At 38.9% G+C, this 109,594-nt stretch overlaps 4 protein-coding genes across 10 annotated transcripts; 1 reads left to right on the top strand and 3 right to left on the bottom strand.

Moving 5' to 3' along the window:
* Nucleotides 1–14,248: 14,248 nt before the first annotated feature.
* On the top strand, nt 14,249–47,357 carry LOC127648420 (lysophosphatidic acid receptor 1-A-like). Of its 2 annotated transcripts, XM_052133095.1 has the most exons (4): nt 14,249–14,384; nt 16,055–16,963; nt 39,269–39,329; nt 47,299–47,357. In XM_052133095.1, the coding sequence occupies exons 2-3, from the start codon at nt 16,225–16,227 to the stop codon at nt 39,307–39,309; spliced, it is 780 nt and encodes a 259-aa protein (XP_051989055.1). In that variant the 5' UTR covers nt 14,249–14,384; nt 16,055–16,224; the 3' UTR covers nt 39,310–39,329; nt 47,299–47,357. The 2 variants fall into 2 exon arrangements, with proteins under 2 accessions (XP_051989055.1, XP_051989054.1); XM_052133094.1 differs by lacking the exons at nt 39,269–39,329; nt 47,299–47,357 and adding an exon at nt 20,637–21,361.
* LOC127648418 (pre-B-cell leukemia transcription factor 1-like) lies at nt 22,403–64,257 on the bottom strand. Of its 4 annotated transcripts, none has more exons than XM_052133090.1 (9): nt 63,038–64,257; nt 55,286–55,387; nt 52,259–52,332; nt 34,656–34,900; nt 34,323–34,513; nt 34,074–34,209; nt 32,537–32,585; nt 25,629–25,715; nt 22,403–25,384 (listed from the first exon to the last, which is right to left on the bottom strand). In XM_052133090.1, the coding sequence occupies exons 1-8, from the start codon at nt 63,298–63,300 to the stop codon at nt 25,672–25,674; spliced, it is 1,104 nt and encodes a 367-aa protein (XP_051989050.1). In that variant the 5' UTR covers nt 63,301–64,257; the 3' UTR covers nt 22,403–25,384; nt 25,629–25,671. The 4 variants fall into 4 exon arrangements, with proteins under 4 accessions (XP_051989050.1, XP_051989046.1, XP_051989047.1 ...); XM_052133086.1 differs by having other exon boundaries at nt 32,429–32,585; nt 63,038–64,256; XM_052133087.1 differs by lacking the exon at nt 25,629–25,715 and having other exon boundaries at nt 32,429–32,585.
* Nucleotides 64,258–72,962: 8,705 nt separating this feature from the next.
* Nucleotides 72,963–88,646, bottom strand: LOC127648419 (kinetochore-associated protein DSN1 homolog). 3 transcript variants are annotated; one of them, XM_052133092.1, is made up of 13 exons: nt 88,307–88,646; nt 78,984–79,120; nt 78,624–78,780; nt 78,333–78,360; nt 77,760–78,045; nt 77,595–77,668; nt 77,416–77,488; nt 76,278–76,359; nt 76,135–76,185; nt 75,943–76,014; nt 75,039–75,186; nt 73,690–73,777; nt 72,963–73,457 (listed from the first exon to the last, which is right to left on the bottom strand). In XM_052133092.1, the coding sequence occupies exons 3-13, from the start codon at nt 78,653–78,655 to the stop codon at nt 73,375–73,377; spliced, it is 1,017 nt and encodes a 338-aa protein (XP_051989052.1). In that variant the 5' UTR covers nt 78,656–78,780; nt 78,984–79,120; nt 88,307–88,646; the 3' UTR covers nt 72,963–73,374. The 3 variants fall into 3 exon arrangements, with proteins under 3 accessions (XP_051989052.1, XP_051989053.1, XP_051989051.1); XM_052133093.1 differs by having other exon boundaries at nt 79,040–79,120; XM_052133091.1 differs by having other exon boundaries at nt 78,624–79,120.
* Nucleotides 88,647–90,780: 2,134 nt separating this feature from the next.
* On the bottom strand, nt 90,781–109,383 carry LOC127648413 (endoplasmic reticulum transmembrane helix translocase-like). Its single transcript, XM_052133082.1, has 25 exons — nt 108,944–109,383; nt 108,685–108,774; nt 105,966–106,229; nt 105,651–105,806; nt 105,327–105,396; nt 105,124–105,230; nt 104,920–105,049; nt 103,703–103,758; nt 103,489–103,615; nt 103,086–103,223; nt 102,871–102,991; nt 102,261–102,418; nt 100,352–100,527; nt 100,089–100,199; nt 99,882–100,007; nt 97,783–97,891; nt 97,497–97,690; nt 97,316–97,412; nt 97,011–97,198; nt 94,867–94,981; nt 94,586–94,782; nt 94,353–94,495; nt 92,688–92,799; nt 91,738–91,881; nt 90,781–91,309 (listed from the first exon to the last, which is right to left on the bottom strand). The coding sequence occupies exons 1-25, from the start codon at nt 109,250–109,252 to the stop codon at nt 91,199–91,201; spliced, it is 3,549 nt and encodes a 1,182-aa protein (XP_051989042.1). The 5' UTR covers nt 109,253–109,383; the 3' UTR covers nt 90,781–91,198.
* Between the last annotated feature and the right edge of the window lie 211 nt (nt 109,384–109,594).

Below are 109,594 nucleotides of genomic sequence, written 5' to 3'. Positions count from 1 at the left end.
GAGTGAGTGAGTGAGCGAGCGAGTAGTGTCTGAAAGAGATAGTGAGTGAGTGAGTGAAAGAGATAGTGAGATAGTAAGTGAGTGAGTGAGTGAGTGAGCGAGTAGTGACTGAAAGAGATAGTGAGTGAGTGAGTGAAAGAGATAGTGAGATAGTAAGTGAGTGAGTGAGTGAGTGAGTGAGCGAGCGAGCAGTGACTGAAAGAGATAGTAAGTGAATGAGTGAAAGAGATAGTGAGATAGTGAGATAGTGAATGAGTGAGTGAAAGAGATAGTGAGATAGTGAGATAGTGAATGAGTGAGTGAAAGAGATAGTGAGTGAGTGACTGAAAGAGATAGTAAGTGAATGAGTGAAAGAGATAGTGAGATAGTGAGATAGTGAATGAGTGAGTGAAAGAGATAGTGAGTGAGTGAGTGAGCGAGCAAGTAGTGACTGAAAGAGATAGTAAGTGAATGAGTGAAAGAGATAGTGAGATAGTGAATGAGTGAGTGAAAGAGATAGTGAGTGAGTGAGTGAGCGAGCGAGTAGTGACTGAAAGAGATAGTAAGTGAATGAGTGAAAGAGATAGTGAGATAGTGAATGAGTGAGTGAAAGAGATAGTGAGTGAGTGAGTGAGCGAGTAGTGACTGAAAGAGATAGTAAGTGAATGAGTGAAAGAGATAGTGAGATAGTGAGATAGTGAATGAGTGAGTGAAAGAGATAGTGAGTGAGTGAGCGAGCGAGTAGTGACTGAAAGAGATAGTAAGTGAATGAGTGAAAGAGATAGTGAGATAGTGAGATAGTGAATGAGTGAGTGAAAGAGATAGTGAGATAGTGAGATAGTGAATGAGTGAGTGAAAGAGATAGTGAGTGAGTGACTGAAAGAGATAGTAAGTGAATGAGTGAAAGAGATAGTGAGATAGTGAGATAGTGAATGAGTGAGTGAAAGAGATAGTGAGATAGTGAGTGAGTGAAAGAGATAGTGAGATAGTAAGTGAGTGAGTGAGTGAAAGAGATAGTGAGATAGTGAGTGAGTGAGCGAGCGAGCGAGTTGTGACTGAAAGAGATAGTGAGATAGTAAGTGAGTGAGTGAGTGAAAGAGATAGTGAGTGAGTGAGTGAGTGAGTGAAAGAGATAGTGAGATAGTAAGTGAGTGAGTGAGTGAAAGAGATAGTGAGATAGTGATTGAGTGAGTGAGTGAGTGAGTGAGTGAAAGAGATAGTGAGATAGTGATTGAGTGAGTGAGTGAGTGAGTGAGTGAAAGAGATAGTGAGATAGTGAGTGAGTGAGTGAGTGAAAGAGATAGTGAGATAGTAAGTGAGTTAGTGAGTGAGTGAGCGAGCGAGCGAGCAGTGACTCAAAGAGATAGTGAGTGAGTGAGTGAGTGATATAGTGAGTGTATGAGTAAATGAAAGAGATAGTGAGATAGTGAGCGAGTAAAAGAGATAGTGAGAGAGTGAGTGAGTGAGTGAGTGAGTGAGTGAAAGAGATAGTGAGATAATAAGTGAGTGAGTGAGCGAGCGAGTAGTGACTGAAAGAGATAGTGAGTGAGTGATATAGTGAGTGCATGAGTGAGTAAGTGAAAGAGATAGTGAGTGAGTGAGTGAGTGATGAGTGAGTGCATGAGTGAGTGAGTGAAAGAGATAGTGAGATAGTGAGTGAGTGAGTGAAAGAGAGAGTGAGTGAGTGAGTGAGTGAGTGAAAGAGATAGTGAGATAGTAAGTGAGTGAGTGAGTGAGCGAGCGAGCGAGTAGTGACTGAAAGAGATAGTGAGTGAGTGAGTGAGTGAAAGATATAGTGAGTGAGTGAGTGAGTGATATAGTGAGTGCATGAGTGAGTAAGTGAAAGAGATAGTGAGTGAGTGAGTGAGTGAGTGAGTGAATGATATAGTGAGTGCATGAGTGAGTAAGTGAAAGAGATAGTGAGTGAGTGAGTGAGTGAGTGATGAGTGAGTGCATTACTCAAGATGGGACAAACACCCCATAGAATCCCTGCATGCAGAATTCTGTAGAAACATTCTAAGAGTTCAGAGAAGAACACCTACTAATGCATGCCGGGCCGAACTAGGCAGATACCCCCTTATAATACATATTGAAAAATGATCCCTTAAATTTTGGACACACCTAAATTCAAGTTCCCCTAACACACTGCAACATGAAGCCCTTAAATCCCAAGAGCTGAAGCCTAAAACCAGTCCCCTTTGTCAGCTGGCTCTGAAACTCACAAACCCACTAACAACTAACAAACACCAGTTTCAGACCAGCACTGCTGAACAAAACCAAATCAGAATAAACCAAATCATAAAAGAAAGCAAAAATGCATATTTGGACCACTGGGAAAATGAAAGTAAAAACCAAAGCAAAATGGAATGTTATCGGGCCCTAAACAGAACATATCATCTCACAGGATATCTGCACACTGTAAGAGATCCAAAACAGAGACGGATCCTCACCAAATACAGATTCAGTGATCAGTCTGGCCATAGAAAAAGGCTGACACAGACAAACATGGCTTCCAATGGAAGAACGAGTCTGTGCTCACTGTGACACGGGTGAGGTCGAGACAGAGACACACTTTCTCCTTCACTGTGAGAAATTTACAGAGTTGAGAGAGAGATACTTCCACAAACTCTCAAACCTCATGCCACAGTTTTCCAGTTTGGCAGAAACCGATCAGATGCTGGTGTTACTGGGGGAGGACCATCATGCATCAGTTGCAGCTAAATTCATTTTTTAGCTGCACACCCTCAGAAACCAATCACTGCCTTAATGTACTTCATTCACAGTACTTTCATTTTCTTATGTTCATAATGTCATGTTAAATGCATATTTTATTTTACATTGTATAGTGTATATTGTTATTATAGTTTTTATTTTATTTCATTACCTGGCACCTATTTTAATTATATCTTATCATTATTATTTGTCTTGTCATTATCTGTTTTGCGTATTAATGCTTTGGCAAAATTGTATGTAAACACAATCATGCCAATAAAGTACTTTTAAATTGAAAAATTGATAGAGAGTGAGTGAGTGAGTGATATAGTGAGTGAGTGAGTGAAAGATATAGTGAGTGTGTGAAAGAGATAGTGAGTGAGTGAGTGAGCGAGCGAGCGAGTGACTGAAAGAGATAGTGAGTGAGTGAGTGAAAGATATAGTGAATGATGAGTGAGTGAGTGAGTGAGTGAAAGATATAGTGAGTGTGTGAAAGAGACAGTGAGAGAGTGAATGAGTGAGTGACAGACTGAAAGAGATAGTGAGTGAGTGAGTGAGCGAGCGACTGAAAGAGATAGTGAGTGAGTGAGTGAGTGAGTGAGTGAGTGAGTGAAAGATATAGAGAGTGTGTGAAAGAGATAGTGAGTGAGTGAGTGTGTGAAAGATATAGTGAGTGTGTGAAAGAGATAGTGAGTGAGTGAGTGAGTGAGTGAAAGATATAGAGAGTGTGTGAAAGAGATAGTGAGTGAGTGAGTGTGTGAAAGATATAGTGAGTGTGTGAAAGAGATAGTGAGTGTGTGAAAGAGATAGTGAGTGAGTGAGTGAGTGAAAGATATAGAGAGTGTGTGAAAGAGATAGTGAGTGAGTGAGTGTGTGAAAGAGATAGTGAGTGAGTGAGTGTGTGAAAGAGATAGTGAGTGAGTGAGTGTGTGAAAGAGATAGTGAGTGAGTGAGTGTGTGAAAGAGATAGTGAGTGTGTGAAAGAGATAGTGAGTGAGTTAGTGAGTGAGTGAGTGAGCAAGTGAATGAAAGAGATAGTGAGTGAGTGAGTGAGTGAGTGAGTGAGTGAGTGAAAGATATAGTGAGTGTGTGAAAGATATAGTGAGTGATGAGTGAGTGAAAGATATATTGAGTGTGTGAAAGAGATAGTGAGTGAGTGAGTGAGTGAGTGTGTGAAAGAGTGAGTGAGTGAGTGAGTGTGTGAAAGAGATAGTGAGTGAGTGAGTGAAAGATATAGTGAGTGTGTGAAAGATATAGTGAGTGATGAGTGAGTGAAAGATATATTGAGTGTGTGAAAGAGATAGTGAGTGAGTGAGTGTGTGAAAGAGTGAGTGAGTGAGTGAGTGTGTGAAAGAGTGAGTGAGTGAGTGAGTGAAAGAGATAGTGAGTGAGTGAGTGAGTGAAAGATATAGTGAGTGTGTGAAAGATATAGTGAGTGATGAGTGAGTGAAAGATATATTGAGTGGGTGAAAGAGATAGTGAGTGAGTGAGTGAGCGAGTGACTGAAAGATATAATCAGTGACTGAAAGAGATAGTGAGTGAGTGAAAGATATAGTGAGTGAGTGAGTGAAAGATATAGTGAGTGTGTGAAAGAGATAGTGAGAGAGTGAATGAGTGAGTGACTGACTGAAAGAGATAGTGAGTGAGTGAGTGAGTGAAAGATATAGTGAGTGAGTGAGTGAAAGATATAGTGAGTGTGTGAAAGAGATAGTGAGTTAGTGAGTGAGCGAGTGAATGAAAGAGATAGTGAGTGAGTGAGTGAGAGAGTGAAATATATAGTGAGTGAGTGAAAGATATAGTGAGTGTGTGAAAGAGATAGTGAGAGAGTGAGTGAGAGAGTGAAATATATAGTGAGTGAGCGAAAGATATAGTGAGTGATGAGTGAGTGAAAGAGATAGTGAGTGAGTGAGTGAGTGAATGAGTGAGTGAGTGAAATATATAGTGAGTGAGTGAAAGAGATAGTGAGAGAGTGAGTGAAATATATAGTGAGTGAGTGAGTGAAAGAGATAGTGAGTGAGTGAGTGTGTGTGTGAAAGAGTGAGTGAGTGAGTGAGTGAATGAGTGTGTGAAAGAGATAGTGAGTGAGTGAGTGTGTGAAAGAGATAGTGAGTGAGTGAGTGTGTGTGTGAAAGAGTGAGTGAGTGAGTGAGTGTGTGAAAGAGATAGTGAGTGAGTGAGTGAGTGAGTGTGTGAAAGAGTGAGTGAGTGAGTGAGTGTGTGAAAGAGATACTTTACTTTTACTTTTACTTTATTCTTTATTGTGATTGTAAACAAGATACAACGAAACTGCGGAGCTTCTGCATAAGGTGCATGGTACATAAAAAGATAAATAAATAATACATAGTACAAAGTGATGTATTAAAATGTTTAGCTAGGACAAAGAATAAGGAAAAAGAACATAAAAAGAGTTGCCACAGTTTGTCAAAATTATATTTTGACAAATACAAGACTATACTAAACTAAAGGTATAAAGAGATGGAGATTGCACAGAAATATAATACATAAATACACATATTGTGCTGGGTAAGATGTCAATACATCCAAGGTGTTCAGTGCATATGTGCATTCAGTGTAATTATAGCTCTGGGAAAAAAGCTGTCCTTGAGTCTATTTGTCCTTGACTTAAAGCATCTGTAGCGCCTACCAGAGGGCAGCAGTTTAAACAGGTGAGAACCAGGGTGAGAGTGGTCTTTTTCAATGTTCTTGGCTCTGCTGATGCAGCGGGAGTTGTAAAGGTCCTTCAGGGAGGGAAGAGGGCAACCAATGATCCTCTGCGCGATGTTAATAATCCACTGTATTCTCTTTCTCTCTGCCTCAGTACAGCTACAGTACCATACTGAAATACAGTATGTCAGCAGGCTCTCCACTGCAGAGCGATAGAAGGTCTCCAGCAGCTTCTCCTTTAAGTTGTTCCTCTTTAACACTCTCAAGAAGTGAAGGCGCTGCTGTGCCTTCTTGATGATTGCTGTTTTGTTGGCTGACCATTTGAGGTCTGCTGAGATGGTTGTGCCAAGGAATTTGAATGTTTGAACCCTCTCTACGCGGTCTGCATTGATGTAGAGGGGAGCGGGGTCTGCCCTGTGCCTTCTAAAGTCGAGGATGATTTCCTTTGTTTTGGTGGTATTTAGTGTCAGGTTATTGGCTAAACACCACTCTGACAATCTCAGGATCTCATTTCTGTAGGCAGCCTCATCCCCCTTTGAAATTAGTCCCACCACTGTAGTATCATCTGCAAATTTGATGATGTTGTTCTGGTGGTGGACTGGGCGGCAGTCATGCATATACAGAGAGTACAGAATTGGGCTCAGCACGCACCCTTGAGGGGAGCCAGTGCTGAGCATGCGGGTGGAAGAGAAATGAGGACCGATTTTAACAGTCTGAGGGCGGTCCGTCAGGAAATTCCTGATCCAATTGCAGGTGAGTAAAGGGAAGCCCAGATCTGTGAGTTTGCAGAAGAAGATGTCCGGTATGATAGTATTAAATGCTGAGCTATAATCAATGGAAAGCATCCTCACATAGCTCTCCTGATGTTCCAAATGGCACAGCGCATTATGGAGAGCTATGGCTATTGCATCCTCAGTTGATCTGTTAGCTCTATAAGCAAACTGATGTTCATCAAAAGTGAAGGGGAGGCAGGTTTTCAGATGTTGCAACACCAGCCTCTCAACGCACTTTGTGATGATCGGTGTAAGGGCAATGGGGCGATAGTCATTGAGGTTATCTGTGGCTGATTTCTTTGGTATGGGGATAATTATGGAGGATTTCAAGCAGGATGGAATTAAAGCTTGTGTCAGAGAGAGGTTGAAAAGGTTTGTGAAGACTCCTGAGAGCTGGTTTGCACATCCCTTGAGCACCTTCCCTGGGATGCCATCAGGGCCAGAGGCTTTCAGTGTGTTCACTGTTCTAAGCACCCGCCTCACTTCATGCTCCTGGACAGTGAGTGAGGGGGTACCAGAGTCTGTTGTAGACTGAAGTGGTGTGATATTTTGCAGCTGTGGTTTATCAAAACGAGCAAAGAAGCAGTTCAGTTCCTCTGCTAGTGGAGCCGAGCTGTTTCCAGCTACACAGCTGCTGCCTCTGAAGTTTGTTAGGTGCTGGAATCCCAGCAGTGAAAGATATAGTGAGTGTGTGAAAGAGATAGTGAGAGAGTGAGTGAGTGACTGAAAGAGATAGTGAGTGAGTGAGTGAGTGAGTCAGTGAGTGAGTGAGTGAGTGAGTGAAAGAGATAGTGAGTGAAAGATATAGTGAGTGACTGAAAGAGATAGTGAGTGAGTGAGTGAGTGAGTGAGAGATATAGTGAGTGTGTGAAAGAGATAGTGAGAGAGTGAGTGAGTGACTGAAAGAGATAGTGAGTGAGTCAGTGAGTGAGTGAGTGAGTGAGTGAAAGAGATAGTGAGTGTGTGAAAGAGATAGTGAGTGAGTGAAAGAGATAGTGAGTGACTGAAAGAGATAGTGAGTGAGTGAGTGAGTGAGTGAGTGAGTGAAAGATATAGTGAGTGTGTGAAAGAGATAGTGAGAGAGTGAGTGAGTGACTGACAGAGATAGTGAGTGAGTGAGTGAGTGAGTCAGTGAGTGAGTGAGTGAGTGAGTGAGTGAAAAAGATAGTGAGTGTGTGAAAGAGATAGTGAGTGAGTGAAAGAGATAGTGAGTGAAAGATATAGTGAGTGACTGAAAGAGATAGTGAGTGAGTGAGTGAGTGAGTGAGTGAGTGAAAGATATAGTGAGTGACTGAAAGAGATAGTGAGTGAGTGAGTGAGTGAGTGAAAGATATAATGAGTGTGTGAAAGAGATAGTGAGAGAGTGAGTGAGTGACTGAAAGAGATAGTGAGTGAGTGAGTGAGTGAGTGAAAGATATAGTGAGTGTGTGAAAGAGATAGTGAGAGAGTGAGTGAGTGACTGAAAGAGATAGTGAGTGAGTCAGTGAGTGAGTGAGTGAGTGAGTGAAAGAGATAGTGAGTGTGTGAAAGAGATAGTGAGTGAGTGAGTGAGTGAGTGAAAGATATAGTGAGTGTGTGAAAGAGATAGTGAGAGAGTGAGTGAGTGACTGAAAGAGATAGTGAGTGAGTGAGTGAGTGAGTGAGTCAGTGAGTGAAAGAGATAGTGAGTGTGTGAAAGAGATAGTGAGTGAGTGAAAGAGATAGTGAGTGAGTGAAAGAGATAGTGAGTGAGTGAGTGAGTGAAAGATATAGTGAGTGACTGAAAGAGATAGTGAGTGAGTGAGTGAGTGAGTGAAAGATATAGTGAGTGACTGAAAGAGATAGTGAGTGAGTGAGTGAGTGAGTGAGTGAAAGATATAGTGAGTGACTGAAAGAGATAGTGAGTGTGTGAAAGAGATAGTGAGTGAGTGAAAGAGATAGTGAGTGAGTGAAAGAGATAGTGAGTGAGTGAGTGAGTGAAAGATATAGTGAGTGACTGAAAGAGATAGTGAGTGAGTGAGTGAGTGAGTGAGTGAAAGATATAGTGAGTGACTGAAAGAGATAGTGAGTGAGTGAGTGAGTGAGTGAGTGAAAGATATAGTGAGTGACTGAAAGAGATAGTGAGTGAGTGAGTGAGTGAGTGAGTGAGTGAGTGAGTGAAAGATATAGTGAGTGACTGAAAGAGATAGTGAGTGAGTGAGTGAGTGAGTGAAATATATAGTGAGTGACTGAAAGAGATAGTGAGTGAATGAGTGAGTGAGTGAGTGAGTGAGTGAGTGAAAGATATAGTGAGTGACTGAAAGAGATAGTGAGTGAGTGAGTGAGTGAGTGAGTGAGTGAGTGAGTGAAAGATATAGTGAGTGACTGAAAGAGATAGTGAGTGAGTGAGTGAGTGAGTGAAAGATATAGTGAGTGACTGAAAGAGATAGTGAGTGAGTGAAAGAGATAGTGAGTGAGTGAGTGAGTGAGTGAGTGAGTGAAAGATATAGTGAGTGACTGAAAGAGATAGTGAGTGAGTGAGTGAGTGAGTGAGTGAGTGAGTGAGTGAGTGAGTGAGTGAAAGATATAGTGAGTGACTGAAAGAGATAGTGAGTGAGTGAGTGAGTGAAATATATAGTGAGTGACTGAAAGAGATAGTGAGTGAGTGAGTGAGTGAGTGAGTGAGTGAGTGAGTGAGTGAAAGATATAGTGAGTGACTGAAAGAGATAGTGAGTGAGTGAGTGAGTGAGTGAAAGATATAGTGAGTGTGTGAAAGAGATAGTGAGAGAGAGAGAGTGAGTGACTGAAAGAGATAGTGAGTGAGTGAGTCAGTGAGTGAGTGAGTGAAAGATATAGTGAGTGACTGAAAGAGATAGTGAGTGAGTGAGTGAGTGAGTGAGTGAGTGAGTGAAAGATATAGTGAGTGTGTGAAAGAGATAGTGAGAGAGTGAGTGAGTGAGTGAGTGAAAGAGATAGTGAGTGAGTGAGTGTCGTAGTGATGTCATTTAAAGCAACAGTACATTATATATAGATAAACCAAGTTAGTGTGATGGGGTGGTAGGTCAAAAAAATAAGGTTTATTTTGAATAAATATGTCTTATATATACAGGGACACACATAAAATTCTGACAATAATAAATGTTTGAAAAAAATATATAACTTATTTGGTGATATTTTAGATGCAAATGTCATGTTGGTCAACACGGACATGTGAAATTGGCTATGTACTAATGAAAAATGATTAAAAATAGTATGTTACTCTTTAAGAATAGTATGTTTTATCATATATCATGTTAACAAGAACACTTCATTGAATAACTTTAAGCTTTGGAAACACACTTTCGGACATTTTTTGTTCCTTGTGCATCTCATCAAACGTTGCGGACCCAAATGGCACCCGTTTCATAGAATGACTCGATTAATAAAATAAAATGTTGTTGTACTCGCTGTAACAAAATACATTAAAAGTCTATTTGGAAACTCATAGTTTATTCATTTTTACTATTTATTTTTTTTCAGAACTGTATAAGTTTAATATTTTAAATAATAATTTAATATTGATAGAACCTATGTTTTTATAACATGTAACTTAATGCATATACAATTAAACTATTATTATTATGCTTATTATGATTGTGATTATGATTATTAGTCAGTACATCATAATAAACCTCCAATGGGTTCCTTTTATGTTGTTACTGATATTCTCTTTTCCCTTTAGAGCTCAGGCTTGACATTCCATAAAATCAGATAATAGAATAAAAGGAGACCACAAAAAGCCCATAATGATGTTCCCTAATGGATTCCCAGAGAACTGGTGACATCCTCCTTCATCCTCCTTTTTCCATATTGATATGTTATTGATAATTTGCAAGTGTTTCTCAATATTAGAGAAACGACATTTTAGTTTTGCAGATCATTTTTGCAAATGACTTTTAGCCTCCATTTGTATAAATCTCGAACGTTTTATGAAGCGCATCAGAATGAGTGAATATTTTCTGTGGACCTCCTCTACAGGAATTCAGCAGTCTTATGGTGCTGCTAGATCTACTGGCTGTGGCGATTCAGACGCTCAGCTCCAGCGGGTACTTGCCAGAATATACCGAAACTCAATCTCATATATTGGCAGATATGTCCTCCTGGGATAATTTTACCTGTATTTCCTTTAATGCAGTGCTTGCTTTTATTTATTTATGCAATAAAAACTCAATTGGTGCTAGTAGTCACAATTTATATGTTTCTCACTGTAGGTTTTTTGAAAGACAATTTCTCCCTAGGCACATATTTTGGCTCAATAAAAATTAGCCAACTTGCCCTATGCTGCATTTGTTTACAAAAATAATTTGTCCTGAGAACACAGTTCAACCTTATGATTGAATCTAACATTGATTGTTTCCTGACTGTACTGTATGCATAAATGGCTTTAGCAAACAATATGATGATATTGAGATTTTAATTTGGAAGCTAGAGTTAATTGTATTAGGTGTTTGATACTAACATACAAAACACACATTTGTGACGTTTGACTCAAAACCTTTTATAGTTAATGAGTGACAACTAGCCCAGTCTCCCCTAATTTTATCCCCTACTTTTATACCACTGTGTGTTCCATTTGGCATTAGACGCTCTGAAATGAGATGCGTTTCATTATAGGTCACTCTAATTGTATATCGGTGGGTCACGATGACTGGGGTGGTATGCTGGCATGGCATTTCACGTTGGAGCAGCTAGACATGGTGCAACTTGTCATAAATGCCCCTCACCCGGCCTCACGTTTGGGTAAGAATGTGTTACTCTATTAAAATGTAATGGTTACAATTTTGTTTTAGCTTAAAGGGATTTTGTGCCAAAATGTATTCAAATTCTATCATTTACAAAAATGTACTATCATTCATCTACATTTACTCATGCTCATGTTGTTCCAAACTGATGCCATCATTCTGCTTACAATCTCCTTTGTGTTCCACAGAAGAAAGAAAGTCATTTGGGTTTGGAACAACGTGAGGATTGTTCCAAAGTAAATAAGTAAATGAGGACAGAACTTTCATTTTTAGCAGAACCTCTCAGCTCTTACAAGTTGAAATTAATTTCTGTAGTATAATCAACATTATGTCACAAATGCTGTCTATAGAGCATAAACTTGTGTTAACCCAACATTCCTTGAATAATTTTTGGGTCACTGATTGTTCGGTATTGCTGTAAGTGGTTACTATGCACTTTTCGTCTACAGTAACACTTTGTACAAGCATCAGGGATGTCAATGTGCCCTGCATGTTAATTTGGGGTGAGGCACACTATTATAGTATATTTACTTGCAGTCACAGGGCATGTCTTGGTCAACATGGCCTAATGTGAGGGGTCCAGTCGTCACTATTCCAGAGTGGAGCCACTGAGTTCAGCAGGATCAACCTCTGGACAAATATATTATACCAAACATTCATACAAAGCTTCATGTACAACTGGGACAATGAAGCCTCAATGAATGGAGGCATAAATCATTTCAGTCAGCACCCCCTGCAAGGTCGATTTTTCTTGTATTTCTTACATTGTTATGAATGTTAGAAGATATATGCAAGGTCCAGTTCCAAAAGCTTCATTGTAAGTGCACCTTTTACAAATGTGTGCCTTGCAGAAATGAATACCTTCAATGAGATTATCTGTCAAAACAAGATATTTTGACATTTAAATAATATATCTTGCAGTGTTGTTTAACTGCAACTTAGTCAAAGTAGGTTGTTACACTTCTAACAATCTGTTTCTGTTTTTAGTGTGTTTAAATGCTCTATACATCCAAATATGTTCAACTATTATGGTGTTTGTTTTTTCTATTTTTGGCATAGAATTCCTGTGAATCATCATAACATTAGTTACCACAATGTGCAGATTCTCAGTGGGAAAATCCCAGATTCTTAAGGATGATGCACGATGAACATATGATTATAATCAGCGCCTGTCATAAATAGTAACTTTAGATGTTACACACTTAAATGAACATTCTCAAGACCTTTTTTTCAGTCAGTGCCAAAATGTATTTATAATAATGGCTCTGAATACTGGTTATGAGAAGAATATAGCCAATAGTCTCTATATGGTTTTGTGGACATTCTTCTGAATTTCTCCTTTTGTGAGGAAATAACAAATCATACAGGTTTAATATGATTTATCATTTTAGGGCGACCAATTCTTTATTACAACGGCGCTAAAGTCCTCCTGGGGTAAAAGGCACTTTTGATTTTATTATTCTACCCCCTAAAAATAAAAAACAATTCTGATTCGTGAGATCATTGCATGTAATGTATAAATATTTGGTTTTGAGGTCATTTGATCTCATATTTAATATTTTATTTTAAATCTTATGTATATTGCAAATGAGAATCCCTGAAATTATCACATTTATTTTGAGACAAAATACTTATTTGTCATTTTTTATTTGTCAGAGATTGGTTTGTTTATAGAATACATGACATGTAATAAAATGTCAAATGTGTTTGAATTTAACAGGAAATATTTTTTCTGAAGTGGTTATTTTGAGTAAGCATCATCTTCATTTGTTACTCAAAAAAACATCTTGCTGTCTCAAATGTATTTGCAAAAGGTCCCCTCGCCTCTATGCCACATTTAAAAAAATAAAAAAATAAATGAAATAACACATTTTGTTATCAAAACAACCTTCCGTTACTATTTATTTTCACAATGTTATGTTGCTCCATGATCAATATATAGAACAAAAAGTAAAGTTCTTTTCTTGGTAGACGTTAAAAACACATTTTCCTTTAGATGTAACTAACTCCTTTGGATCCCCCTTCCACGTTTGTGGGGGGAAACACACCCTGTGTCTCAATCAGCTCCCTATGTGGTGAATCTGTATATTGCTGTATAAATGATACTATACAACAGTTAGTTCCAGTCCACAAATCTGATTGGACGAGAAATGTTCCATCAGCACTCGGATGCTTCACTGTGTGTGTGTCACTCCGCTTGTGTTTGTGTCACTCTAAACTAAAGTGTAAGAGCAGTGCAGATCTGTTAAGAGCTATGGTTTGTCTTTTTTTTCCCCCATTTACATATGTTAGCCAGCAGGTGGTGGCAAAAGATCATTTTGTGTGTAATATGAGCCAGTTAGGTGATGTGAAGTGAATCCACATCAGCCGTTTACATAAAACAGCTCTTTGTGATCACTTGTATAACTACTAAAGCTAGGAAACAGCTTTAAATGAACAACTTCAGCATTATGGCTCATCACAGCTGAGAGACACATTAATCAGACTGATTAATTACAGAACTCAAGGCGCTTACCTCTTACCGGACTTTAAATATTGGTGAAGAACTACTGTTTAAAATGGCGTTGAAGATTGTGGTTACTATAGGGAATAAATGACTCTTAACAGGCTATCGTGAAATAGGGAGAAATACCCCCGCATGGATAGCTGTTTTCCACTGAGAAAGCTGATCTTCAGAAAGCTGACAGCATCTCTGCTTGGGTGTGGCACCAGGTGATCACACACGCTCCGTCTCTCTCTCTCTCTTTCTCTCTCTCACACACACACACACACGCACGCACGCACACACACATCCATCCTTGTTTATCCAATAACTTGTTCGAAAAGCCGTGATACTATTTCTGAAGTGACATTTTTGAATTACTACTAATTACAACGTTTGGATGCATCATTGTTTTGAACCAGCAATGGCAGATTCTGATCCGTTGCTTAAGAATGTAGTTACATGCACAAATGTTTTTTATTACCATAATCAGTTTTTCCTCATTTGTTTTTATGTACTTGTTCATTGAACTGTTGTATATAAGCAATATCATGCAATCCTGCCATGTGGCCCTAAATCAGCACTGCTGTGATTATCTCTGGCACACGGCCTGTGCTGATGTAGGGAAGTGTGATATTGCTTAACTATCCTTCATTTTTTCTTGAAGATATTCAAACGAAGTGTTATTACAACAGATAAATGACGTTAAAGAAATACAAATATAAAGGAGTGTATTTTAAACCTTCTTTTAACAACTCAAGTATTTAAAAGATTGTTTCCCTTTCATTGTGGATGACAGACAAACAACATCTCTTTTAAACAATGGACATTGCGCTCATTGGACACGCGGTCGACTGTTTGAACCAATCAGATTCGAGGGAGGCGGGTTCGGCGAAACTCAGATCTCTTGTTCTTCAAGCGAAGATATATCCGAAAATCTTCTCCAGATGAGCGTTACTGGCAGACGCCCGAGTGCCAAAAACAACTCCTAGCTGTTGTTATGAAGGTTTTCTTGCTCCGAAGAGACTGACAACGGTAAGTGTTCTTTACCCTGTTAAGCTTGACATTTTAGAAGAACGTAGTAGTTGCTGTTCTTCTTCTCTTGTGTTGAGAACAACCGACCTCTGATGTGTCTGCAGTGTTGAGTAGTGATTCAGATTCTGTAGTTGATTCGCTGCTGACTTCAGTATGTGCAACTGAGTCATTCCAGCAATTCGGTGTCTTTTACGTCCACAGTACAAGTTATGATGTTACTGTTTAATTTCAACAGAATACCATTTTAATAGGCTTGGTAAAAATATTATTTATAGTGTTGCACACTTCTGTGGGCCTAAAAATTATATTTTAAATAATTGAAATAATTTTAATTTATTGTATCAGTGTTATTCCCCAGAGATACACGTCAAACACCACAACTTGTGCTAAAAAAACCTTCTTAATAAATTCCCACACAATAGTGTTGAGTATTACATTATTTGACTAATGCATTCATTTGTGGTAAATGTGACATTTTAACGCTAATAGTGGCTTGACTCATTGTTTACCCTGATATATCATGATACTGTAACCTTTAATTGAATTATGTTATGAAATTATATCACACACTGGAGGTGACATCAGCCATTCAGCAATATAATGCTCGAGTTATTGGAATTGTGTAAATCTGTTTTATGTATGCATGTTTGTTTTTGTGTGTGATGTTAGTCAAATGTGGAAAAGCATAACATGTCCACTCTGTTATGAGAAGAGGGAAAATGAATGTTGCTAATTTTAAAATGCCAATATATTTATCCTAACAGAAATAAAATCTTCAGTATACATTTACAAATATATAAGCTATCAGTCACAGACTATATGGTTGTGGCTAATTATATCTATTTAATGTCCAGCATGACTCATTTTAAACGATAGTTCACCCAAAATGAAAATTCTCTCATAATTTACTCCCCCCTCATGCCATCCCAGATGTGTATGACTTTCTTTCTTCAGCAGAACACAAATTAAGGTTTTTAGAAGAATATTTCAGCTCCGTAGGACCATATAATATAAGTGAATGGTATCAAAACTTTGAAACTCCAAATCCTCATAAAGGCAGAATAAGAGTAATTCATAAAACTCCAGTAGTTAAATCCATATATTCTGAAGCACAAACAGACCAAATACAACTTTTTAGTTATTTTACTGTAAATCTTGACATCAGCTGTCTCCTTGAAGTCATGGATTTACCCACTGGAGTCTTATGGATTGCTTTTATATGCTTTTATAAGCTTTTTTAAGCTTCAAAGTTCAGGTCACCACTTGCATTGTATAGACCTACAGAGCTGAAATATTCTTCTAAAAATCTTTATTTGTGTTCTGCAGAAGAAAGTAAGTCAAACACATCTGGAATGTCATGAGGAAAATAATGACAGATTTTTAACTTCTGGGTGAACTTTTCCTTTAACATGACACCTGAATTTTATTTCAAGTCATTTAGCTTGACCTGTATGACTTATAACGTCTTAAACATTTCACTTTAATCATAAAACAGATACTTTAAAAAGAAATAATCAAGCCATTACTTGGATATAAAACTTAAAGATTTATGACCAGTGAGAACATGGTAGTCAACCGTCTTTGTCTCCATGTTAAATATAAACCTTTTCTCTTGTCATGGACTTATATGTGTTGATTTCTTTGTATCTTCTTTCCTCCTGTGGTTTTAGAATTGTAAAACAGCAAGGGACATGCCTTGTAAGCAGTAACATTTTCACTGTTGGATTTGTGAAAAGCATGATTTCAAATGGAGGCTGATCACATCATCAGGATTACAACATCAGGAACAACTGGCGACAACTAAACAGCTCATCTGATTTTAATTTAAACTACTCCAATAATGTTATCTCAGACTTGCGAGGCTTATGACCAATCAGTTTTCTACTTCTACAACAAAACTGGGAAGCCCATTACACCAGACTGGCGCACACATGACTTTGTGGTGGTCGGACTTGGGATCCCGATATGCCTCTTTATTATTCTTGCAAACATGCTGGTAATAGCTGCCATCATCATCAACCGGCACTTCCACTTTCCAATTTATTACCTTCTTGGGAACATGGCAGCTGCGGACCTTTTTGCCGGAATCTCCTATCTATACCTTGTGTTCCATACCGGGCCATGGACTATCAGTTTGACAGTGAAAGAGTGGTTTTTCCGTGGAGCTTTGATTAATATGAGTCTCACTGCCTCTGTGGTCAACCTATTGGCTGTGGCTGTGGAGCGTCATCAGACCATCTTTACCATGCAGCTCCACAGCACCATGACAAAGCGCCGTGTGTTGATGCTGATAGTTACCATATGGTTGGTGGCAATCGTTATGGGCCTGGTGCCCACCATGGGCTGGAACTGTGTTTGTGACCTGTCCACCTGCTGCACTGTAGCTCCACTTTACTCACGCAGCTTCCTAATATTCTGGGCTCTTCTCAATCTCCTGGCCTTCTTCATTATGGTGGCTGTGTACATCCACATCTTCATATATGTCCGCCGTAGGAGCCAACAAATGTCCCCTCATATCGATCAGCCCTCACATAATCAGACTGTGATCAGCCTTATGAAGACCATGTCCATAATTTTGGGTAAGATCTTGATGTGTTCTGTAAATGTTTAAGATGTTTCTGATTTTAATGAGTGTATGATATATCGGCAACCGATATATTCTTTTTAGAAGCTCAAGTGCAAGTGTGCATGTGACCAGTTTAAAGAGTTCAAATGCAATAAGTAAAAATTTTGGTTTTCTGGGGGGGCCTACTTGGTAGCTCAGCAAGTATTGATGCTGACTACCACCCCTGGAGTCACGAGTTCGAATCCAGGGTGTACTGAGTGACTCCAGCCTGGTTTCCTAAGCAACCAAATTGGCCCAGTTGCTAGGGAGAGTAGAGTCAAATGGGGTAACCTCCTTGTGGTCACTATAATGTGTGGTTCTCGCTCTCGGTGGGGCGTGTGGTAAGTTGTTTGTGGATGCCGCAGATAATAGCGTGAAGCCTCCACATGCGATATGTCTTTGCGGTAACACGCTCAATAAGCCACGTGATAAGATGCGCAGATTGACGGTCTCAGACACTTGAGACTGAGGCAACTGAGAATCCTCCTCCGCCACCTGGATTGAGGCGAGTCACTATGCCACCACAAGGACTTATTGTGGAGTGGTGGTGGCGGCGTAGTGGGCTAAAGCACATAACTAGTAATCAGAAGGTTGCTGGTTTGATCCCCACAGCCACTACCATTGTGTCATTGAGCAAGGCACTTAACTCCAGGTTGCTCCAGGGGATTGTCCCTGTAATTGGATAAAAGCATCTGCCAAATGCATAAATGTTAATGTAAATATTGGTTATCTGTATTGGCCAAAATGAGCTGTGAATTGCCTGGTATCTGCCCAAAAATTACATAACGTTGAACCATTAATTTATCGGTTATCTGTAACGTCCCAGATATTCCATATCTGTGAATCACTAGATTCACAGATAGACTGCATGTAACTACATTCTTAAGCAACGGATCAGAATCTGCCATTGCTGGTTCAAAACAATGATGCATCTAAACGTTGTAATCAGGGGCGTGTCTAGGGGGGAGGCTGAGGGAGGCAGTGCCTCCCCTAGGATAAGCTCTGCCTCCCCTGAGAATTTGAGAAATAATCTGTCTATCTGATCAGAGGCGGCGGCAGCCGATTTTGCCGGGGCTTCAACCCCGAATGTTTTGAGTGTAGCCCCGAATGTATTTTGAATAGTTGACTGACAAATATGAAACCGGACAAAAGCCTATGTAAACCCCCGAAATCATAAGTTGCCTTATTTCATTGTGCTTTGGCTTTGCACATACTGCATACAGCCTGTAGAAATAGACATAGGCATAATCTAGCCTATAGAATAAGTTCCTTTGCTGTCGGTAGCCTATGGGCGACTCCATTTCTTCCTATCTGTTGAATATGCAGCAGGTAGAGGAGGAGCTTGCACAGTCGTTGACATCAACTAACGTTACTTAGTGGCGAGTTAACGGCAATTAGCAGGAAAGACAGCAAAAATTAAGCAAGTGAGGCTTTGGGGATTTTTCCGAAAGAAGTCAGTGGGTAAGAGTTCACATTTGTTTTTGTCCTTAAAGTCTGAAGATCATCATCTAGCTGGCTTTCACCCACAGTAGGCTGAACCTCAAGAGTTGTAGGCTCTAACCTCCTTGTTCAAATTGACGCAGCTTGGTAGCTCCGAGTTAACGCAATCGCTTCTCACGCCGGAGACCGCGGTTCGATTACAGTTCGGAGTGTACATTTCTTGTTTATCAGGTGTTGTTTTCGCTAAGAATAACCAATAAGCATTAACATAAAATGTATGTGTGACTTGTTTTGTGATATTAGTTTGTAGTAAATATACACTTTGATTTGATTAAATGGTTTTGTAGAGGGTAGCAAAGATGAGCAACAGACTGAGGAGCAGCAGCAGCAGCTGTGCCAGAATCAGGCATGGAAACTGGTAACAATTAATCAGTCACTTTACTTTACAGAAAGTTAAAAGTGAAACATTGTTTATCTCAACGATCATAATGAAAGGATTTTGACAGATGAATTATTCTCATAGAGATGATGAGAATTATATACAGTTCAATGCCATAGTGTGTCAATGAACTAAAGTCATTCATGTATTGCTTTAACTTAGGATCTTATACATCATTTTGACTATTTATGTCAAAAAATATAAATGATTTATATTCAATATTTTTTTACTTCACTTTACTCACTATAATATAACTCTTTTGTGATGACTTTATGTTAATGTACATGAAAATTCAAGAATCATGATAGATCTTAGGGCAATCCCACTGATCTGCTCTTCCCAATACATTTTCTTCAATGGTATTGGTCCACAATTTGACATATGTAGCACTTGATGAATTAGTTGTTTGAAGCTGATTTGCAATAAGTTATGTGCTGTATCTGTTCTTTTGCATCACAGATGATTCAGGGAGGAGAGAGGATGTTGAGGATAGTACTAGAGTGGAAGATTTAGGAACTGTAGAAACAGGCCCAGCCAGAGCAAAACTCAAAGAATACCCTCTCACCAGCTTTGGACTACAGAGAAGTGGTTGCTAGTGTGAAAATAAAATTGTCTGGGCGAAGCCCCGGATGTCCTTCAATTCTGGAAACACCTCTGCATCTGATGATAAATTACAATTTAAAAGTGGATTGTTTTGTGCATATTTTTCCATCACTAGCAGATGAGTGAGGTCTGACACAACAAAAATCCAGTTTAAGCCCTATAGTCTAATAGGGGCCTTGTGCCTATCTCTGGGTTCCTGGCTTAGAAAAAGATATGCACTAAAACAGATTGTGTGTAGTATAGCTTAATTTTGCGCCGATTTTTTCAATTGTTTATGTTGCCCCCCCAAACAAGCCAAATGCCCCACCAAACATGATATCCTGGTAACCCCTCTGGCTGTGCCTGATGCTGTCTAAAACTTGCTCCTTCACATCCTGTGCCATATCAGAGGCAATACACAGCTCCACGTGATATGAAGCTTCAGTGGCCTTTACATTTAATTTGATAAACTTTTTTCTGACCTTGAAAGTCTTGGAAGTTTTCTTTGGAATAACTTAGGAGGTTTGCCCACTACCTCAGAATGCTTGGTGTCAAAGTGTCTGCAGAGTTTAGCAGGTTACATGCTGTCATTAGCTAAAATCTCCTGACAAACGACACAAAGGCCGTGGTGCATCAACTAATCCTGTCAATATAAATCCAAAACTTTAATACTGCTCATCATATCGTCATCTTTTGGGTTTGACCCCTGAAACTCAAGGATTCGAATTTGGTGGTCTCAGAAACCGCTCCATTTTAATCACAGACTAATACGTCATGTCTGCTTTATTGAAGGCTTGACAAATATCAGAGAATCTTCTCAAAGATTCTTGATAAATATATATATATATTTTGGCCTATTATTTTCAGAACTGTTTAAATAATGTTTGAAATATATTCTAATAGTTAAACTCATATATATATATATATATATATATATATATATATATATATATATATATATATATATATATATATATATATATATATATATATATATATATACATATACACACACACACACACGTTATTTAATAAAATGCACCACTCACTGCGCCTTACTTGTGCGTCCTTGATGTTCTTGCTTCCCGCTGGGGAGGCGCGCCCCACACTTTGAAAACCCCTGCTCCAGACAACACAATGTTGTAACAGGCACAAGTTATATTTTTGTGACTTCATTTCTCTGCAGGTGCATTTGTGATCTGTTGGACGCCAGGTCTGGTCATTCTATTACTGGACGGTCTTAGTTGTACGGGCTGTGAGGTTCTTAAATATGAGAAGTACTGCCTGGTCCTGGCCGAGTGTAACTCTTTAGTGAACCCCATCATCTACTCTTTTCGGGACAAGGACATGCGGGCCACCTACAAACACATTTTCTGCTTCCCTTGGAGAAGAATGCATCAGCATGAGGGGCCTTCTGGCATCCGCTTCGAGCCTGTGAATATGGGCTGAATCTGAGAAAAACAGCAATAACTCCATGTGCATTGTCTTTATAGAAAAGTATTTCTTTGTGTAAATAAATGACTTTACATCTGCTTAGTTAAATGATCACTGTGTACAGAGTAAATAATACTTACATTTTTGATAGTTTGTTTGGTGCATGTTTTGTCTGTGTGACAGTCGATTTATTGAGGGGTAGGGTCTTTTTTTGTCCATTAGTTATGAGGAATGGGCTGTTTGGTGCATATACAGGAAGCAGTTCTTTCCCCAAGCTCATGCATTAGCCTAAAAATCATCAAATGGCTTTTTGGACCAATTTATTTAGCTGGAAAATTTTAAAACATCAGCTAGAAAAGAAAAACCGTTGAAAGAAAAATTGTCAAAATTGACAATTTATCTTTTGTTCATTTTGCTGTATTATGGCCAAAAACAATTAGAGGTGCTTATTTTTAACAAACCCCTTACCCGTTCTTATTTTTCAGGTTCAATACAAGTTAAGCTAAATTAACAGCATTTGTAGCATAATGACGATTAACACCAAAAATAATTGTTCAAAAAACAAAACAAATCCTGGTTATATTAAGGCTCTTACAATGTTAGTGAACAGGGGCAGTCCATTAATTTTAAATACACACCATTTCAAAAGTATAGCCACAATAAGTAAACGTAACACGTTAAAACATGAAATCGCTTACTAACCTTAACCATATAAAATTATACAAGTTGTACAATTAAACCAGAACACTTTTAAGGTTTTTTTTTTAAGCCCTTAACAATAATAAACTTCTGCACAAAATTTGTCCTGAGCAGTTGGTGCAACAAACAAATAATTTCACAAATCATGTGACTTATTGAGGAAAAGTGTGCTAGTCTAAGTGATGGTTTTAGCCTGGAGGACAATAAATGGGTTACAAAAATACAATCAAGGGACCAGAATATCAAAGACTTGGAATGGTGGGCCCTTTTGAATTGGCCCAGTAAGCAGAATACCCAAGCAACTTCATAGCAATGGCCTGACAACCATTCACAACACACTAGCATTGTAGAGGTATCTTCCGCACGAGCAAGAACAACTTCTCTAGAAAATGTTAAAATCTAGTTGCGATTTCAACGGTTCTAATGCTTTGTGAATTTCTATTCCCAGAAAACACTTTCAGGTCATTTGTTTAATATAGAAAAGCACACCTCAAACAAAGCCCCTGGCTTCTGATCTTTTGATAGTTTTTGTGGTTTGTAATTTTGCCTTCCGCAGACCGTGGTATTTTCTTCATTTCACCAGGTGGTTGTTACAGAGCACATTGTAAATTTGAGATCGGAAGAAAAAGGGCTGATTTATTCTCATCTTCATATTATTGTCCTTATGCTGCCTAAATATTCAGGCAGGGCGAGACAATTGGCGAGCTCCCTGAATACTCATGTGGCAGACTCATTCATAACCACTCTAACGAGATCATTTTACGGATCGTAACGCACAAGCAACCCCTTAATCAGCACCAAAAATGAAAAACTACAGGCTCAAAAGCACACTAGATTATTTTATTAGTTTTTGTTTTTCTAATAAGGAACACTACAATTTTCTCATATTTCTTTTTTTTTTCTCTCTCACTAGAACAGTTCTAAAGTTGAGGTATAAAAGGAGTTTATACAGACGACCAAGTCTGAAAATGGTGGGGTTTATATACAAGTGAAATAGAGAGAGGAGGAGAGGTAGAGAAGAGGGAGAGCACGGTGAATACAGAAGGAAGCGTGTACTACAATTCTAATAAAATAATGATACAAATTTAGAAAAAAAAAAAGATCACTGATATCATTTGATTTGGTGCGGTGGAATCCACCTCGGCATACATGTCGCACATTCCGGAACTCCAACAGCTAATTACCAGATTAAAGTCTTTTCTATAGTTATGTTTAGAGTAATATATCTGTTAGCAATCACTAGCCACTACAATTATGCTTTTTATTCCATCAATTTCTTAGCTGTCAATTAGTAGTGAAATAAAAACGAGTGTGAATTTCCACGGCACCACAAACAAATGCTACCGGCTCTGACAAAACCACACAAAATAACACAGACTCAATTGAAATAAAAATGTAACTGAAAATGCTAAAATGAATATTACAAAGACTAACAAATTGCTCACGAGTAAATCCAAAACCCCCAGCAATAAAAAAAATAAAATAATAATAAGCATACAAAGAGAAATACACTGAAACATTCCACAATCTGTACAGTGACATCCATAGATGACTGATAGGAAAAGAAAACAATGAAATTTGGTGTAGTAATAGCATTAGTTAAAGATATCCATATGAACTAACAGTAATCTATAGAGGACACAATGATCTGAATAATACCTTGAAAAGCGCCTCAGAGTTTGTTTCTCGGTGTGTACATATAAACAATACCCCAATTTACATTTCAATGTTAAGTCCTTTAATATATAGAATTTCCATTCATATATCAAAAAGCCCTGGTGCTTCCACTACTAAAGGTAAAGTTGGGAAGAAAGCCACAAAAAAACAAATAAATCATAGTTCCGGAATACAAATAGTTTGTCTGGAAAAAGTAAATAGAAATTCATTTAATGTTCCTCAGCCTTAGCTTTAGTCTGTCTGTTTAAAATCACAACACATCCAGTGCTTATTTTTGGTTAAATTTGAAAGGAGAAAAGCCCTTGTTGCTTGGCTATGTTAACAGATTACGAAATAATGTTTTTTTTAAAACAAGAGTTCCTTTGTTTAGAGAAATTGTAGGCAACAAAAAGGACAGCATTCTTTCCCCAAGGAACAGGTGCTTTCAATTGCACATACAATACAATCAGTTCAAAAGCACAGCAAAGTGAGCGACAAGACAACCCAACCCTTATAAAAACACACACAACATAGTAACATGAGAGGCCAAAGGACAAACGGCAAATGAAAAAAACCTTGATGTTTGTAACTAGCACATTTCACGTTTTAGAGAACAATTCTTGTAGTCAGAATTACTGGTTCGGAACAATACAGGTTACAATCGTAGCCAGGTTGCTACGGCTTCCTCAAAAATGTTTTCAGGTACTTGTGGTCAATGTGTTCAGTGAAACCGTGCATGGCTACCTAGTAGGAAAATGTGAAAGTACCATAGAAACACCAGCCCAGAGCGCCGCATTGGGCAGTTTGACGTGCGGCGTATGAATACTTGTCTTGTTTTCATTGACTTAGTTGCTCGTTTCTTTATTTGGTCTGTTTTTTACTGTATATCCTCTCCCTTTTATAATCTTTTTTTGTTAAAAAGTTAGAACCAACAGGTTAAATGGAATCACTAAAACATCTCAACACCCTACATGCATGGAAGACAGTGGAATATCTTATTCGTTCCCTTTAAAAATATTTCTAATACCCACCCACAATCCAAGCTAATACTCCACCTACACCCCCCCCCTTTCCTAACACAAGGTCAAGTTCTTGTTAAGTCAAGTGTCTTATTCAGTGGCTGGTGCATTCTTTGTGGGGGAAAACTGCAGGAAATATACAACTAGCTAAACTATTAAAAAGGTTAAGGAACAAAGACACTGAGTGACGCTGAGAAAAAATTTAGCCAGCAATCGCACATCAAAAACTCCCCCTCATTCTTCCAACTGCAGATCTCTCGTTTTTCATACCAAACTGTACTGTGATCAATTTAAAATGTTCAATGTCCAGTGTACCTTTACGCAGATGGATTTCTCTCCATCCGACCACCAGGTAAAAGTGTTATTGATAAAGATTTGTGCTTAACACAACGTTGAACAATGGAGGACAGCTTAAACGCTTAAAGACATTAATACATAATTTTCCTCACTGAAGCAGTAATGCAGAGCACGGAAACGATATTAAAAATGCAAACGTGGACTAAAGAGGATTTGAATGGCGACTTCACTGTTTAGTTGTCTGAGGTTGTTCTTCGACGAGCGGAAGGTGCGACAACCACTGACAGCACTTTGGTACAAGCGAGGAGGGTTGTGTAATCTCCATTATGACAGGTCAGAACAGGAATTTTAACATTGAGTTGGGCGTAGAGTGTCCACCCTGTGTTTTCCTCATAGAAGAATGATGAAGACGTGTCTTTTATTCGGCGCCCTCTGTGACACATCGTCGGCGAGAGCTTCAGTAACGTGATCAGACACTGAAGTCATTCAGCTGCTGCAAAACTTGCTGCATCTTTTGCTCGAGAGGAGCGAGCGTGTGTGCATGGGAGTGCATGTGTTTCAATCAGTCTGGTTCAGTTTGAGAATCCTGGCACACCAAGAGAAAGTGGGAGTGAGGACTATGGAAGACCTTTGACAAATGTTAGATTGAAGGACTAATGTTACGAGTGGAAGAACAGGGCGAGTCTGGATAATGAGATGTTGGGTGTGTGTATCAGTGACTGTAGTGTGAGCTGAATTAGCTGGAGGTGTCTGAGTGGATGCTGCCAGGTGGTCCTGGTGGAGAGGTGACAGAAGAGGGGTTTGTGTTGTCTTGCCAGCTGTTGTTAGCCTGTGGAGAAGCAGAAAAACTCAATTAAAATGTTTTCGTAATTAAATAGGATTTTAATCCACAAAATTCTATACTAACTCACTTAGGAAATGCTTGAGTGCATCAGTCTCGAGTTCAATGGAGCCAGAAGCATGTTAATACCTTCGAAAATGACATTTAAGTCTAATACTTTTTAGACACCTTGGAAATGTTACAATTTGGGTGTGCGTTTGTAAATGATTGAAGAGCTAAATGCGCTACTCACATCTAGACGGTGTGGGGTGTAAAGAGGACTTCCTGACAGATCTTCATAGCCTGCCGTCAGGTGTGTAGCACGGTGCAGGATATCCACCTGTAGCAAACACGCGTCATATGAGCTTCAATGTTGCAACATAACCATGATCTTGGTGTCTCATAGCAAGTCTTCCCAGGGCTATAATTTTTAACAGCAATACTCAATGTCGATTAATGCCACTGTTCAATCCAACTGACATAATGTAAATAATGTGATTTTGGCCTTTCAGTGAAGAACTTCATACACAGAAGCGTAATGAGTTCAGTCATTTAGTGGATTTATTGCCATACAGCCCAGGCAAGCTCCTTCGTACTTTCTCTAATGTGTCTAATTTTAAACACATCTAAGGCTGCATGTACACTGCAAAACCTAATGCCCAGATCCAATGTTTTAATAACCATTTTCTTACCAGTCTGTTTACATTCATGCAAGTCAAGTTAAGTGTTTACTTGAACTGCCCACATTAATCAGTGTTGTGGTGAAACTGGAGGGTTGCACATGTCAACTGATCTGCTCTGCACTGTCTAGCGGGTGTACTTGCGTACTACAGCTATGTCCCTGTTTAAAGGTGTTTGGCATCCCAAACAACACATTACTAAATGAAACGGGCTGCATGAGTTTTAATCTAGTAATCAAAATTAATGCCAAAAATTTTCATTGACGAAAGATTTTTTTTTTATTTGTCAAAAATAACGGAGAGGAAATAGAAGCATAATGATGATAATCCAACCGCGATATCCTAAACTGTTAAAAACAGTCCCTGAAGTGTGAAGAATGCACAACAGTTACTTTTAAAAAGTATCTAATACGAGTTGATAAATCTTTAATATGTTTGATGCATTAAAAGAAATGCTTGTAAATATAAAACAAAAAAAATATAAAAAATTTTTTTTTATACGTTTGAATATTTGATTTAAGTTTGGTTTGTTAAGCCTAAAGTATCCGTCGGTCAGACACAAACGTAAAGAACACATGACGCAAATTGACTTTCCTAAAATAATCTAAATGTATAAAACATTAAAACGCTCTTGCTTTTGGTCACGCTAGCGCCATCTTTGATTTTGAATTGGAATTACAACAAGGCTGTGAGGGATAGACTTACGCCCGTTTCACACATACTCCGTGTACAGTGCGTATACGGTACAGGAGCAGCACACGCTATAGTGCTTTCACATATGCTGCGTTTGCAGCGCGCTACTGATCCGCAGTTTCTGTGTGCCACAACATCAATAATATGTAAGGAATTTTGATCCAAACGTTAACTTTGAGATTGTTTAAGGCATTGAAACAGTATGAAAATAAATTTTAATCATTGTGATTTTGTTTTACATGTAGTTCGAGTTGTTTACAGAAGAAAAGCTATCGCGCTATATCGGTTGCTAATAAGGAGAAGAATGAGACGCATTTGGGTTCACTGTCTTTTTTTAGGGTAAAAAAAAAATCATAGGATGGCATTTTGCAACTTTTGGGACTATAATCATACTTTTTTGTTTTTCTTGACCCTGTAATTTAGTAACTGTAGAACACATTAACTGTAATTATGCGTATATGATGAAATGATTACAGTTTCTTCACAATCTATGTCTATTTTAATGTGAACAATGCACTGCCACTTTAATTCAGTGCGTTGCAGCACAGCAAAAATAGACTCGGTCCGTAAACCATCGCTGCACTGCTGTATACGCACCGCAACTGGAACGGATCGACGGACTGCATCCGCGTGCAGTGTAAAAGCTCTAACCTGTTAACATGGGTACGGAAAAAATACGCATCGCATACGGAGTATGTGTGAAATGGGCGTTACCATCTCTTCAATGGCACACCGTATAAAGCTCCTAGATCACATCTGATTTTCCACAACTCATGTTGTCTTGAGTTCTTTGTATACTGAAGGTTATGAAGTTTGTCCATGGAACGTTCAAAAACACTTTAAACTGCAGTACAGCCCATTGCAGAGCCTGTAAGTCTATCCCTCACAGCCTCGACATTCCCATTAAAAATCAAAAGATGGCAATAACGTGAATAAGGTCTATGTTGTTGCATGTGGATGACTCTTGTGCAAATTGGACAGGCCAGTAAGAACACTGATAAAGGTGTACACATGCAGAGAGAAATAAGAGGTAATTGGGCAAAAATCTACCTGCATTGATTGTTTTTTGCTTGAACCCTTTACGACCTTACGTAGGAAGGAAACGGTTTAAGGCTATTACATGTCCTTACATGTTGATGAAAAGGTTGTGCATGTAAACAAGCTCAGTGAAAAAGAAGACATCAGAACTGGTTGACAGTGTAAATGCAGCCTTAAATAATACAATAAAGTGTCTTAATGCAAAAGACAACCAAGTGAAAAATTAAACTGGAACAGGAAGTGGATGAAGGATTGGCTAAGGATGTGAATTTTTGGATGATTTGTAAAGAAATGAAATGGAGCATTGCCCACAGGGAAATTGGTGGAGAAAGTTTTCAGGCTAGAGCTCTACCCTCAGGACTCAATTGTGACAAGCTGCGCTGAGGTGCTCTGGGGTGGGAGCTAAGGTGGATGTCACGGAATGGGGTATGATTCTTGATGCTGTAGCATTGGGGAAAAGGGGAGGGGAGCACTACACTGCGAGCAGGAGAGGAAGGGCATTGAGGCTGTTGGGATGTCCTCAGTGCCTACCTGCTGTTGCACAGCGGGAGTGACGCCGACGCCATCCCCGTTGAGTGAACGCAGGTCAAGGTAGGTGTCTCCTGCGTGAGAGAGAGTGTAGGACCCAGATGACCCTGCAGGCAATATACGCAGCCGATCAGGCACGCAACTTTGCCAGGGTCTGGTTTGGAAAGCCTACAGCATTGTGTGCGAGATGAAGCCCTGTCTACTTAATGTTCTGAGCAGGGCATGACATTCAGGACAAACCACATTCCAAAATCCAAGAGAAGTACCGATAATCTGTTCAACCATTTCTGTTAATAGTAGGGTGAAACTAAGAAAACCTGTCAAGAACATGTCTGGGTCATATGTCATGCCAAAATCAAAAGAAAGAAATGTTTTGCTTATAGAAAATGATGCCTACTTTTAGTACCATTTTGGGATTGAGTTAGGGATCAGTCACCACTCACTTTCAATGTATAGAAAACAAATATGCAGTGAAAGTGAATTGTGACTGAGGCTGTCAGTCTGTACATTCTGCCCAATTTTTTTTTTGTGCGTTACCGTAATTCATACAGGTTTGGAACAACATGAGGGGGGAGTACATTATGACAATTCCCATTTTTGTGTGATCTATGAATGTGTGTGATATATATATATATATATATATATATATATATATATATATATATATATATATATATATATATATATATATATATATATATATATATATATATATATATATATATATATACATACATACATACACACACACACACCGTGAAAAGTTTTGAAACACTAATGGTTTTTCTTCATATTTTAGAATGATTATAAAGTCATCAAAACTATGGAATTACAAAATGGAACGATGGGAATTATATTGTGACTAAACAAAATCCAAAATAAATCAAAACTGTTATAGTTTAGCATCTTCAAAGTAGTCGCCCTTTGCCTAGAATTTGCAGACATGTATTCTTGACATTTTCTCAACCAACTTCTTGAGGTTTCACCCAGAGATGCTTTTTAAACAGTATTGAAGGAGTTCCCATCTGTGTTGGGCACTTATTGGCGGCTTTTCTTTATTATTCAGTCAAAGTCATCAATTTCATAAACTTTTTTCGTTATATCAAATTTTAGTTCTATAATGAAATAAATGTTTATGGTGGCACAATATATATATATATATATATATATATTTGTCTACAAAACTAAATTTCAAACATTTAAGCATACGCCTTAAGATCAAAAGATTTTTTTAAATCCTGAGAAACATTCCAGTCAAGCGCTTCAAAAATTTTGACCGGTTGTGTGTGTGTGGCATTATCACATTATTTTCATTACAATTAACCATGTTTCCCCCACATTATCATTAATAATAACAATAAATAAATAAAAAAATATTTATAAATCATGGTAATATTGAACTGTCTTTATGACGATTTAAATAAAGTCTCTGTATTAACATACTTTTATCTAATGAGCATCACCATTGAGAATTATGGGAATCACACACACACACACTTTTAAATGTCCTGACAAATGTGAATTTTGAGGGAAAATGTGGTTAATTCTCATGAAAATAATTAAAGCACATTTTCCACATTATTCTAATTACCAGAATGCACTATTAGCTGTTATTATAAAATATAGTTAACGTTTAAAATATTTACAAATTTGGATAGTATTTGTTGTTCTACCTTTATGCTACTTTAAATAAAAAGTCATTGTATTGCAGTATTCCTTTAAATCAACATTGTGAAGTATAGGAATTACAAAAATAAAAAGGTAAAATGTCTGGATGCATTACAGTATATTTTTGAGGGAAATGCACTTAATTGTCTTGAAAATATGTCACAATGCAAGGGAAAAAAAACACAACAACTCTTCATTGAGTTTATTTTCTTTACGCAAAACATGTTCTTTTGAGATTTGGGTGAATGTGACCAGGACATATTTTTGTGCAATTCACGCAGAAAAGGGAATCAGGAATCACACTGTCACAATGCAGTCTGGTCCTTTACATCAAGTCTTAAAATTCAACAGCTTCCTCCCACTTCCTTTAAAAAACTATGTCAATTGTTGATAAGATGTCCGCAGGATGTTTAACAGGATATGTGGAGGTGGGATTTAAATATGTTTGTGTTGGTGGATCATGGTTAAAAATGACAATACCAAGTTAAATCACCTACCTTTTCCATTCAGCTTCCATAGCAAATAGAGGTTTTACTACACTAACCGAGTGTGTGTGAATGTAATTGTGTCAATTACATGAGCTGATGTGAATATGGAAAATAACACAAACAAACAAACAAACAAAACACCAACATAGCATCAACCATTTATGGCAAGCCAATGGTGAAAAAAGCACAATGTTTGAGAAAGGCTTAGTTAGTCATCATGTGTTATCTCGAGTTTTGTACTGCTTAAAAAGAAAAAAAAAAACATGCAACAACAGAAAGAAAGTGAATTTTCACATGGCCAGGAACTAGTGGTGGGAGATTTAAGTTAAATCTTATCACATCTAGCTCAATATTCAGAGTAATAGTCTAATACTATAAGATATAGCTATTTGTTTTGCCTGAAATTCAATATTGGAATCAGAATGAGCTTTATTGCCAAGTGTTCTCACGTACACAAGGAATTTGTTTTGGTGATTGGAGAAACAAGTGTACACAGAACATTACAGTGAGACAAAAGGTAAGAGTATAAATAGACATACAAATAACAGGACGGCCTACATACATGTGCAAGTGGTAATGTATGTGCAAGGTAGGGGTATATACAGTTATTGAATTAAATTTGTGAATTCACATATGTGCATGAGATATGCATTTACATTACTGCACTATGGGGGAGTCCTGAGGCAGTTTAATTGTTCATGTGAAAAATGGCCTGAGGGTAAAAACTGTTCTTGTGCCTGGATGTCCTGGCACGCAGTGCTCTGTAGCGCCATTTCATATCTTACCATCTAAAATGGGGTATACTTAAGCAACCATGTGTTAAAATTCAGTGAATTAAATATTTAATTTACTTGGTGGGTTTTTCTTCTTCTTTGGAACTTGATGGATGCAAATCAAAAGATCACTTATAATCATAAATGAATAATAAGCTGCATTCACATATCATGTACTGTAACTTGAAATAAAAACTAAACCTCAAAACAGTAAAATGTTATAAAACCGATTGTTCAAACTTTGAAATCGGACTGGATGAGTAACAAAGTGGTTGTAAAATAGCTGATATAGGCACACCTGTGACCACACACCTAATTGGGCCAAGTCTACACTACATTTAAAACTCTCATCCACGCTAGAATGCCGTCTTCATTCACCGTAAATAGAGCATTTAAAAAAACACTCTCCTTAACCACATCCTTTGGATTAGTACAAACCAGGACTTATGCTGCCTTCAAGTGGACCTGGGAAGCTCATAGTACCCCCAAGTTAGGCATTCGTTATTTGTATTATTGAAATAAAATATAGATGCTGAAATATTTTTGCAAAATCGTTGCTTTCCATCATCTTTTCTGTAGACACTTAGCATATCGACAGCTCTGGTATCATCTAGAATTCCGAGTTATCTATTTGCATGTATGACTTCGATTGATCATTTATGTGCTCTGAACTCGTAATTACAATATTTGCAACTCTACTTGAAGGCCACATTAATGCAGAAGTTGTGATGTTGCTCGGCAACCGTAAACAACCAACTTTGTTTTGCATTGTTCCAAACAACACCCATTAAAAACAAGTTCTTCCTCATCTTGATCCTCTCATATACTGCCCAGCCATAGCAGAACAGTTGCACGATGACGGCCTTGCTGATGTTTACGTGTTGCCTAGCTACAAACTATGTAGGCTTAAAAGCACAACCAGTTGCCAGCAAGTATATCATGCAAATACCAAATTCAACAGATTGACTAGCAGATGTTGAAAAAAGATATTAGGTTTATGGACAGACATGTACAACTGAGAATGGATGAACAAATAACAGAACTGAAAGTGAGAGACAAATAAAGATGATAGCCAAATCAAATGCATGTGGTAAACAGTGTGTACAAGCTGTGCTATGTATTAGTGCACGGTCGTGTGGGTTTGCTATCTGCTAGAGATGATGGGGGAGCTGGTGTGAACTTTACCTGAGTTGGGTGTTGCTGGGGAGTTTGCCTGGCTGGCCTGTGCTGACACATTGGCAGCGTCCACTGCTGTTTTAACGGCGTACAGGTTTGCTTCCTCCTGGAACTTACCAATGTTCTTCTTGTACCGAATTCTCTTGTTGCCAAACCAATTCGAGACCTGTGGTAAAAAACAACTGCAATCAGACAATAGAGTTTCATTCTAAAGGGATGATTCACTAAAGGAGATTTTAGGTAGAATGTTGCATCTTTTTTCTATACAATGAAAGTGAATGGTGATTAAGGCTGTCATTCTGCTTAACATCCATTTTTTGTTTTCAAAGTCATCTTGGTTTGAAACATTTTGGCAAATAAAAAATTACAAGAGTTTTCATTTTTGTGTGGAACTATGCCTTTAAATAGACGCAACAATTGTATTTTTTTATTTATTCTTTGTGAACAAGTTATTTAGCTCAATTAAATTTCTCCAATTTGCGTTGCTTTCTTTCCTCTGCAATTTAAAATAGTACATATGCCTTCAAGTCAACAGTTGTCGAATCAAGTGTGATAGTCAACAAAGATGGTGGAAAAGGGATAAAAACATATTTTCTTTTTTTAAATCAATTTATAGACTGTTAAAAAAAAATCCTAGTCTTTCCTTACTGTGACAGGCAAAGACATAATAGTCCAAAATGAATAAAATCCCAAATTGTTCTGCAACCAAAAGCAGAAGATTTGGTGCATAACACAGGATTTCAAAATATATAGAAGCACGAAACACACCAGGAACTCTTATGTTGAAATGGACACTTTGCCCCGTTACAATGCTTTACATTTAAGTATTTACCACATTAAGAATTCTATAGAATATATATATTCACCAGATTTAAGGGTTTTGTGTATATATATATATATATATATATATATATATATATATATTTTTTCCAGATACATTTTTATAATTCACAATATATGAAGTTTGAGAAGATGTATGTGCAGATGGGTCACGTTCCTATTTACTCACATTTTTCTTTGCATGTTTCAATTTAGATCACTTGATTAACTAAATATGCATTGAAATAAGGATACAAATATAGATGAATATTGTCAATGAAACAGCAAATGCCCACAAGGTGTCAGTAATAGATCACCTCTAGAGGCTGCTGTTATATTGTCCAATCAAGCCGTTCTAATGGTAGAATCCTCCAGCGTCGGCCACAGAGGAACATGGAGGATTTAAAAAAAATCTATCTGCAACTATTGGCATAGGTTTTTACCTATAACCAATAGCTCCATGATGCAACTGTCATCACAGATTCATCTGTAACACCGATCTCTTATATCAAAGTGAATCAAATTCTTTTGAAAGTCATTTACACATTGGTATATAGCTTACTGGCACTGTTCTGAATGCCCCTTGGCCAGTGCATACAATAGCTGAAACTAACTGTTTTATAAGTTGTATAAACTGCTAATTAAATGCCCTGGTGAGACAAGTTATTATATTTCAGGACATTTAGCTAATTTCTCACTTTTTATGCCAGGCAAACTGAATTACAACATTCCAGGTTTTCAATGACACATGGGAATCCTGTACAAACCTAATGAAGATAAGTTCTGAAGATCCATTTCCACCCTTCTTTACAACTGAAGCCATGTGTGGCCTTACCTGAGAGACAGTGATCCCGCACTTCTTAGCCAACTCTTCCTTGGCTTCTTCACTGGGGTAAGGGTTGGAGAGGTGAGAGTAGAAATACTCATTCAGCACCTCTGTTGCTTGCTTATTGAAGTTGCGTCTCTTGCGTCTGAGGACACAATTAGTGTAAAAAATTAGGCCAGTGCAACAGCACAACCCATCAGAATAAACCACCTTTACCATGTAGTTTTTGTCCAAAGAAAACATATGCAAGACACATACCTGGCATCGAGGAAGCGGGAGCGCAGGATCATGACAGCCTCACAGGTGCTCTGCTTGAGCTGCATCTGGATGGAGCTGAATTTGCGGTGGATGATGGCCACCATGCGCTCGATCTCTTTGGGTGAGATGGGCCGCGTACGGGACTGCTCCCTCAGCAGGTTCATCACATGATTGGTGAACTCACTGCAAGCCTATGTTATCAAACAGATTAGAAGATCACTACTTACAGAGGTACAAATAAACAAACAGGAAATTCCCAAAAGTCTACATTATTCTACACTACCAAGCATCATTAGTGCGACTGATTCATAAAGTCCAGTGTTTGATTCTCACCTGTTCGTATTTCTCTAGTTCAGAGTGGTAGATCTGGCGAATCTGTGCGAGTTTGGCTCTGTAGTCGGAGTGTTCGATGCTGCCATCGTTGGGCGATCCTCCAGCCGCCGCTGCAGCTGCGGCCGCTGCCGCAGAGCCACCGCCCTTCTCAGGTCCAGACACACCCTCAGCCAGCAGCATGTTATCCAGGCGCATGATCTGAGGATCTGGGGGGTCCTCCTCCTGTACACCTCTGATGCTCAGCACTGCAGAAGACAAGAGCAGACCAAACAGAGATGGAGAAGTTAAAATTGAGATATGTCCTAATCAGGATCAACACAAATTGACAAGCAATGAAAGTCATCTCTTACTTTGGACTAAATGTGACAAATGATTTGTTTTTTGTATTTGAACCATTGCACTGGATAGCCCCACCCACAGTGAAATATCAGTCCAAAATCTTGTTCTAGAAACAGTAACTGTATATTTGGGTCAATGGCATGCCACTCATTTTGTCATTTATTCTATTAAGTTTTTCAAAATTAAAGAAAAAATGCAATTCACACAAAACACTTGAATACACACCTCTACTATAATGAACATGTTTTAAATTTCCAAGTTCAAAGTCATATTGAAATGTTTTCCTACAAGAAATAAACTTCTTTCTTGCTTTACATTATTGGGGGAACCTGTTACATTAAGTATACAGTTCCTCTGTTAGCCATCAGAGAGCAGCATGGCACCTCAGTGCCAGGCCAGTGTGTGGCAACAGGAGGCAGGGGGCCAATAATAGGAGACCATGTGCTGTCACTATAAGCACAAGCGGCCATAGGTACACACCTCTCCGGCACTGAATTAAAGCAAGACCTCTGTCAGATTCCTGCCATGGGCCCATCACTCACACACCTATACAAGCACTCCATCTATGCTCCTATACATATGCAGACAGACGGCTGGGCAGTGTAACAAGCACTTTTTTTGTGTTTCATTCATCTGAGAACTGTTTGCAAGAATGTCATCTATGAGAATGCAGCAAATTATCCCCGATCATCTCAGGAGGTGCTGTGAGTTTAGTTTGCTTTATTTCCACGTGGTTGACATGCATTGTGAATGCAACTCTACAGGTTCAGTAATATATACAGATATCTTTGCATAAAATAAACAAAGACGAAAGTGATTAAATCATAAAAGTAATACAAGACACGTTCACCATGAACCTTCGTTATTTTATAGCTTTCTTCATTTAGTTTAAAGTGCAATTTGAATTTAGAATTTTATGTTTTTCATGTTTCAATTAAATGAATTAAATATCTAAAGCAAAATCAACAAAGCAAAAACATTCAATGACATTCTGCAGAAGGATTGACGATTTAATGTGATATTGTGATATTTTTTAAGGCGATTATCAATTAAAAAATTTTTACACATTACCTTTCCCTAAATGACAGTGTCATTCACCATTCACTTTCAGTGCATGGGAAAAAAAGATGCAATGAAAGTGAATAGGGACTGAGACTTATATACTGCCTTACATCTTCAATATGTTAAAAAGAAGAAAGTCATACAGGTTCAGAACAAAATGGGAGTTACTAAATTACTACAATTGTCATTTTTTGGTGAACTATGCTTGAACCAATGATCTGTTAAGCTTTATGTAATGTAGTATATACAGAACAGTGTTAAAGCATTGTGTAATGTTCTTATAGTGTTGCAAAGTGGTTTTTTTTCAGATCCTATGGGTTAATAGGGTTTCTAAAGGTCTAGGTGGGGGATATCTGGGTTTGTAAAAGTCAAAACCTTCTGCTCTAGACAATGGCAGTGTCGACAAAAAGAGCAGATCTACAACATTCCTACATAAGCACAGCGATTGGCAGCCAAAGTAGAGCACTTGTTCATCCAGTTTGTGATTTGAAAGAGTGAGAAGCTCTACAACACAAATAGTGCAAATAAAAGGCCATTCTGCTGGTAAATGATGGGCGTTACATCTAAATGTAGAATTTCTGACGGTACCATCTTACCAGAAATCAAAGCACTCTTTCCCATCCTCCCTTTAACTGATAACACATTTAATGACTTCAGCGCTTACCCTCCCCCAATAACAGCGCAAACTTTATTTCGAACTCTCCACTCATTTTCTCGCTCTCTTTTTGAAAACGTTTTCTTTCCCTTGGCAAGCGCTCTTTTTTTTTTTTTCTTGTTCTCTTTTGCCCCTTCAGGGTCCCTCCACTCAGGTCCTCCCTCCGAGTCGCATTCCAGCTTTCGTTTCTCCCCCTCTCAAAACTCAGGAATGCAGCAGACCCAGCCGCCTGAACTAATGACCCTGATACACCATCCCTCCCTCCATCTCTTTAACTCTTTTTCAGCAGCAAAACTCCCCAAAGTCAAACAAAAAGGAATAACGCTTCTTCTCAAGAATATTAAATCTTATTCAAAAGTGCATTGTATTGCTGTGATGGAAGTATTTATGTTGATAACACATACCTACCTACATCTTTAGTTTGGGCAAAAACACATGGGCTGAGAAGACAATACTTATTTATTAGTTATTTGTCAAAGACTATAAAGAACCACATTGTTACACAAGCTTTTATGAAGCAAATGCTTCTTGATAATAGCTCATTTGCAGCCCCTGTACCTAGTTACCTTTTAAACAGAAGATGTAGAAAAAGTTAAATTGAAAATGCATGACCAGTGATCACAAATCTGATTTTTTGTTAATTTCTATTAAAAACTTTTTTTCTTTTATTCTGGTGGAATTTATTCTATCTACATTTTTCCTGACCAACAGCTGGGTGCCATCATTAAGATTCTATTTGCCGCTAGACAGTTTTCTGGTTCCGGTCTCAAAAGCTATGTAAAAACTACCAATACACAAATTCCAGATGGAGAACAACCATTTTACTTGTTAGCTGGAGTAAAATTGAGTTCAGGTTCAACTTGTGCAGTTATTGGCTGTCATAACAACTCTAAATAGTTAATATCAGCAACGTAACTCACCTCAGTTAACAGTTCACATCATCTACCCACTCCCTAAATTTTGACTTGTGAGAACTGTCAAAAAATGTTCTATGCGAATCTCTAAAGCACAGGCACAGTGGAGACACATGCTTTTGACAATGGTTTACAAATTGAATACACTAAACATCACATTATCTGCTAAGAACATACGATGATGCGAGAGAAAACACTGGAGACAGGAAAACAAAAACTTCCGGCTTCCGATATGAATTGTGAAACACTTCCGTGTTCAGAAAAAATGTGACTAATGGTGTACCTTTAATTAAGAATGACGTTTAAATTTTGTTTTTCATCTTGTAGCTCTGTAGATGTGTCTTATTGCCGCCCTGAAGTTCCATAATCTTTTTGTCATAGATCGATAAATTAGTAGTTATGTTATTAATTGGCAATTGTTTACATTTTGTTGAAGGATAATTTCCCCCCAAAATATTTAAACATTGCACCACTATCAAAACATAACTCTTTGTTTGAGGTAGGGCTAGCTGTTTGATTGACCGATAGAAGATGGGGGAGTGTTCGAGAAACCAGTCATTATTTTTGCAATTCGGTTTAGTGACACTAGTATGTGAATGCTTAGGGTTCTAGCACCTGAAACTTTACTTCAGGAGATTAGGTCAAATTATGAACAACGAGTTCCAGAATTGCACTGCACATGCCAAGACTTCGCTTTTGTACCGGTGTATATTTTAGCTGAAGCGAGTGGATCGGTGCTCAAACGAGTTCCTGGCTACCCCAGACTGTGTCACAGACTGTTTCTTCAGTTGACCAGGCAGAAGTGTGTATAGTTTAGTGTGATGGGTGAGGGGAGGGTCGTTGTTTTTATGACCACAGCCCCACAATCAATAGAGTGAAATTTACCACCTCCCCAAAGAGTATCACCCACAATATCCATTAAGAGCCCAGCCTCCAGCCGAATCCCTTAAGCATTAAGCCCTTTGTTTACCCTAATTATTTCAATTAAGCTGTGATTACTGATAATTACACAAATAACCCATAACATTCAGCATTAGAGGATATAGACCCCTTCAAATTACTAATACCCCTTTATATTACAATTTATTGAGGACTTGATAATGAAACCCATTATAATGTATCCATAAATAAAGTGCCAATTTCGTTACGGCTGAACACATTTTATAATAGCTTTGCAGTGAGCTGTTGTAGCTATATTCTGAACACTGACCAGATTAGGCAAAAAGCCAAGAGCAGAACTTGTTTGTCGCATCTAAATGTTTTCGTGCCTTTAAGAAGATTAATAAAGCCAGCCTGTTAAATCTTTCAATTAGCACATTTCATTAATATAAACACACCACCATGCTAATGAGATAATGTACATTTTAATGTGGTGCATCTGTCCAAGTTGCGCTAATATCCTTCAATTAAATTTATGAATGATCGACGCAAACGCACGCCCCCTACTTTGAGGTTTACACAGCCGTTTGCGGGGAGGAATAGCCTCATTTGTGAAGGATTGGCGAAAAGGCCAACAGAACGCCCAATGCACGTCAAGCCTCAATGGTGTTAGCAGACAGCACTGGAGAGTCATCCTATGAAATATTCAGAGTACCCAGCTGGTTTCGACTGCATACATAATCACTTGCATTTCTGCATTGTAGGTGGCCGTTGCAGCCTTGCTGTTCAGGTACGGCAAAGGTGATGTGTTAAGCGCAGACAAAGGTATTGTGTTCGCTGCTGGTAGCAGTATATTAATGCTGCCATTTTCAATGCATTACCAAAGAAACAGTCCATCACGCCTGTGTTCACTGCCTCTGCTCGGGCCTCGTCTGTCTTTCTCTGTACCTCTTAACGCATTCTCTCTCCAACAACACCCCCCCTTCACTTCGGCCGCTCTCCCGCCATATCCCGCCTACTCTCTCTTTCTCTGTGCCCCCAGCCACCTCCCCCATCCTCTGTTCTCCATTTCAGTCGAGTTCTCCATGTGAGCCGCAATCCCTCATGCTGTCAGGCCCCCCTACCACCACCACCTCTCTCTGTAGACAGACAGGATTAGCATTTTAATTGCATCAGCTCCCTTGGGTATTCTCAGCCTTTCACTGGGAGCGAGCAAGGGAGCAGAAGGGGGGGGGGAGGAGAAGGGAAGGAAAGGAGAATTGTGGGGGGGGGGACCAAAAGTGAGTCACAGGAGGAGATGAGACAAAACAAGAACGAACGAGCAAGAGATGAAGAAATAGAGGTGGCAGGGAGATAGAAATAGAGAGAATGGGGATGAAAAAGGAGGGTGAGAGGAAGAGTTGAAGATGATCATGGTGGTACTGCTTCTGAGATCACTTAGGAAATTACAAAGCTCTGACCGCATCAACCAATAAATCAAAAAGGAGGAAGGCGAATGTGACGGGGGAGGGATTTATGTGCACTGAAAAGCACGCCCACATGGACGCAAACAAACATGCTAACCTGATAGCTAAGTGGGATTTAAATAAGGGGAATTTATCTTCAAAACAAAAACTCCCATTATGGTAAATTTGAAATATAAAGTCTGTTGGCGGTGAACCGTAAAGAGATATTTACTCGCATTAAAATGCAGGTCAAATTTCCGCCTGCAGATCCATTTCTAACACAACTACAATGCATAGAGTTCTTCAAAAGATCTGCAGGTGTGTTTGAAAAGCTCAAAGTTCATGAAAGCTAAAGAAACAGAGCAAGAGATGAGTGCTAAGTTTAGAAACAGAATCGGGGCTGAATAAACAAGTGAAACAACAGGCTTACCGACAGCTAGCACTACTGGTAAGTAACAGGGGTTTTATGGTTCAGTGACAATTGCTTGACAATCACTTAACTAATTAAAATTTCACAAAATGAGGAAGAGGAATCCAGAGGTCTGATACAAGAGACAGCGAACGAGAGAAAGTGATGGCACTGCAGATAAAGCATTAAAGTGACAGTGTTTGCGTCTCCTTTCTCAAGAGAAACTAACCCTGCACTCACCTTGAGTGAGTGCCAGGGTGGTATAAACCTGCAAAATCCACTGGTCAGTTCCTGTTGTAAGCCGCTCAGGTTAAGCAGTGTCTGCTGGGCCTATTTACTGGAACCCCTGTGGCATACACCTGGTGGCGTTCCCAATAAAATTAGCACTCACATAAAGTACACTGTTCCTTCCACTCCCTGTAAGGAGTGGTCATTGGTCAGTGTCAACAGAGGAGGATCAGATTAGGGTGTGAACAGCACTCCCACATTAGGCAAACACTGTCAGGTCCAAACGTGTCATTTATTAGCTCTTAATTAACTAAACTAGCATTTCATAGACCCGGGTGCCCATACAACAGGTTTCACTTGGCACGTTGTGACTGGTCAAACATGATCGCACAGGTGAGAACACACACACACACACCAGCCTCTCTCTACACACTTGGTGCGGTCATGTGAAACGGAGGACCAGGGAAGGACAAAAGAAGCCTGCACAGATGACTTCACCCTGGGAGGAAGATGAGGATGAGGGCTGTTGCCGTGGCAATACGTCCAAGGACACGCCCCCTTCTCGCATGCGCTCTCTGGCTCTCCGTCTCATCAGCACAGCTGCCTCCAGTGCTAATTAGTACCGCCTCTTAAGGAGCTCCTAAAGACCTTGTGAAAAATGAACACTCATTTGAGAGGTCGTTAATTTGCACTGTTATGCAAATTAGGTGGCAATTAAGCAATAGATCAGAGGAGAGGCTCCCATTTATAACGAGTGAACGAGAAATATGACAGAGGCAAACAGGGCCGGGGAGAGTGGCGGCTGGTTGCACTGAGGGGGAGTGTAAACTAACCTTAGCCCACTGCAGCTCAGGCAGAAAGATAGAAGAGAGACAGTCCACTGTGTCGTATCAGGTGTGTACAGGTGAATAGCACAGTGTTCAAGTTTCACTCTCTCAAAGTAAACAGCTAAAGCTCTGCCACATTAACAGAGCCGAGTCTATAAGATTTAACAGCACCTTCTGTTCTTCATTCAATCATAATATACAAGTTATTTCTGGCCTTTTTATTTATGGAAGAATAAAAACAAGACAGGAGAGAAGAGATGAAAGGGAAAAAGTTCAGGTGATGAGTAAGCTGGATTCGAACTTGCGTTGCATGCAGGATCACCACTAGGGATGAGACGAAACATGCCAATAAAAAAAAAAAATGCAAAGAAATTTTGTAGTAATGTGTACTTTAACGTTTATGGACTGGACCCAATCACTTCCATTGTAAGTGCCTTATAGTTAAATACTTTCATTATAAATTCAGGAGAGTCAGAATTCCTTTTTTTTTTATCTTAATCATCATTACTTGTATTGAACATTCCATTAATACTTCTAATACTACTAGTGCACAAACCAAGTAAAATCAACTGTAATGATGATGCTTACCTAAGGAAGCACCACAACAAGACATGTATCCATCTAAACCTACACTGCAGAGCGAGTTTGTATAGACACTAGGGATGCACCGATGTATCGGCCAAACATCGGTATCGGCCAATATTCGCCTTGTTGACTGACATTGGCCTATCGGCAAATAAGATGTCGTTCACCGATGGCAGTGGCCTATGTTTATTTGCAGTCAACTTCGACAACATTTGCATACCCAGCTGCAGTTTCGGAGAAGATCCAACTATAATACCACCCACAGCCACTGGCTAGACACGACTCATGACGTAAGAGGGCAACGGATGACGTGCGTACATGTGGTTTGTTTTCAAATAAGTGCAAGAAAAGGTTGGTGGTGTATTTTAATGTCTGGTCTGTGATTTAGTGAAAAATCCTGCTGTATAGCAGGTGTATAGCAGGCTAAAAAGCCTCTTGAAAAAGTATATTATACGTTGTTTCATAAATTTGTATGATTGAATTTATGCTCAAAGATAGTGATGCAGGGCTGAAAGACTGAAACAGCTCATTTATTTTTTATAATGAAGATTTCTTTGTTTCACTGGCACAAAAGGGGGATTAAATAACAGCAAAAAAATAAATAAATCTGGTTTCGGCAATCGGCCAAATTGTTATTTTAAACATCGGTATCGGCGCATCTCAAATAGACACTTTTACGTGAGACAGATTATTCTAGATAAACAAAATGCTAATGCCTCAAATCCAAATGGCAGGCCTCGAAAACCTTAAAGTGAGAGGAGCTCCAAGCAAACGAAGAGGCCTGACAGATCACTCCTGCTTAAATCCCCTCTCCAGTGCTCTAGATTAGTCACAGACTGCAGTGAAGACTTCCACACAGGGATGGAAGGCTCCCATCAATTGTAATTAATACTTAATTAGTCTGGATTAGGTGTTGGGCACTGACTCTCTACCAGCCCACCAAAGCCACGCCAGCTAATGTAATCCAGCTGAGGCCACATTTACATATCTTTAATTAAAGAGACACAAGATTCTTTCAAACACTACTCCCAAGACTAGGACAATGAGAGATATCTCCATGATATACTAATTTTCCATGATTTACTATTTTGACATACCACAGCCAATTACGGTTGTCACTTCTCTTCGGAGTGCTTAATCCTATTGTGTACACACAGTGTTAGGGGAGTTGTAGTAATGACAACTGAATTTTCATAAAATCCACATAGCAAACTGAACAACTAGTTGTTAATGCAGTGAAGTAATTTCCACTCATGTGTAAAAATAAGAACAGGTCAACTTTGAATATTGAGATGTGGACATAACTTCTGCTCAGATAACCCTCTACGGACACGCTGGAGAAAGAACCGCGATTGGCTAGTACATTTTAGTTTTTACTCACCAGACTTCTGACAACATATAGCATAATGTAAACGTAAATAAATATTCTGCTCCCATCAAAGTTTATTTGCGCTGCTCTGTCCTGTCTATATTAAGTTGGAGCATTGTTACAGTGTTTTCAGAGCGGTTCTGTGCTCCACAACTCCCTCTCATGCTTAGAGTAACAGAAGTGATCGGAGTTCGGTTCCGTTTGCTTACATGCACTAAGCGCTTTATTTACACTAAACTAGCGCGTCCTGCTTGAAGCGTTTTTTAATATTATCCGCGGTAGCAGCATCTCAGTCTCTGCAAGGCACAGGTATCATAATAACGCGGAATACAAGATGGGGTATAATTCAAACATCTTTATTAAATGATTGCGGAGCAAACAGCATTAACAGTAACACCTGTAGAGTCCAGAAACAACTCCTCTTTCTCCTGTCATTTGTTTACATCTCACGAGAGAGCGTGTCGCACTTATTACACTCCCCACGGAAACAAGTGAAAGCGGAACTAATATTACTAACATCCAACAAACTGAAAAGGAAGGAACATACATATAATAAATCAAATATTGAGTTACTATAATATAATGCACTTGTAAATTAAATATAATAAAATCATGAATAAAAATAATTAAATGAAATGGTGACAAACTAACCAATATTTTCATTTTAAATTGGTTAGATGTTCAACTTCAGTTTGACATTAAGCCTCATTCTTTAGGACTATCTTATAAGTAAAGAATAGTTTGTATAAGCCAACTAGTTTTTAAGGCTTAGAATAAAGAATAAAATTAATATTTAAAAATTATATTTTGTGTATACTGAATTATTCAATCAACCAACATTATTTTTGACAGCAACGACTATGGTTTTACCAACAGGGAAATTAAGTTAACAGCAACATTGAGCAGAAAGCTTACATATAACCAGTTTTGACAGAGCTGCTGATAAAAGTGAAATGATCAGCATCGATTGATGAGATGAAAAGAAAATTGGAGATCGGTATCGGATTTTAAAATCCTGATTGGAGCATCCCTAATATTCAAGTTGACAGTGTTCCAAAAATGATTAATAATGATTAGTGGGCTGAGACCCTGTCACAAAATGGACAAAAACATGTACATGGCGGATGGTAACATTTGAATATGAAGAAGACTTTGTTTCACCGTTTATATATTTATTTGTTTGTGGTTGAATTGAAAAAAGTTCTCAGTTTGGTTCGTTTTAAGAGGGTTCAAGTGTGAAAATCCCAGTAACATTTTTGAAGTTGAACATGTGGAAAACATTATAAATCGCAGTTCAAATCGCAATATTTTCCAAAATAATCGCAATATGACTTTTTGTCCAAATCGTGCAGCCCTAATGCAATGTCATTTCGAGGCTGAACTAAAGTGATGGTGACAGCGCGATCACAACAGATCTGGACCAACCCCAGCCAAATAAGGTACATTTCCTTCAGGGCGCGCAATCACCTAACACAACATGCTTTAAAAGACTAGGCTTAATCCAGCTTCTTATTCAGTAAAAGGATTGTGGCACTCATGTTCGTCTTCATCACTACACAACTCTGCAGAGTAAAATCTGAATATTTACTAGATAGTGGATAATAAAATACATATTTTATTGATTTACTCACTACGTAGAGGGCTGTCGGACCATTTTCTTTTGTGCTCGAAGACAACAACCACAGCTTTTGCAATGCATTTAACGACATAAAATATTTACAGGTGAAACAGAACATTTATATGGAAATATTTAGAACAAGGCTTCTACCGGGGTTTCAGTAAAGGGTAGAACATGTTAAGATGAAGATATTGTTGTTTATATACCTTTTCTCCACCCTTGTGGCCTTGGCGAAGTCGTCAAAAAAGTAGTAGTAGAGCACAGGTAAGTGTTTTTTATTCTTTATAAACTACTCTCACATTCAACTGCTTTTAATTTCAGCAAACTTAACATGTGTAAATATTTGTATGAACATAAAAAGATTCAACAACCAAGACATAAACTGAACAAGTTTCACAGACATGTGACTAACAGAAATGTAATAATGTGTCCCTGAAGAAAGGGGGGGGTCAAAATCAAAAGTAACAGTCAGTATCTGGTCCCAGACATGCACCCTCCCTATCACCCCTATCCAACAGGTCCCAGACGTGCTCAATGGGATTGAGATCTGGGCTCTTCGCTGGCCATGGCAGAACACTGTCTAGCAGGAAATCACGCACCGAACGAGTAGTATGGCTGCTGCAATTGTCATGCTGAAGGATCATGTCAGGATGAGCCTGCAGGAAGGGTACCACATGAGATTGCCTACAATGACAAGCTCAGTCCGATGATGCTGTGACACACTGCCGAGATGGACCCTCCACCTCCAAATCGATCCCGCTCATTACTTTGACGATAAATGCACGTCTGACCATCACCCCTGGTGAGACAAAACCGTGACACGGCAGTGAAGAGTACGTTTTGCCAGTCACGTCTGGTACAGCGAAGGTGGGTTTGTGTCCATAGGCTTCATTGTTGCCTGTGATGTCTGGTGAGGACCTGCCTTACAACAGGCCTACAAGTCCTCAGTCCAGCCTCTCTCAGCCTATTGTCTGGTCACTGGAGGAATTGTGCATTCCTGGTGTAAATCAGGTAGTTGTTGTTGTTGCCATCCTGTACCTGTCCCACAGGTGTGATATTCAGATGTATCGATCCTGTGCAGGTGTTACACGTGGCCTGCCACTGCAAGGAAGATCAGCTGTCCTTCCTGTCTCCCTGTAGCACTGTCGTAGTCGTCGCACAGTACGGACATTGCAATTTATTGCCCTGGCCACATCTGCAGTCCTCATGCCTCCATGCAGCATGTCTAAGGCACGTTCACGCAGATGAGCAGGGACCCTGGTCATCTTTCTTTTATTGTTTTTCAGAGTCAGTAGAAAGGTCTCTTTAGTGTCCTAAGTTTTCCTAACTGTGACCTTAATTGCCAACCGTCTATAAGCTGTTAGTGTCTAAACCACCGTTCCACAGGTGCATGTTCATTAATTGTTTATGGTTCATTGATCAAGCATGGAAAACATTGTTTAAATCCTTTACAATAAAGATCTGTAAGGTTATTTGGATTTTTACAAAATTATATTTAAAATACAGTGTCCTGAGAAAGGCATGTTTCTTTTTTGCTGAGTTTATTTAGTGAACTGTGATTTTTTTTACTCCCTTTTCTCTCATTCATATGCATTGGACTTGCACAACAACTCCAGCCACATCGCAATCAAAGACATCGATGTGCTGCGTGCGTTTGTGGGCTGGTTATGTATTAATGTTGTCAGTTAAATCATCGTCCGTTGCTGAAGTCAGTGGAAAAGTAACTTGTAACAGTAACTTGCTCCGACACAAACAGCATGGTAGAAAGGTATGTATGTGTGTGTGATAAATTAAAGCCTATTGGCTATTTTTTTTAAAAGCGACTAGCCGTTCGACATATACCCTTCCAGTCAAAACACCAAACAGAACAGTGCTCGTCTAGGCACTTCATTGCAACATTAAGGGCAGAGGAAGTACTTAGCTAATCAACTCAAAAGGCCTGTATGTTTTTTAAACGTTTCATTGGATTCAAAATTGCATCATCCAATTTTGGTCATCCAGTCCTGAAAAAGGGCTCAATTTCTAAAGAAATAACATAATGAGAGGCAAGACGTTCAGCCCACACAGCATTAGGATGAAGCCGAGTGTTCGGGGTGACGCATGCAACCCCCCCCACCCATTCTGTAGCATGCGATGAGGGAAGGGGGTGCCTGTCAGGGACAGGGGTCTGTGTGATATTAGCCGTCTGCCAATCCAGCATGGGGAATGGACACAGAGTAATTACTGCTGCTCTTACTGCCTCATCAATCTCTCTCTATTGCTCTCTCTCTCTCTCTCTCCCTTCTTCCTCCCTTCACACTCTATCTTTCTCAGTTCTGGAACAGAGGAGAGAAAAACAGATTGAGTGACAGGGCATCACACAAGAAATGCTGAATGAAACATGGCCACTGCGAAATTATGATGTCCAGGAGGTCAGTTTTATAAATTTGGGTTCTCTATGTATGTGATTTTTTTATTTTTTTTATTTTTGCCATTTATTTTTTTTTGCCAGATTGAACATATTAGCCTCTGTGAGCACATACATTTGGTCTGAGTAACTGTTAGGCTGAGTTTATCTCTACTGCATTTTATTTAAAGTTGAATAAAGTCTTGCACTCTGTTGGCTCCTTTTTCTCAAACAGCCTGCAGGCTCTGCCTTGTAAAAACAAGTCTGAGATTTCCAACAACTCATACAATTTTACAGGAGGGTTCAAATTATTATTATTGATAATAAAACACCTTAATTAGGTATTTGACCAACTAGACCATGAAACGTGAGCTGTGTAGGCCTAGCCTAACCAGGTAGGTTTTAAATATGGATTTAAGCCCAATTTGAAGTTTCAGTAAAACACAAGATAATTCTTGTTACAGAACTACAATAAACATCTAAACTGAAATAATTCCTTAATTTAAGAGGTTGAGATGATCAACCTTAAACTAAACATTTCAAAATCATGCATCATGTGTAAAAACACCACTAACTACCAGGTTGTGCATGTTTTCTCATACTACTTTAATAGGGCATAAAATAAAATGTCTGAAAAGTGGCCAGGTGGATCTTCAAAGCTTTTAAAAAAATAAATGTTATTATATGTAATAAGAAATTAGAAAAGTACTACAAGAGTCTAGAAGTGATTATTCCTGAAGTGATAAACGGGCAATATACTGGAAACCTAGTCCAGGACACTAGTAGTAAATTATATCATAATACTTGTGCATTGGACAGGTATTGGACATTTGTAACTTTACAAAGCCTGTTCAACAAAATACTGGAAGTATTTCAAAATATTTAAAAACATATACACTCACCTAAAGGATTATTAGGAACACCATACTAATACTGTGTTTGACCCCCTTTCGCCTTCAGAACTGCCTTAATTATACGTGGCATTGATTCAACAAGGTGCTGAAAGCATTCTTTAGAAATGTTGGCCCATATTGATAGGATACCATCTTGCAGTTGATGGAGATTTGTGGGATGCACATCCAGGGCACGAAGCTCCCGTTCCACCACATCCCAAAGATGCTCTATTGGGTTGAGATCTGGTGCCTGTGGGGGCCATTTTAGTACAGTGAACTCATTGTCATGTTCAAGAAACCAATTTGAAATGATTCGAGCTTTGTGACATGGTGCATTATCCTGCTGGAAGTAGCCATCAGAGGATGGGTACATGGTGGCCATAAAGGGATGGACATGGTCAGAAACAATGCTCAGGTAGGCCGTGGCATTTAAACGATGCCCAATTGGCACTAAGGGGCCTAAAGTGTGCCAAGAAAACATCCATCCAACATCCAAACATCAATAGTTTTGTAAAATGACTGCTTAACAGCACATGTAAATAATTAACTGTATCAATTACCATTTACTTTGGGTCCTGTTTATCCTGCCCAGGTATATTTTGCTATCCATCTGTACCATCTGTACATCTGTCTAATTGCGCTCAAAATAAATAATTACCATTTACAGTGCCTAACATATCCACTTTCCAAATATATATATATATATATATATATATATATATATCTCTCTTTAACCTAAAACCTTGATGACTATTAAGTTAATATAAAAGTTATTTGTCAACAACCCATAATCATATAGTCTGTGATTAATTTACATTACTAAAATCTGTAAGAACAAACTATAAAAGCATGTGACCTCAGCGATGAGCCGGGCAGTCCAACAAAAGTCAGGGTGCTGAAGGGGTGAGAATCAACTTGCTGCGACCATTTTGGGGTAGGGCCAAGTCCGAAGAGACAATTGGCTAAGAAAATCCCATCTCTCTCTCTTAATTTGTTTCTAAGGAGATGAATTAACAAATCTTCACACACATGACGTTTATGTTAAACAGATGGGCAAAGGCGGTGGGGGGTGTATTAGGGGTTAGTATGACTTGCATTTGAGCAGAACATTTCCTTAACAATAAAAACAATCTTCCCAACTGCAGCAGCACTCTGAGGAATTCAATGCCCCTCCCCCACTCTCCCCTAACCCTCCCCTCCTCCTCCATTACCATATCAAAGCCCTGAGTTCAGAGCAAGACTTCTCTTTCAAGAATGGAAAAAAGGCATCAGGAGGGAGGAGGAGAGGACAAGACCGCAGTAACAGGGAAAGGCCTAGCTCCAGCTCGCTTTTATCCCTGCTGTTCAGAGTATATGAGAGAGAGAGAGAGAGAGAGAGAGAGAGAGAGGCAGACAGACAGAGACTGTGGAAGAAAGATGTAAAGACTACTGATCAGGACTACACTCATGTGCAGTAGAGGAGGCTGTCTTCTTAAATTCACATTCCAGAGGCAGGGGATAAAAGTGGCTGGGAGTCTTGGAGTTGTAGGAGCGAGGCAGTGCAGGTATATGCATCTGGAATGAGGGGTTGGTGGTGCTGCGGACACCATCCACCATGCAACTCCAATAAGGGCCAAAGGCATGATCAGACCAAGTCCAAATTTTCACAATGTGAAGTTCTGAAACCGAAACAATCCATCTCTACAAAGTTCTTCATACATTGTCCAAAATACTGCACTCAGTGTTGGGTGCAATTAATTATTAAATATTTTAAGTATTAAGTAATTACTAAGTATTTACTGTAATCCAAATAAAAAAAAACATTTGAAAATCTTGTAATCAGACTAATTGCTTGCGTTTAATCAAGTTAATTGCTTTTATAATCATTGAAGTGGTCTAAACTGAAAGCATACAATTTTGTGCTGCACGGGCTTGCACTACTCCTGCCAACAAGTCAAATAAACGGTTTAATACATTCGCTTTGACGCTTCCAGTGTAAACAGCCTCAGGTCGTTGCTGCGCATCGGTTGAATGGACGAGACTGATTTAGACAAGGTGTCACTTTTTTGAGTAACTTACCCAACACTGATCGCACTACAACAATAATTGTTTTAAATTGTTATATGGAAGCTAGGCAGATTTTTGTTGATGTTCAAATGCTGAAAAAAACTACCTTACCCGATAAAAATTTAGCATCACACTTGGTATAAACAATTTTGGTGTAAAAACATTGTTTGAAAATATTTTTGTACATCCGTGTCGCATCGTTTCATACAAAATTCAGTTTTTTGAAAATTGTGGCAGAATTGTATTTCTTTAATAAAAACCATTTATTACAACAAAACTCATTTGTGAATGTATGTCATGTAATCACTATAATCAGTATTAAAAACTACTCTAACTGACGGATTCAAATTTTGTTAGTAATTTGTTAGATTCATTCAAACCAACTACTCTTGACTATGGCCAAATCTACACTAGTCAGTTTTCATTAGAAAACTGAAACGTCATTGATTTCCAAAGTATGTGGTAAATGAGAGTTTGAAACACCAGATTTTCTGTGTTTTTTTTATTGTGGATGACAGCAAATTGAATGCACTTTCAAATGAAAATGTTTTAGTGTGGACATGGCGTTTATAATACGTAACAGTATATACTTCTGTAACTATGGCCGCAAGCTCAATTCTCAGTTTTTATATCCCGGTAATGGAGAACGTTTTCAAAATGGCATTTTAAAGTGGATGAGGTGTAAATGTAGCTAAATTAATGCACTTTCAAATTGAAACCTTTTACTGTGGACGTGGCCTGAATCTTTGACCAAATCGGACTACAGTGGTAAAGCTGTATGTTTGTATTTTTCCTCTCATCTCATTCAATTCAGACTGCAAACTAACAACGTGAATAAAATATAATTTTATAACGATACGCTGCAGCTAAATATCTGTGCAGGAAACTCTTCCATGTTGTTTAGATTAGCAAGATGTATGAACAGGCCTTAACATAAAAAAAAAAAAATCACGAACCAGATCAGATGGTAATGGCCTTGGTGCTGTTATTTAGTAAATTTGGTCTTTACGCTTAAGTCTTCAGGGAAAAACACTGATTCCAGTTCAGAGATAACCGTAGTGATGTATGGAAAAATTCTGACCATTAACATCGCCTGTCTGCACTACCAACAACACCTTCCATTTAGTGCTGCATTTCTCCCCGGCCCTCTCTCCACTGGCAGGCTAAATGTGAAAATCAAAGTGAATGACATTAGGTAAATAAGACAGCAGGTTGCCTTGGCAACAGGGACAGCCCCCGATACCCATTCTTCTAGCCTACCCTTTACTTGCATCCAATTATACGAAGTAAGACTGGGTTATTGACAGATTGCCACAAACAGACCGCTGCACATCATTTTTTCTCTGTAATTCCACCTGAGCATGCTTGTTACAGAACCTGAGATGGATTCAAGCAGCAGGATATGACAGGAAAGAAACAAGAGAAACCATGGCACAAAGACAATGCCAACACCTCCATAAATATTTAATCGTTTGTCAGCATCTCATTTGAGGGGAGAAAGCAGTAGATCTGCCAGAAAACTGACCACTGTGGATCTCTGAGTTAAAATGTGAGAGCTCTTTCCCATTTGGATTGGGATAGGTTCCGTGGAAGGGGTTCACAATGAGAAATGTAATGTTTCAACAACAGTAAGACTAAAGAATGCGCACTTGATGCTACGTGAAAGCTTTGAAATATAGTAGAGAGATTTCACTCAATATAAACAACATCTATTGCCATGACACTTAATGATTGCAGTGGCCGATACAATAGGACAAATGGAAACCCCAGAGGAATGCTACAGACACCAAAAAAAAGGGCACTGGGACACACTACATCCACTCTGATGATTATTAAACACCTGTATCCAGATATGGCCAATCCAGAATAATGACAAAAGAACAACTGAAAATGAGCGAGTGCGAGTTGAGCCGCAGTTCTGCGTTGGCAGAGTAAGCGAACAACTTACCAGTTTTTTCTTTGATCTCGCACAAAACACTGAAGAGAGCCGGCTTCATTCTGTGGCAGTTCAGGGCATGTTTCCTGCAAGAGAGAAAGAACATGTTAACAAGGCTCGGTTTACATTCTCTTTTAAATAGTGATAGAACGATATATTGCACTGGAGATTATTCTGACTATATTTGGCCATTATCAGATTATCAACATTGTCCGGAAACTGGGTCCGCTTAATAGAATTAAAACTTTCACCTTCTGTTATTTCCAAAACTGATCTAGTCACTGAATAATAAACAATTGTTTTCAATTTTACGTGATTTTAGAGTAAATATTGGCTAATGATTGCAATTCCAAGTAAAGTTTCAGGTTCCCTGACGATTCTATTTACAATTCTTTTAGTACTTTTGAAGTACAACCAATGAGCAGCAGTGCAGAAAACACTGTCACTGCATTTTAATTTTAAAGTAAATATTGCATAAAATAAGTGATCATTTAAGCAATTTTGGGTACATCTCATTTGACATTATTTAATTGTATCACACACACATATACATATATAAAGATATATATATATCTTTAAAGCATTAGATTGGCCATCATTCTTTCTACATACTGGTGGACCACTTAATTCAAAACACTAACTGAATAGGTCTCCTTTTTAGAGAATTCTTGAGGGTCCTTCAAAGTCTGTTGTCACCTAATTTGAACACTGAATTTCTCAGTTTTTAAAGAAAAGTTCCATGTTCAATACAAGTTAAGCTCAATTATCAGCATGTTGCATAATGTTTAGATCCACAAAAAATTATTAACTCGTCCCTCTATTTAAAAAAAGCAAAAACTGCGGTTATATTAAGGCACTACCAATGTGTGGTCCCATTAACTACCTATTCTCTACCAAGTGCCTTGCTGTAAATTAATATAATTTTTTTTAACCTGGAGTCAGTCAATATTATTTTTTGTTGTAATTAACATTATGCAACAAAAGCTGTTGATTGAGCTGAACTACATGCAATATTATTTTAAAACGTACATTGTTGTTTCGCTTTAAAAAAAACACAGAAAAATTAAGCTTGCTCCAGATATATAGGTAACCTTTAACATTCACCCCTAAGTGTGATTACGTTCACAAGTGCAAACATCTACTCAAGAATCAATCACCGAAGATGTAATGGACATGCCAAGGTCTTTTCAAAAGCTCAGTGTCTGTAGACTGAGAAGATACAGCAGCAGCTCCATCTCACTCCAGCTAAATGAGTAACTGACACACAGTCTTCATTTGTCTTCAGGGAAAAGCTGTTTGAGGAGCATTCCACCCTTTAAATGGTATTATCCAGCCCTTTTTACACCCTCAACATGCTTAATTTATTGAGTAGGTCTGGAGAATATCAAAACAAGTAAGGACCTCTGTCTCGCAGAGGAAACATTCTTCTCAAAGCCTGAATCATATGTGCTAAATCCATTCATCGATCATTTCAGTGCAGTCGCCCATCAGCAAACTTTATTTCCAGCCTCAGTATGCTCTGATGCATGGGGAGCTTATCTACAGGCGGCCAGATTTCAGCGCTACTGTATTAGTGAGCAGATGAAGCATGCTTTCCAGGAGCATTGTTAACCCCTAACAAATGTCAATAGTCGTGGTGTACTCATTAACATTGTTTACCCTAACAGCTGGGATTAACATGCCATTGGAGCGTGCAAACAAGCCACAAATCATGTGACACCGTCACTTCAAAGTATGAAAAAGGTTTTCAGCTCATTATATTTCACTTTTTGCTTGAGGTCATATACTGGGAGGTGCTTATTGTTTTAAAGGTCTGTGCAGGGCATAATGCAGAACTGTGATTGGCCAGCAACAGACCATTGCACGAGTCCGAATAACTAAACTGAACACCACCACACTCGCTGCTTATATTCCAAACTAAAAGTTGCTTCCCGTTTTTGCTCCAAGGCAAACAGAACAAGATATGGGAAAATCTTAAGAGAATTTTCTCGTGTATATGGCCTTAAGCTGATGACACACAGTGCAACTCATTGTGCAGTTATGTCGGAAATGGGCAAGAGCATGAGATACTAGCTTGGACAATGATGTTACTGACGAGTAGTTAGCATTTCTAATAACATCATCTACTTTTCAACTAGCTTGCGTATTATGAAAGGCAGGATAGATTGAGGCTGACTAAACTTGAGATTTACTCTGTTTGCTTTTAAAAAAAATGTCTTTGTTAGCTTTTGCATGTTCACACCTAAGTGTTTCAGGTATGTCATGTTCAGCACAAAAGGTCAAAATATTTAAAAAGAAAAGATGGAAATCAAATGTGTATTCAATTTTTTTTGTTAAAATCAAGTGAGAACTGACTGCACCTATGAAATACTAAGACATGTAACAACAACTGGCAATACAAACAGAAACCTTAACTTAGGTCTATGTATGGATGATCGTGCAAGACATAATTGAGCACGTTTACATGCACAATCTTACAAGATTAAGCCGACAACATGTATGGTCATGTAAACGGCGTAATCAGTTTTCTTTAATCAATGTATGGTCATAAACAGTATAAGCATTAACCAATCCACAAACAGGTAGATTTTTGCCCATTACCCAGATTTTGATCAGAATGTAAACACCTTAATCGGTGTGCTTACTGGCTTATCTAATGTCCACAAGTGTTGTGCATGGAATAATGCATTTGAAATAAGTTGACTTTTGTAGTTGTCAGCATATTGGTGTGCATGTAAACGTGCTCATTGATCCCACTGAAAATTTTAGTTTAATGTAAATGAGGAGTTGTGTCTGAAAAAAAGGGGGCTCTAAATGAAGTGTGTACGATGTCTGTGTGATATATGTTACAATGTGAAATAGAAACATTTAGGCCTGCTACAAGACCTCTCTGAGATCTTTCATTAAAAACGTATAGGTTTCTTTTCACTGTATGTTAGTGTCTTTATTTTTTCTTTAACTTCTGCATGAAGAGGGATGATCGGGGGAGAAGAGGAGGGGGATGGGGGGGTGGGGGTGCTCATGCGCTCCTGTACTGACCTGTGCTGGAAGTTGAGCGGCAGGACACACCCTGCTGTGCTCCCCCCCAGCTCCCCCTCCCTCTGTGGGGTCCACTGCGCCGGTGCCTCCTCTGGCCAGCATCTGGACAAAGGGCAACAGGGTGAGAGGCTAAAGGCAGCAGGCACAGACAGCAAACAGCCTTCTCCATCCCAGAGACATCCCACCCCTTATATCCCATTACACTGGGACCAGAGACCCTCACAGTGAATAATGCTAATCAAGTTGAGAAAAAAAGATAGTAGTATGAATGTGGAATGTGATGCGGAAATCAGAACAAGTCTGATTTTGACAGGAAATGTTTGAGATGTGGGAACAATGACCTGAGCAACAGAAAAGTGACATGTGAACACACCGATGTTTTAAGCACAAAATGTTTTGGAATCTGTAGTTCTTACACATGCCATTTCTAGTTGAGGATTAAACATGGTGATTCATGTGATGTTCAGTAGACTAGTGCTTGTCTACACACCTCTAATCTCATGACATTAAACACTACAGGCTAACTTGCCTGAAAAACTGAATCACTTGCATATGACTGATTGTGATTTAGTGATATAATTGCTTAACTGTGCAGCTCTATTCTGATGGATGTAATCTCACTCAGCCAATCTACCAATATCGTCAATAACAAAGCAAGTTATAAAACCTTAAAAAAAAAAAAAAAAAGCAATTCAGACAAGGCCATATCTTAAAAAATTATTCAGGTTTTTGATTACTCGTCCTTCATGTTCTTTAAAAACACATTTCACACTTACAATTTAAGTAAATGGGGCTAGTTTTGGTACTTCGGTACCAAGTCGATACTAAAATACCACAATACCAGGGTTTCTGCAGTACCGGTAGTACAGCACCGAATCTATCCGATACCAGTATGACTCACACACACAATAGCTTTAAAATGCTCACAGACTTATTTTGAACATGTCCTCTGTTATTCTTTTTACACTGAAATAGACAATTAATCAAATTTAAAAAAATGCATATGTCCTAGTGTGATTTATTAAACCCCTAAAGGCTACAATCTTAGTGTGGATGAGAAGTAATCTTTAAATGAATGTATAAATCTGACCGCTCATACATTGGAAATTCTACAGACATTGAGAATCATTCACGTTGTATCAGATGACAAAGCAGAGCACTAAGCCACTGTAAAGCACGCATAACATTTTACAATTAAATAACAGCATTTGCACTTTAACCTCAACTCAACTTTATTTATACAGCATTTAAAACAACAGAGTAGGTCGAAGTGCTTCACAGTAATAAGATTTATAATAAAACATTTAAAAATTACCACATACACAAACACCAGTAATAAAAAATACAAACACTCCAAAACTGTGTCCTAGATTTCATTAGTCAGATTCAAATGCCAGTGTAAAAAGATGAGATTTCAAATGTGACTTAAGTCCTCAATGATCAAACTGGGCTGTGTAGCGAACTGTTTATCTGGACTATTACATCATAATAAAAAGCACAATTCAAAATAAAAGCTAGATGCCTGAAATTAAAGAAGATTTGACAGATATACATTACAATTTATATCTGTCAAATGTAATATTCATTATAGTAGTAATAATAATAATTAAGCAATATATCACAAGCAAGACTACTGCTGATTAAAAGTTTGGCAAAAAAAAAATGCAATGAAATCATTTAAAGTTATATTTTTACTTGTTAAAAGTATTACAAATTAATTGATAAGACACCATTTTAAAGATTAAATTAAATGAAACTTTAAAACATTGAGTTCTAGAAAACAATAATAATACTAATATAAAGAAAAACATTATTTAAGAAAGAATAAAATAGATTTCAGTAGGGAGCTACTCAAAAAGTCTTAAGCAATGCACCCTTTATTGAGAAATACATGAAGGAAACATGCATTTCTTTTAATTTATCATTTACATTGAAATGTACCTTTTTAAATGGAGTAACCTGGTGTTCAATAGCACATTATCATATTTTTACAGTGGTATTGAAATTGGGATTGATAAATGTGAATTTCACTGGTAGCCGTACCGACTACTGGAATTTTGGTACCGTGACTAAACGCGGCCAATTAGGGCTGGGCGATATGGCCAAAAGTGTTATCACGATAAGCTTTCATATTTTTTTATATCGATATTTATCACAATATACATTTACACATTTCACTTTCTTTTTTTATTTCAAAGTTGACAAAATAAATTAGAAACAGTCAAAATAGTCTCTACAAAACTGCACAGGGTGTCCAGAGATGGCCAAAGCAGTGGGGTCTGCGGGATCTTTTACCAATGTTACCGTCTTTTACCGTTTATGAATTGAAAATGAATGTTAAAAGATCATCTGTTTGTTCTGAAGCATAGTGACAGCAGTCCAGTATTTGTTGGAATATTTTTACATTAAAATTAAATATTTTTTACATTTCTTTAGATTCAGATACCCAAGTATGGGGGCATAGAAGCCCTTGTGACTGTGGAATGATGCTGAATGTGGGTTCAGGGGTGTCCCGAGAGAACATTTAGAAAACATTTTTTTTTTTAAATGTAAAAAACATTTGTATATTTTCATTAAAGTGAGAGACTAGTCTACCAACTAGTAATTTTAGTCTTTCCTTATCCATTCCAGACATCTAATTCATTTTCACAAAATTAGAACAGAAATTGATTTGTTTTATTATTAAAGGCTCGTAACATGCTGATTAATAAAGATAAATTTAGAAGGGAAAAAGTTTTGGTCTAAAAGGTGCTTTGAAACCACATTAACTCATGCAGCGCTTCATGTCTACACACATGCAGGGAAAAGAGGCAACGCGTGCGGAGCGGGACAGGGCAGATATAATGCATGTTTGTTGCTAAAGAACAATATTCTAGATTACAGCGCAGAAAGATCAGAGCTGTTGTCCACATCACTTTTGTTCTGTCGCGCTCTTCACTAGAGATGATAAGAGGGCGCAACCGTTGAAGTCTTGCGGTGCAGATGGAATCAATCCGGTGTCCAACGTAACCTAATTGTTAGCAAGGCAGCAATCATTAGCAAGTTCATCCAGTCTAACCCTATGTTACCACTGCCAAGTTGCGAGCGAAGCTGAGATCATTTTCAATTAATTCCTATGAAAGCAGAGCGTCATGCTCGCAAGGTGGATCGTAGGATTGGCAGCGGTGCGGAGCAAGCTCTCTCCTAGTGCTGCGAGCGCCTTTGAGCGGATTTCGTCCATCCAAGTGGAAATGCAGCCTGAGAAAGCCGAAATGCTTGTGTTTTAGCGACACGCAGTAAATATAGAAAATTCCTCAAAAGCTTATCGTGGATTTTCTTTATCGTGATATATATAGATATCGTTTTATCGCCCAGCCCTACGGCCAATCTGTAAATGCTAAAATAAAGTTTCAAAAGTATTGCCACAAATCCTTAACAATTTGCAATATATAGAAGCAATAAATGTGATAAAATCGCTTACTAACCTTTTCTGTGTGGTCACATCTAATTTTATAACTTCATTGCCATGACGACATACCATTTGCAAACCCTAAAACGACTGTATAAATGCCAATTTAAACAAGTTTACCAACTAAATAATACACAAGTATGAACAGAAGAATAATGCAAGCGCATTTATACATTAATAAGCTTCACATTTCTGTCTTTAAACCCTCCAGGAATTGGCCCCATTCACTGCCATTGTAAGTGCCTCACTGGAACCTTGATCTTTGTTTTTTAAAGAAGGGTAGGGATGAGTCAAAATTACTTTGAGGTAATCAAAATTATGCCACAAATGTTGTCGACTGATCTTAAATTGTTCCCGGAATATTACTTCAATAGAATGTGTCTCCACTCAGCAAACAATGCAGGTTTTGAACACATTACACTAATTAAAGATGCATTATGATGAACCACAAATCCATTTAATGAGGTACCACAACAAAGCACATTTCATTACTATCAAATAAAGGAAATCAGTTTACAGAAGATGAAAACGTCATTGTACAGTAAGGAAATATTTCTTTAATACTTTGTGTCTAAGAATTCTGACCAAACTAGGTGAAAATCTCTTTGAGCCACGTAACGTTCCCCACACTGTCCATGAAACCGCCTCTTCAGCCCTAAAATCATCCCACACTTAAAATAATAATGCATGCATCTCTCAGGAATCTAAACTATCTCTGTGCAGAAGTGCTGAAAGGCTTTCTTGCTTCATCATTGGTGAAGGCAAGGACTTAAAACTCTTTAATTGTAATAATCATTAATGGCTGCAATGCCATTGTTTTTAGATCCAACACTAACAACATCTTCCATCATCCTCAAAGGAATAGCTCACCCCAAATTACCTATACTCACCCTCATGTTATTCCATATCCGTAGAACTTTCCGTGGACCACAAAGATGTTAAGAAAATATTTCACGCTGCACTTTCCCAAACAACAAAAGCATTTCGTGACCAGGGGCTGTCAAGCTCCAAAAAAGAAAAAAAGAAAAAGCTATAGCTCTCAAAATTCATTTGTAGCGTGAAGTCGTATCGCACCATGTTTGACACCAATAATGCAGAATGCCATTAGTTCTAGCATATCTCACAAGAGATCACCAGGCCCAGACGGAGGCTATGTTCACATTAATATGTTTAAGTTTGAAACCAACATGTTCAGTTTCTTAACGCCAGGGAGTTATGGGGAGAAGTTTCGATAGACTCCGTTTTCGGTGGAGGAAAACGCTGTTCCAAAGTGGATGAGGCATAATCATACCAAAAATCAAAGAGTTTTCAAAAGAAAATGTATTAATGGGGACGTGGCTGGAATCTGCATGTGCAGTACTCAGCAGAAAGCTCTACAGATTTCCAAAATCGGTCATAAAAGTTCTATATATTCCCCAGCCTTTGCATGTTTGGTTATAAAATATTTTGACTAATCTAATAATGCTTTTAGCTACCAAAAAGTGTGTAGTAATCTCAGCTTCTCTGAACACATTTTACTAGGAAAGTTATAGAATATCAATACATTGATTATTTATCGGTGTGTTATTTTCTCGATACGAGGTATCGCTATATATAAACACTAGCCATAATAAATTAGGAGCCAAATTTGTGTGCTTCCCAAACACTGTCAGTTGGCCTTCTGATTAATGTAGTCTGGTGTAATAGCTTTGAGAGACCACAAGGGGGTGATACAACAATTTCTTTACATACAAAGTTTCATCACCTCAGTCACCCCTACATTTGTGCAGCTGGTGTTTCGCATTATGTTTCATTGTGGATAATGTTATGGTGAATAATTACTTTTTGAAAGTTTTAGGGAAAGGGCAAAAGAAGCGATGGTTGGTGTCATTTTGGAGGAGTTTATGGAGCTGGCCAATATCCCATTTCAACAGATATAATGGTGAATGGCAGATCTGTGTGGCAACAAACAGGTAAAACTTACAGTTGCTGAAGCTTTGAACCCTAAAGGCCTGTGTTATGCAGTCACTTAACGTTGTGGAGTGTCCCTTTTTCTGAAACATGTTAGACAATATTATGTCGGATCTTGCTGCTCACAATTTCCAAACGTTGTGTTGAAAAGTATGTATGAAGAGACAAAGACTATTGTGCAACAAGAAGCCCTATTGTTATCTGAAAGAAATGACAACATAGATCAATAATCATAGGTAAAATGTACTGATTTTCAAAGTGTGAAAAAGGCATCAATCCCAAGCTTACATTTTAATTTACCCATGTTCTACTTCCACGGAATTAAGCAGAATTTCCCTCAAAATCTGCGCAGAAAATTCACAGGAAAAAAAAGTGTGGTTCTGTCTGAGGGTACGATTTTCAGCCATTAGCAACCAAAATGTTTGGTCTTTTCCTCACACAAAGCTATTGTATGACTTCTGACTAGTAATAGCCTACAATGCACAAGTTGCTAGGACTACATTTATGGTGTTTGGTCTTTTTTGGAGCTCCAAAGCATCAGTTTAGGCTACTTTAATAAAACAGAACATAGCATCCAGGACATGATAAATGGTGATAAATGAATCTATTATTTTGATGGCTGTTTATTTGCTTATTTAAACTTGCATCTATAACAAAAAAAAGCTACAAGAGCCTCTGCGAAAAGGCAAAAAGAAATCCCCCTATGCAATTATCCTATCTCTTGTGAAAGTTAAATGAAACCACTACAACCAACATAAATGTTGCTGCATAGCTGCCCTTCCGCAAAAGACAATATCGTTGCGTTCATGCCGGTGTAGCGACCCTCCATCTCATTAATAGAAACTCAATTTGCGGACAGCTGCAGTCGCGCACACATTATAGGAGAACTGATTGCACCCTAACACACAATGAAAAGGATGAACATGGGGGAAAAAAGAAGTGAATTAAGAGAACCAGGTGGTCAAATGGCTTGGTGGAAAATCACAAGCTAATGACACATCACAGGGCATACGCACACATACCATCCCTCATTAAAAAGCATCTTTTGTCCAGGATCCATGGCATGAGCTGACCTTTCAACAGATCACAGGTCACAGCGTGCAAACCGTTCGATCCACTCGTGTGCACAATGAGAAAAGGATCAAATTCACTGCGGTCAATATATAAACACAGACTCGACCGGAGCAAAATCTTCAGGAAAAGATGTGGGGATTGTTAAATCTGTTGGGGATGTTTCGTCTGACACTGTTTGACGGGGATGACTTAATTAAGCACGCACTGATTATCTATGCTAATGACGAGGTAGCAGATTAATCCAATTCATTTACCTAGTGGGGCCCTCAATCTGGCAGACACTCGCTGAAGTCCAAATGGCTTCAACGACACCATGGGTTCCTGATAGCAAACATTTTGGTTGACTCCGAAGCCTTTTTTAAAACATGCTGTGACTCACTAAGCAAAACAGGAGAAACATGCTTGTGTTTTTAGGCTTTTGTAAGTCCCTTTGGACCCTTTTTAGTGGATTTTTGGATTTGGAAATGGGAATTTAGAGTGTAAACTCATATATAAGCAAATGGTTTTCCAAAGTAATAATTAATAACACAATCAGTTTAGTGGACGAGGACTTTAACAATTTTAAAAGTTAAATTCACATAACATCCAACCATAAATAAAGTGTACTTTTCTAGCATACTAAATAAAACGTGTACTCACAAATTAATACAATGGCAAACAAACCTTTGCCATGCATTAATTTGATCAAAACATGAGATTTGCTACACTATATATTCAGGCGACACATCTCACCATTCTACTCTTTATATGGTGTCTGTATAGTGCAATATTTGTCTGTACATGTGCTAACTGTGCATGTGTTTCTATAGATGTGTGTGCATCAGGGTAAGAAATTAAGGGGGGATCAGAACAAAAACGCTGGGGTGAAAAAAGTATTTCTCTATTCAAGCCTAATTATACATAACATTGTATAAAGTAGGAGTTGATGTTGATTGAATTTTAAGCGTTCAAGTTTTTAATAATTTCTCAATTTAGTTCATCATATTGAGAATTGGTGTTAACCAGTTGATTAAAGTTTCTGTCATAAATAGTATTATGTTTGATAGAACTATACATGTACAAAATGCCACTGAAAATATTGCCCCTTAAAAGGAAAAGTTAATTTCTGACCCTGATCTGCATCTTGTCAGATTGTGTCTGGCTGCTACTACACTGCAATGTCCCCAGTAAAACTAATAAAGTATTCTTCTATCTACACAATATAGACAAAGTCTAATCAGGAGCTCTTGGAAAGCCAAAGTGCGTCCATGATTTCATCACTTCTTCCACACAGGTCTTACCTCGCCTGGGCTTCGTCGAGGCTCTCATCGGTGATGGCCATGATCTGCTGGAGAATATCCCCAATGTCTTGCTGCGGCTGACCGAGGGATTGCTGCTTCCGAACCGAATCGGGGTCACCGACGTCGGCTTGAGAGAGTCCGCCGAGTCCGCCTATGCTAGCCAGCATTCGGGTCTGATCATCCATAATACTTGAAGCAAAATCTCCACCGCAAAACCAACGAAAACGTTCAAGAGCCGCGCAACGACCAGCTCTGCCGATCATGTACCGCCACCAACGCGAATATAAAACGTGGAGCCTAACGAAAGACTGTATAAAAACAATTAAGCAATCTGAAATGTCCTTTCGCTAAATTGACGCGTGGATGATGTTTATAGAATGGATAACCAGTATGCATGGATCTATGCAAGAAAGAAAAGAGACCAGATCACATGCAATGCCTGGTAAATTTTAGTATTTAACACCAGCACTGATGCAAAAACATAAACCCCCACCGGAGCGATCTAACATGAAAATAAAAGCGTCCCTGGAAACATGAAGTATCCCACGCGCGGCATCTCATCGGCTCTTGAAACAATTTAAAGCTTACAATAATATAAAAAAACAAACACTCAGCACTGTCTTTTTGTCAGGGGGCTGTTCTGGGTGACAGAAATCTCGGTATATGGAGCGACACTACTAACAAGCTGGACTAAACCAACCCGAGCGGCTAACAAGCTAATAGAGAGAGAAAAAAAGTCTCTGTTGAAAATAAATCGAAATAGAAACTCTGCCGATGGCTTATTAACGTCTTGTCACTCAGGAAAACAAAAAACTCAACGGGAGAAATTATTCCCGAGAGTGTTAAATGAGTGTAACAATTTTTAAATGTAATGAAGAAATCTCCGACACAATTGACTCGCAGTCTTGGCTAGCTGCTTAGCAGCGGGGCTAACTAGCATCGGAGCGCTGCTAGCAACAGATTCATACGGGCTCAAACACCCGGGACCGAACAGCAAACTGCCCCCCGACCCTGCGCTAAATGCCGCCGACTCTAGATGGACGCCACGAAAAGGCTGCTTTCACGGCTCAGAATGGAAATGCTCAGCTCCATCCCAGCCCAGTCGACACCGTTGGTTTCTTCCCGAGCCGTTCCTGGTGCTGTCGTAGAAAAAGACTTGCCCCTCACTTGTGTTTCTGCCCTCCTCGGCGGCTCTTTCTCCCCCTCTGATCGAGCGCATTCACGCTACTACATACGAGCACTTGCGTCATCAGCGTCATCGCGCACACAAGAGCCGGTACTATGAAAAGCCTCTAGGGGCAACAGTGAACGCGCACAGCTCGAGTCTGAATGCGATTTGATTTGAAAATAAAGTTGTGTGGCTCTTTTAAAATGATTGCACGCGGGAGTTTTTCCATGCAACAACTGATTTCGTCAGTCGACAAACTACCACAGTTCTTGCGTAGTATCCATAGTTGAACTGTGGTGTGTGGTAAGAACCACAACCAAAACAATGGTTGAATTATGTAATGATTGAATCATTATAACTGCGGTTTATGCAAAACAAACCATGACATTGAGCTTTTGTGGTATCAGCCGGACTGTAAGGTGTGTGTGAAGTGCCCGACAAGACAGTCACACCTATGTCAAGTGCTACAGGAAGTGTGGGGTGAAATATCACCTGAGTATCTGGACAAACTGACAGCTAGAATAACAAGATCTGCAAAGATGTCATTGATGCACGTGGAGGATTTTTTAATGAGAATTCTTTGAAGTAGTTTAAGAAGTTCTGTACATTTTTTAAAATTGTAATAGTAATTTTTCCCATGATTAATGTCCTGAATATTCATTGTGACCACTTTGGTGAATAATAGTATACATTTCTTTCCATAAGAGCAAAATCTGTACATTATTCCAAACCTTTGGCCATGAGTATATATACATATATATATATATATATATATATATATATATATATATATATATATATATATATATATATATATATATATACGCTTTCATTCACAACATATTAAAAACATTTTACAATTTTAAACATAATAGTTTATTTAAAAATAAATTTGGGGGTTATATGGCAGGGCTCTTGAACTACTTTCTTGGGGCTTGATCATCCAGATGAAAATTCAGTGGGGACCAAATATTTTTCCATATTTATCTTTCCTAACATTTTCATTGTAACTAACATAAAAAACCTTAAATAATATGAATTAAATACCCCTGACTTGTTTCATGTAAACAAACACACAATATTAAGTCAGGGGTATTTAATTCATATTATTTAAGGTTCCTTTCAAAGATCTGGCTAAAGAACAAAATTGACCCCACACCCTCAAATAACCAATAGGTTTCGATTATCTTTACTATGAAAATAAAAACACAATGTAGGGTTATTGTTTATGAAAACAGAGGAAGAACATTTCGATCTGCTAAAGTCTGTATATCTTTGACAATATTAACACACATCAGAAAACAATGGCTTTTAAGATAAACAGAAAAAAGAAAAATGCAATGCCTGTTCTTCCTTTTACTCTGTTATTGTCCCATTCAGGAGGGCAACATGAGCCTTTTCTTTTCCTGCAAATGTGGCAAATTTGTGAAGATAATCATTGGTAAATGGAGAACAAACTGGTTTGATGATGTTTAGGATTTTTAATGTTGACACATCTGAATATAGGACCAAACAAAATCAACAACACTTCACATTATCACTTTTAACGAGCACGACTGACCCTGAACACACGAGAAACGCCCATTTAACACTTGAAGAATGGAGAATAAAAGCAAACGTTTATGTGTATTTTCTTTAAAGGTTCTGTTTTCATCATCGATTTATCTTTTGTTGAAAAAGTTTGTGCATATGAGCTGACATCACTTCTGTAACAGCTGTTGAGTGTTGTTAAACTCACCAGTGAGTTTTAGGCAGAGAGCCCTTGGATGTTAGACTGTGATACAGTTTTATCAAAATGTGTCCATGGGTCAGATAAATTGGCGGGCCGCATCAAATCATCCACTGTATTACAATAAATAAAGATATTACATCATAGGAGACTGAGAAGTGGTGGTATGCAAGAAATGTGAGTAAATTAGAAGAGTGCAAGTACTGTGTACCAGTGAGTACCAGGTCCACTTCAAGCACTGATATGATTCACTAATCCCAAACTATTTCTGTTCTGGACATTTGGCAAAGATATCTCATAATACAAATAAAAACTTAGAGAACAGTGCCGCCCCCTGCAAGATGCCGCCTTGGGCAGCTGCCCTTGTCGCCCGTGCCTACAGCCGCCTCTGAGTGTGGCAGTATGTATGTGATGAGGAGGACGGCATGGCCGGGCCGTGACGGAGCAGGGCCGGTGCTGAAACTGAATAGCGGGAGAGCGAGATAAGGGGCGGCCGGAGACACCGGTTGGAGAGAGAGAGATGCATATGGCCGTGTTGCATGTGTGTTTGTGTTTTTTTATGTTTGTTTTAAGTTAAGTGTCTGATTAAACTTAACGTTGACTGTTCAGCCAATTCCCACCTCCTCCTTGCCCATCCTTATACTGTTACAGTGTATTTTTTGATTTTTGCAATCTACAGATTTATGTTCTGCTTTCTATATGTTTGACTGTTTTTAAAGCACCTGTCTGCAACCATAAATGTTTCTGAATCATGTTTATTTGTTCTATAAAAACACACTGAAAGTTTCATAACTGAAAACGTCCTCCTGAAAACGTATTTAAACCAAATAGATCTGCATATGACTACCTCTTCAGTAAGACATCAATGCCTATTTTTCGTCATCGCAACCTTGGCCTCGCCTACTGGTGCCCAGTCAGTCACATGGGTGAAGAGGAGAGATGGGCCAGTCATGGGAGATTAATCTAAACCAAAGGGGACTTAGATAGGACACCTTCATAGATTTAAATGTTTATCTACACTAGATGAACAGCTTTGGCCATTGATATTAATAATGCTTTTAAAGAATTTGATCTTGATCTTTATTGTTCCACATCTTCGTCTAACGATGAAGACATTAGACATTTTGTGGAACCATAAGAACTCTCTAAACTGATGAATGAGCAAAACAATTCTCTTGATTCTGAGATAACATTGGAGGAGCTTGGCGAGGTAAATAAGGCCCTGCCTACAGGCAAGGCTCCGGGGCCAGACAAATTTGTCGCTGAATTTTTTAGATCTTATGCTACAGAATTGGCTCCACTTTTGCTAGAAGTTTATACGGAATTATGAAAGAATGGAAAACTTCCACCAACCATGACACAAGCAGGGATCTTAAAAAATACAAAGAGCTAAGTGAGTGTAAGAGTTACCGTGCAATTTCTCTGACCCAGCTAGATTGTAAAAATATTGTAAAAAATGTTTTTTGACAATATTTTTGTCGGCGGTACAAACAAATTGATTAATTTCAGATTATTTTACCCTGGATAGGGGCTTTCCCCATTATTGTTCTGTCTTGCCCTGGAACCATTAGCAGCTGCAATATGAAGGGAAGATGATTTTCCTGGGGTGGTGATGGGAGGTGTGGTGCATAAGCTTTTGCTTTATGCCGATGATATTTTATTATTCATCTTCGACCCTACTAGATCTATGCCTTGCCTCCACAGAATTTTTAATTCCTTTTCTAAATTTACAGGATACAGGTTTAATTGGTCTAAATCTGAAGCTTTGTCTCTGACAGCGTACTGCCCAGTAACAGCTTTCCAGCCGGTCGCCATCCAGTGGCCCAAACAGGGCATTAAGTATTTGGGCATTTTATACCCAGCAATTTTGTGTGATTTAGTTAGAGTTCATTTTGATCCCTTAATAAAAAGGTTTTCGAGAGATGTGGGCTTCATTACATTTATCTATGACTGGGATGGTTAATGCTATTAAAATGAACTGTATTCCAAAATTCAACTACCTGCTACAATCTCTCCCTATAGATGTACCCCTCTCTTATTTCAAACAATTTGATAGCTTTATTCCTTCATTTGGAATGGTAAGCGTCCCAGACTACATTTTAATAAGTTACATAGGCCGATTGACAAAGGTGGGCTAGGCCTACCCAAGATTTAGTTTAGTTACATTTGGCTCATTGGTCGCTTCCACCTGAAAGAGCTCCTCCCTGGTTTTGTATTGAACAGGAAGTGTTTGCCCTTATTTCACCATTGCAAAGCCTTTATATCAAACTAATCTGAGAAGTTAAGTTACACCCCATTATCTCACATTTGCACTCAGTAAAGTATCTAATGACATCTACTGAACTGACATCTATGTTGACTCAAGCTTATGGCTGAACCCTAATTTATGTATTAATAAAGCCCCTTTCTGCTGGTCAAAGTGGATTGTGAGGGGGTTACTACACTCAGTGACCTATATGAGAGCAGAGTGTTGAGAGCCTTTGAAATTTTGGGATTCCCAGATCTCAGTTCTTTAGGTATTTACAGCTGTGCCACCTGCTATGTATTATTTTTGGAAGTAGCATACACCCCCCTAAAGCGGCAGATACTCTGGGAATGGTGATTACTGCTTTTGGAAAAGGTTTTGAAGCATCAGTGAATTTCCCTGTGCTAATTCAGTGTCTGGGGGATGGAGCTTTTTATGTTTCTTTTTTCCCTCCCCATTTCTCCACAAAGTCCTCGTGTTGGCGTAGTGACTGGGTGGCGGAGGATGAATCTTAGTTGCCTCCTTGTCTGAGACTGCCAATCCACACATCTTATCACGTGGCTTGTTGAGCACATTAGTGCAGAGACATAGAGCGTGAAGACTCCACATGTGTTTCCCTGCAGCATTCACGCACAACACACCACAAGCAAGAACCACATTATGGTGACCATGAGGAGGTTACCCCTTGAGACTCTACACTTCCTAGCAACCGGGCCAATTTGGTTGCTTGATAGACCTGGCTGGTGTCACTCAGCACAACCTGGATTCCAACTCACGACTCCAGGGGTGGGATGCAGCATCAGTACTCGCTGAGCTACCCAGGCCCCCTTGGGGGATGGAGCTTTATCTTCTATTGAGAGATTATTGGAGAAATGTGGGCTAGGATTCTAAAAAACTTCTGCAAGTCTGCATCTAGAGATCCAAGGGTGTGCCTTATGCAATTTAAGATTTTACATTGATTCTATTGGACCCCCCTATAGATTGTATAGGCTTGGTCTTAAAGACACACCCACCTGCTGGCGATGCCAATCAGAAGATGGGGACACAACCCATGTTTTTTGGGGGTGTGTTGAGATCCAAGAATTTAGGTTGAAGGTTGAAATAAAGACATAAAACTAATTTTATGTTTTCAAATTTCAACTGTGCATTGATTCACTCAGTTAAATGAACCTCAGTCATCTCATGCGGTAAATTATTTTGTGTAGGTATATCCAATAATACATGTATAAATGGCTCAGTATCACTTATTTAAATCAATCTATCTTTTTCTTTTCAAGCACATGGATAGAACAGATTAAAAATAAGTGTACCCTTTTTCACATTTACATTTTTTTGGCAAACATGGACATTTTGTGGTGGTTCATCAGTCAGAGAGAAAAGACAGCCTTCTGAGACGAATGGATCCTGGAATTCATGGAGGGAAGAGACTCAACGGGAGCCTGATGATGTGTGTGCAGAGAGAGGAATGGGACAAAAGTGGTTGCGCTTTATGCTGACGCGTAGCACATCTCTCGTATACAATCTAACACTAATCAATCTGAAGTGAGAATGAGAAGAAGAGAAAAATACAAAACCTGCACTCGTTATCACAGCATTGCTTTCACACAAGATTTGGAGTAAATGAAAATCTATATTCTTTTCTAATCTTCTTTTATTCCCCTTTCGGTGACGGTCCGGTGTGGTCCTCTGGCCTAAATTTGAACAAAACTGAAACAAAAGGGGAAATTAGGTCTATCAATCTAAAAAGGCGAAGAGACCATTTATATATGGGACATATCGAAACAATATAAACAGCTTTATTTTCTTGTAAATAAAAATGCATATATTGTGATATTTACAGATACTGAAATAGATTTGAGATGCCCAGTGCCAAAAAATGCCATTAGGTCCCCCCAAGATAAACTCAATACTTATGGAGACAACTACTGTATCAGCACTTGCACACATTAATCTCTGTCAATTGCCATTTAATTTGAAAGTATTTGGCACCATGGGAATTGTATTCCTCTCCTGACTCTGAATAGGTTTTCTTTTTGAATCTGTTTGAGGCAGAAGCACCCTCGGCCCACAAGCTCTGAGCCTCATTTTCATCTAAATAAGAATCGATCCCTCTTGCTGTGCCACCCCCAGTGCTCCTAACGTTTAACCCCACCACCTCCATCCCTACATTAACAGAGAAAACAAAATACTAGCCAAGTCTCATCAGCATTCATCTGCAAGAAGGGAAAATATAACCTCATTTCAGTGCAACCTAAACCTAAAGAAATCTAAATAATTACCTTTTGACCGATGGATTTCCATGACTTTTGCAGTCGTCTCTGATTATTGGAGATTTCACTCACAAAAAGCAATTACTAGCCAATTAAATGTTCTAGAGATGGAATAACTGGAAAATTGAACTCTATTAAAATTCCCATGCAACTTTCATGACTTATCAGGCCTGGAAATCACAATTAAAAATTTCTCAAGTTTTTCATGACCATGGGAACATTTCACTTGAGATTGTTACTGTTTTCACCATTGTTAAAGCTGAAATCTCTCTTTGGCTCCATTCTAACAAACTCAAATATCGCCGTATGGGGAGTTGCCATGTTTCCTCTTGAGGGCAATGAAATTTGATCTTAAGTGAAGATGTGAATGAAATCCTGAAGTGGAGAAAAATCCTCTGATCCCTTCTCTTGCTCGGCACCCCTGCATTGTGGAGAACAAGAACTGTACCACAGAATGGTCACAGGCTAAAGGCTCATGACTAAAGCCTAATAATATTTCCTTACATTTATATAGCACTTTTCTAGGCACTCAAAGCACATTACATAGCATAGGGGGAATCTCCTCAACCACCACCAGTGTGCAGCATCCACCTGGATGATGTGACGGCAGCCATAGCGCGCCAGAGCGCTCACCACACACCAGCTATTGGTAGAAAATAGAGTTATAGAGCCAATTTATGAATGGGGATTATTAAGAAGTCATGATTTAGAAGGGCCAATGGAGGGAATTTGGCCAGGACACCAGGGTTACACCCCTATGAGAAATGCTCAAGGATTTCTAATGACCACAGAGAGTCAGGACCTTGGTTTAACATCTCATCTGAAGGAGGGCATAAATTGGGGCATTAGGACCCACACAGACCAAAAGGTAAGTACCCCCTGCTGGCCTCCCTAATACCTCTTCCGGCAGCAACCTTAGTTTTCCCCAGGAGCTCTCCCATCCAGGTGACCAGGCTCAACCCTGCTAAGCTTCAGTGGGCAACCAGTCTTGAGCTACAGGGTGATATGGCTGATGGCCACTGAATGTAATTTGGCATAATCGTTAATAAATTGAACATTTTTACAATGATTCACTTTGAAATTATGAATAATTGATACTGCAGGTGAAGAACAGTCTGAACAAGTATCTTCCTTTCAAACAAAGTATCTGTTACTTTATATCTTTAGTTTGATTAGTCGAGATATTTGACTTTTCAGTGGTGACTGATTTTGTTTTGGTGCGCACACATTCCCCCGTCACCTCCCAATGTTCAAATGAAACCAGGGTTTGTTGTGACAACTCACCCCATGTAACAATATGGCCCGCTATTGTGTTGTCACAAAACGTCAGTGTGATTTCAGTGTTTTACATGTTTTCTTAGGGCAGAAACTCTACGAAATTTTAATTGAAATAAAGTGACAACTAGCCCTGTTGTCGCCAACATTTGCACATATGTTCAAATATAAGTGTCATCTACAAATAACTGTATATATATATATAAATTCCCTTTAAATTATGGGATGTGATACGCTGTTAATAACATATAAAAAAATATAAATTTATTTTTATAATACATATATGTATATATATTTATATTAAAGTTTTGAAATCCCAAATACTTTTATTATTAAGTATTATAAATTGTAATCCATTTTACAGGTTCAACAAAGCAAAATCTTTCCGTGCACTCCCTGGAACCTTCTGAAGAAATAGTTCACCCTAAAATGAAAATTCTCTCATGCCATCCCAGATGTGTATGACTTTCTTTCTATCTGCTGAACTCCAATGAAGATATTTAGAAGAATATTTCAGCTCTGTAGCTCCTCACAATGCAAGAGCATAGTGACCAGAACAGGTCAATATATAAATCTTTTTTTATTTTTTTTTTTAAATACAAATTCTTCTCACTGTCCAATAGGTGGTGATATGTACAAAGAATGTGAATAGCCAAAACAAAAGGGAAGTGAAAATGTATTGTAAAAAAGGACTTCAATATTGATCTGTTTCTCACCCACACCTATCATATCACTTCAGAAGACATGGATTTAATCAATGGAGTCATATGGATTACTGTTATGCTGCCTTTATGTGCTTTATGGAGTTTTAAAGTTCTGGTCACCATTCACTTGCATTATATGAACCTACAGAGATGAAATATTCTTTTTAAAATCTTAATTTGTGTTCTGCAGAATATATTAAGTCAGACACATCTGGGATGGCATGAGGGTGAGCAAATAATGAGAGGATGTTAATTTTTGGGTGAACTAACCCTTTAAAATACCCCCTGAGATACACATGCACCTAATTAGGAATAACTGAATTGTAGGACAAACAGAACATTTTAAGGACCATTTAAAAGCCATTGAGAGCTTAAATAGAATCAATTTCCTTTAAAATTTTACATTACAATATTGTGAAAATACTGAAAAAAAGACAAATATTTATCTATATGTTAAATGTTAAGGCATTTAATAATACACAAATCTTATAAAATTTCACAAAAAACAAAAAAAAAAAAAAAAAAAAACCACACTATACAAAAATCTTTCAAAAGAGGATAAAAGCAGAGCTTTGAATCACTAGGTGAATAATTAGACATCTAGTGCCCATTTTGGTGCATCATGTACTAATTCTAAAAGTTTGTAATCTCTCATTTAACATCAGAGACAAATGAAAACTAGATGATGCATGTTTTAAAGTCATCAATTCAAGTTACTGTCCATACAGAGAACTCAGAGAAAACTTGGAGCTATAAGTCATATACTCATTTGCAATAGTTACTAAAACAAAGAGCATGTGTATTTCAAAAGAACAAATAAACGTTACAGGAAAAAACAACTAATGTTACAAAGGTTAATCATGCATAGCCAAGATTGTATTATAATATCAACAGAAGTTTGCGGTGTAAACACTGAATCATATGCAAGTAATTGCAGCACTGTACACTAGGAGGACACATTAGATACGGGTCCTTTCATCAGCTGTCTGACTGGAGATGAAGGGAGATTTTGGAATCCAGCCCTGCAAGCTGTGGGACAAACAAGAGCGCCAGGTGTTTAATGTAATGACCATGACCAATCTCACACAGTTGTGGATTACAGTAATAATGTCACAGCAGCTGTTTTATCTTGCACTCATTTCACTCTGTAGGTGGAGTGGTATTATATGATGATGTGGGTTTTGCACCTGAATTTGAAAATTAAAAAAAAAGAGGAGTCTATCCATTTTATAAAGCAAATTAAAAAACTTAATGTTCTCACCCAGTCTGGCACTAGTCTCCTTTACCAGTAGCTGAGATTTCTCATGAAAAGACAGCAGTTCCCTCATTATACAACACTGAGAGTCCATCTGTGAAGAAAAGACATGAAAACACATGACAAAAGCTCTCAGAGCAGTTTTGAGTTTTATTTTGAGATGACTGCAATATTTTGAGAACACGACAGCTAGCAAATAAATGAATTAATTTAACCAATTTTTACAATACAACTTACTAATAAATTCCACTTTTTAGGCAATGTCCATAATAATTAAAAAAACGCATTGATTTTGCCATGTTTACAACTCTCATCCACACTAGAGCGGCGTTTCGAACGCATACTTTGGAAAACAGTGATGTTAGGAAACGGAAAACAATTTTCAGACTTAAACCTATTAATGCGATCTTTACCTTATTTTGAAGAACACAAATTTATTTTCAAGTGACTTTCATTTTTACATTATAAAATATTCATAACAAAAAATTAAAAGCTGGAATACAGTGTTTGTTGATATTTTCATTCCTGTTTTGCAGAAGCCTTGAGTGTACCCAATGACATACCAATGAGACAAAACAAGCCATTACTGAAAAATAATCAAGTGAAAGCACATTTTGACTCACAACATGGGAAAAATACTTTTTTGTCAAATGAGATAAGAATTAGAGGTAGGCCGATATATTGATTAATCAGTGCCAAGTGACAATATTTACCATGTGTTTATCCTCACTTTATTGCACATTTAGTTTTTTTGATTAATCAAGTGTTTTAAATTTAAGTGAGGGCATCCAAAGAAAATTGTGACCATGGAAACTTGCCCCATCAGCAGAAATATCGTGTCTCCAACTTTATACCTTAAATATTGATTTGTAAACTGAGCCAAATTTCCATCATTTTAAGAAAAGAGTCCCTGGTGTATTTCAGGCTTATTTACCGTTAAAAGTCCCATGTAATGCAGCAAATCTTAATTTTTTTTCCCAATATTTATTGGGATTTATTAATATGCTCCACACACCTGCAATGGGACAATGATGTGCAACTAACCAAGCAACGTTTTTAAAGGAATAGCTCACCCAAAAATTACAATTCTCATTAGTCAACCTCTATTCAAGATATCTAAAACTGCAAACACTGTATCTAAAGTGAAGAATAGCGGTGCTGGTAACCTTTGGTGTCAATGGGCATCTTGTTGGAGGAAAAATAGATGACACAAAATAAAGGGAAATACAAATATGTATTTGTTTTTTAAGCAAATGCCTTAATTGGTAAAGGGTCTAAATACTTTTGCAAGGCACTGTATTTGATATTCAATGTATTCTAACAGCTTAAGCCTGCAGAAAGCAGTATGGTCTTACCACTAGCTCCATGTTTCGGAGTAGTTTTTGCTGCTTGATGAGCACTGACTTGTAGTCAGGTTTATTCAGAATGAGTTGACTCTGTGAGGACTTGGCAAAGCAGGATGGATCCAGTGGAACTCCTTTCTCTTCTCCACGCTCCACACACCTGCAATGTGACAGTAATGTACAACTAACAAAGCAATGTCTTTAAAGGGATAGTTCACCCAAAAACGAAAATTCTCTCATCATTTACTCACCCTCATGCCATCCCAGATGTATATGACTGACTTTCTTCTGCCAGAACACAAAGATTTTTAAAAGAATATTTCAGCTCTGTAGGTTCATACAATGTAAAAGGTCCAAAACTTAAATTTCAACTATGAAATTACTTTTGACCAGCCCTTCTGTGCATTTACTAGAGGGCCTCATTTGTTTTTTGGCAATTCACATTTTTTTGTGCATTTCGCCACCTACTGGTCTGTTTGTGAAAGTATGATTTATTTATTGTTTTCCTTTTCTTCCTCACTTTTTTGAAAGTGCATAGGAGGGCTGGTCGAATGTGGCTATTCATAGAAAAAAAAGACTTAAATATTGATCTTTTTCTCACCCACACTTATCAAATCCCTTCAGAATATATGGATTTAACCATATGAATCACTCTTTTGCTGCATTTATGTGATTTTTGAAGCTTCAAAGTCATGGTCAACATTTATATTATATGGACATACAAAGATGAAATATTCTTTTAAAAATCTTTGTGTTCTGGCAGAAGAAAGAAAGTCACATATCTGGGATGGCATGAGGGTGAGTAAATTATGAGAGAATTTCCATTTTTTGGTGAACAATTTCTTTAAAGTGTATGAGGCAGTCAATCTCTCTTCTATTCATCTGTGTGCTTGTGCATGTATGTAGCTGTGCTCACTTGTCCAGTTCATCAGCTTTGGTCCGGTGTTTATTTAACAGAGACTCCCATGACATACTTTCAGCCTGTAACCTTCAAAAGTACATAATGTCCATTAACAGCCTTAATAGAAAATGTCAAATACAATGGTAAGAATTGAAATTAGTGTGAAACTGTATTGCATTACGCGGCAAACATCAGATAGAGAACTACCTGTCGATGTCCTCCTGAATGCGTGCAGTGGTCCCTTTAACAAGCGGTTCACTACACAAACAAAAGAAGAAATCAAGCGTGAGTGTGCAAGTGTCTGTATTCCAGCAGTGATTAATAAAATCAAAACAGAAAGGGTATTTTACCTCTCTACGCTTGGGAGTGAATTCTGAGTTTCTCTGCTGATCTCTTTGGCCAGACTGTCCCATTCTTCTTGCAAAGTCTCAACTGCAAGAGACGAATGTTCATTAACCTCACATAAAAAACACATACACATTTCAGCTTGTAAATGTTTTGATGTTTAAGGCAAACTCTTTTATTTTCAAGACAAAGGTGCTGTGTATAATTTCCGCACTAAAAGGAAATTATGACCCCCATCTGCGATTTGGTCGGACAAAGAGCTAGATGTTTTGATTGACCCACAGAGCCACTGTTTGGGGAAATCCACCTACGAATTACATATTTATAGTTGACTCTGCATAATAAACAGGGATAAGAGGGAAAATGTATACACTTTTTAAAATGTAGTTAAAAGTAAATGCTCCGTTAACTAGTAGAGAACGATCTATAGTGGCTTTTGCTGATGGAAAAGGCAGATAACCGATTAATGGATTTTAAATCCATTTATAGAATTAAAAAAAAACTTCCTAAGTCTTTGACGGGCACAGACACTGAGGCTAGAAGAGTCCAAAATGAATAAAATCCCAGAAACTGTTTATTGCGCAACCAAAATCCAAATAATAACCAGAAAAATAAATTAAAGTTTTGGCTCAGAATGTGGGACTTTAAACAAGCCTAAAACACACCAGGGACTCTTATTTTGAAATGACAGAGACTTTATTTTGAAGTATTTACCCATTTCAAATGTTTATAGCCCATATACTCAACAGATGAAGGGTTTTCTGTATATTTCACCAGGTTTAATGAGGAAAAAGGTTTGAAACACGATGCATGTGCCATCGGGCCACGTTTTCATTCAGCCTCGCAAGCCCTCGCTTCAATTTTGAACACTTAATTATCTTATCAAAATCGCAAAATATGCATTGAAGTGAGGATAAAAATATAGATATTGTAAATGAGAAAATATTTAGATACTGCAAATAATAATAATAAAAAATAAACTTAAACTAAAAAAGGTTTTTGCCAATAACCGGTAAATCCCCAAAAAAAAAAAACAATTATCGGCATCGATTAATCAGTAAAACCAATGTATCGGTCTACCTCTATTAACTAATTAATATCAAAACATGTTGCACTTTTTAAGGTAAATTATGAAACACTAACCTTGAGTCTGAAGCGACTCCATATCAACACCAGGAATAGTGTATAAACTGCTTTTGACCCTCTTCACTGTCCTCTATGTACACAAAAAGGAAAAATAAGCTGTTGAAACAAGGCGGCGAGAAAGCGATTTGTGATCAGACTGGCAGAATTTAAACTGGATCAAAACAAGCGTCATTTACCTGCATTGCAGCTTTGAAAAGCTTTTCCAGTCTCTCGTTGTCAGGTAAAGACAGACTGATGGTTTCACATAGGGCTAAAACACATACAAAAGAAAAAACTTGTGATAATATCATGGCTATATAATTTTTGCAAAGCTCAAGTGAGAACAGTGTTTTGGCACTCACGCTGTGAATTACTGTGGAAGGCTGGGAGGGACCTCCTGCCTCTGGACGATCTCCTCCATGATTTCCTCCGTGAGCGAGGACTTTGCTCTGGAGCAGTGAAATTCATGCTCATTGTTTCTCTAATACCGTCCTCAACAGAGCTCATCTTGGAGTCCTTCGGCCGCTCCTCCTCCCCTAATGTTTGGATCACTGCAGGAGCAGGTGATGTGCAGGGAGACTTCAGAGGAGGACCTGAGATGTGATTACTATCATGTGGCCGCTTGATCCCGTGAGAATCTTCTGACACCTAACCGCCAGAAAGAAACAGATGAAATACAGTGATGACCATGCTTAACTATGAAAACCTTAAAGACAGTGAGACAAAGTCAAAGATGGGTTAGTTGAATCATATGCATAATTACATTAAAAATAATTAATTTCAAGGCCTAGTGATGTGGGAAGCTCAAAACACAAGATGCATCAATGTATACGATTTGAAGTCGCTTTGGATAATGAAGAAGAAGAAGAAGAAGAAAAAAGCGTCTGCTACATAATTACATGCAAATGTAAACAAAGCACAGAAAACATATTTACCTCAGTGTGGGCGGCGCTGACATCACACCTGTCAAAAACATCAAACGGCAATTGTATACATTGGTATGTATTAGCTGTATTTAAGTTGTTATAGTTTTATATTTCAATAACACAAAGATAGTTTCAAAATATTGCTTGTTGCCACGTTCAGTGGCTGTTTTCGGCGGTATTTTATGATTGTAACCGCTCTCTTTCACTTATAATTCATTATAGAAGTATAATCAGTTGTGAAAGTAGAGCATTTATTGTGCATATATACATAAAGCTTGTTGTAAAGAAAGAAACACTTACCGTTCTACTCTATCATTCTGAAGCTCCGCCATTTTCTTTCGAACGAAGCCCGCGCAGTCTGTACGCAACGCCCACTTTCACCTCCGCGGTGGATCATGGGAAATGTAGTCGTGTTTGATTTTCTATGTCCAGGCTTTGTCCCCCTTCCGTTTTTGTTCTGGTTAAATCACTCACTCGTTTAAATTTTTAGAATTGTAAATTATTAAATAAAATCTTCACACGTCTGATCTAGCCTTGTGCATGAGTCAGAACAGCCACTGCAGGTCAAAATGACTAATAAAATTCTACTCTAGAAAATTACATAGGCATAAGGGGGGCAATGGAAGCAAAGGGAGACATTCACACATCATTTATATTTACCTTTTCAAGATAAAGTGCTCAAAAAAAGGTGAGAAAGTTTAACAGGTAAAGTGTACCCAAATACATTAGTCTTCTCAATCTTAGGAACCCTTCACGTGCTCACTGCAATAGAGCTGGTCAGATTGTAGTCCCAAAACCTGGAAGAGAATTCGCATTTTCCTATGGGTTTTTATAATGGCACTTTTGAATGTATATGTAAAATAAGGTCTGTGGTAAACATTACTTGAAGACACTTCAAGTGAAGGGCATTTTGTTTTATAACACAAACTACACACAGTCATACATCAAATGTGAATTTTGCAGCTGCTGAGTTAAAAAAAAAAAAAAAACGTGTTGTTAACGTGTTGCCAGGTAAGGACTACAAATACCATAAACATGCATGCTATATGAAATGGAAAACCATTGTTGTTCTTATCTTTATGTTATAGGCCTAGAAAGTATCTTTAAATAGTTTTTACCATGGACCCAGAGCCATATAGAGAGAGAGTTGCGACAACTCCATTGACTCCAATGGAACGTTATTTTTTTACAGCAATGGCGGCTCGTGGAGCCTCTCAATAGTTCCCGGAAGTAGCAGCAAACACATGCAGCGCCGTAGCGATGAAGCAGAACAAACAGTTTGCGACGCACTTTTAAAAGGTGAGACGTTTAAAGAGTAATATTATCTTATTCTGTATATTATCAGTACATCTAAATAAAAATTACTTGTAAATTAAAACCTTATAGTTGAGTATCAGAGTTTCCGCTAGAAAAAAAATGGTGCCGGTCACAGAGGTTTCGTTTTACGGACATTTTGATGATATGCCGGTCAAATGTATCGCCTCTTAATTAGTCAAGTTGAGGAAAACTGGAGGCAGTCTATGTAACTTAAAAAATGACATAATCAGGCCGTATAGAATGCAACATATTATTATTAGCTTAACTTTCAAATAGACGAAAAAAAATACATGAACGTCCGATTGGCGTCAATCAACGGCAATTGTTTTTTACTGTGGTTTCACACACATTCACTTTTTGAAACATTGAGGCACGGATGTACCTAATACAAATAAATAAAACATCTCCAGTTAACTAGCAGATCATTCATTTAGTCCGTTATTAAATAAGAGATCTAGCGCTAAAATCTGTTGTTTTTGAAATCAAGCTGAGCGCTCGTGTCCGCTGCTATCAGTTGCATGGACGACGCGCTGCGTGAGTTGCGCAATCTTCACTAGGACGCGCGTTTCAATCTATCGCCGTTGCGGAGACTCTCTATTAATTCCGGTGAAATCACAAAATAAAATGCACACAAACGTGTCCCTGCTTGATATAGACTGTAACCATGCACTGATGAACATAGGCTAATCAGTTTTGATGATAGAGAAAAAAAACTGCACGAATGCGCGGATTAGAAGCACTGATCTATCTATAATGAGATGTTCCTGATTCACCATCGTCTGGCCTCTGAAAAAAGCTTTTAAAGCTAGTCTGCCTGGGCCTGGCCATATTTGAAACGTCTCACTCAATCGTTCGTTGTTTAGGTCTATATTGCAGCCGTTTTAGGCGTGCGCTTTATTTGAAATGCAGCATGCGATGTTGTTTCATAACTTTCAAACGATAGAGCCTGTTCCTTTATAACATAGCAAAAGATCGGTGTATTTTTGCTTTATACATTTTAGGCTTATTCTCAAATTCAGATTGTGTTAGGGGGACGGGATTATTAGGCAATTTTAATCGGACAATTTGACCGGAGAGATTTAATTTTGTCGGACATTTAATTTTTTTACCGGTCAATGTCCGGTAATTACCGGACAACGGAAACCCTGTTGAGTATTACTCATTAAATTAGGAATTAAGGGATGTTATCGGATAACTAACAGATTAGGCAAGGATTGGAGCTGGATAAAGTTAGTAACGAACACCCTATTAATTGTAAAATCTTTGCAAATGCCTCACACATTTTTTTGTTGTTGTAATTTTTATTTATATTTAGATTGCTCCTGCTGACTTGAGCCAACCATTTTTTTCTCCTCTCCATGTCAGTGGGGAAGCCATACATTCGCACACCTTTCTCTGAGCGATTGGAGCATCCACATGCAGCACAGCAAACCATGGTGAAGACTATGCAACGACAACATGAAAGAAAGGACACATACAAATTGCTTGGCATGCTATTTAATTTATTAGAAATGTATTCATGAATTGCTGTAAATAGTTATTGCATTTATTTGAATAAAAATACAAAAAAAAGTAATATCGTAATATGTTATTACAATTTAAAATAACTGTTTTCTATTTTAATGTATTTTAAAATGTAATTTACTCCTGTGATGCCAAGCTGAATTTTCAGCCTCATTACTTTTGAACGGCAGTTTATATACGAGTATGCTTAAGTTGTTTTAAAGCTGAATATATTGTGTATATGAATAAGTATTGTAAGAATTATACATTAGATATGTAATATTTATAATACATAAATAATTATGTTACTACATATAGAATTGTAAACAATAAGCTTCATTTCACTAAATTTTACATTTACGTAACTGCTGCTAATAGTTAATAGGACTAGTTCATTGACCCATTGTGCGGTGCGAGCTGGAAATCACCTGTCACCAGCCTGTCTCTGTACTATCTGAAAAGTCATAAATATGACATTAGTTACCATGCGATTAGTGAAAACAATGAACATGAGGTAACATAAAAAGGCAACAGAAACCCTAGCCTGAAATAAGTTGAGGCAAATAATGGTAAGCGAACACTAATCCTCAAATATTAGCTGATTTGATCTTTAAAAAACAACATCACTGTAACAACATACTCATGCTACATACATATGTCGGTGTGTTACATAAATATATAAAATAAATGCATTTATTGACTACTAATTACCAGAAATCGCAGTTCTGTCACTCTACTCTAACAGAATGGAATGACCGCAAAAGCACTTCCTGGAACTATCTGAAGTCTACGTGAATCACGTGACGATCAAGCATTTAGAACTTCCGTTGTCGCAACTCTCTCTCTATATGGCTCTGCATGGACCTTACTCATAAAATGCGCTGTAGAATTTAAAGGGATAGTTCACTAAACAAATGAAAATTCTCTCATCATTTTCTCACCCTCATGGCATCCAATATGTGTATGCAGTGGTTAAATTGGCTTCCCTCTCGAGAGGTCTCTCCTATTGCGTAAGTAGCTTACGCTATGGGAAAACTCAGTTTCTCGAGAAATATTGAAGTCTTTATGTAAAACGCATTGCAGCTGCACAGCAGACAGCAATGAGCGAGGCAGCTCGGTCATTGGCTGTGCTGCGGCAACTTGCTCGAACCAATGACGGGGCGACTCTGAACGCGCAACCAATGAGCGCGCTTCGCGCTCGCGCGCTCAGAGCCCGCCAAGATGGGCGTGGCTAAGGCTATATATTAGGCGCCCCGTCATGAGAGTTCTTTAGATTTAATCTCCTTCAGCAAAGACCTTCTCTTCGCTGGATCCTCCGGATTATTGGAGTCTTTTCGCCTGCCGTCGACAAGCCTACAGCAGGACTGCTACGAGGACGCCGGCGCCTTCAAAGCCTTCTGCTACGCCATCCGGCGCATCACCTTGATATCCTTTTACTAAGCTACTTTGCAAGTGTTCGCCTCTGCGACGCTTTTTTGTAATTTAGTAAAAGAGCAAATTCGAGGCGTTGTTTCAAATGCCTTCGACCTGCGCCTCGTGCAGAGGCCCTCTTCCTGACGGGGACCGTCACATTTTCTGCGCTCGCTGCCTGGGACCTGACCACGCAGAAGCTGCTCTCACTCGAGGCGGATGCCCCGAATGTGACTCCCTGGGCCTCACGAGCTGCGCGCTCACTTTGCCGCCTTCGCCGCGAACGAGCCTGCTACCACCGTGCTGCCATCCCCTCTGTTCGAGCCGCGCAAGAAAAAGCGCCGCTCACGGAGGCCGCCAGAGCACGCGGACTTCAGTGACGTCACGCCGGGCCAGTCCCTGCGTGCTTAACCACCACCCGAGGAATCCCTGCCGCCAGTTCAATTCACGCAGGCAGACCAGCACCCCTCCGGTGCGGTGGGTCTCGTCTCGTTCGGCGCATCAGGGGACGACGGTGAAAAGGATGACAGCCTTTCCATTGACGCTGCATCCGACGACTGGCCAGGCTCGGCCTTCGACCCCGTGCCGTCGACATTAGCAGACACAAGCAGGGGCACCAGCATGGACTCAGAGATCGTCCGCATCCTGTCCAAATCCGTGGAAGACCTCGGGCTCGACTGGTCTTCTCCAGAAGAACCCGCCCACAGCCGGCTGGATGAGTGGTTCCTGCAAGGGCGCCGGCAGGCCCCTCGACAGAGACCCTCCCCTTTCTTCCCCGAAGTTCACGACGAACTCACAAAGTCGTGGAAAGCCCCGCACTCTGCTCGCCTGAAGCCTTCTTTCTCTTCCTCGCTCTCCTCGGCGCGAGAGAAAGAGGCTACGAGGGAACCCCGCCCCTCGAGGAGGCTATGGCCAACCATCTGTGCCCACCCTCCACTGCTGGATGGAAAGCCAAAGCTTCTCATCCCTCGAAGCCCTGCCGATCTACCTCAGCTCTCGCCGGTCGCGCATACGCCGCCGCCGGCCAAGCTGCGTCAGCGCTTCATTCCATGGCTGTGCTGCAAGTCTATCAGGCCAAACTTCTCCGCACCATGGACGAGTCTGGACCTGAACCTGAGGCTTTCAAGGACCTGCACAGCGCCACTGATGTAGCCCTGCGAGCCACAAAGGCCACCGCCCAATCCGTCGGCCGGGCCATGGCTAACCTGACTGTCCTTGAGCGCCATCTGTGGCTGACGCTAACAGAAATGAAGGACGCGGATAAGGCGCCATTCCTCGACGCGCCTATCGCTCCAAGCGGCCTGTTCGGACCGGCGGTAAGAGAGTTCGCTGAACGCTTCACTGAAGCCCAGAAGAATTCGCAGGCTATGCGTCACTTCCTGCCCAAGCGCTCCAGCTCGTCACAGAGCCGCCAGAGACCGCCTCAGCTGCAGCAGCGAGCCAGGGCGGCGCCTCCCGTCTCCCAGACCTGAAACGGACGCTCGACGCCGCTCGCGTTCCGCTAACCGAAAGCAGCCGCCTGAGCGACGGGGACCTCGGCCCAAGATCGTGCTGAACCCGGAGCCTCGTAAGTCTTCCTAGCCATAGGAAGAAAAAGAGAGAGTGCGTGTCCCGCAAAAGCCGGACCACTCTCTCAAAAACGTGTAAAACATTACCCAGTCCCCTTACAGGCGGCTGGAAATGTCTGTACAGCAGTCAATGGGCCAGTCACAGAACTCGCTCACCTACAATCAAACGCCGTTTTAACGGCAACACACAGAAATCACAAAAAGAGTCATTTTCTGCCTGTGTCACTAAGGGGTCACGTGTCCACACTAAAGTGCGCATTCCCACATATCAATACTGTCCAAACAGTGCCGAATACTTCCCCAGCTCAAGCTGGACGCCCCATAAATGTGGATTGTGTGCCTATTGTCATGTATGCACCACTACACACAAGCACTGTTCCCACAGTTATAAACACTTCCCCAGTAAAAGCGGGAAATACTGTAAAGGTAGCGCGCGTGCCTGCTGTCATGCATGCACCCCTACACACAAACACTGTATGCATGCCCAAAAACCCTCCGCCGCGAGCGGGAGGCTTTATGAAAATGGCGCGCGTACCTACTACGGTATATGAACCCCCACCCATAAGCGCTGCCCATACAGTTTCAAACAGTTCTCTGGCTCATGCCGCGAGCATCACAGATGCGACGCGCGAGCCAAGAAACTCCCCGCTAGGAACGGGAAGCTTTATGAAAGTGGCGCGCGTGCCTATTTGTAACCCGGACACACACACACACACAAGATGAGACAGTCACAATGTAAGTCAACAAACTGCTTTTATTAAATAAAGAGCAGGCGAAGGTACAGTAAGGAAAATCCAGGTGGAGAATGGTCAGGGAAAGCGTAGAGTCGAGAGCCGGGGAACGAGGATATAACAAAAGGGCAATAGCAAATAGAGTGGTCACGGAAAGCAAGGGGGTCGAAGTCGGGGTAATCAGAATAACAATAACAAGAGGGTAGAGGACGGGAAAACAGTTAACAACTAGGGAGCTGGCAAGCTAAAAAGGTAACGAGTAGGGAGGTCAAAACTAGGTGAGACTAGCGGGGGTCAAGACACGGGGAACTAAATACAATAACCAACCCCCAACAAACGAAAGGATAGTGAGTTATATAGGGGCGAGTGCAGGTGTGAACAATGACAGGTGATGAGACGAGTGCAGGTGAAGCACTGGAAGAACCAGACGTGGTTTCCAGAACTAATGCAGATGATGCAATCTGCCCCATGGCCGATTCCGTTGAGGCTGGACCTCCTCAGGCAGGCCAACGGGATGATTCTTCATCCCCGCCCCGATCTGTGGGCCCTTCATGCATGGCCCCTCAACGGGTTCCAGAGAACCTCCCCAGCGGAGTGTTGAGAACCATCACTGAGGCGCGAGCGCCCTCTACGAGGCGCTTATATGCCCAAAAGTAGAAAGTGTTCAGTGACTGGTGTGATACCAAGAGCTTGAACCCCAAATCGTGCGAGATACCAAGTGTACTCGCCTTTTGCAAGAGCTGCTGGAGGCGGGCCGCACACCCTCCACGCTCAAAGTCTATGTGGCTGCCATAGCGGCGTCACACAATCCTGATAAAGAACGCTCATTAGGGAAAAACGACCTAATCATTACGTTTCCTAAGAGGCTAGGAGGATGAACCCTCCTCGCCCCCCCTCGGTACCGATCTGGGACCTGGCCACGGTCCTGGATGCACTCAAGAGTGCCCCGTTCGAACCTCTCCGAACCGTGCACCTTAAACAGCTCTCGCTCAAAACTGCGCTCTTGCTGGCACTCGCCTCACTCAAGAGAGTGGGCGACCTGCACGCGCTGTCATCAAGCGTTGCTTGCTTGGAATTTGGACCTAACGACTGCAGAGTTGTCCTTAGGCCAAAGCACGGGTATATTCCTAAAGTGCTCTCCACACATTTCAGAGTACAGGTGATATCTCTGGCAGCGCTATCGTCTCCAGCAGACGAAAGCGACGCTAATTTACTCTGCCCGGTCAGGGCGCTCAGAGTATACTTGGAACGTTCTGCCTCGTTCAGACAGACGGAACAATTATTCGTATGCTTTGGCGGCCGCACTAAAGGTCTCGCAGTTTCAAAGCAAAGAATATCGCGCTGGATAGTAGATGCTATAGCGCTGGCTTATGAAGCCAAGGGCCTTCAATGCCCCTTAGGCGTCAGAGCTCACTCTACTAGGAGCATGGCCTCCTCGTGGGCGTGGTCGAGTGGGATACCCATTGAGGATATTTGTGCGGCGGCAGGCTGGGCCTCGCCTTCGACATTTATCAGGTTTTATAACCTACAGGTCCCCTCATTGCAATCCAACATTCTATCAGCCTGACTGTAGAATGGACTGGAGTATGTATATGCTGAGCATTATCTCCTCCCTTATAAGGTCCGTCTCTGACTGACTTAGAGGGTTTTTATGCATATCAGTAAATAGAAAAATCAGTACATAAGATATGTGCTTGTGTTTTTACAATGAGCGCCCCACCATGGGCCACCTTGGGGCAAAGGCGCTCTGTATTATCCCATTATATAGCTCGCCGTTGGCCGGCTTGTTGAATAATCACTTTGCTTTATAGAGCGAAGTCAGCACGCACGGCGTTTTACATGGTGTTCCCATAGCGTAAGCTACTTACGCAATAGGAGAGACCTCTCGAGAGGGAACGACTCAGTTACTAACGTAACCTTGGTTCCCTGAGAGGAGGGAACGAGTATTGCGTAAGCTGCCGTGCTCGGTCAGTCGCTTCAGTCGATTGAACCTAAAGAACTCTCATGACGGGGCGCCTAATATATAGCCTTAGCCACGTCCATTTTGGCGGGCTCTGAGCGCTCATTGGTTGCGCGTTCAGAGTCGCCCCGTCATTGGTTCGAGCAAGTTGCCGCAGCACAGCCAATGACCGAGCTGCCTCGCTCATTGCTGTCTGCTGTGCAGCTGCAATGCGTTTTACATAAAGACTTCAATATTTCTCGAAAAACTGAGTTTTCCCATAGCGTAAGCTACTTACGCAATACTCGTTCCCTCCTCTCAGGGAACCGAGGTTACGTTAGTAACCGAGTCGTTTTGTTGGGAGGGGGAGCCCTAATTTACGGTGAATGGTCATCATTCGAAATCCCGCCGTAAAATGACTTAATGTTTTTTACACCAAAGTGGCTCTTTTTCCAGTATTAATGTGTAAGTTAGGGTTGAGTAGTTATTCAAACACAGTGAAGGGTGAGGGTCAAAATCCCTTGGCTCTTCAGATATATCAATACATATATATATATATATATATATATATATATATATATACTATCCTCAACATCCTCTCTCCTCCCTGAATCATCTGTGATGCAAAACAACAGGTACAGCACATAACTTATTGCAAATCAGCTTCAAACAACTAATTCATCAAGTGCTACATATGTCAAATTGTAGACCAATACCATTGAAGAAAATGTATTGGGAAGAGCAGATCAGTGGGATTGCCCTAAGATCCATCATGATTCTTGAATTTTCATGTACATTACCATAAAGTCATCACAAAAGAGTTATATTATAGTGAGTAAAGCGAGGTAAAAAAAATATTGAATATAAATAATTTATATTTTTTGACATAAATAGTCAAAATGATGTATAAGATCCTATGTTAAAGCAATACATGAATGACTTTAGTTCATTGACACACTATGGCATTGAACTGTATATAATTGTCATCATCTCTATGAGAATAATTCATCTGTCAAAATCCTTTCATTATGATCATTGAGATAAACAATGTTTCACTTTTAACTTTCTCTAAAGTAAAGTGACTTATTAATTGTTACCAGTTTCCATGCCTGATTCTGGCACAGCTGCTGCTGCTGCTCCTCAGTCTGTTGCTCATCTTTGCTACCCTCTACAAAACCATTTAATCAAATCCAAGTGTATATTTACTACAAACTAATATCACAAAACAAGTCACACATACATTTTATGTTAATGCTTATTGGTTATCCTTAGCGAAACAACACCTGATAATCAAGAAAAGTACACTCCGAACTGTAATCGAACCGTGATCTCCCGTGTGAGAGGCGAATGCACTAACCAAGAGCTACCATGCGAGATACGTCAGTCTTTCTAAGGAGGCTACAACATGTATTGGCAGTCGGTAGTGGACCTCTTGAGGTTCAGCCTACTGTGAGTGAAAGCCAGCTAGATGATGATCTTCAGACTTTAAGGACAAAAACAAATGTGAACTCTTACCTACGGACTTCTTTCGGAAAAATCCCCAAAGCCTCATTTGCTTAATTTTTGCTGTCTTTCCTGCTAACTGCTGTTAACTCGCCACTAAGTAACGTTAGTTGATGTCAACGACTGTGCAAGCTCCACCTCCTGGTCCTTGTAGGCCTACTGGAAAACTATGCAACATAAAACTATGCAACATAAAAGGAAATGCAAGTCAGGATAAATTAAATACAGGTTATGTTTAATCTATGGCAGGTCGACACTTGATGTCCAATGTAAAATCTGTCCTGAAGCAAAACTATAAAAGGTTGAGAAGCGCTGAGATAAAGTTACAGACAGGAGCAGGATATATTCGATCGCTCTAGCCGTTAGCGGGTTTCCATGGTAACATCGCTGTTACGCTTAGAATTGTGACAGTTTCCCATGATGGCTGTGGGCGGTGTGCTGAATCAGCGATTAATGCATTTATGACGTCTGATAATTCCATGTAGCCTGGGTGTCTCTGTGTAGTCTCGCTAATTATTCAGTCTCATATGCCATGTATTTGTCAGGAGTCAGGAGATGAAAAATAATTCAAGTGGAATAACAATATTTGGTGCTGAAAATATTGCACCAAATATTGGAGCTGAGCTCCGGCAGGGTGTGTTGTGGACCTGAGGAGGCGGAGCTGCGCTCCCGTGCGCTCCGGCCCAATTTAACCTCTGTGTGTATGACTTTCTTTCATCTGCAGAGCACACGGTTCTGTATGTCCATAAAATGCAAGTGTATACGTGCCAAAATTGTGAATCTCCCAAACAAAAAAACCCCATAAGACTCCAGTGATTAAATCCATATATTCTGAATCTGAAGTAATAAAAGTGTGGATAAGAAAAGATCAATATTTAAGTATTTTCCTCCCTGCCCAGGTGACGATATGCAAGAAGAATGTGGAGGTGAAAGTGGAGATTTAGAGTAAATTAAATATTGATCGGTTTCTCACCCACTATCATATCACTTCTAAAACATGGATTAAACCACTGGATTTGTATGGATTTTGCCTTTATATAGCATGTCTGTATTTTCTTTATGGAGCTTCAAAAGTTTTGATCACCATTCATTTACATTGTATGAACCTACAGAGCTGAAATATTCTTCTAAAAATCGTTGTGTTCTACAGAAGGAAAGTCATACACATCTGGGAAAGCCTGAAGGTGAGTAAATTATGAGAATTCTCATTTTTGTGTGAACTATCCCTTTAAATCAGTGTAAGTTACTTTCCAGTTAAGTGAATTGATTTTTACAGTGTTGTCTCTTACATGCTATTTTACACTTTATATAGTTTATCATATGTTAATTCTATTTTATATTGTATTAAGTCAGCCATTTGTTTTTTGCTAATGCACAATTGTTTTCTTTGTTTTGCGAAGGAGCAAATTTAATTGTAATTGATTGAATATGACAATAAAGCTATGACCTTGTACAAGTGATGTGTTAATAAGAAACAATATCGCATAAGCATACAGCATTTTTTACACAACTCTCAATCACCCCAAAATTTGGGACAATGTGTTAAAAAAAGTAGTCAATGCTTTGCAAATCCTTTTTGACATGTATTTGATTTCAAATACAATAATAATAATAAAAAAAACAAACAAACTATAAATTAAAAAATAAATACATTTTCGAATCCTCCCATACATTAAATTGGAAAACATGTTGATTGGAAACGGACAAAACTTTCATGAAAAATGAGCACTTGTGTCAGGCTCAATTTTCTTTAGAGCTCCAAGCTGATTCTTGAATGTTGTTTAAAGAAAAAAGTTCACTTTTCAGTGAACATGTTGCAGGCTATGGTATTAGTGTACATTTACAAAAAAGGTTGATTAGTTAAATAATTAATTATGTTGCCTTGGTGCTGATTTAAACTGAATTCAAGTCAAAAAGAATTTGCAAATAATTTATTTTATTTAATATTTTTACATTACACACTGTTCAGAATTTTTATAGTGTATCATACCATATTTTGGAACTGTCTCGTTATTTATCAAACTTTGTGTATGCGTTATAGCCTCAGGTACCTATTGTAAAATCATATACTTTGACCGTGTTGTCAGAAAAATGTTGTTTGTCTCATATAAGTGGGAATTCAGCCCATTCAGAGCACTGCAGTGAGGATGCAATGCTACTGAAATCTCCAAAAATTACTGTACCTAATATTTATCATCCAAAATGGGACTGTATATGAGACTCCTCAAAATCTAAATCATGAACTTAAAGAACAATTATAACTACATGCCCTGCTGAGAAGTGAATGATCCTGCAATAACATTAAGTGTAACCTACTTCAAAGCTGTTCATTTATCCAATGTGAATTACAATTTGCAAAAAGTGAAAATCTTGCCATTACATAAAGTAATGGGTACCATGGTATTTTGATTGTATACCATGGCGCTTCTTTGGTAACAAGAAAGGAGAGATGTATGCAGACAAATAATAACACAGCTACTGTTTTTGTATGTTGGTCATTTATAAGTCTTTCAGAGATATGTGTTTTTACAAAATGATGGAAAAAAAACCCAACTCTTTGAATTAATTCTTTCTAAATGCCCCTGCCACAGCTGTGCGCATCAACCGCACCAAAACACACTCTTACCGTCAACACAATACTGTAGTTTTCTTGGCCTTCAGAGCAGAGGGGGAGGTTAAAGATGTCAGTAGAAGGAAAAAGTAGCTTAAGTGTTAAGTTAATATCAAAGATAGAGAGTTAGGGAGGAAAAGGAAACACTGGGGTGTGTACAGTATTGAGTTTCACGTCCGTCCTTTGCATATCGCAGAGTTTGCTTCCAGTCAAGTACTGTATTCCTGTAAAGCCCATTCAGAGTCTGTTCACTAGGGGCAGCGGCTGCTTCAGTGACTGTTGGCAATAACACTTCAATTAGGTAACCTCAAGGTTCCTTTGCCCAGCAGGAACTGCAAAATTCGATCCACCAGCAGGGCAGCGACAAAATCCAAGATAAGGACCTTGGCTATTATTAATTTAAACTGTAAAGGGAAATAGAAAGAATATATAAATACAATGTATTAATTGTAAAAAGTCATGTATACCATTGATGACTAAAAAAAAGAAATTCAAAAAAAAAAAGTCTGAATTTGAATCCCAATTTAGAATCTATACAGTTTGCTAGGTTGGGATCAGTGTTTCCCAAATCATAGTACATTGTGTAATATTTCTAGTGGAAATTTTTTGAATCTGTGCATGCTCTTTGGGCTTATAGTGCCCACAAGCCATTACAATACGCAAGAGGATTGGTTTGCTCTCATATGGTATCAAGATACAATTGAAAGGCTTGCCCTAATACTGACGTATTGCTTGAAAGTACATGGTTTTCCATCATCAGTACAGTAAAGTATTTAGGAGTATGCAACTTGGATTCAGCCAAAGTGTGAGATAGAGTACTAGAATTCAGTACCTCAGCTGGAATATCTACTAAAGAAAACTGCTCATTGAATTCAGGTGATGATCCCGACAGCAGCACTACTATTGCGAGCCCTGATATAGCGATGCTCCAAAGCAAGGGCCGATTCTCACGGAGAGATTCCATGAAAGGATGACCCTGAAGAAGAAGCTTTGAATTAGTTTATTTCAGCTTGACATTATTAAAGGAATAGTTCACCCAAAAATGAAAGTGCATTTGCTGGTTTGACTTCAACAATGATTTGCATGTTTCGTGATGTGCCAAATATGAAAATGTGCAAAGCACAAAAAAAGGGGAAGGTTTTCCCGAGAATAACAACTTCAATTTTGGTCTGTTCCTCACACAAATCTATCAAATGATTTTAGCAGACTTTTAATATAGAGATAAGATATATATGGAACCATTAGTTGTATGGACTTATTTTATGGTGCTTTTTTGGCATCATTCCTCATTCTGTGTCATTGAGCACTGAATAAATACAAAGTGTATGATCAAGTAAACAGAATAAACGGCTTTTCTTTATCGTTGTAAAGTCATAAACTGTTTAAGAATAAACGATCGACATTTGCCAGTTACCCCAATTTTGCATTGCATGTAAACACCTTAACCAACATTCTTACCGGATTATCCAATGTGTTTTGCACATGCCTCTTTATTGTTTGATGCCAAAAACAGACAACATGATTATTTCAAATGTCATGTGAATATGGATTTCAAGCTTTTTTGTGCTTATTGTATCTATGCATCTGTGTATGTCCTAAGGAAGATGTCAGTCTCACAGATTTGAAATGTCATGACGGTGAGTCAATGATACAATTTTTATTTCTGGGTGAACTATTTATTTAAGAAATCAAATCTGAAGGTGAAGTGCATGTTACACAGCTTTAAAATGCTGTAAAACATGCCTTTGCATAGTTCACATCTGATACTATCAATTAAAGTACCTTATAGTTAATGGCGAATGTAGCCATTTGCATGGCCATGGACATGATGTATACAGTACTGTTAATGAGACTGGGCTCAAACTCTTTGTACAGATCCACAAACTGCTCAGCCCTGCAGGGGAAAAACATTGAGAAAGAAGTGAAACAGGAAGCCAGATTGCAAATGTTATGAAAATCAAACACAAATGAAAGCAAATGAAAGCAGTGATGTCACATGCAAGACATTTTGGTACACCCTGACTAAAAAGCCTAAGAAATGGGCTGTTTTCAATGGATCTTTATTTAATCTGATTTATCAATCAATCAATCAAGCAATCATTAACTTAAATTAAACTTAAATCATGCAGATTCAGAGAACATAAATACTAAACCAACACAAATGAATGTAATTACATACTCTAGACACAGTCAAAAGCAAGAGAGAAGACATTTTTCAAGAAATTACATTTAAAAACATCAACTGTGGTACAGGATCTGACATGGAGAGGCAAACTATTCCAAAGGGGAGGAGCGCAACAGAGAAGGGATGATCTCCTTTCAACTTTAAACGAGACTTAATTAAAAGACGACACTGTGATGACATTAGAGGTCTAGTAGTAGTATATTGCTGAAGGTGTTCTGCAATTTAAGGAAGTGCCAAACAAATAATAAAATCTTATACTGAATTCTGTATTTAACTGGGAGCCAGTGAAGAGAAGCCAACACAGCTGATATACTAGCATGCATCCTAGTTCCAGTCAAATGCCTAAAAGCAGCATTTTGAACTAACTGCAGATGTGACAATGAGGCATGAGAAATACCATAATACAATGAATTACAGTAAACCAGTCTGGAAGAAATAAAATCATGTATAACAACCTCCAGATCCTTAAAAGACAGAAAAGGTTTCAATTTCACAATGGTACCTCAGCGAGTAAAGATGCTGACTACCACCCCTGGAGTTCACGAGTTAGAATCCCAGGGCGTTCTGAGTGACTCCAGCAAGGTCTCCTAAGCAACCCTCCTCGTGGTCTCTATAATGTGGTTCTCGGTCTCGGTAGGGCGTGTGGTGAGTTGTGCATGGATACCGCGGTGGATGGCGTGAAGCCTCCACATGCGCTAGGTCTCCGTGGTAATGCGCTCAACAAGCCACGTGATAATATGTGAGGATTGACGATCTTAGACACGGAGGCAACTGAGATTAGTCCTCTGCCACTCATATTGAGGGAGTCACTACGCCACCACAAGCACCAAATTGGGAGAACCCCCCCCCCCCCAAAAACAAACTTTAAATCACAGTAAGATTTCTTGCTTGATTGTGTAAATTAGAGGCAAGAGGGCCTAGAAGATTAATTATATGTTTAGTTATATAAACAGTGGGGCCAAACACTACAACTTTGTTTTTTGACTTGTTAAGCTGGAGAAAGTTGCTTGCCATGTATGTAAAGCAGAATTATCTCCTGGCTTTAGAGGAAGATAAAGCGGAGTATCATCAGCATAACAGTGGTAGGATATGTTGTGTTTTGACAGATATGGGCCAAAGGAAGCATATAAAGAAAATAAAACTGGGCTCAGAATAGAGACTTGAGCTGCAAGAAAAATCCCTATTCTATTTCTACAGTCGCCTTAGGCTTGCTCACTATGGCATTAAGTCACTATTGTCTGTAAAGCTGATTTTGTCAGTACCTGGGTGGGCTTCTGCTCTGAGCCTCTCTGTACAGGTACACCAGACTGCAAAAGTGGACTGCGAACTGCAGCAGCACCGTCAGGACAGTGTACAGGTTAAAGATGTTAGGTAAAGGGCGCTCTTTAGACAAGGTCTTTAGAGGCTGAAGAACACAAAAGAAACGTAGTTCACTTTGACTGAAATGTAGTTTATCAAACAACGATCAGCTTTATAAAAGCATCTCCCATCTCACCTTTGACCTTGAGATGAAGAGAAAGCAGCCGGCAAGCAGCAGGCCCTGAAGGGTCGCCTGGAAGTCACTGAATTTGACCCCTTCCAAGTAGAGCACAGACTGACTATAGGCCAGCACCAGAGCATTTAGTGCCAAGATCTTAAACATCTGCAGGGTGGTCACCAGAGTGCAGCGCCCCTGTTTTATCACGTGACAGACTAAAAACAGACACAACAGAGTTAGACCAACAAAATGTAGGACTGAATAAGAGAGCAAGCAGATATAAAATGAGTACTACTTACTGCACTGAATGGAGGACAATTTGGAGGTAAATGGAGCGGCGATGGAGGCGTCGCCCAGTTTTACTACTTGAATCTGATCTTCCTCTAACTCTCGCAATACCTGACTGATCCTTTCCTGCAACACAATACATTTTAGGGATGGTAATGAATAATCAGTGATTGATTTCAGTTTATGCATGCACATAGTCTATACAATCTGCCATTAGAGGGCGCACTGACACATGCACGCTGCATGATGTGTCTCGTCAACAACACCGAATATATATATATAAAAAAAGGGGCACTCATCACTTTATTTATTTTTCTCTATTGATGAACATTATATTTACTGCATAAACTGTGATAGTGTATTAAAGTACAACATGAAAACATGCAGCGTCAACAACAATCACGTTAGTTCTCACCAGGAGTGCATGCAGATACATTGACTGTATTTCTCAGTGTTACTTGTTTGACTTGGTTTCAAATAAAAAAAGAAAGTGTTTACATTACTGTAAATGTATTAAAAATAACCTGAACTGAAAATATATTCAGAGAAAAATACTAATACTTGTATTTCTTAAGTGTATTTAAATTGTATTTAAAGGGGTCATGACATGAGGAATCAAATGTTCCTTGATCTTTTGACATTGAGACAAGAGGTCATTGTACAATAAAAACATACTGTAAACGGAATCCTTAATAGAAGAAGAGAATTTATTAAATCAGTATTTTGAAACATCTCATTTGAAACTTGTGGACCAAATACATCTGCATAATGACTGCCTCCAGCAAGACATCAACGCCTATTTTTCGTCATTGAACCCTTGGCCATGCCCACTGTTGTGCTCAATCAGTCACAGGGGTGAAGAGGAGAGAAACCATACTAACAAACCATGGTAGTGAGGAGCCATGCATGGTTTTACCTATGGTTACCATGGTTATGAACCATTACAAATATCCTTGTTAAAACTACCGGTATGGATACTATGGGAGAACTATAGTGCATTTTCATCTGTGTAAAATCTGTAATCTTGTAATGCTCTTTGATTGTAGGAAAATGTAAGTTGTTTTATTTGCCTTCAGAAAGTCCAAGACATAACTGTAAAAGGAATCTGTAAAGAAGACCCAACTTAGTCACACTGTCAGAATATTTCAATTTAGCCACTTTAAAACTGTTGTCTGTCGTTAATATCATAATTTTCATCTGCCCCCCAACCTCAAAATCAATGCTGTACTGTCAAATGTGCATTCCAATATTATCTGCACAAGTGCTACCACAGCAGGTACTGATGTCACAACCCTGATGTGGCCCCAGCTGAAATTGAGTTTGACACCCATATTTTAATCTATTCATTGACCAACATGCGTTAATACAGGTCCAGCGGTACGGGCTTGTGGACGAGTGCACAATAGCACCGCTGCTGAAAAGAAATCCTAGGGGAAACACTGCAACATAATTATGACTGTTATGGAGCAAAAAAATAAAAATAAAAATAATATACATACATATATATATATATATATATAAAAAATATGCCATGACCCTTTTAAACAGTAGGCTACATGCACATACTTACTCTGGAGGCTGTTTCATGTTTTCACATTTCCTTTTACAGTTAGTAATTAAAATGGATGGTCATTTAACTTTTAAATTTAACTTGACAAACTTTGTATTTTTGGGCAGCTGTGGCTCAGGTGGTAGAGCAGATCGGCCATTAATCGCAATGTGTGCATGACTCCACATGCCGAAGTGTCTTTGGGCAAGACACTGAACCCCAAATTGCTCCCAATGGCAGGCAGCTCTGCAGCCATTGGTGTATGAGTGTGTGTGTGTGTGTGTGTGTGTGTGTGTGTGTGTGTGTGTGAGAATGGGTGAATTGGGACACAGTGTAAATTGCTTTACTAACCTTTAAGGTTAAAAAAGGTGCTATATAAGTGCAGACCATTTACCATTTATTAGTAAAGTTCTGATTGAAGAAAAATATGCACCTTGTATTTATTGAGTTTCAAGCTGTTCACCACTTACAGTTTATTATTGTTATAGATTTACGGATTTTCACTCATTAACTTTACGATTGTCAATTAAGAAAATTTCTTACAATTTATTAATCCAAATCAAATCATATAGAAATCAGTGTTAGAAGGAAACTACAATAAAACACCTTTTGTGCTGCTAGTTGCTCCTCTCTGTGGGCCATCACTCTCTGTCTGGCTGCACGGGAGCCAAGTTTGACCCCTGAACTTGTGACTGGGGGTCCAGGTTTGGGATCTCCAGCTGAAAACTCCTTCTCTTTGTTTTTCTTCCTTTTCTCTGGCATTCGCTCTGGGGCATTTGCCAACAGTGCCACACCTGAAACACAGACCGTCTGTGTGTAAACGTCCACTGATTCATTCTACAGGAACTACAAATGTTAGGACAAACCATCAACATATGCATATAATACTTAACAAACGGTAATGTTTTCACCTATATGGGCGTGTTTTAGTGCACCAACATCATTTGTGCCATCTCCACACATCAGTGTGACAAAACCCAGTCCCTTTAGAGTGGTTATGACAAATTCCTGCACATACCAGAAAACAAACACAGTTAAACCAAGCATGACTATTGGTAAAAGGCTATTTTAAAAACAGCATGTGAATATGACCTTCTGTTTGGGGCTGACACGAGCAAAGACTTGCACGTGAGGAAGCAGAGCATTGAGTAAACGGGGGTCGTAGGTCAACTTGGTCAGCCCCTCTCCCGTGACACAAAGGTCATACTGCCTGATCAAATCTGGCACCGAGGAATGAGGTAGAGGAAGACACACACTGCCGTCTATGGATTCCCACTGCCATTTAGCTGCATAAGAAGTGGATTGGCAATTTAAAGAGAGTTACTCTTGCTGTTTTAGTCACAGAATTGTACCAGGCTTTGTTAGAGATGTGACGCACCTTGACAAGGGCCAGGCTGCAGTATGAGTGTGTGCTCTTTCTGAATGAAATGCAGCTCTCTGGCTACATGGCATGCAGTTAAAGGGTTGTCACCTGTAATCATTACTACCTGTAAAGGGAATACAGCTTTGAGATCTGCCACATCAACACATGACATCCAAGACAGGGGACAATAAAGAGAAGGAAATCATTGGACAATTAAATGCAAACATGTAAAACATATAAACTGTTATGTACTTATTATATTAGTATATAACAGTTTTTATATATATTATAATAATATTCACTTAATGTTCATGAATACTATTCATACTATTTGTAATATATATATTTATATAAAAATGAATAAATACTAAATAAAAACAAATATATAATTGATGGACAATTTAACATATTCATGTTTTTCTATATTTTGAACAGCACATTTTTTAAACTAAACGTATTAAGAGCTTCAATTGATTTATTTTAGACAATTTGACAGAATTTTATATTAGTTATATATATATATATATATATATATATATATATATATTTTTTTTTAATAATATTCACTCAATGTTCATAAGAATATTCACACTATTGGTAGTATATTAATGTATATAAATAATAATAATTATAAATGATCCACCAGTTGACATGTTCATGTTTAATTATTTAATTTCAACATTCAACAGCACATTTATCATACAAGAGCTTCAAATCATTTCATTTTTGGACAATGTGTTATTATTATAAAACAGTATTTTGTATGATAAATTGATATTTTTATATTTAAAACAATATTCACTCAATGTTCATTAAGAATATTCACACTATTGGAAGTATATTCATTTATCCAAATAAATATGAATAAATCTTTTTTTTATCCCCTTTTCTCCCCAATTTGGAATGCCCAATTCCCACTACTTAGTATGTCCTCGTGGTGGCACGGTTACTCACCTCAATCTGGGTGGCGCAGGACAAGTCTCATTTGCCTCCGCTTCTGAGACAGTCAATCCGCGCATCTTATCACGTGACTCACTGTGCATGACACCACGGACACTCACAGCATGTGGAGGCTCATGCTACTCTCTGCGATCCACACACAACTTACCACGCGCCCCATTGAGAGCGAGAACCACTAATCGTGACCACGAGGTGGTTACCCAATGTGACTCTACCCTCCCTAGCAACCGAGCCAATTTGGTTGCTTAGGAGAGCTGGCTCCTCAGCACACCCTGAAATTGAACTCGCGATTCCAGTGGTGGTAGAATAAATACAAAATCAAAATCATTTTAAATGATTCAGCAGTTGACATTTTCTTTTCTTTTTTTATTCAACATATTAGCACCTTTATTAAACTAAATTTATAAAACAAAAGCTTTAATTCTTTGAAAAATTTTCCATTAACATATACCAGTATTTTATATAATTTATTTATATTTTTCATAATATAACTTAATGTTCATTAAGAATATTCACTCTATAAATGATTCACCAGTTAAATGGTTGAATTCTTTTTTTTTTTTTTCAACATTTTAAACAGCACATTTAATTAACAAGAGCTTCAAATCATTTTGTTTTTTAACTTGTTTGTCTTATTAGTATATGACAGTATTTTATGACTTATTTATATTTAAATAATATTAACTCAATGTTTATTAATTAATGTTTATTTACACTATTGGTAGTATCTTCATTCATCCAAATATATATTAATAAATACAAAATCTTAATCATTATTAATGATTAACAACTTGACATTTTTGTGATTTCTTTTACATTTTAGAAAGCATTTTTTAAGCTAAATTTATTATACAAGAGCTTCAAATCTTTCCATTTTTTGACATTTTGTTTAGCTCTTTCTAAATCGTTTGGCCTGATAAATTTGGTAAGATCATTTCTGAAACAAATGTATAGCTTGAGTGCATTGTCAGTGGCTTAGGATAAAAGCATCTCCCAAATGCTTAAATATAAATGGAAATCAGTGTTACTTCCAAATTCAAGAAGAGATTAACTACCATCTGCCCCGGCCTTTATTGTCTATAACAGTTTAGTGTCAATGTCTACTTCTTTTTAATGTTTACATAAATTACAAAATTTTCAGTTAATGTACTCACATGGTGCGAGGCCTCTTGTATCTCTCTGATAACAGCCTTGCTGTCATTCTTCAGAGGACAGGAGACGACCATGAATCCTGCAAAGCGCAGGTCACACTCCAGCACCTCACGACTCACCTCCCTTACCTGCACCCAGAAAGAGTCATATCAAACCTCTAAATAACAGAGCACCTGTAAATCTGACTTTTAGTGATCAGCAGTGAATACCTGTTGATGGCTCATGTGGCCCATCTCTTTATATCCCAGTGCGAGAACTCGTGCCCCCTCACGTGACATCTCACGGTGTACCTCATCATAGCTGTCTGGACACTCTGTGAACTAAAACAGACACAAGCTATAATGCACACAAACTGCTCTGAACCTCCCAGCATTAATCCACAGACCATATTGTGTGGTGAAACACATGATGGAAAAACTTTCAGCTGCGCACTGCACATAAAGCTAAAGAGTGCAACACATGAAATGCTCACCATGTCCCTCAGTGTCTCTGGTGCTCCTTTCACAGTGGATATGTAGCAGAGCTCAGTGGAGCCCAGCCGCTCAAATGACGCCAGCACTGACATCCTCTTCAGAACACTGGCAAAATGAAACCTCTGATGAATCTTCAGGCCAGGAGTCTTAATGTTGCGAGAAAACACCTTCTCATCTACACAGAGGGACAAGATAACACGTACAAGTGAGCACAAGGATTACTACTACTACAGGATTTGTCTAGCAGCGGTGCTGCCGTGCACGTGTCCAGAAGCCTGCAAACTGGACCCAAATTTATGTGCAACGGTGGAGAAATAACTTAAAACAACCGTAGAATCATTATAGATGGGTTATTCATGTTTGCCTCATCATGTGTGTGTGTTTTACTTGAATCTTTTGACATTTCAAGGGCTTCCAGATAGCTGTAGTAATAACTGTCAAATAATGAAATGCTTCAACACAAAAAATTACTTGCACTATTTTTACTAAACAAACACAAATATATAATATAAACTTATTTAACAGAACATACACATGTAGGTTCTCAACTGGTTTAGATTCGTAACCCAGATTGTACATCAGACATCAAGATGCGACTCAACGCAGTAAAAAAAGGTAACCTGTTTTTAATGTAACCGGAGTGGCATTTTTTTAAGAATCTCGCATAGTTTTGTTCATGGAGTATCAGATGATTTGTTGATGTCACCAACAAAAATTGTAGCCTAAATGCATTTAGAAATTTTAACTATAAATGCCACAGTTGTAATAAAAATGAGGTCTACTGTGAAACTTTTTTTACTATAGTAAATTTATGATACATTTTAGTAAGGGTGATGTATAATTTGAAACTCTTAATTTTGGTGCATAGCACAGAGTTGCTTTTTTCCTCAGTGCTCTTTAGCATGTCGGGCTATCTACTTAAGAGGTTTGACTTCCTCTATAGTGCTTTAAAATTCTCATAGATTTCAAATGGGTCGCATCAGTTTTGTGGTCTGTGGAGCGATATCGAAGGAAGCCCGCACAAACAATGCATGTGTTCCAGAGCAACAGAACAGAGCAGAGCAGATCATTAGCATGATGGCTCTTGTCAAACCACGCTTCAACTGAAAATGTATTTGAGCTGTAAAGCTGTTTAAAATGTAATTTCAACAATAGTTTTAAGTTTGCTTACATTGTCATTGCACCAAAGTTGTAAAATTTAGTAAGTGATTTTATCACACTAAAATCATGTTTACAGATATTGTTTACATCTTTTTACTTATGTATCCCCTTTTCTCCCAATTTGGAATGCCCAATTCCCACTACTTAGTAGGTCCTTGTGGTGGGGTGGTTACTCACCTGGGTTTGGGGCGGAGGACAAGCCACAGTTGTCTCCGCATTGAGAGCAAGAACCACTAATCGTGACCACGAGGAGGTTACCCCATGTGACTCTAACCTCCTTATCAACCAGGCCAATTTGGTTGCTTAGGAGGCTTGGCTGGAGTCACTCCGCACACCCTGGATTCGAATTCATGACTCCAGGGGTTGTGGTCAAGAGTCAATACACGCTGAGCTACCCAGGCCCATTTACATCTTCTTTAATGCTCAAAAATTGGCACCATTCACTTAAATTGTAAGTGCCTCACTGTAACACAGATTTTTGCTTTTTTTAAAGAAAAGGACGGAAGAGTCAATTTTGTTTTTGTGGTAATCAACATTATCCCACAAATGATATCGACTGAGCTTAACTTGTATCGAACCCGGAATATTTCTTTAATGAACCACGTAGAATAGAATTTCAGCAGCCGTGCTCATAATTTATGCATATAGGGGAAACACTGTACTACAAGACAGGAAGTTCTGCAACAAGCAACAGCTGAAGAGCATGGTTGATTTGTGTATAAACCAGTTTTTAACATGAATCCAGACCTTTAGTTAGGGTCCAGTCTGCTGCGGTCAGCATGGCCTTCTCCAGTGGATCACCCACTAGTTGTCCATCATCCAGTGTGACCAGTGAATGGCAAGTAGCCACCACTCGATGAGTCTCCACTGGAATCTCTGACACTGGTGTCACTTCTTTCCCTTCTCTAAAGGGGTGAGAGAAACAAGTGTGAACTTTGATTTTTAAACTGGTTCGACTGAGTGTAAACCAAGTCCATATAAGGATTCGCTCAGTGGCAGTGCGTGCGTTTAATTAAACACTACTAAACTCAGAGTTATTTTTTTACAGTACACAAAATCCATATTTAGCCTTTTAGATATTTTAGAGCATATCATAATTAGAAAGTACATATAATTCCATGACTTTAAAGATTCTATTAATTTCCATTACTTCTAAAGGCATGAAAAACACAATTTTATAATTCCCGGATACTTCTGTTTACCATAACAGTGAGAAACGGCATCTGTCTGTTTATCTGTGCCTGTTTAACAGTATTGTGTTTTGTTTTATTAAGTGTAAATAAAAACTTGTATTACTTTTTTTCCTCAGATTGGCTTTTTTTTGCACTGTACCATGGCAAAGAATTCAGGCTTTTACCTGAGTCCGGCTACACCACGAACTACTAAGCTGTCGCTTGTCAGGGTGCCAGTTTTGTCGAAGCAGCAAATCTCCACCTTTCCAGCAAAGGGGATCCTGAAAGGTTCTGTGCAAAACACATCTGTGGAGGAAGAATATTAAATAAAATGTGTAAGTTTAAAGAAAGCAATGTGACATGATAATCTAAATGTGTTGCATCAAACACAGTCACTCACAGAGTTTGGCCAGAGCAATAAGAGATGTGTTAACAGCCAGTGAGAGCTCTATGGGTAACTCAGGTGGCACTACTGAAGTGAGGATCAGAGTACACTCCAGAAACAACTTATATTTGTTTCTGCTCAGGTCCTTCGTCCCTAGGAAAAAAGACGGGTATATGAGATGCTGAAACGCATACACTTATGTTCCTCTTGGCATAAAGTTATGATGTAAGATGTAATATAAAGGCACATCATGCGAAGGTGAACTGTATCGATACAATGCTTGATCAAATAAAATAATGTAATTTTAAGGCTTATATGGGTTCATAGGCCTCAAAACTAAAAACATACTTAAATAAAATACTTGTAGAAGACTTAACAGATGTGCATCACATGTTCTCAGTAGATGGTGGCTACTCACCCTCGACCCAAACATACACAGCTGCAGCAATGGCAAACACCAACAGGAAGAGGATAAAAATGAATGTTTCCAAGTTGTTGGCCGTCACCCGCTTCACTCCAAACAAAATTGTTCTCAATAATTTGCCCTGAACAGGATACAACAAGAAGTTAAGACATTTGTACTTAACAAAACAGAACCCTTTCCAATCTAAGTACAGAACCAAACACCTCACCTGAGAAGTGTAGAAACCCGTCCGTAAAACATAAGCAACACAGCCATTGTCTACAGCTATGAAGAACAAGAAAGCAACAGAGAAAGTGAGAGGTGGATGATCCAAATTACTTTATTACATTTTTAAATACAACTTTGATGATATGAAAAAGCTATCGATCACTTTTAATACTAGCCATGATTTGTGTCAGACTAGATTAATATGATTAATAATATTAAAATGCTTATTTTGTATAGCATCTTACCAAAGCTCAAGGTAACTGTGCAGAAATTAAACAAAAAACACTAAACAGAGAAACATAACAAATATACATTTCAAAACAATAACCAATGGGAGAGAGGCAAAGAATATTTCAAGCAGGTGGGACAAAGATGAGCAGGATGAGAGCCAACAGTCCCAGAGAGGCGGATAGAGACCATACAACACATACATCATGGTCCGGAGCAGCGCAGCTGATAATACAGTCACAGTGCAGGGGATGCATTGTATACAGCACATTTACACAACCATATTCTTATGAATAGGCTGTCTTCAATTATATCGAAGGCGCTTGACATGGAATGGAATATATAATAGGATGCAGATGATGCAATAACTGGAGAAGAACCTCAAAATTAAATTGCACTTCACCCAGCACATTAGCACATCAGGCGCGGGATTTCACCAACCCACTTGCGCCTAGACTTAGCGCATACTCCTCCAGCCAGGTCTCCTAAGCAACCAAATTGGCCCGGTTGCTAGGGAGGGTAGAGCCACATGGTGGTCACGATTAGTGGTTCTCGCTCCCAATGGGGCGCGTGGCAAGTTGTGTGTGGATCGTGGAGAGTAGCATGAGCCTCCACGTGCTGTGAGTCTCCGCGGTGTCATGCACAGTGAGTCACGTGATAAGACGCACGGACTGACTGTCTCAGAAGGGGAGGCAAATGAGACTTGTCCTGCGCCACCCAGATTGAGGTGAGTAACTGTGCCACCACGAGGATCTACTAAGTATTGGGAATTGGGCATTCCAAATTGGGGAGAAAATGAAATTAAAAAATGTATATTCATGGCAGACTTTGTGCCTATGAATTATTGTATAGCGCATACAGGGCATTTCTCAGCAAATATCTATATTTGCGATTAACTCTATTTCACACATATCATGTAATTAATTTGATTTTTTTTTAATCGATTTACAACCCTAATAATATTATATTATATCAGCTGTTTATACTAACGTTTCAGTCCAGCACTGGCTTTGAGAGGTGGGCTGTGCTGAACCACTTTGGTGCCTCCTGAGATGACGTGCAGACGGGAATCAACCTGCAGGTCCAGAACTCTCTCAGGGTCCAGATCCTCCACAGGTTCCTACAGATATGACATGTCAACCACAGTATCAACAGCAGATGTCCAGTCTTTGTGGAGAGGATAAGCAGACCCACCTTCATCTGTGGCACAGACTCTCCTGTAAGCATGGCCTCATCCACTATACACCGCCCTCGCAATAGAAGAACATCACAAGGAACCAGGTTATCCTGAGGAGAACGCCCTGTGAAGATATGAGAAATAGGTGCTCGCTTCCATGCTGGTGAACAGTAGTAGAAGATAAGCTTTTCAAAAGAAAAGATAAGTGGTATTAGCTCACCAACTGAGATGATGTCTCCAGGTACTAATTCATCACTAGATATATGCCTCCATTTTCTGTTTCTGTAGACCTGTTGCAGTAGGAAAAAAGTCAAGAAGTCTCACAAATCAGTCTTGAACTCATGAGTTATCACAGTGAATTGGTCTAATGACACACTCACTGAACCAGTCAAATAAGTGCTCGATTTACTCACTGAACCACAAGTCATTACTTTCATCATGTCAGACTCTAAATCAAGAACAGGTACTGTGCATCTATTTGAGGCTCTTAAGACTTTTGTAATCACTGTCTGCATGTTCAAAAGGCAATGTGTGGTTAAGTTACCTGGATCATGTATGGTTTGTTCCCCATCCTGCGGATTTCTGACATGTTTCTCATCTGCTGTTGCACCAGAGATGCTTCAAAAGCCACAAGCATGAAGAGTGTAAAGACACTGTAGTACCAGTATTCATCCAAACACCACAAACCCACGCAAAACACCTGCAGGAGAACAACACTTACACTCAGCCCAAACATACAGATTGTGCATATATGATACACTCATTCATTTTTGATTCACAAGTTAACAATCCCTCAAGTAAAAACAGCAAGAGACCAAAACATATTTGTAAAATTAACCCACATCCTACACACTCGTACCTGAAAGACAAAGAAGGGAGCTGTGGCTCTCTCCTTGAAGAGCTCCAGGAAGTCTGGCACCACCATCTCAGCACGGTTGCAGTCGTAACACTTCTCCGCAGAACGTAGCTGAGCCTCCTCCTGATAGCCTTTCCAGTTCTGGAAATAACTCATTGGATAGTTGATTGGGAACGCCACTTGCAAAAAGCACTTCTTTTCTTTCCGGTCATACACATACCGGATCTTCTGGAACTCGAAGGACAGAATTTCCTCTCCATCCTCGTCCTGCTCAGAAACATGAGACTTTTGACATATAGATCCTTCATAACCTATTATCATAACCTATAATCAATGTTCTCACACCTTTTAACCAATTCATTTCTATGACTTATACAAGATGCAACAAATCAGCACAAATGTACAACAGGATTCATACCTTTCACACTAAGATTCATGAAATGCAACTGGCTGTCAAACACATACTGAGCTACACATAACACATAACATACCCATGCAGTATGTATTTTCTCAGGCACTTTTTGAGTCTAAATAGATGCACGACTTAAATGATTTCCGTAGTACACCCAAATGTCAATATTCATATCATACTTTTTTCTCCCCAATTTGGAATGCCCAATTCCCAATGCGCTCCAAGTACTGATGGTGACGTAGTGCCTCAATCCGGAAGGCGGAGGATGAATCTCAGTTGCCTCCGCATCTCAAACCGTCAATTCACGTATCTTATCATGTGGCTTGTTGAGCATGTCAACGCACAACTCACCACATGCCCCACCGAGATCGAAACAACATTATTGTGAGCATGAGGAGGTTACCCCATGTGACTCTACCCTCCCTAGCAACTGGGCCAATCTGGTCGCTTAAGAGACCTGGCTTGAGTCACTCAGCACGCCCTGGATTCGAACTCACTACTCCAGGGGTGGTAGTCAGTGTCTTTACTTGCTAAGCTAAAAATGTATATCGTACTGGTCATGTATTGTACTTGCTATGGTTTACTTCCATGTTGTTTCTTTATCAAATAGCAACGTCAAATGTAAATCACTGACACATCAGCACCACCTTGAGTAACAAATAGCACGTTACTTATTTGTAATTTTCAGTTTTGTTTAAGGTCATTAAATGAAACATTTCTCAATAATTGTCCAATAAGTGAAAGGATGGTGTTTGGGTTAAAAAGCACCATCATGAGCATCGCTGCTCTGTTTGTAGCAGATGACAGCAGGTAGAGCGCTATTTCACTTTTAAGCACGAGTCATATACAGATTACGTATTTATTTATATAGTAGCCTTTTGCTGTTTAATAATCACTGTGATTAACGTAGCGAACAGCTTTTCCGAATTGGGAATTTGCCATGATTACATCAGAGCTCCTTGGCCAAAACAACACAGAAACACTTCAAAATAAAAGATCTGCCAAAAAAATTTTTTCATAATAATTATCCATTTAAAAGACAAAAGTATGACAGAAATATATCACTACTGTAAAGTTATGTAAAATTCACTGTAATACTTCTACTACTACAACTACTACTACTAATAATAAATCAGTAGTAACTGTATTAGACTTAAGCAGTATATAACATCTGTGATATTCTGTTATGCAGAACTTTATTTGACAAATTATAACTCCAAAGTTGTATTTTGATTGTGCTGTATAAAAGCACTACAGGTATCAGACTATTATGTTCAAAAGTAACTGTTATATATTCATTTGATTAAACTTTTCATTAATTCATTTATTTATTTAAACACCATTTTTAGAAATATAAATTTTATTCAAAACAACCTTCTTGTTGTTATTTCTTTTCACACAATTTCAAATGTTGCTCCTGTAATGTTCAATAGAAATACATTAAATGTTTTAATCTTGATACACTTTGGGACAAGAAAAAAAGCTAGTGTTCCTTAAGATGTGCATTTAGCCCCATTGTACCCATGTCTACACGCATATGGGATACTGATAATTCACTATTGTTGCACTGAAAATCAACGTGATATTGTATATATTTGTATGAATATATGGCTCATTTGTCTTGTAATAAACAAATAAATAGATATCATGTGATAGTAAACTTACATAGACATGAAATAATCATTAAAAAAAGATTAGCTGAAGTGCAAAAAAAGCGACAATATTACATATTTCAGGTATTTAATAATCCTATTCACCTTTGGTAATCAAGCAAGTATAACAAATATATAATTTTTTTTGTTACACTATTTATATGAGAAAGATTGAGGAAACCTGGAGGGGGAATATCTCCAAAAAGTGAACGAGGCACAGGGGGTGGAATGAGGTCCCGGGCCACTAATACCAAGAGGTATTTGTTTAAGGGTTAGATGTTTGGAAAAGTATTTTTATTTCTATTCTATGAAATATTTTTGGAGCTGAGCATAATTACATTGTGTTCCTGTACTCTTCTGTTCATGCAATCATATAATTTTTTTGAAAGCAAGTGCTTCTGATTTAAAAAAATAATAATTATTATATAAACGTGAAATCTAAAAGTATAAATAATTATATACATTCAACCAATACAAATTTTAACTAGATTTCTTAGAATATTATTTATTCTGATGATTTATCCAGGCATGAAAAAATAGACATTTTAATATTACCTGGCATTTCCAGAAACAGAAACAGACATCTGAATACTGGTTAATCTACTATTGCCATGTTCAGTTTTTCAACTGGAACACTTGGAATAATGACATCTCTCACCTTATCCCTCAGAAGAGGCACTAATTCAGCTGAGCCATTGTTAGGCATAGGAATGACTTTTGCAAAGGTGGCCTTGTCTGGATCAGACTCCTGTTTGAAACATGAGTGCATAAATGTCAGTGCATTTCGCTTTATATCTCTTTTTCTGGCATGTCCCAGCCATATGTCTGATTTGACGTGTTAGTCTTTCAAAATATTGTTCAAATTAATTGTATAAAGGGTCACTTGAAGCACATATTTGTAATATGTTATTTATTACCTTAGAACAGGTGAGCCAGCAGTGCGCGTGCACGGACCAGTAGCCAGAAAGCACTGTCAGGACGTGCGCGATCCCGATAGCAGCGACCGCCAGCAAGCCGGCCTCGACATACTCAGCACCACCGTAAACTCCAAACCACGTATACAAACAGCACGGGTAGAGAAGCAGGAACGGAAACACTGTGCCTTGCAGTACGCGTGGCCTGCGGCAGTGGAGCGACACTGATCTCACAAGCTCATCGCTGTGCGCTCCCCCCGGCCCGTCGATGCCGTCTGCGACCATATGTCCCTCTTTTTTAGCTTCTTCCATCCTAAAGAGTGCCTTCCTCCGTTGACCCTCCTACTCTCCGCCTCCTCGGTGCAGGTGCAATGGTAAAAAGGCAGCTTGGCACCGTCCTGTTGTCTGTCCACTGTACAGATTTCTCAAAAATTTCAGACACATCCGACAGGTTCCGCATACGCAAGCGCGTAAAATGTTGACGCAATATCCGGTTCACGTCCTTGCCTTCAGTTGTTGTTGTTCAACACTAAAAATATTGCTTGTTGGAAATTACGTATTTAATGTTAATATCATATGATGAAAATAAATCATTCATTTATTGCAGAGTATAGAAATGATTTTCAAACCATATAAATCGCTTTGCCGTTTCGA

Source organism: Xyrauchen texanus, chromosome 8, assembly GCF_025860055.1.
Source record: "Xyrauchen texanus isolate HMW12.3.18 chromosome 8, RBS_HiC_50CHRs, whole genome shotgun sequence".
Lineage (NCBI taxonomy): Eukaryota > Metazoa > Chordata > Actinopteri > Cypriniformes > Catostomidae > Xyrauchen > Xyrauchen texanus.
This window is presented reverse-complemented; position numbering and strand designations above follow the sequence as displayed.

Bases quoted from the DNA above. Each gene is read 5' to 3' on its own strand.
- LOC127648420 (XM_052133094.1), top strand. From the start codon at position 16,225: ATGTTATCTCAGACTTGCGAGGCTTATGACCAATCAGTTTTCTACTTC. The intron at 16,964-20,636 runs GTAAGATCTTGA...ATTTCTCTGCAG, and splicing joins GACCATGTCCATAATTTTGG to GTGCATTTGTGATCTGTTGG.
- LOC127648418 (XM_052133086.1), bottom strand. From the start codon at position 63,300: ATGATCGGCAGAGCTGGTCGTTGCGCGGCTCTTGAACGTTTTCGTTGG. The intron at 32,586-34,073 runs GTAAGGCCACAC...TTTTTACCACAG, and splicing joins GCGGGATCACTGTCTCTCAG to GTCTCGAATTGGTTTGGCAA. The intron at 25,716-32,428 runs GTAAAGTTCACA...TGTTTGCTACAG, and splicing joins CCCAGCAACACCCAACTCAG to GTGGATATCCTGCACCGTGC.
- LOC127648419 (XM_052133091.1), bottom strand. From the start codon at position 78,655: ATGGCGGAGCTTCAGAATGATAGAGTAGAACG. The intron at 76,360-77,415 runs GTTAGTGTTTCA...CGTCTCTTGCAG, and splicing joins GGAGTCGCTTCAGACTCAAG to TTGAGACTTTGCAAGAAGAA. The intron at 73,778-75,038 runs GTAAGACCATAC...TTTTCTTCACAG, and splicing joins TCCGAAACATGGAGCTAGTG to ATGGACTCTCAGTGTTGTAT.
- LOC127648413 (XM_052133082.1), bottom strand. From the start codon at position 109,252: ATGGAAGAAGCTAAAAAAGAGGGACATATGGTCGCAGACGGCATCGAC. The intron at 106,230-108,684 runs GTGAGAGATGTC...GTTTCTGAGCAG, and splicing joins TGCCTCTTCTGAGGGATAAG to GACGAGGATGGAGAGGAAAT. The intron at 92,800-94,352 runs GTACTGACAAAA...TTTCCCCTGCAG, and splicing joins CAGAGCAGAAGCCCACCCAG to GGCTGAGCAGTTTGTGGATC.